This window comes from Cervus canadensis, chromosome 18, assembly GCF_019320065.1.
Source record: "Cervus canadensis isolate Bull #8, Minnesota chromosome 18, ASM1932006v1, whole genome shotgun sequence".
Taxonomy (NCBI): Eukaryota; Metazoa; Chordata; class Mammalia; order Artiodactyla; family Cervidae; genus Cervus; species Cervus canadensis.
This window is the reverse complement of record NC_057403.1, coordinates 47511275-47655453: the sequence shown is the minus strand read 5'-3', so window position 1 is coordinate 47655453 and position 144179 is coordinate 47511275. Positions and strand designations below refer to the sequence as shown.

Here is a 144179-nt window from a genome sequence, read left to right as displayed (position 1 = left end):
AGAATCCCATGGAAACCAAGGAGAAAGACCAGAAGGAGGCAGAGTGTAGGCCCACTTTCTAATTTCCTTTATGCCTGTGGATGCTTCAAGCCTATTTCTGGGGCTTGTCTGAGATTTGTGCCTAAATTTGGGGACAGAATATGAGCTCCAGTTGGGACTTACCATATGTCTTAGGCAGCTCATGCTGCCATAACAAAATATCACAGACTGGGTGTCTTCAATCATAGAGATTTGTTTCTCACAGTTCTGGAGGCTGGCAAGTCCAAGACCAAGGTATTGGCTGATTCAGTTCCTGATAAAGCCTCTCTTCCTGGCTTAGAGATAGCCGACTTCTTGCTATGTCCTCATATGTTCTTTCTTCCAGGTGTGAGCTCAGAGAAAGAGAGAGAAAGTTCTCTCTTCCTTTTCTTATAAGGCCACTAAGTCCCATTTTGATCCTCCACCTTCATGACCTAATCTAACCCTGATTACCACCCAAAAGCCCCATCTCCAAATACTGTCACACTGAGGGTTAGGGCTTTGACATATGAATTTGGTTGTGGGGGGGAGGGTGGTGCAGGCGGGGACACAAGTATTCAGTCCCTAACACCGTAGGACCCATGACCTTGACTGACTCACTTAGCCTTGAAAGTGACTTCCGACTCTGCAACCCACTGGACTGTAGCCCTCCAGGCTCCTCTTGTCCATGGAATTCTCCAGGCAAGAATACTAGAGTGGGTTGCCATTCCCTCAGTGACCTCCGTTAACTCATATGAAAGTCTCAGCCTGGGATGTGAGTAACAGACAGTACCTATCACGTCCCAGGTTCTTTGCTAAGTGCTCTTTGGGCATCAAACCCCTTACCACTCCAGTAGCTCTGTACATTTTGATAGCATATTATCATTTCGATTTTATATGAAAAGAAATGTATAAAGCTTAGAAAGATGAAGTTGCTAGTTCAAGATTATAATGACAGAACATTTGGACTCAAGTCTATTTGAGACCAGAACTAGGATTCTTAACATAAGGGAATATTATGGCTGAAGCTGACAGGATGGTTGCCTGAAAACTCTTCAGCAGTACACTTTAGGGAGCTAGGAGAAGGCAGTAAAAGCTTGTGAATCCTCTCTGTTAATAAGAATTCAAAGGAAGCTCTAAAATACCTACAAATGAATAACCAGTATGTGTGTGCACGTGTGTGTGGTTTTGCCTGTGTGTGTTTGCAGCCATCGTGCAGACACTGTCACAGTGCAAGAGAAATGCTCCACGTGGAACAAAGCGCTGCACAAGGCCTGCCATGCATTCACACGGTGTTCCCTAACAATTGGTACCTGCTGCCATTTTCCCCTGGAAGAGAAGTGTGATGTCTGTATGTCAGGTAACAGTCTTTAAAAGGCCTCCAATGATTCATATTTCGATGTGTATTTAATGCACCTTGGCAAACAGCTTATGTGAGGCCTCTCCACTGCCTTCTTCCTAGCAACCAAGGCCTTTTGTCATCACAGCTTTAAATGGGCTCACATTCACTTTGCATGTGGGACTCAGGTTCCTGGCACCAAGGTCTGCCTCTCCTCTCCAGCTCACCACATTGAAACAGAGATGAATCAATGCTGCTTCTGCCTTGGAAATGAGTTCAGTGTCAAAGGCTCATGTCCCATCTTCTTTGTGACAGTCCTCCAGCACAATCCAGTAAGTCATTGTTCAGAAATAATGAGCCTACGCAAGTCTAGCCTGTCACTATGGCCAAGCTGAGATTGTGGTGCCCCTTTACTCAAAGGCTGGGCCCCTCACTCTAGCCTCTGGACAAGCCTCCCGAGGGCCTGCCCACTAGTCGCCATAAGGAAGGACAGGAGGCATGTGAGAGGGAAGAGGGAACATTAACTTTCTGAGCAGTATCTGACTCTGCAGAAGGACTTCTTGCCCTCACTTCACAGTTTGCACCTTTCCCCAGGCTTCTAAAAAAGCATCTCTATACCAAGGACTCCAAGTTTAGTCTCTAGCCAAAACACCTTCACCACACTCTAGACCCAAAAAGCCAATACCAAGTTTCCATCTCTACCTGCAGGCCTTATAGATGTCTCAAACTCAACATATCCAACTGTCTGATCCCCCACGGGCACATGCATGCGTTTTATCTCAGTCTTACCCACATCAGTAAATGATGCCCCTGTTTCTTCAAGGAATCATCACTGAAATTCCTCTCTCCACCCCGACATCAAGCCCATCAGCAAGTCTGGTTGACTTTACTTCCCAAATAAAATCAAATCTACCCACCTCCCTTTGTCCCAAATACTACTGCCGTCCCTGAAATATCACAAAACCCTCTTGGTTGGTCCCTCCATGGCTATTCTTGTCCTTCTTCCAAATGAGTCACCTCACTTTATTGAGAGTGATCTTTTTTAAAATGAAAAGTTGTATCACATTACTCCTTTGCTTAAAATATGTCTATGGCTCCCCTTTGCACTTGAAATGAAAATCTCAAGTTCTTTAATTGGCCTATGATGCCAATATAGTCTAACTCTTGCCCTCTCTGAGACTTTATCTCCTGCCTCTCTTCCCCTCACTTAATACAGCCTAGTCAACCTGGCTTCCTCTTGGTTCTACAAACATGTAAACTCTTTAATATGTCATGGCCTTAATACATGCTGTTCTATCTGCCTAGAAATCTCTTACCCCTGCTTTTCCCATGGTTGTCTCCTTTTATTCCAATAAGAAACCCAGCCTTACTACCCTATCTACATAGTTTATTCACCTTCCTCATTCCAATCATACTCTACCATTTCACGAGTCATTTTATAGACATAACACTTTGCTTTTATCCATTTTTGTGAGTGTGAGTGAGTGTCTGCTCCGTCGTGTCCTACTCTTTGTGACCCCATGGACTGTAGCTTACCAGGCCCCTCTGACTGTGGGATTTCCCAGGCAAGGATACTGGAGTGTGTTGCCATTTTCTACTCCAGGTGATCTTCCCAACCCAGGGATCGAAACCACATCTCCTGTGTCTCCCGAGTTGGCAGGCAGATTCTTTGCTACTGCACCACCTGGGAAGCCAGGCTTATCGATTTTTCCCTATCCCTTATTACCTGTCTTCTCCTCTAGCCTAGAAACCTGAGGTGGCCTTGTTCTATGCCTAGACTAGAATCAATGCTCAGTAACTGTTTAGTCAATTAATGGCTACCTAAATGAATGAATGACTTGTCCCAAATTCACAGCTGACAAGTACCAGGATTTAAACCCAGGGCTGCCCCCCCTCTCCACAGTTCATGCTCTCAAGATTACCTTATAGCTTTTGGATTCAGAGTTGGTCATTGGCAAAGTCATGTGTCTCCCATCCAATCCATGCTGCCAGGAGTCCAGCATCCCTAAGCTGCCATTCCCACTAAAAGTTTCAGGGTAGAGGTGGAATTCCAGGCATCCAAAAGGAAGAGAGATATGAGGGAACTCAGTGTACCCTCCAGGGCAGCCTTGTGATATAACCTATATCCTATGCTATCCCCCATATAGGACAAACACTCTGCGTCTACAGTTGGCACTGGAGAGGAAAACCAACTTCTTTCCCCCAAACCTTTCCACTTGTCTATGGGTCCCCAGAAAATAAGTCCTGCTTAGGTTGGGCCATGAAGACTTTTCAGTGGCCTGAGGAGCCTGTTACAAATTGTTTATGCATCCCATGCCCTATTCTGTAGCCCCACCTGGTTTCTATCCAGCTGTGGGGGCACCTCTGGGCATCCATATGCCACCTCAATTGTGTTTCATCATCTCTCCATTTCTTTCTGTCCCAGAATATTACCTGAAGCCACAAATGTCCTTCAGATCCTGGCAGATGTAGCCCCAAATTGCATGCTGGATAATACCTCTAAAAGGGCATCCTCAACCTATGGGGCACAGGAGTCAGTGGATAAACCAGCTTCCTGTTCTTCAGAGGGACAATTCTGAAGTGTCTTTTGCATGATTCTACAGAGGGTTCCCAAGGGAAACTGAATCCCAGTTGCCCAATGTGGTCAATCACTCCACGATATAATTTTTATTGGCTTTTCCCTCTGTTTGTTTTTCTCTTTTTCTCTCTGCTTCCTCATTCTGCTTTCTTGGGTCACCCCCACAATTAAACCACTTACCCTCAAGCCTATGTCTCTGGCTCTTCTTTCAGCGTGTGTGTTAGTTGCTCAGTCGTGTCCGACTCTTTGCAGCTCCACAGACTGTAGCCCACCAGGCTCCTCTGTCTATTGAATTCTCCAGGCAAGAATACTGCAGTGGGTTGCTGTTTCCTTCTTCAGGGGATCTTCCCAACCCAGGGATCAAACCCAGGTCTCTCACATTGCAGGTCTCTCACTCTTTACCATTTGAGCCAACAGGGAAATCCATCTTCTTTCAGGGCCAACCTGAAATAAGAAAGACTCAATCCTTCTATATTTGGTCACCACTTAAAAACCCACATAGTATTTGCTGGGAACTGAAGCTGAAGAGAGAAAAAAAAAAGTCAAGTGTTGGCTCAGAGCAGTACTCAAAAAATGAGTAAGTTTGGAAGTACATACCCTGCAGTAGGAAGAAATATTCCCAACTGAGTTAGTCCTTGGACCTTGACATCAGTGAACTTGAGTTTCTGAGGTCTTCACACTCAGCTCTAAAACTTTCCATAACTTCCTGACCCCCTTAGCCTGTCAGATAAGCCTCTTATGATCTGGCTCCAACTTACCCTTACAGTCTCACTCTTCTCCCTGTAATGGTTCTTTGAAATCTCTACACACCGCATGGCCAATGAAAGACCAGAACTTCTCCACCTTGAGGCCTTTGCCTCTCAAGCCTCCATCCACCTTGCTTAGGAGTCATCCAGACAGGCCAGCTTCATGGTCATTCAACCTGTAGTTATTATACTCAGCCCCACACACATAAAGGGCCCCATGCTTGGTTCATTGGTCTACTTCTGCCATCTTAAAATTCTCAATTACTTTTGAACAAGGTGACTTGCATTTTATTTTCCACTGGGTCCTGAAAATTATGTAGCTAATTCTGCCTCCAGAGTAGGAGTTATGAGATTTGAGTTTCAATTTATCTTATAGGATTGTTAAGAGATTTTCACATTATCTCATGTCAGAGCAGAATCTCTTTATCACCCTTCACCCCTTAGGCCAAAATATTTTTTTAAAGCTAAAGGTGGATTATTTAAGAAAGGAAAAAAAATTTTCAAGGCTCTTCCCATTTCCTTAGTGAATTTGAGACCAAAGGCAAAGCTATCCTAAAGTCCCCAGGAGTGACACATATTCCCAGTTATTCAAGAATTATTATCTAGAAGTAAAGGTTTTACCTGTGAGGAGCAAGGAGGGTGATTCCAAGGGTACTCTCTTATACTTCCTCTGTTGAGTCTCAACATCTTATTTTAGTATTTTGCAGGTCTTTAAATACCCATGCTTTATTTATGAACTGAAGGTTATTAACTGTTTGAAACTTCATTAAGTCCTTCCCTGGGGATAGTCTCAGCTGAGGTCCTTTTAGATGATCCCTCCCCAAATATCTGTCTAATTTAGATTTAATAGAACAGTTTATTGTATGTTGATAAAATAATAATGAATTAATAAAGCCTTCACTGAGACTTAGGTAACAGATACATAATCTATCGTTGTTAAAGCGCCATGCAAATGTTTTTAATAATCAGCATTTAATATGCAGCCACCCGGACGTAAATCCAGCCTAAACACACATTTGGAAACTCATTTAAAGCAGCTCACGAGTTTCCAGGAGATGGGGAAACATTGAGGCCAAATGTGCTGCAGGACATCTAGTGTCCTTGAGTCCCTTGGAGCCCAGTAGGCATTCTGGGGCCTTATCTTAAGAGAGGCCGGGAACCCACTGTTGAAAGATGCCCCTGGCTTCCTTTCCCCAACATTGGGTTTGTAGATTCTTGCTACTTCTGCTATGTATTATTCAATGCTCCATCAGGAAAGTAAATCAAATACATGATAACCAGATAATGGGGTCAGATGGTAAAAATCTGCCTGCCATGCAGGAGACCCATGTTTGATCCCTGGGTTGAGAAGATACCTTGGAGAAGGGAATGGCTACCCACTCTAATATTCTTGCCTGGAGAATTCCATGGACAGAGGAGCCTGGCAGACTACAGTCCATAGAGTCACAGAGACTCAGACACAACTGAGCAACTACCACAATTTGAATATCCATGTTTATTTAAACATTGCAAGAACAGCTATTGGGACTTCTCACTCTCTTGTGACCCCATGGACTGTAACCTGCCAGGCTCCTCTGTCCATGAGATTTCCCAGGCAAGAATACTGAAGTGGGTTGCCATTTCCTTCTCCAGGGGATCTTCCCAACCCCAGGATCGAACCCACGTCTCCTGCTTTGAAAGATGGATTCTTCACCACTGAGCCACGAGAGTGAAGTGAAAGTCACTCAGTTGTGTCTGACTCTCTGTGACCCCATGGACTATACAGTCCATGGAATTCTCCAGGCCAAAATACTGGAGTGGGTAGCCTTTCCCTTCTCCAGGGGATCTTTCCAACCCAGGGATCAAACTCAGGTCTCCAGCATTGCAGGTGGATTCTTTACCAGCTGAGCCACGAGAGAACATCCCCCTAAATGTTTCCTGTACCTTATTCTTAAAAGAATGTTGGTGCTTGGGCGGCTGACACTTGCAGTCATCTTGGATTTTTACAAAAGGTAATTTCAGGTAGGGATTTTCATGATCTGAGACAAACACTCTGGAGATGAATAGGCAAATTGTCCTGTTGAATACATTCAGGAGGGCTCCCAATACAGCACGTCCAAAAAGCCAGCTCTCCCCACAGATAGAGACCTATAGCATGGCCAAAGTGCCTCCACCACTCACCAGTCTCAATGCTGGTAGTTTCCACGATCATCACATTTCTTTGGGATTAACTGTAAAATCAGAAGTTGGTGAAGTGAGAGAATTATTACAAGACTTGACTCAAGACCAATACACCATCTTCCTAGTTGTTTGTCCTTTGAGTCCCTTCCATTTTGTAAACCTGTAGGAGGATATTGGATTTTATGAACTTTCCACCCCTCTATTCTATCCCAGGGAAGTGAGACATTTGATTTCATTAGCATCCATAATCATTTTAGCACTGATTGAGCATCTTTGCTCAATATGGAAACACTTTGGAAAGCAGAGAGCCAGTCAGTGAGGGAGTGTCCATTTGTAAGACAAGCAATTCTGATGAAGACATAGACTAGGGAGTATCGGGAGGATAAGTTCTAGCATGACACCCCAGTGGGAAGCTCACTGAGGTATGAGATGGGGACATCTTCAGAGCAAAGAGAAGAATGAGGAAGGAAGGGAAGAATGACAAAGGGTAAAAAACCTCACTTTGTGGGCCTTTTGGCCAAGAGTGGCCTCTGGTCCTTGGGAGTAAGACATCTAGGTCTGCGTGCTTCAGTCCATGCATAACAACCAGACTGCATCTGGAGGAATACTGCTTGACATACAATCCTACGGGCTTCCCTCATAGCTAAGTTGGTAAAGAATCTACCTGTAATGCAGGAGACCCTGGTTCGATTCCTGGGTCCGGGAGATCCCTTGGAGAAGGGAACAGCTACCCACTCCAGTATTCTTGGGCTTTCCTTATGGCTCAGCTGGTAAAGAATCTGCCTGCAATGCAGGAGACCTGGGTTCGATACCTGGGTTGAGAAGATCCCTTGGAGAAGGGAACGGCTCCCCACTCCAGTATTCTGCCCCGGAGACTCCCATGGACTGTATGATTCATGGGGTCGCAGAGTCAAACATGACTGAGTGAATTTTGTCTATCTTGTCCAATCCCAAAAAGTTAATTAAACTTATTGTACCTTTGTGTCTTCATCTGGAAATCTGAACTAACCAAATGAGTTCTTATATGTAAAACTTAGCTCATTGAGGGTTTGCTGTCAGTGTTATTTCCCCTCTGCCCTGTGATCCTATTTCTTGGTGAGTGGCGATCAGGAGGTGCAGGGTGAGGAGGCTACAGCCCCTTTAGCTCTTACCACACCTTCCTGTAGATCCTCTCATCATGTAGACTGCTAGGCCAGGGCTGATCCCTCAGACAATGGCCTCAGGTGACATAAAAGGGATTTACAGACCAGCTGGCAACTCATGCTGCTGCCTCCTATGAAGGAATTTTGTCCTCAGAGGCTCTGAAATTCCAGGGAAAAGATGATGATGTGAGCTCTTAGCCTTGTCCCAAGTACCTGCCTAACACTCTTTGGCATTTCCAGATGTGTATATAGACAGAGGAACCTGTGCACACAGGTTTGTATGAATACACATATACACATAGGAACACATGTTCACAGACATAAGCACCTGTACACACCTATACAATGCTGAGGGCAAAATACACAAATATGCTTACACATATACACTTACACAGATCAAGGTATATGTATATGTAATATATATAGACATATACTGATGCACAATCACAAAAAGAGACAAATATTCACATGTATGTGTCCACTAATAAAATATCATTTGGCATGTGGTTACACTGTCACAATTATACATCCATAAACTGGACCAAATGTCCAGCACCTTCTAGGAACTGAGGACCTAGGAAACCATACCCTCAGTCTTAGTTCTAGCTTGAAGTCAACACTACACACACCCACTTTGAGGTTGTGCTGATGACCAAGAGTGGAGGATGAAGATAGGTCAGAGGAGATAATGCCCTACAGACTCTGGGAAGATCCAGCTGTCAGAGACTTGTTGGCCCCAAGACCATGGAAGTGGATGCTGCAAGCTGATGGGCTAGGTAAGAGTATTCTGTTTCTTAGGGCTCTGGGCGCCAAACCCACCATCTACTGAAAAGGAATTTTTGACAAGCTCCTGGCTGACCAAAGGGCAGCCAAGAGTGTGGCAAACTTTATCTTGATTGGATTCACTAGGAGAAGAAGAAACACAATGAGCTCTAGCCAGAGTTCACCAAGAGTGGGGGCATATGGCTGAGGTGGAAGATGACTGGGGAGAACCATGACCTAATAGTCTCTTCAGCAAAACTTTCAACTGATCCTATGAGAAAGTTCTATCTGAGCCATTTCTGCCATATTTCTCCCTGATCCTTTGTTGATTCTGAAACATCTATGGCTCATTGTTTACAGATGCCTCCTTTCTGCCACTTACAGCTTACAGACCCAGGACCAATGTCCTCACACAGCATCTATTGCCTACTTCAAGATGACAACTTCTTCCTGATGAGCAAAGATCCCAGAGCCACCAACAAGAGAAACTGAAGGTATCAAACAGTGGAGAAGAGGACTGGTATCACTGGACAACTTGAATATTCAGCCTAAAATAAACTACATTGCATATTATCTGAAGGTACAAAAGATTATGTGTCCCACACTGAGTCCCTCAAGTGATTCAGAGAACTGTCAGTTCTCAGGAATTCCCCAAGTTGTCTGCCGCCATAAAAAATAATTTACTGGAGGCTTCCATTCAAATGTACTTTGAATGAGTAGTATATTTCCTATTAGGAGCTATTACCACAAAGAGATCTTGTGAAATAGACAAACTCTAATGAAAACATCCTAAAATACTGTGTACTCCTTGAACCTCTCATTCAGCTGGGCCCCCAAAAATGAGCCAGTTCAAATTCTACTCCTGCCCAGCTTCAGATGGAGAGTCCTAAACAACCCACCAGTTATGAGGACTCATAGCAGGACTCGTAGCATCCTGGTCTGAATGGCCTAACCAACTCTGAGGGCTGGACATTGACTCTACAAAATGATGTCAGAGGCACAGGACTCTGGGATAGAGTTTGGCCCAGAATTTGTAATAGGGAGTTGGCATTTGAGATACAAATCCTCGTGTCTAATCTGAAGTGGGCTTCGCTGGTGGCTCAGTCTGTAAAGAATCCACCTGCAATGCAGGAGACCTGGATTCAATCCCTGGGTTGGGAAGATCCTCTTGAGAAGGAGATGGCAACCCACTCCAGTATTCTTGTGTGGAGAATCCCCATGGACACAGGATCCTGGTGGGCGGCAGTCCAAGGTATCACAAAAAGTCAGAAACGACTAAGCACAGCACAGCACAATCTGAAGTGAGGATTTTGTTCAGAGAATTGTTTCATTAACTGAACCCTCCAAGTCTTCCCATGTCCTACAAGTCCTCATGAGCAGTCTCTACTTCTTCTGCCTCCTATTTATAAGCACTCCACCTCCAGTGTGGAAGGACCTAAAGGTCTGGGAGCACATTTTTATGGCTCTGCACTTGCTGTTCCCTGAGTAACGGTTCTAATCCTCTACTCCTCAGCTGCTGAACTCCTACACATCCTTCAGTCTCAGTTTACAGGGCATCTCCTTCTTTCACCCACTTTTCCTGGAGGTTAAGTACCCTTGTCTGAGCTTGTTGAGCACAATGTGAGAATTTTGCTTTCATCTCAATGTCTCCAACTAAATCACATGAGCTTTTTAAAAAGAGTGAGTCTTTATCTTGATGTTTTTATACCCTTAACAATAGCATGGAGCCTGGCATGTAGCAAATGTTTAATTGGTGGCATGCATGCACACTGAGTGATTAAGAGGTAGCTGTGTAGTAGTTAAGAGCTTGGACTTTGAGCCAGGCTGCCTGGGTTCATATCCCAGTTTTGCCACTTATAAATAGACTTTGATAAATTCCATTATCTTCTCTATACCTCAGCTTCCTCCCCTATAAAATGGGTACAATAATAGAGGCTGTTGTAAGAGTTAATTGAGCTAACATAGAAAGAAAAAGAAAGTCGTTCAATAATGTCTGACTCTTTGCTACCCCGTGGACTGTAGCCTTTCAGGCTCCTCTGTCCATTGGATTTTCCAAGCAAGGATACTGGAGTGGTTTTCCATTGCCTCCTGCAGGGGATCTCCCTGACTCCAGGGATCAAATCCCAGTCTCCTGTGTCTCTTGCACTGCAGACAGATTCTTATAGGTAAATGCTTAAATAGCGGTTAGTACATAGTAAGCACTCAACTCACATTAGCCATGAGTCCAGATCCATTCCCATTTGAGTGTTATCAGTGATTCTGAAGACCTCTTTACTAAGTCAATGCCGCAAGAGAAGGAGCCGGAAGGGACTCCACTTGCCCTCTGGGTCCTGTAACAATCCCTCCTCTGGGGCCCAAACACCCCTCATCTAGGCTGAGTGGACTTATTTACAAGGGTCTAGTTAATCACGTCCATCTGTAATGTAAATGTGCTTCTCATTATGCTAATGCAAGCACTAGACATGCAAATTCATAAGCATTTGCATGCCTAATGCAACAGTTCTTGTCCATCCTGTTCTGTTGCTATTTACTATCTAGTTTTTATGACTTATGGATTTCCAACCCTTTAAATTTATATCAGCACCGTGACATATCTGCAAGCAGCGACAGTTTTATGAGCACTAAAAAAGCTGCAACACACCACCACTAAATACTAATGACATAAATGGTAGCTGTAATGGCCTCTATTTTTATTACAATACCAACCCTCAATATATTGCAATTACCTCTACATTCAAGCCAGACCAAGCCACACTGTACCAGAGCCAGCCCACGGAGAAAGATGTGACCCGGAAGAGTTTCCGGGTCAAGCCTGTCTGTGGCGCCGAGGAGCTACTGTGGCAGGAAACGTCCTCTGAGAGTTTACTGAGGATCAGAGATCTTCATCAGGAAGAGATGCACCTGGATTCTGAGGTGGGTCTCACAAACCTCAGGGATTGCTTAGAGATAGTTCACAGGTTTTAGCCCTGCCACTCCCTGCCTTCCCCATGAAAAAGAATAGAACAGAGGAAAAGCTAGGTCCCTGGTCCCGGTTCCAACAGAGCCCCTAACTTGCTCTGTGACCCTGAGCAAATCCCTGCCCTCTCTGGGCCCCAGTTCCCCATTGGGAGGGGCGCAACTAAATAGCTCTAAGAATGTTTCCAACGCCAACCTTCTGGACTGACTCTGTGGAAAATTCAAGCCCAAGACATAGACATTAATTTTCTCCAGAATGAAAATACATCCACCAGGACACTTTTATGCCCAATTTTATAAGTTGTGATTTTACACCTTAAAATAATAACACCTTGGATTTATTTTATGGCATTTTCCATCTGAAACACTTTTCTGTCTGTTACAGCATTCATTCTATGTCCCAGGAGAGTGAGCCAGACAGGAACTATTCTTTCCATTGTGCAGGTAGAGAAACTGAGGTGTGGAAAGAGGATAGTTATATAATACACCCATGCCAACATTGGGATTAAAACCCATATCTTTGTGGATGGCCTTCTACTAAGCTATTTCTCCATGCTTCCAGTGGCATCCCTTACAAAATTTGTAAGAATGACACCTTCTTAGTACAGTGAGAAGGAAGAGAGAAAGGATCCTTGAGCCAGCCTGTCAGCAATGCCTTCAAATCTACCAGTCGTGTTTTGTTTTTTGTTTTTGGTTGTTTTTTTTTTTTTTTTTGGCTCTTGCACTGTGTTCCTGGGAGAGGTGGTTCACCAAGCAATTATCCATCACTAGCCTCTCAGTGTGGACTATTATACAGGATCACTTTTCCTAGGGATGGATAGTCAAGGGCAAGCTTGGGGACAGCTGTAGGGTATATCAGTTAGTAAATTGCATTGGTTCTGTTCATGGGGGCACTTTTTGGGAGGAGGAGGCCTGAATGGAAGATAGTGTATGGCCAGAAAATAGCAGGAGTGGAACAGGCTTGAGAGAGAAGGTCAGTGAGGACAAACCACCTAGTCAAAGACCAGTTCTCCTTTACATTTGTGCTCCAGGTCATGATCTTTTCTCAGGGTGAGAGGAGGGCCCCATTGGCTCAGCAGAATAGCTAGTACTGAGAAGGTGCTCAGTCAATGTTCGTTGAGTAGAAGAACTTCTCCTGATCACCACTCACCTAAGACAATTAATTAAAAATCTATCTGAAATGAAAAGAAATTGCCAGGACTGGCTGAAAAGTGGTGTTATAGACTGAGTTGTGCCCCACAAAATTCATATGTCGAAGCTCTAACTCCCAAAATGACTACGTTTGGCACTAGGGCCTTTAATGAGATAGTTAAGGTAAAATGAGGGCTTCCCTGGTTGCTCAGACTGTAAAGAATCGACCTGCAATGCAGAAGATCTAGATTCGATCCCTGGGTTGGGAAGATCCCCTGCAGAAGGGAATGGCTACCCACTCCAGTATACTCTTGCCTGGAGAATTCCATGGACACAGGAGCCTGGCAGGCTACAGTCCATGGGGCTGCAAAGAGTCAAACATGACTGAGTGATACTCACTTTTACTTTAAGGTAAAATGAGGTCATAAAGACAGAGTTCTAATCTGATATGAATGGTTTCCTCGTAAGAAGAGAAAGATGCTGGAGAGGCAACCACAGAGGGAAGAACTGTGAGGACACAGCCAGAAGGTGCTTACCTGCAAGAAAAGGAGAGAGGCCTCAGTTCAGTCACTTAGTCATGTCCAACTCTCTGTGACCCCATGGACTACAGCACACCAGACTTCCCTGTCTTTTACCAACTCCCAGAGCTTGCTCAAATTCATGTCCATCGAGTCAGTGATACCATCCAACCATCTCATCCTCTGTCGTCCCCTTCCCCTTCCTCCTGCCTTCAATTTTTCCAGCTCAGGGTCTTTTCAAGTGAGTCAGTTCTTCGCATCAGGTGGCCAAAGTATTGGAGCTCTAGCTTCAGCATCAGTCCTTCCAATGAACTTTCAGGACTGATTTCCTTTAGGATTGACTGGTTTGAACTCCTTGCTGTCCAAGGAACTCTCAAGAGTCTTCTCCAACAACACAGGTCAAAAGCATAAATTCTTCAGCACTCAGCTTTCTTTATGGTCCAACTCTCACATCCATACATGACTACTGGAAATACCATAGCTTTGACTAGATAAATCTTTGTTGGCAAAGTAATGTCTCTGCTTTTTAATACGCCATCTAGGTTTGTCATAGCTTTTTTTTTTCAAAGAGCAAGTGTCTTTTAATTTCATGGCTTCAGTTACCATCTGCAGTGATTTTTGAGCCCAAGAAAATAAAGTCTCTCACTGTTTCCATTGTTTGCCCATCTATTTGCCTTGAAGTGATCAGACCAGATGCCATGATCTTAGTTTTTCGAATGTTGAGTTTTAAGCCAGCTTTTTCACGCTCCTCTTTGACTTTCGTCAAGAGGCTCTTTAGTTCCTCTTTGCTTTCTGTCATTAGGGTGGTGTCATCTGCATATCTGAGGTTATTGATATTTCTCCCAGCAAAAGAGCGGCCTCAGGAAGAAGTAAACTTGCCCACACCTTGATCTTAGACTTCCAGCCTCCAGAATTGTGAGAAAATAAGCTTTTGTTTAAGGCACTGAGTCTGTAGGTAGCTTCTTATGGCTGTGGTTGGCTCCCTCAGAGTAAAAGCTGCAGCAATAACCTTTAACCCACACTGTCAGGAAGATCCCCCGTAGGAGGAAATGGCACGCCACTCCAGTATTCCTGCCTGCGAAATCCCACGGATAGAGGAGCCTGGCGGGCTACAACCAATGGGATTGTAAGAGTCAGACATGACTTAGTGACTAAACAGCAGCAACCGATGGAGATAACGTCTTGAGAGGCTGAGGATATAAAATGACAGGGAGAGGCAGACTTGTCTTTAAGAAGATATCTTAGATATCTCAAAATCTAACTCATGAGTGAATAGGATATGGGGAAACTGGCCAGTAAACTGTAGGTAAAGAGCAGATAATAAAGAGGTGAAGACCCCCAGTATACGACAAGTACTTGCCCCAGTACCACATACTGGGAAGTAGTTACCTGGATATAGGCATGTATTCTGTGGGTCTTATTTTTCAAAAGGGGTGGGGGACTTCCCTGGTGGACCAGTGGCTAGGACTCCATACCCCCAATGCAGGGGGCTGGATTTAATACCTGGTTGGGGAACTAAATCACACAGTCTGCAACTAAGAGCTTGCATGCCACAACTAAAGATCCTGCAGGCCACAATGAAGATTGAAGATCCTGTGTGCCTCAACTAAGACCTAGTGCAGTCAATAAATGATTTTTTTTTAATGTTGTATCTCCCTTATGGGGTCTGAAGTTAAAGGTCCATCTCTTTAGTAAGGCATTGTACTCTGGCGTCAAAACAGTTGATTGACTGAAGATTTCTATATCACTTAGGGTTTGAGGTAGAGGTCGTAAGCAGCAGAAGTAATCCCTGCCCACATGGCTTATACAATATGAGAATCCTGTAGCAAAAGCATCCTGTCCCCAAGTCTGTTTCCAGGCAGGGCTGGAAGCAGAAGCTTAAACCATATCACCAGGACATGGTTTTCTACTGTGCTATCCTCTCAAATCCATTTTCCTCTGTGTCAATGTGGTTGTCTCCTTTCTGAAACCATAATGCCTGCTAGTAGCTCCAGAGCACATTTTTTCTCACATGTCATTGGCTCAAGTGGGATCACTGGACTATCCCTGAACCAACCCCCAAAAATTTGAGACTCTGACTGGTCAGACCAGAATCACATGCATGCCTGGAGTCCAAGGAGGAATCTGCTTCACCTAAAGCATACAGATTACTGCAGGAGGAGGGGAAATGGGGTTTATATCTAATTGAAAAATGAGCGTTGTTACAGAAGCCTGGCATGTTGCAGTCCACAGGGTCACAAAGAGTTGGACACAACTTAGTGACTGAACAACAACAGCAGAAGGCAGAGCGAATGAATGGTTGGGTGATCAAAATACAGCTAATGTCCACTCTTGTATGACTTTCACAGGTAAATCCCTGATGACAACTCCCCAGGTGAAAGAGGAAAGTAGCAGAAGACAAGTCTGGGTGCTCTCAGTTGTAAGTAACCAATCACCTGTGCTGTTGGGAAAATCATCCTTGTCTTTCAGGATCCAGCTCAACAGCCACCAGGAAACTTTTGGTTTCAGGTATGACGTGGGAAGATCTTAGGAATCATCATTCTCATCCTTATAATAAGAACAAGCTAAACAAGCTGAAAGTATATTTTACTGCATCCCTTAGGGATGAGATTGTTAAGATTGCAGGACAGGTGGATGTCTCAAAATCTGAGGAGACAGGTAAACAGTGAAAGAGTCGGATCAGCTTCCTTGAAGCAGAAGCCATTGGAGCCATAAGCTTTGTAGGACATTTAAATGATAATTTTGGCGAATTGCTGGAAGATAAGTGTGGACTAGTTTGAGAGTAAGAAAATCATGGGGCCAGGAGTTTACAGAGGTCCACACACTTTCACGGATTTTAAGTGCAAGGACCCCATCTGATCTTCACTGTGAAGAGTGAAGGCAAATCCCTCTTATTTCTGGCAAAGAGAAGGAAATGTAACATTCTGATATGTGCCCAGTGTATTCTCTGTAACAAAGGCCTACCCTCTAGTTAAAAGAACTTTGAAAGTGAAAGTCGCTCAGTTGTGTTCGACTCTGTGACCATGGACTACACAGTCCGTTTTACCAGAGCCTTATCTCACAAAGGCAAGCAGGTGATTACTCAACTACTGCCCCGTGTACCTGTGGCTCACATACACGGAAGGAGAGAAAAAGAAAGATACCAAATCCTTGTGAAGGTCACAGGCCAGAGACACAGGCTCACCATAACAGTGGATTCAACCATAAGACTATAAAACACCTCCCTTCCCCATACCTTACCACCGCAGTAACAGGGCTCCAGTGAAATAATAGTGGGTTATATCGACAGCTGAAAGACCCACAAGGCTCAGATTCTACTTAAGAGGGAGATTTTAGGAAAACACCAAGAAAACAGGAGAGGCAAAAAACAAAGATAATAGAGGAACTTGAAGTCCCTGGTACCTATGTAAACACTAAACATAGACTGACATCTAGCCAGATTAATATCAAACCTCAACAGTGCTAAAAGCCTCAGTTTCTATTTTCTAACAAATAGTGTCTGGATTTCAAGAAAAAACTACAAAACGTTGTAAAAGGCAGGAGGAACACAGTCTGAAGAAACAAAGCAAGCATCAGCACCAGACTCAGATATGACACAGATTTGGGAGTTATCAGACAGGAAATTTAAAATAATTATAAGTAATAGGTTAAGATCACAAATCAAAAAAAAAAAAAAAAAAAAAGGCAGCATGCAAGAACAAATAGGTAGTATAAGCAGAAAGATGTAAGCTCTAAGAAGAAAACTCACAAAAGGAGAAATAGATCATCTGAACAGACCTATATTTACTAAAAAAAAAAAGTTTTATTAATAATTAATAACATTCCAAAAAGAAAGAAGCAAGCCCAGATAGTTTCACAAGTGAATTCTACCAAAGATTGACAAAATTTAAAGAAAAATCCCAGATCTCTATCATCTCTTCCAGGAAATGAAATAGAGGGAATATTTGCTAACATTATATGAGCAGAGCTATTGTTGATGTCGTTCAGTCATTAACACATGTCCGACTCTTTGCAACCACATGGACTGTGGAATAGGTGGCAAGAATACACAGAAGAACTATGTAAAATGACCTTAATGACCCAGATCACCACGATGGTGTGATCACTCACCTAGAGCCAGATATCTTAGAGTGCAAAGTCAAGTGGGCCTTAGGAAGCGTCACTATTAACAAAGCAAGTGAAGGTGATAGAATTCCAGCTGAGCTATTTCAAATCCTAAAAGATGATGCTGTGCAAGTGATGCACTCAATATGCCAGCAAATATGGAAAGCGCACCAGTGGCCACAGGACTGGAAAAGGTCAGTTTTCATTTCAATCCCAAAGAAAGACAATACCAAAGAATGTTCAAACTACTGCACAATTGTATTCATTTCACATGCTAGCAAAGTAATGATCTAAGTTCTCTAAGCTAGCCACGCTTCAACAGTGCATGAACCAAGAACTTCCAGATGTTCAAGCTGGATTTAGAAAAGACAGAGGAACCAGAGATCAAATTGTCAATATCCGTTGGATCATAGCAAAAGCAACAGAATTCCAGAAAAATATGTACTTCTGCTTCATTGTCTATGCTAAAGCCTTTGACTGTGTGGATCACAATAAACTGTGGAAATTTCTTAAAGAGATGGGAATACCAGACCACCTTACCTGCTTCTTAAGAAATCTGTATGTAGGTCAAGAAGCAACAGTTAGAACTTGGCATGAAACAATGGACTGGTTCCAAATTGGGAAAGGAGTATATTATCACCCTGCTTATTTAACTTATATGCAGAGTACATCATGCAAAACTCGGGCTGGATGAAGCACAAGCTGGAAACAGGATTGGCAGGAGAAATATCAGTAACCTAAGATACGAAAATGACACCACCCTCATGGCAAAAAGTGAAGAGGAACTCAGGAGCCTCTTGACAAAGGTGAAAGAGGATAGTGAAAAAGCTGGCTTGAAACTTTACTTTCAAAAAACAAAGATCATGTCATCCTATTCCACCACTTCAAGGCAAATAGAAACGAAAAAAATTGAAACAGTGACAGACTTTATTTTATTAGCCTCCAAAATCACTGCAGATGGTAACTGCAGCCACGGAATTAAAAGACGCTTACTCCTTGGGAAAAAAGCTCTGACAAGCTTAGACAACGTATTAAAAAGCAGAGAAATTACTTTGCCAACAAAGGTCTGTATAAGTCAAAGCTATGCTTTTTCCAGTAGTCATAGATGGAATTGAGAGTTGGGCCATAAAGAAGGCTGAACACCAAAAAATGGATGCTTTTGAACTGTGGTGTTGGAGAAGACTCTTGAGAGTCCCTTGGACTGTATGGAGATCAAACCAGTAAATCCTAAAGGAAATCAATCCTGAGTATTCATTGGAAGGACTGATGCTGAAGACAAAGCTCCAATACTTGGGCCACCTGATGCGAAGAACCAACTCATTAGAAAAGACCCTGATACTGGAAAAAATTGAAGGCAGGAGGAGAAGGGGATGACAGAGGGCAAGATGGTTGGATGGCATCACTGACTCAATGGACATCAGTTTGATCAACCTTCAGGAGATGGTGAAGGACAGGGAAGCCTGTTAAACTGCAGTCCATGAGGTCGCAAAATCAGACACAACTGGGTGACTGAACAACAACAGTGTATTGTGGCACACGACGCTCCTCTGTCCTCCACTATCTCCTGGAGTTTGTTCAAATTCATCTCCATTGAATTGGTGATGCCATCCAACTATCTTATCCTCTGCTGCCTTCTTCTCCTTTTGCCTTCAATCTTTCCCAGCATCAAAGGTCTTTTCCACTGAGTCGGCTCTTCACATCAGGTGGCCAAAGTATTGGAGTTTCAGCTTCAGCATCAGTCCTTCCAATGAATAGCCAGGGTTGATTTCCTTTAGGATTGATTGGTTTGATCTCCTTGCAATTCAAAGGACTCTCAAGACTCTTTTTCAGCATCACAATTTGAAAGCATCAGTGCTTCAGTGCTCAGACTTCTTTATGGTCCAGTTCTCATTCTTACACACTACTGGAAAAACCATAGCTTTAACTATCCAGACCTTTGTCAGCAAAATGATGTCTCTGCTTTTTAATACACTCTCTAGGTTTGTCATAGCTTTCCTTCCAAGGAGCAAGCATCTTAATTTCATGGCTGCAGTTACCATCCACAGTGATTTTGGAGCCCAAGAAAATAAAATCTGTCACTGCTTCCACTTTTTCCCCTTCTATTTCCCATGACATGATGGGTCCAGATGCCATGATCTTAGTTTTTTGAATGTTGACTTTCAAGCCAGTTTTTTTTCACTATTACCTTAGTACTAAAACCCAAGAAAGACATCACAAGAAAGACCAAAGACCAATATCTCTCATGAGCATAGATAAAAAATCGTCAACAAAATATTAGCAAATCAAATCCAACAATGTATAAAAAGAATTGTAGACCAGGGTCAGTACAGTTCAGTCATTCAGTTGTGTCCAACTGTTTGTGACCCCATGAACCGCAGCACATTGGGCCTCCCTTTCCATCACCAACTCCTGGAGTTTACCCAAAATCATGCCCATTGAGTCGGTGATGCCATCCAACCATCTGATGCTCTGTCATCTCCTTCTCCTCCTGCCTTCAATCTTTCCCAACATCAGGGTCTTTTCAAATGAGTCAGCTGTTCGCATCAGGTGACCAAAATATTGGAGTTTCAGATTCAATATCAGTCCTTCCAATGAACACTCAGGACTGATTTCCTTTAGGATGGACTGGTTGGATCTCCTTGCAACCCAAAGAACTCTCAAGAGTCTTCTCCAATGCCACAGTTCAAAAGCATCAACTCTTCAGTGCTCAGTTTTCTTTATAGTCCAACTCTTGCATCCATACATGACTACTGGAAAAACCATAGCCTTGACTAGACCAGGGTCAAGTAACATTTATTCCAGGTGTGCAAGCTATTTCAACATTCAAAAGTGAATTAAAATAATCCATCACTTCAATAGGTTAAAGAAAAATTATATACCCATATCAATTGATCCAGAATAAACAATTAACAAACCCAACACCATTCACAATAAAAACTCTCAGCACACTGGGAATGAAGGGGAACTTTCTCAATTTGATAGAGAATATTTACAAAAGTCCTACAGCTAACACCATATAGAGTAGTGAGAAATTGGATGTTTTCCCCCAAAGACTGAGGCCAAGGCAAGTACATTCCTTCTCACCACTTCTATTCAATATTGTACTGGTAGTCCTAGTGAGTTAAATAAGACAAGAATGAAAAGTAAAAGGTGTGCAGGTTGGAAAGATAGTCTTTGTTTTCTAATATGATTTTTTTATGTAGAAAAATCCCAAAGAATCAATACAAAGACCACTGAAACTCATAAGGTTGGAGGTTACAAGCTTAATGTTCAAAAATCAGTTGCTTCCCCTACACTAACAATGAATAGAATTTAAAGCTAAAACCAGGCTGTTGCTGTGCTCAGTCATTTCAGACTGTTTGTGACCCCATGGACTGTAGCCCACCAAGCTTCTCTGTCCATGGAATTTTACAGGCAAGAATACTGGAGTGGGTTACCACTTCCTTTTCCAGGGCATCTTCCCGACCCAGGGATTGAACCCAGATCTCTTACATCTCCTGCATTGGCAGGCGGATTCTTTACCACTGAGCCAAGTGGGAAGCCCATGTTAAAACCATAATACCACTTTAAAAGTGGTCAAAAAATACTTGAGTATAAATCTAACAAAACATATGTAGTATCTATTTATAAAACTATAAAACTCTGATGAAAGAAATCAAAGATCTAAATAAATGAATATTCCATGTACATGGATTGAAAAACTCAATATTATTAAGATATTAATTCTTCCCAACATGATCTACATAGTCAATGAAATCTCAATCAAAATTTCAGCAAGTATTTTGCAGATATTGATTTGCTTCTATATGAACAGGCAAAAGATCCAGAAGAGCCAACATAACACCGAAAAGAACAAAGTTGGAGAACTGACACTACCCAAATTCAAGACTTACTATAAAGCTACAAAAACGAAGGCAATGTGGTATTGGTGAGTGAATAGACACATAGATTAATGGGACAGAATAAAGAGCCCAGAAATAGACTGACACAAATATAGCCAACCGTTCTTTATAAAAGGAGTAAAGCCAAGTCAGTAAAGATAGTCTTTTCAACAAATGGTCCAGGAACAATTCAACATCCAGATGCAAAAAAAAAAAAAAAAAATCTAGACATAGACTTTACACCTGTCCCAAAATGGATTATAGACCTAAATATAAAGGGTAAAAATTATAAAATTTCCACAAAAAAGAAACCGCAGAAAAGAAAATCTAAGTGTTTGGTGATGAGTTTTTAAACATAGCTCCTAAAGCACAATCCATAAAAGAAAAAGTGGTAAGTTGGATTTCATCAAAGTTTAAAACTTATGCTCTACAAAATATATTATTAACAAAATGAAAAGACAAGCACAGACTGGGAGAAAATATTTTCAACACATATCTGATAAAGACCTGTAACCAAAATACATAAAGTTTTTAAACTTAACAATAATGCAATAAATAACCTAAACTTGAAATGGGCAAATTATCTGAATAGATACCTTATTAAAGAAAGCATGAAACCAAAGTTGCAACTAGTTCTCAAACAACCATTGACAGGAGGACACTGGAACCCAACAACAATAACAAAAAAAAAAGATACTCCACACTCAAAGACAAAGGAGACGCTGCAGTGAGCTGGTAGGAGGGGCACAAACCACGATAAAATGAAAACCCATACCCTCCAGGTAGGCAACCCACAAACTGGAGACCAATAATACTGAAGAATTTCTCTCACTTTGTGATGGTTCTGAACCCCAAATCAGGCTTCCCAGCCTGGAGATCCAGGAAAGAGACCAGGAATCCCCAGGGAATCTGACTTTGAAGACCAGCGGGATTTGATTACAGGACTTCCACAGGACTGGGGAAAACCAAGACTCAACTCTTGGAGGGGACAAACAAAATCTTGTGCAAACCAGGACCCAGTGGAAAAGAGTAGTGATCCCATAGGAGACTGAACAAACAGAGATGAACAATGCGCTAGAAGTAATCAATAGCAAACACCCTCTTCCAACAACACAAGAGAAGACTCTACACATGGACATCGCCAGATGATCAATACCGAAATCAGATTGATCATATTCTTTGCAGTCAAAGAAGGAGAAGCTCTATACAGTCAGCAAAAATAAGACCAGGATCTGACTGTGGCTCAGATCATGAACTCCTTAATGCCAAATTCAGACTTAAATTGAAGAAAGTAGGGAAAATCACTAGACCATTCAGGGATGACCTAAATCAAATCCCTTATGATTATACAGTGGAAGTGACAAATAGATTCAAGGGATTAGATCTGATAGACAGAGTGCCTGAAGAACTAAGGACAGAGGTTCATGACATTGTACAAGAGGCAGTGATCATGACCATCCCCAAGAAAAAGAAATGCAAAAAGGAAAAAAATGGTTGTCTGAGGAGGCCTTACAAAGAGCTGTGAAAAGAAGAGAAGTGAAAGGCAAAGGAGAAGAGGAAAGATACACCCATTTGAATGCAGAGCTCCAAAGAATAGCAAGGAGAGATAAGAAAGGCTTCCTCGATGATCAATGCAAAGAAATAGAAGAAAATAATAGAATGGGAAAGACTAACGATCTCCTCAAGAAAATTAGAGATACCAAGGGAACATTTCATGCAAAGATGGGCACAATAAAGGACAGAAATAGTATAGACCTAACAGAAGCAGAATATATTAAGAAGAGGTGGCAAGAATATACAGAAGAACTATTCAGAAAGATCTTTATGAACCCATATAGTCACGAAGGTGTGATCACTCACCTAGAGTCAGACATCCTGGAATGTGAAGTCAAGTGGGCCTTAGGAAGCATCGCTATGAACAAAGCTAGTGGAGCTGATGGAATTTCAGTTGAGCTATTTCAAATCCTAAAAGATGATGCTGTGAAAGTGCTGCACTCAGTATGCCAGCAAATATGGAAACCTCAGCAGTGGCCACAGGACTGGAAAAGGTCCATTTTCATTCCAATTCCAAAGAAAGGCAATGCCAAAGAATGCTCAAACTACTGCACAATTGCACTCATCTCACACACTAGTAAAGTAATGCTCAAAATTCTCCAAGCCAGGCTTCAACAGTATGTGAACCATGAACTTCCAGATGTTCAATGTAGATTTAGAAAAAGCAGAGGAACCAGAGATCAAATTTCCAACATCTGTTGGATCATTGAAAAAGCAAGAGAGTTCCATAAAAACACCTACTTCTGCTTTATTGACTATGTTAAACCCTTTGACTGTGTGGATCACAACAAACTGAGGAAAATTCTTAAAGAGATGGGAATACCAGACCATCTGACCTGCCTCCTGAGAAATCTGTATGCACATCAAGAAGCAACAGTTAGAACTGGACAAGGAACACCAGACTGGTTCCAAATCAGGAAAGGAGTATGTCAAGGCTGTATATTGTCACCCTGCTTATTTAACTTATATGCAGAGTACATCATGCAAAATGCGGGCTGGATGCATCACAAGCTGGAATCAAGATTGCTGGGGGAAATATCAATAACCTCAGATATGTAGGTGACACCACCCTTATGGCAGAAAGCAAAAAAGAACTAAAGAACCTCTTAATGAAAGTGAGAGAGGAGAGTGAAAAAGTTGGCTTAAGCTCAACATTCAGAAAACTAAGATCATGGCATCCAGTCCCATCAGTTCAGTTCAGTTCAGTTCAGTCACTCAGTCGTGTCTGACTCTTTGTGACCCCATGAATCACAGCACGCCAGGCCTCCCTGTCCATCACCAACTCCCGGAGTTTACTCAAACTCATGCCCATCGAGTCAGTGATGCCATCCAGGCATCTCATCCTCTGTCCTCCCCTTCTCCTCCTGCCCCCAATCCCTCCCAGCATCAGGGTCTTTTCCAATGAGTCAACTCTTCTCATGAGGTGGCCAAAGCATTGGAGTTTCAGCTTCAGCGTCAGTCCTTCCAATGAACACTCAGGACTGATCTCCTTTAGGATGGACTAGTTTGATCTCCTTGCAGTCCAAGGGACTCTCAAGAGTCTTCTCCAACACCACAGTTCAAAAGCATCAATTCTTCGGTGCTCAGCTTTCTTCACAGTCCAGCTCTCACATCCATACATGGCCACTGGAAAAACCATAGCCTTGACCAGACGGACCTTTGTTGGCAAAGTAATGTCTCTGCTTTTTAATATGCTATCTAGGTTGGTCATAACTTTCCTTCCAAGGAGTAAGCGTCTTTTAATTGCATGGCTGCAGTCACCATCCGCAGTGATTTTGGAGCCCACTTCATGGCAAATAGATGGGGAAACAATGGTAAATGACAGACTTTATTTTAGGGGGCTCCAAAATCACTGCAGATGGTGACTGCAGTCATGAAATTAAAAGATGCTTGCTCCTTGGAAGAAAAGCTATAACCAACCTAGACAGCATATTAAAAAAGCAGAGACATTACTTTGCCAACAAATGTCTGTCTAGTCAAAAGTTTGGTTTTTCCAGTAGTCATATATGGATGTGAGAGTTGGACTACAAAGAAAGCTGAGCGCCGAAGAATTGATGCTTTTGAACTGTGGTGTTGGAGATGACTCTTGAGAGTCCCTTGGATTGCCAGGAGATCCAACCAGTTAATCCTAAAGGAAATCAGTCATGAATACTCATTGGAAGGACTGATGCTGAAGTTGAGCTCCAATAGTTTGGCCACCTGATGCGAAGAACTGATTCATTTGAAAAGACCCTGATGCTGGGAAAGATTGAAGGTGGGAGGAGAAGTGGACAACACAGGATGAGATGGTTGGATGGCGTCACCAACTCAATGGACATGATTATGAGTAAGCCCATATTTACTCAGTTGATGAGTTGGTGATGGACAGGGAAGCCTGGTGTGCTACAGTCCATGGGTCGCAAAGAGTTGGACATGACTGAGTGGCTGAACTGACTGAGCAGAATAACAGATGCAGAAGAACAAATAAGGGACCTGGAGGACAGAATGGATCACTGCTGCAGAACAGAATCTAGAAAAAAGAATGGAAAAAAAAAGAAGAAGACAACCTAAGAAACCTCTGGGACAACATTAAACATACCAACATTTGCATTTTACGAGTCCCAGAAAGTGAATAGGGAGAGAGAAAGGACTTGAGAAAATATTTGAAGAAATAATAGCTGGAAACTACCCTAACATGGAACAGGAAATAGTCAGCCAAGTCCAGGAAGCACAGAGAGTCCCAGGCAGGATAAATTCAAGGAGAAACACACCAGTGAAAATGGAAATTGCTCAGTCATGTACAACTCTTTGTGACCCCATGGACTATACAGTCCATGAAATTCTCAGGGCCAGAATACTGAACTGGGTAGAATTTTCCTTCTCCAGGGGATCTTCCCAACTCAGGCATTGAGCCCAGGTCCCCAACATTGCAGCTGGATTCTTTACCAGCTGAGCCACAAAGGAAGCCCAAGAATACTGGAGTGGTAGCTTATCCCTTCTCCAGCAGTTCTTCTGACTCAGGAATTGAACCGGGGTCTCCTGCATTGCAGGTGGATTCTTTACTAACTGACACATAGTAATCAAACTGACAAAAATTAAAGACAAAGATAAAATACCAAAAGCAACAAGGGAAAAACAACAGATAACATACAAGGAAACTTGTATAAGGTTATCAGCTGATTTCTCAACAGAATCTCTACAACCCAGAAGGAAATGGCATTATATGTTCAACCTGATGAAAGGGGAGAACCTATAACCAGGAATATTCTAGCCAGGAAGACTATCATTCATATTTGATGGAGAAATCAAAAGCTTTCCAGACAAGCAAAAGTTAAGATAATTCAGCACCATCAAACCAGCTTTACAACAAACACTAAATGAACTTCTTTTGGCAGAAAACACAAGTGAAGAAAAAGACCTACCCAAAATAAACTGAAAACAATTAAGAAAGTGGTCATAGAATCATACATATCGATAATTATCTTAAATGTAAATGTAAACCCAAAGGCATAGACTGGATGGGTGGGTAAAAACATGTGCATATATGCACTTTCATTTACACATCAACCTACTTAACCCCCCCCCAAATGTATGCAATTATATTGTTAGGTTAATTATGTTTCCATGTGGCTTGCAACTGTATCTTGGGGGTCTAGCTATTGATTGTGGAAACTGATAAGCATCTTTTACTATTGTGATTATGCAACTGTGCTGTGCTGTGCTTGGTCACTCAGTCATGACTGACTCTTTGCATCTCCATGCACTGTAGTCTGCCAGGCTCCTCTTTCCATGTAATTATTATTGTTTTAATACCATTGCATCATGATTGGCTTACAGAAAATTGTAGGATTCTATATCACTAAAACTACCACTTAATAGAAACCTGTAATCATTTTAAAAAATCCAGATGAATATTAAAACATCTGACAAACCTAGACAGCATTTTAAAAAGCAAAGACATTACTTTGCCAACAAAGGTTTGGATAAGTCAAAGTTACGGTTTTTCCAGTAGCCAAGGATGGAGTTGAGAGTTGGACCAAAGAAGGCTGAGTACTGAAGAATTGGTGCTTTTGAACTGTGGTGTTGGAGAAGACTCTTGAGAGTCCCTTGGACTGCAGGGAGATCAAACCAGTCAATCCCAAAGGAAATCAATCCTGAATATTCATTGAAAGGACTGATGCTGAAGCTGAAGCTCCAATACTTTGGCCACTTGCTGCAAAGAGCCAACTCATTAGAAAAGACCCTCATGCTGGGAAAGATTGAAGGCAGCAAGAGAAGGGGACGACAGAGGATGAGATGGTGGGATGGCATCACTCACTCAATGGACATAAGTTTGAGCAAGCTTGGGGAGATGGTGAAGGACAGGGAAGCCTGGCGTGCTGCAGTCGATGGGGTCGTAAAGAGTCGGACATGACTCAGTGACTGAACAGCAACGTTAGAATTATCTTGGAATTTTTTGAAGAATACAAATGCCCGGGTATTGTTTGTTTGTTTGTTTTGCCAAACCTCCAGATGTGATTCTAATGAGAAGCCATGTTTAAAAAAACTGGACTACATGATGATCTTTTACTTCTATCTAGTTTGTTTCACTTTTTCTATTTCATATTCAGGGCTCCCATTTCATTTAGTTCGTTTTCCAATTTTTCCATCTCTTTTTTTTTTTCTGTTTTTCTTTCTCAAGCCTTTTTCAAGTTTAGTAGAAAAGTTTGTGCATACATACATACAGACAGACATATACATAGTATATGTGTGTGTATCACTCAGTCATGTCCAACTCTTTGCAACCCCATGGACTGTAGCCCACCAGGCTCCTCTGTCCATGGAATTCTCCAGGCAAGAATACTGGAGTAGCTTGCCATTCCCTTCTCCAAGTGATCTTCCCGAGCTAGGGATTGAACCCAGGTCTCTTGCATTCAAGCAAATTTTTTACCATCAGAGCCACCAGGGAACTTTATATAGTTTGTAAAATATATATATTTTAGAAAACTTATGAATTTTTACTTAGCAAAAAATTTACGACATTTTGGTTCCACTTGTTTGACTAAGTATGAATAGAATGCTAGATTTCTAATTTATACTCAACTGAAAACTTGATATAGTTCCATTTATTCTGGCATCTAGTATTACTGCTAGAAGTCGAAAATGCTTATTTTAGTGATTTTTTTTTAAATTGAATGAGTCTTGAAAGTTTTAATCCAATTTTGAGAATATGAAGAAATGTAAAAAAGAACAGGAAATTAATATGTGATACAGTACTATTAAATAAAGTACAGATTTTGTTCAAACTTCACAAAATTTTATGCTAGTATCCATTATTTGTTTTCATACCTTAGTCAAGATTCCACATTGAATTTAGTTGCATTGACCAGCTTCATCTGCATGCAACAAATTCTGATAAATTCTCTTTTCATTTTTTTTCTGTTACAAGTGTTTTCTAATTTTTCTTGTGTGGCTTCTTAGACACACTCATCTTTTTTTAATTAATTAATTTATTTTAATTGGAGATGAGTTACTTTACATTATTGTGGTGGTTTTGCATACATCAACATGAATCAGCCACAGGTATACATGTGTCCTCCCATCCTGAACACCCCCCCCACACCTCCTTCCCCACCCCACCCCTCTGGGTTATGCCGGATCACCGGCTTTGAGTCCCCTGCTTCATGCATCAAACTTGCACTGGTCATCTATATTACATATGGTAATATACGTGTTTCAGTGCTATTCTCTGAAATCATCCCATCCCCGCCCTCTCCCACATTGTCCAAAAGTCTGTTCTTTACATCTGTGTCTCTTTTGCTGACTTGCAAATAGGATCATCATTATTGTCTTTCTAAATTGCATATATATGCATTATTATACTGTATTGGTGTTTCTCTTTCTGACTTACTTCACTCTGTGTAATAGGCTCCAGTTTCACCCACCTCATTAGAACTGACTCAAATGCATTCTTTTTTATAGCTGAGTAATATTCTATTGGGTATAGGTACCACAACTTCCTTATCCATTTGTCTGCCGATGGACATCTAGGTTGCTTCCAGGTCCTAGATATCGTAAACAGTGATGTAGATATACCCATCTTTTAAAAGTGAACATTTAATTTCCAAATACATGGGGTTTTTAAAGTATCTTTGATATTAATCTCTCATTTTGATATTCATTTCTCATTTAAATATTTTCTTCTCTGTAATCACCCTTTGTGTTTTTTCAGTCTTTAACTTTTATTGAGGCTTCCAATGGCTAAGTCAAAGATCTGTCTTGGTAAATGTCACACTGCACTTGAAAATATATGGGTTATTTTCAAATATTGTTTGATATTGATTTCTAACATAATTCCACAGTGTTAAGAGAACAGACTCTGTATGATTTCAGTGCCTTTAGACCATAAAATTTTTGCACCTCAGTTTATGTCTCTGGATATGTCCCAGTGTCTCCTGATTTACAGTCTATGGGTACTTGAATTGAATTTATATCCTGCTATTCTGTAAAAAATGTATAAAGTTTAACTGTGTTGAATTGGTTCATAGTACTTTTCAGGTCTACTATATACATCTACTTTCCTGCCCATTCATTCTATCAGTTTTTGAGAACTTGATATTGAAACTTCAACTAAAAACTTTATCTACTTAAAAAATAATTATATAGTGGAGCTACCTGTAACTTTGTTCTGTATTTTCCAAGTCTCCTGCAAATGTATTATTATACTTTCATAATTTAAAAATTAAAAATTTAAAGACAAATAAATGCACCCTCAATGGAAAACTATGCAGCCACAAGAAAGACGAAACTTCGCTGAATTTCACAAAATGCTAGGCCTAGAATGTGTACTATGGTCACAAAATAAGTCAGAAGCAGAAGGCAAATATCTATTATTTAAATGGTGTGGTGGATGACTTTTTAAAAAAGGAAAAAGATAAGCTAAAACTTTTATGAAGTAATAAAAGTTAAAAAAAATTATTAAAGTTTCCCAGAGATAACTCTGTCATTCTACTGGGAAGATTCTCAAAGGACATGCCCCCATAAGAAATGGAGAAAAATAGTATGACCTCAGAAAGAAATAAAGTTTTCTTATGGGCATGTGTATGAAAAAGAGAAATTCCAATAAAGTGTTCAACAAATGGAAAAAAAGAAAATATACAAATGGCAAATAAGCATATTAAAAAAAATGTTCATCGAGATGGGGAACACATGTAAATCCATGGCTGAGTCACACCAATGTATGGCAAAACCACTACAATATTGTAAAGTAATTAGCCTCCAACTAATATAAAGAAACAAACAAAAGAAATGTTCAACATCATTTCCCATTATGGAATTGCAAATTAAAACAGCATACCATTACAAAACTCTTAGGATGGCTAAAATCCAAAAAACTATCAACACCAAAGATTAGTAATGATGAAGAGCAGTAAGAACTCTTTCATTGTTGGTGAGAATGCAAAATGGTGCAGCCCCTTTAGAAGAAAGCTTAGCAGTTTCTTACAAGATTAAACATGATCTTACCATATGATCTGTTGATTGCCCTCCTGGATATTTACCCAACTAATTTGAAAACTTAAATCAACACAAAAACCTGCATATGAGTGTATACAGCTGCTTTATTCATAACTGCCGAAAACTAAAAACAACCAAGACGCCCTTTAGTAGATGAAGAGAGAAACTGATACATCCATGCAGTGAAGTATCTTCTTCATCAATAAAAAGAAATGGACTATTAAGCATGAAGAGACATGGGATCTTAAAAACATATTGTTAAGTGAAAGAAATCAGTCTGAAAAGGCCACAAACTGTATGATTCCAATTTTATAATGTTTTGTAAATGACAAAACTATAGAAATAGAAAAAGGGTCAATGTTTGCCAGGGTTTAAGGGAATGAATTAATATACAATGCACAGTAGATTTTTAGAGCAGTGGAACTATTCTGTGTCATACTTTAATAGTGGATACATGACATCATGAATTTTTTAAAACCCATAGAAATTTACAGCACATAGAGTGAACCATAATGTATGCAATTTTTTTTTAATCAGGAGGTTAGGGGAGCATGAGATGGAATATAGAGCTTTTAAGTACACAAGCCATAAAAGGAAAAAAAAGGTAAGTTGGACTTTATTAAAGTTTAAAACTTATGCTCTGCAAAAGATGCTATTAACAGAATGAAAAGACAGGGATATTCTCTCTTGTATTCTACCTGTATTATAAATGGATAGCACAATCTTGGGAAAGAGGGTGGAGAGAAAAGGTGCTGACCTAGTGCATCTGTAAAACGAAAGGCAAAAGGAACTTCACATAAGCACTTCACTCAATAAAGTTACTTCATATAGGAGTGTTGGAAGTTAATAATTCTGAAGTCACTATGAATGTATACGGGGATTGAACAAGTCAGAATATAGATGTTGGGAGCCAGATTTCACTCTGTTAGAGTGGGAATTGACAGGGAGGAGGCCACAGTGATCCATGTGGTAATGAGTTAGAGCTGGAGATGTCAGTATGAACTCATCTTTAGTTTAATATAGATATAGATGCAGATGGTTACATATAGAAACACTTACAGATGTCTGTATATATATGAGTTAGCATACCTCATACATTTTCTTGTTCTATCAGCCAAGAGGCCCTAGGAGAAATGACCACCACGCCCACCCACCACCCGCGCCAGTAGCAATGAGCGTACCTAGTACAGATCTTGGTTTGGATATCATTTTCCAACAGAAGAAACAAGCACTCCTTAAAGAAATGTCTGATTCTAGGACTGGAGCAAGTAGTGTCCAAGAGTATCTTGTAGTGCCAAAAAATCGAGGAAGTTAAAAAAAAAAAAAGAAAATAACTACATTAAAGAGGTTATGTCAAAGAAATAGGAGCCAAATGAAAGAGCTTCTAATGTCTAGAGCTGAAACAATTCAGGCAACAAAATAAAGTAGTATTGGCTTATAACCCAAACTATAAAATAAGCACCCATGAGTCCATCAGTTCAGTTCAGTGGCTCAGTCATGTCCGACTCTTTGTGACCCCATGGATTTCTGCTCACCAGGCCTCCCTGTCCATCACCAACTCCCGGAGTCCACCCAAACCAATGTCCTTTGTGTCAGTGATGCCATCCAACCATCTCATCCTCTGTCATCCCCTTCTCTTCCAGCCTTCAATCTTTCCCAACATTAGGGTCTTTTCAAATGAGTCAGCTCTGCACATCAGATGACCAAAGTATTGGAGTTTCAGCTTCAACATCAGTCCTTGCAATGAACACCCAGGACTGATCTCCTTTAGGACGGATATGAGTCCATTAGTGATACACATAAATGATTGAATAAGTGAATGAGGGAAATCTCCGTGTCAGAGGAATCTCAGAAAATGTGTGTAGGTACTGAGCTCTCAGGGCGAGGAAGAATAACTCCCACCCCCTCAATGTGGGCTGCACACATTGACTTCCTTCCAAAGAATGCAGCGTGGCAAGGGGAGTGGGAAGATCAGCTTTACCGTGGAGGAGCCTGACAAACCCTGCCTCAGCCAGCCCACTCAGGTCGGTAGCAACAGTGACAAATCAAGTTGGTGGTATGTATCCTTGACATAACGTGATGAAAAAGTTGCTTTACTTCTCCTCCCCAAAACCCACAACTCTACTCCAATCATGAGAAAAACACCAGACAAATTCTGGAATAAGGACAGTCTACAAAATACCTCACCAATACTCCTCAAAACTGTCAAGATCATCAAAATCAAGGGAAGTCTGAGAAACTATTGTAGCAGGAGAAGACTAAGAAAACATGACTACTGAATATATATAATGTGTCATTCTGGATGAGATCCTGACATTAGGTAGATACTAAGGAAATCTGAGTGAAATATGGACATTAGTTTGTAATAATGTGTGAATATTGGTTTGTTAATTGTAATAAATGTACCACACTAATGTAAGATGCTAGTAATAGTGGAAAGTGGACAAGGGCATATGGGGGGATTCTCTGTACTATATTCTCAATTTTTCTCTAGATCTGTGGGCCCATGGATTGTAGCCCACCAGGCTCCTCTGCCCATGGAATTTTCCAGGCAAGAATACTGGAGTGGGGTGCCATTTCCTACCGCAGGAGATCTTCCCGACCCAGGGATCGAACCCACGTGTCTTGCATCTCTTGCAATGGTTGGTGGATTCTTTACCACAGTGCCACCTGAGAAGCCCCAGATCTAAAGCTGTTCTAAAAAGTCAAGTCTAATAAAAACAAACTTACCTCTTCCCTGAAGCCCTGTGCTTCCTCCAAGATCCTGTGGGACTTGGTACCTCCCCCTCCATGGCCCTGAGGGCATTTCCCCATGCCTATCCCCCACCAGACCCTAAGCCTCCCCACAGCACACCAACCCTGCCATTCTCAACTTTGTAACCCTGAGATCCTCTGGGAAGGGGAGTTGCATCTTCCAGAAACTGTTTGGAGACAACCAGCTGTGCTTGTATACAGATGTTCTGATCTGTTCCAGAAACAGCCTGTCCTATTGCCCTTCTCTGGAGACTGCTGTCTGCAATGAGGCTTCTTGTATTCCGTGGTCTGGGGTCTCTCTTCAGAGGCAGGGAACAATTTGATCACTCTGGACAAAGCTCCAAGCCCATAGTCCAGTTATGCAACCCCACTCCTGTCCAATTCCCTCTCTGGGGCTCAGGGGGCCCTCTGCCTCAGTGGGGATCAGCTACTTAGAATCAGGAAGGTTGGCTTTAGTCTGCGTTGTTTGCCCGCCTGAAGCAGTGGAGCCGTTCTATTTTTAAAGCCCTCGGTTTCTCTGTGTCTTGCTCAGAAGGTGGCTGGTGCTCCAGGACTCTGCTTGGGATAAATGCTCTGTCTTTTGCTCTTCCCTCTGTCCTCCACTTTTATGCCATCGCCAATACTGTGTCCGCCCCCTGGTGCTGTCAGGGGAAGCTGGGCTTGTAATTCTTCCAGGGAAGGCTTTAGAAAGAAAGAAATTAAGCCCAATCAAAGTGTCAGGTCTGAGTTGTGTGTGTGTTGGGGTGTAGGTGAGAGGAGCTTAACACGACTCCCTTCTTTGTGTCTGTCGTCTCCCTCCCCGCTCCCCACCCCCACCTCATCATAACACAGCCCCTGTGGGTCTTAAGCTTTATTAGGTGACAATAGGAGCCAATTATGGAGGAGGAAATGACAACCCACTCCAGCGTTCTTGCCTAGAGAATCCCAGGGATGGAGGAGCCTGGTGGGCTGCTGTCCATAGGGTCGCACAGAGTCAGACACGACTGAAGTGACTTAGCATGCGTGCATGCATTGGAGAAGGAAATGGCAACCCACTCCAGTGTTCTTGCCTAGAGAATCCCAGGGACAGGGGAGCCTGGTGGGCTGCCATCTATGGGGTCGCACAGAGTCAGACACGACTGAAGTGACTTAGCAGCAGCAGGAGCTAATCAAACAAATAAGTCCCAACATGAGGTGAAGCCCACCCAACCAGCAGCCAATCATAGCGGCAGCCTTGTCAGGTGAGATTTGGCTGCAGGTATGCGCGCGCGCACACACACACACACACACACACAGCAATGGTTGAAGTCTTTGTAACATGGCAGCATTTCCTCAGAGCTTTCCCTGCACTGTCTGCATGCTTCCCTTCAGCCTGTTCATCTCAGGGCTCTTGACCTGCTTTAAAGCCTGTGAGGCCCGAGTTTATGCCTCCAGCTCAGACTTGCCCTTTGGCCTCCAGACCCTCCTTATCTAGCTGTCTGTTTGACCTTGACACATGATATCTCAAAGGAACCTCCAGAGCAACACATCCCCTGCTAAGCTCACAGCCTTCCTGCCCCCAGATCTCACTCTCCAGGAGTGGTGATGCTGCCTATCCTACAGTAGAATCACCAGAAATCCTGCAGAAATCAGAAGCCAGCCTTGGTGGTCTACCCTTCACCTCTGTGTCCTAATCCATCACTAAACCCTAAGCCCTTAACTCCAAATTACCCCTTTTTAAAAAAAATTTGGGGTATATTATCAAGTGTGAAACAGATCGCCAATCCAGGTTGGATGCATGAGACAAGTGCTTGGGGCTGGAGCACTGGGATGACCCAGAGGGATGAGATGGGGAGGGAGGTGGGAGGGGTGTTCGGGATGGGGAACACATGTGGATCCATGGCTGATTCATGTCAACGTATCGCAAAAACCACTACGATATTGTAAAGTAATTAGCCTCCAACTAATAAAAATAAATGGAAAAAAATAGAAACAAACAAAACAAAAAAAGTTGGGGGTATAGTTGCTTTACAATATTGTGTTGGATTCTGCTGTACAATGATATGAATTAGCTGTGTGTATGCACATATCCCCTCCCTCTTGAACCTCCCACCCACCCGCCCCCAACCCACCTCTCTAGGTCACGATAGAGCACTGAAGTAGGCTCCCTGTGCTATACAACAGTTTCCCATTAACTAGCTATTTTACACGTTAGTGTTAGTTGCTCAGTGGTGTCTGACTCTTTGCAACCTCATGGACTGTAGCCCACCAGGCTTCTCTGTCTATGGAATTCTCCAGGCAAGAATACTGGAGTGGGTAGCCATTCCCTTCTCCCAGGAGTCTTCCCAACCCAGAGATCAAACCTGGGTTTCCTGTATTTCGAGTGGATTCTTTGCCATTTGAGCCACCATAGTAGTGTATATATGTCAACCCCAATCTCCCGTTTATCCCACCACTCCCCTTCTCCCACCCCCGTACCATGTCCTCACATCTATTCTCTACATCTGCATCTCTAGTTCTGCCTTGCAAGTCGGTTCATCTGCACCGTTTTTCTAGATTTCACACAGAAGTATGTGTGCTAAGTTGCTTTAGTTGTGTCCTACTCTTTGCAACCCCATGAACTCTTAGGCTCGCCAGGCTCCTCTGTCCATAATACCTCTTAAATCCATCTACTGGTCTCCAACCTTGCTTTCTCTGCTGTAGTCCTAGCTGCCTTTATCCCTAAGCCCAATGGCTGTCGCAGACTTTTTACTGGACTGCTGCATACTCTCCTACCCCCTTCCAGGCCTTCGCCTCCCAGCAGCCAACCTGACGTTCTGAAAATATAGACAGTTGTGATTAAGTCTTTTAAGAGGGACCCATCAGTCTCACAATGAAGACCTGGAACCCCTGAATCCTTGCCCTGAGCTATCAGACCCTGCCCTGAACTATCAGGCCTCACAGGATCTGGCCCCTCAACTTGCCAGCCTCCCACCTCAATCCCCCATCCTTCCCTAAATGGGGGTGGCATTGGCCCCTCCTCAGCCCCCAGATGCATGATGCTTCCCACTGTGGGGTTCTGCACATGTGATTCTTCTGCTTGGAATGCTTTCCCCTCCCCCAACTTTGGCCTAGCTCATTCCTGGTCAAACTTCAGTTCTCAGCTTAAAGTCAGATCCCCTCATAGCTCACAGCTCCATGAGCAGGCAGTTTCTCCAGAGCCCTTATTACTCTGTAAATATGCAACTCTGAATGATGCTTGGACTCTGGTATGCCCAGTCACAGGGGGGCAGGGAGATATCTCTTTGATTCAAGCTGTCATCCCAGCACTAGAACAGTGTCTGTTTCCAGCCAGAGCTCAATAGCTGTTCTTTACTTGAATGAGTGAACCTCCTAACAACCCTAAGAAGTAGATTTTTATTATCCTGCTTCCTGCACAGCTCAGAGACACTCAACAACCAACCCGGTCATACAGTTCTTTGTAGCAGAGCCATAATTTAAACAGGGTCAAGTTATATCTAAAGCTCTTGATCAGTATTTTTTCCTGACCTGTCCCTCTGTATCAGCGAGACCTGCAGGCCAGAAAGCTCCCAAGGCTTCTTTCCTCCTGACCAGGCACTTCTCACATTGGAGGAGAGGGTCACAAGCCATATGGAAACCTGAGTCAGGGCTGGGTAGGGGGAGAGAGCACCTGAAGCTCTGCCTTCCCAGCACCCCACCTCCACACTCCTCCTTTTGGTCTTACTACTAATAACATTGCATTGAGTGCCTACTGTATGCCTGGCACTATTTTAAATGCTTTACATATTTCTGTTTAATTAATGAAGTAGATATTATTATTCCCATTTTTCAGATGCAAAAACTGAGGTCCAGACAAAAATAAATAACTTGCTGAAAGCTATACCGTGGATCAAGGGAGAGCTGGGATATAAACCCAGGCAGCCTGCCTCCAGAGTCCACATTTCATCTTGAGAAAATTTCTTGGCTATGTGGTCTGCAACCTTGGTGTGATGGACAGTCAGGATGCTCAGGGCTCCCCTAGATGAGGGGTGAGCTTGAGGCCATCCTCTCTCCAGGGCTGTTCAGTGTTGAGGGACATGAGAAGGGAAACTACACTCACTGCTGCATCCTGAAGGTGGGCTACCAAAGGGATCATCATCAGTTCCTGCTCCTGAGTCCCTGACCTCAGGGCTGTCCCAATTCCAGGCTTTTCCCGAGCCTAGTTCTCCAGGCTTCATGTCCATTCTATGGAGTTGCATAAGGCATATGAAGAAATTCCTCTTCTGCTTACAATGGCCAATTTCTGTTTCTTATAACCAAGATGTCCTGATACAGTAATACCCAATATTTTGGGCACCAGGGACTGATTTTATGGAAGACAGTTTTTCTACAGACTGGGGTGCGGGGAGCAGGTGGAGGGTGGAATTGTTTTTGGATGATTCAAATGCATTACATTTATTGTGCACTTTATTTCTATTATTATTGCATCAGCTCCACCTCGGATCATCAGGCATTAGATCTCGGAAGTTGGGGACCCCTGATCTAATAGACACTCTTCAGAACTCCAGCTCAGAGCCTGTCACAGGGACAGCTGAAGGAGCTGGTGGTGGGTGGGCAGGGGCTTCCAGGACCAAGCCAGGGAGTAGGGGTGAGGGAGGGAAGAAGCTGGTGCTTGCATCTCAGAGGCAGGCAGCCCAAAGAATGGCAGTGGGCAAGAAGGGACAGCAGGCAAGGTGGCTTTGGCACCGTGAAGGGCCAAGTTAAAATGACACAAGTCAGGCGGGCAGGCTCTCTGGCAGGTACAGTTTGTACAAGGACTCTTGTGAAGCTGCCTTCATTATCAGCACAGAAGCCGGGCAGAATCTCCGTGTGTTGCTAGGGGCTGTCACCACTAAATGAAAGTGAAGGATGCGGTCACCAAACAGCTTCCCAGGCATCCCGCTGAGAGGCAGGCACGTTAGCCAACAGGGCCAGGACATCCCTCCTTCTGCAAAGTGAGCTGGCGCTAATTACACTCCTCAGAAGACCTCCCCCAGTATTATACAAGGGACGACCTTTATATCATCGGATTTCAGTAGAGGAATTCATAAGTAATCTCGCTCCCCTCCCACTTTCTGCGCCACCCTAAAAACCACACACAAGCACAGAGGGAAGATGAGGTGCTGACTCAGCAGACATTTATGTCTGTGCCAGAACCCAGGCCAGGTGTTGGGAGCAACTGTTTGCAAACCTGGGCAGCCCATCAAAATCACATGTGGGACTTGTAGCAACACAGAAGCCCCACCCCCACCCCCCACCAGACCCCGCCTAGGGCTTTACTGAGTTAGAATCTCTAAGGGCAGGGAATGGCAGGTGAACTTTACATAAGCTCTCAGGTGAAAGGTAAATGAGGTCAGAGAAGCAGTCAGGAGGGGTGGGCTGTGCTGGGGGACAAACAGTTTAGATTTTATTCAAAATGAGCACAGAACCCATCTGGAAGTTTTAGCAGAAAAATGGCAGGATCTGACTCACCACTTAGCAGGATCTTTCTGTAGCTGCCGTGATCGTGTGTGTTTGCAGACGTGGTGCAGCAGGAGTGCCAGCTCGGAGACAAATTGGGCGACTGCAATTGTCCCAGGGAGACAGTCGGCTGGCGGCCTGGATCAGCTGACTGTTGGGTTATTTTGAAGGTAAAGTGATAAGATTTACTGATGGATTAGATGTTGGGTAGAAGAAAGCAGTAGTCAAGGGTGATGCTGGGGTTTCTGATTTGAATTACCAGAAGGATGGATTTGCCAGAACTGAGATAGAAAATGCTGTGGCAGGAGCAGATTAGGGATCTGTTTTGAAGATATATATCTGAGATGCCTGTTAACTATGTGAGTAGAGAATTGGGTATAAGAACCTGGGGGGTGGGATTGGAGCGGGGTGGCCCTTGGCTTTCTGTGCTAGCTTTCAATTCTAGTTTGAAAATCCTCCTCCTCCTACACACACACACACACACACACACACACACACTTTATCCTGAATGCTTCAATGAGGTGGATTTCATTTTCTGACCTCGCAAGGGGAGTAAAACTTATGTTGACCCATCAGAGCCTGCATTGCCTTTCCATGGAAATGGATCTAGAAATTGGCCTCAGACTCCTTTAGAGCCAATGAGATGCCATAAGAATTTTGCAAAGACTTCTGGGTAAAGAATTTGAAGCAGAGAAAGTGAAAGGGCCAAGGTTCCTGCAGCTGTCCTGTGACTGTGAGGAGTGAAAGGGTCTGAGCATAAGAGAGAGGGAGGTAGACAGCAAGCAGTGGTAATCAAATTATGACTGAATCATCCTTTATCTCTCATGTTTACTTTGTGTTATGTGAGCCACCAGTAAATTCTCTTCCCCAAAAAAGTCCCATTTGATTCTCATATAACACATCTGTGGACAAATATTTAGGAAATAGCTGTGGGATACCTATGGTCCTACACCATTGCTACTCAAATGTCATCTGTAGTGAGCTTGTCATGTAGAATTTGGCAAAGATTATTAAAATTGAAAAATTCTTTTAAAAAGTCAATTCTAAAAAGCTTATTAGAATTGTAAAATCTCAAACCCCAGCCCAGATATAAAGAATCAGAATCTGCATTTTAACAAGATCTCCACATGACTGGAATGCACAAATAAGCATGAATAGGCCATGAGTTGCTTGTTTGTGCTCTTCCTGGGGGGAAAAAAAAAAAAGATATCTTTGTGATATAAATGAGTAACAATGCCAGGGTGCATGGGCATCGGTAAAATTGTCTCAGGAGCAAAAATAATAACTACAATTTACTGTGCACTTACTATGTCCTTTACTCTATTAAATCTTTTGTATATACTACCTCATTAATACAGAATTAGATATTATGGCTCATCTCACTTTAACAGACAAGGAAACCAAAACTCAGGGAAATTAACCCCTTACTTGAAGTCACACTTCCCTTACAGGAAGTGCCTATGTGGTGAACATTTATTGCTTTTGTTCACTTCACCTGCAGTCACCCTTCGTTGGTACCAGCTGGCCCCAGATAGGACTGCCTCTCCCCAACATCACCCCGACTCCCAAGCAGGCTCCATGCCTGACCAGTTAGCTCACTTTATTCCTCTGCTCAAGGAAACTAGTTCCGATTTGCACTTAAGTCAGTCCAATATTCGGAGAAGGCAATGGCACCCCACTCCACTACTCTTGCCTGGAAAATCCCATGGACGGAGGAGCCTGGTGGGCTGCAGTCCATGGGGTCACTAAGAGTCGGACATGACTGAGCGACTTCACTTTCACTTTTCACTTTCATGCATTGGAGAAGGAAATGGCAACCCACTCCAGTGTTCTTGCCTGGAGAATCCCAGGGACGGGGGAGGCTGGTGGACTGCCGTCTATGTGGTCTCACAGAGTCAGATATGACTGAAGCGACTTAGCAGCAGCAGCAGCAGCAGTCCAATATTCATCAGCTCTAGAATTTTTTCTGGAGCTATGGGGAAAAAAATGTTATCTTTCTGATGGGGAAACTAGACAAAATGTGAGTCTGATATTGCTGCCACAACTGGGGGCCTGGAAATGAATCCAGTTGTAAAAAGAGTCAGATTCCTAATGACATTGCTTGAAGTGTCTGAATTGGACACACCTAAATTTAATTATCCTTGATTTTTTTATTTTTTTGGTAATAGGATTCAATAAATTCTTTAGGGAGGATGGCATTAATGTCAGTTTGAGTTGGGTTTCTATGATTTGAAGCCATAAGAGTCCTGATGAATATAACAACAAAGGCAGCCCACAGAAGCAGCTCTACTTAAGTCAAAGCTTGTTCTCTTAGCCAGCGTCCCTTTCTCTGCCATAGAAAGGAAGGTGAAACCCAAAGGTCATGAAAGTTGACTTGGACCAGGAGGAGTTCACAGTGGTGTGGCAGGGGGAGGGTTAAATCAAGTTGCTCAGACAGCTTAAGCCCCTTACCCTAATTTCCTATCCTTCTCTGTACTGTTCTCCCTTCAGCTGGACTTCGGGCAAGGTTGGCCCCCTGCCTGGGCTTTTCTACTGGACCTATAGAGCAGAGCTGGTGCTGGGCCTGCATGCAGTGTTGTGAGTATTGTTGAATAAATGTGTGATTGATGGCTCCAGGCTAGCTGGGTATTTCAGTGGTGAATATTTTGCAGTCTGAACATACATGTCCTTTCTCTACAGCCTTAGATTCACACTGTTGTCATTTCTGCCCCCAGTGCTGCCTCTTCCCATCTTGGAGAGAGTCAAGAGCCTGCTTTCTGTCTCATGCATATGATTCCCCAGCCCTCATTCTCCTTTCTTAGTCCCCACCTCACTGCCCACTTTTGCTCCAAGCAGAGTTACAGTTCCAGGAACGGTACCCTGGCTGCTTCCCACCTCTGCAGCAGACCAAGGTCTCTTCTCCTTGTTCTCTTGTTCATGCTTGTCTGTTGCAGGATAACTTCAGTGGGAAAAAAATCCAACCATCCACAGCTCACTTCAGTTTTCCCTAGTGCACAGCATGGTTAGCTGAATTAAACAAAAACAAACGAACAACAAAACAGACATCCAAAACATTCTTTGGGCCTGTAAATGATAAGAGGTCAATTTTCCAGCCCCCATCCTTGACCCCAAGGCTTCCAGCCTGCTTTTCCTCTGGATGGATATGCTTCTGGTGGGTGACATGTTTAATGGCTCCTCTGAGCTCCTGAGGAGAGGAGACCAATGAGAAGACACCTCCGCTCTGATGGATTATGATTGGATGGCTAATTTCTAATCAGCCATTTGTACATTTATATCAGGGCTTCCCTGATAGCTCAGTTGGTAAAGAATCCACCTGCAGTGCAGAGACCTGGGTTCAATTCCTGGGTCAGGAAGATCCACTGGAGAGAGGATAGGCTACCCACTCCAGGATTCTTGGTCTTCCCTTGTGGCTCAGCTGGTAAAGAATCCGCCTGCAATGTGGGGGACCTGGGTTCAGTCCCTGGGTTGGGAAGATCCCCTGGAGAAGGGAAAGGCTACCCACTCCAGTATTCTGACCTGGAGAACTCCGTGAACAGTATAGTCCATGATCGCAAAGAGTCGGACTCGACTGAGCGACTTTCACTCACTCACTCACTCATTTGTATATTAAGCCAGCCCCTACCATTCTAGGTTCTATTCCAAACCCTGCAGACAAAGTGACACTCAGGACAGATCAGGTCTGTATTCCTAGGGAGGGAGAGAAACAGCAAACCAGCAAACAGATAAATGAGCATTTCAGGGTAATGAAATAGAGCTCAATTGGTAATAGAGGAAGTGGTCTGGTATCAGAGAGAGTAATCAAAGGTGGCCTGCTGAGACCTGAAAGAGAAGGAAATGGCCCCAAAGGATCACCCAGTGCAGAGGTTCTGAGACAGGTGAGAGCTTGGCATATTCTAGGAGCTGACGGAAAGCCAGAACAAGCTCCTCTGCAGTAGAGAAAAACAGTAGAAGGTGAGCTCCTTGAGGTCAGCTGGAGCTGGATGAGAGAGGCGCAGCCAGCCACAGTAAAAAGGCACAAAAAATGCCTTGTGGAGGCACAAGGTGGTTTCATGCGGTGTGGTTTTTGGTTTATGTTTTGAGAAGCTCACTCTGGCTACTGAGGGAAGAATTAATTATGAGGGGCCCAAAAAAGATCCATGTGTCACCAGGTGGCTTTCTCTGCAGGCTGAGGCTAGAAGACAGGACCCTGGTGACAGATGTAAGGTGGAAATTCAGACATGAAGACCCCCACTGCCCCCATAGAGGTCACATCTGGAGGTGCTATGGTCTCGCTCCTGGGGGAACAGGCTTGCTTCTGTCCTCAGCCTGGATCCCAACTTCTTATGACAGAGACAGGGACACATTTAGGCAATCAAGAAAAACAACGACAAAACTCACAGCCTCACAACACACCACCGTCACTCATACTGATGCTGGAGGTGATTTAGATGGACCTGTCAGGCAAGGTCCCACTTGTGAAGCACAGAGAACCCAGAGGGAAAAGAAGGAAAAGCAACAGACACTCAGATGCCACATGAAGGCTGAGCTGCAAGCCTGCACCCACAGCTCAATTGGTATTGCTAACACACCCTTTCCCTTGCCATCTTCAGAATAAGTAAATAATCTGTCTACCTGAAATGAACTCCTTCAAAAAGAGAGAGAGTGAGTGAGCATTTGGAACATTGCTGAGACTTAAATTGACCAACTTTGATCAAGATGAGTTAGTAAAATTGTAGGCTCCTCATCAGCTGCATTTTAATTCCATATTTGGAGTCATTATAAAATCATCTGAACTTCTCAGTGGAAGTACACTTTGGGGAGTTTATTTTTGAGCTTTTCAGAATACAAAGGAGAGTCTTCCAACACAGGATCTGGGCAGAGCACACGGCTCCCTTTTAAATGAGGAGGACACGATGCCCAGTTGTCTCTCCTTTTAATACCCTCTTCCCTCTGTGTAAATTTCCCTGAAAGCAGGCAATTTCTGATGATGGAATAAAGGGCTCTTAGAGCCTCACCTGAGGAAGCAGATTGCTGCTGGCAAGCAGAGCATTCCAGAAAACTCTTTGTTGGGCTGAACACCCAGCTGGACACTGAGTCAGAGAAAGGAGGGGGATTTGGGAAATCTTTTATTTTCTTTAGATGAAACCATCTCCACCTCCATGGTCTGCTTGTGTGCTTAGTCACTCAGTTGTGTCCAACTCTTTGCGACCGCATGGGCTTTAGCCCACCAGACTCTTTTGCCTATGGGATCTCCAGGCAAGAATACTGGCGTGGGTAGCCACTTCCTTCTCCAGGAGATCTTCCCGACTCAAGGATCGAAACCCAATCTCCTGCATTGCAGGTGGATTCTTTACCATCTGAGCCACCAGGGAATCCAAAATGTGCAGGGACTTCAGAGGTCATTCTGCATTTAGCTAGAACAAAACCCCAGAAATCCCATTCCCAGCCACAAGCCAGGGTCTGCTGAGGAAATACCAGCTCCCCCATTGACCAAGGTGCTGCGTGGCTATTGCTTATACCTGGCTACTCTGCTGGCACCATGGAAAACCCTGCTGGGCTTCACCAGCTGATTGGTGCCATCACGAGAGGCTTCAACCCTACCCACTGCCACAGACTTGATGGCTTGATCCTCGATTAAGCAACCAATCGACCAATAGTGAATCATGTTATTAGGTGTTGCCCTTTAAAATAAAATATGGTCCCTACCCTCTAAGGAGCTGACCATATGTTGGGGGCAGGATGGGGCAAGCTGCATGTGAGAAAGACTTGTGTTATAATGTCAACTGCAGACAACTAGTACAATTCAATTTCACTCTATAAAATGTGACTGTTCATGAGGAGAGTGGGGATCTCAAGAAGTGAACAATGTTTCAAGCCTGCATTCCAGAATCCCATGGTCCAAAGTACCATAATTCTTTGTTCATTTGTTCAGGAAAACTGTTCATGCTGACTCTATTCCAGGCAGTGTGCTAGGCATTGAGAATGTAGCTATAAATATGGCAATAACAAGGTGGATACTTCCATGGAGTTCACAGTCTGCTGGGTCAGACAAACGCACTCACCACACAACCAGTAATCCCTCCCTCCTTCTCCTCACCCCCTCACATGTTCACTCATTCAATCAGGGAGAATTTATTGAGCATCTACCAACCGTGACATTGTGCCAGGCTCTGGATGCACTGTGAGAAACCACAGATGACAGCTGCTGCCCCATGAAGCTTAACATCCAAGTGGTCAGTGTGTGACCTGAATAAGGGAGTTCAGGGGGTCAGCAGAGGGCCAAGCCCTGATGGGCAGCATTCAGAGAGGACTTCGTATATTGGGTGGACCTCAAGGTCAGATTGGAGCCTGCTCCTTTCCCCTTCTCCCTCCTTCTGCATCTCCTCCCTGATCTCTTAGGGATTAGAAAGATGAACAAAGACACCCCCTGGGCTCTGGACTGTGGTCACACACCTGAAAGTTCTTTCTTTCTAATCATAAAGTTCTCCTTCCTGACTTCAGCTGCAGTGTCTTCTCACAGCTGCCGGAAGTGTTTTCTCAGCATGAAGACCTAGCAACAAATCCAAACACCAACCCATACATCTAATCTCGGCCTTTTCCTCACTGTCCCTGCTCACGACTTTCCCAGGGTCAAAGGTGGGACTTCCAGGGACAGGCTGAGCACAAAATGAAACAGGAAGAGATGAGAAGTGCAGTTGCCCAGGCAAGGTTTCCCAGCCAGCACAGAGTGTGGAAGCACTTCCACGTCAGCATTCCTATCAGTGATGGGGCGCTTCCAGGACTGAGAGGTCCCCTGAAGGGCAGCTTCACTGGCTGGGTCCATGTCCTGCAACCAGGCCAGTCACCATTTGCTTCCACTCCTGACACAATCACAGGAGTCCTGCTCTGTGCCCACCGCAGGAGGCGCTGGGCCAAGCAAGATGCGCGGGATGCAAGCGGCTCACTCTCTTAATGAACACAGATACGCTATTCCCTCAAATCATCCTGCCCTTGCCTTCTCCCACAGAGTCCAAAAGACTGTTAGCATTGAAACATGTATATTATCATATGTGAAACAGACCACCAGCCCAGGTTGGATGCAAGAGACAGGGTGCTCAGGCTGGTGCACTGGGACGACCCTGAGGGATGGGATGGGGAGGGAGGTGGGAGGGGGGTTCAGGATGGGGAACACATGTACACCCATGGCTGATTCATGTCAATGTATGGCAAAAACCACCACAATATTGTAAACTAATTAGCCTCCAATTAAAATAATTAATTTTTAAAAATAAATTAAAGTGGCATCATTTTTTAAAAAATGAACACAGATATGTAAACAGCGCTCACACCCAAAGGGAAAGCAGACATAAAGCTAGAGTATTCATCCACAGTGGTTGACGCAAATATATGGGCAACGGGGATGGAGATGAAAGACACTTCCCAGGTAAAATCCTCCTGTTCTCATGATTAACTGGAGGTGGGTGGGGAGATGAATGTGCAGGAAGAAGAAAGGACACGGGATTCTAACTCACATGTTCTGTGTCCTTTCCCCTGTGGTTTTAGCTTTCCTGTCTTCTTGATGTTCCTTCAAGTCTTGCTTCTGTGATAGTGATAGCTCTACTGGGGCCATTCCTCCTCATTGTTGCTTCCATTTATTCAGCACCTACCTTGCGTCAGGCAGTGCTGAGCATTTTTATACCTTTTAGCAACCATGCTGCTGCGTAGACATTATTGTTCCCATTTGAAATATGAGCAAACGGAGGCTCAGACAGAGTGTGCATGTATCTTCAATGAGCAGCCCTGTGCAAAGAGGCCAAGAGACCTTTGTTATCATCCCCAGAAAGCTTTTCTTTCCCACTGAGTTGGCTCAAAGGGAGGGTACCTCCACTTTCCCTCCCAGCTTGACCTTCCTGTTCAAGGGCACCGCTGGCCTCACAGACCCGGGAAAAGATTGCACTGTTTTCTTTGAAAGCTAGTAGGGGTGACAAACGCAGCCGGGAGGTGTGTGGCGGGGTGGGGGAAGGGGAAGACGACTCACAGACGTGCTCATCAGAAAAGTCAGATCACCTGGAGGATACCCTAGACATCTAACCCACCCCTTGCATCTAGGAGCTGAGGAAAACGCGGTTCGGGCTGTAGCCTCAGGACGCACTGCGCGCCAGGGGTCGAGAGCAGGGCTCCAGGTTTTCACCTCAGCTGGGTGTGCGGGTGGGGGCGGGGGGTACCAGGACCCCGCCCTGTATTCGCGGAAACGCCCGGCCCGCGTCGCTCAGCCCAGCACTCTCTCGCCTCTCCACTACCCCATAACGGTAACAATTAAGGAGCGGGGTGAGGCTCCCTCTCCATCTGGGTAATTATGTTCTCATTAGGAGCCAATCCGCCCGGGCTACGAGCATCAGCTCCAGCGCAGCTTGGAGGGCGCGCTCCCAGCTTTGCTAACAGTGGAAGCCCCGGCGAGCGAGCGAGCCCTGGGACCTTGCGCGAAACCTCGCGCAACCCCGCGCTGCGCAGCAGACAACACAGGCGACAGTGACCCTGGCACCTGGCCAGGGATCCAGCGCTGGTCCGGAGACACCCAGAAGCTCAGATGCTGCCTGGAACACCTCTGCCTACGAGTCGGGTCTGGGCTCGTTGGGTCCTAGAAACCACCCCTACTACACCCCCCCATCCGGCCACCCCTTCTCCCCCTCCCCCACACCCGCCACCCTCACCCCCACTCCCGCTTCAGCCCGCCCGCCCGCTCTGGGTAGTTCCATAGTCCCCCTCCACCAGACCCCTAACTCAAGCTCTGCGCTCTGGGGACTGGGTGGGGGAGGAGGACTTGTGGTAAGATAGACCACAGCCCAAAGCAGAAGGCCTGGAAGAGGTAGGCACTCTCCTCTCTGGGGTGAGGAAGTCTTCCCGTGGGAGGTGACCACTGAGGCAGGATAGAAGGAAGGAAGTCACCAAGGTGACCCGGGCAGGAAAGGAGTGTTTCAGACAGAAGATGGAGCTGATGAAGGTGTGGTCCTGGACCCCCTACGGCCTTGATTCTGGTCAGGTTTATTTGAGATCAAAGCAAGAAGCAAGACCCAGATCTAGAAAGGCCTAGAGGATTCTAAGCTTTAAAGAAAGCCACTCTGAGGTGGGTTAGAATAACACCCTCCCCCCACCTTCCTAGCCTCTGGTTGGGGGCAGGGAGGTAGTCCCTACTGAGCTAATAACCCCCCTTTTCTCTAACCCTCTCAATCCCCAACACACCCTCCTTGAAGCTGGAGCACAATGTTCAGATGAAGGTCATTCGCCTGCCTCTGGCAGAGCTAACAGTCACCTCCACATTCGCCCCAGAGGTGAGGGAGGTGGCCCAACTGCCAAGTGCCAGGCCCCGGATGGTCTTAGAGAAAGAGCTGCCCACAGTCCCCCATCCCCAGGCTAGGTGGGAGGCTCACAGTTGAGGAGGAGGATAGTGTGTGGGGGCGGACCCTGTTTCCCTAGAGCCCTTGGGGCAGGACTACCCGCTTAGCACTTGCTGGTGGGGGCCACCATTAAGTCCTGGAACCTGCTGGGAGACAGGACCGACCCGAAGTTGTCCTCCCTGCCAACTCCAGGTAAGATCTGGTGGAAGGTTGAGGAGGGGGCTGTAGCCACAGGAAGGCAGGGTCTGTGCTGTATGGACAGGACCACTTCCCAGAGGACAAGGCCTTTCAGTTGAACTGCTTAGATCCTCAGAAAGAAAGGATTCTGACAAGTAGGGAAGAAGAAAAAAGGGTACTTCAACTTGAAGAAAAGAAATGGCAGGTGCAAAGGCATGAAGACAGGAGTGGGAGACGGGTTCATCAGATGGTGGAGAGAAGGAATCAGGAGGTGAAAGAAGTGGCTGGAACCAGATGAGAAGGATCCCCAAGGCCAAGGTCAGAGTTTGGAGAGAAAGAGCTCCAGCCAGGAAGGGGCCAGCTGGAGCCCCAGCAGAATCAAGGGGTAACTTTGCACTCTTGTCACTTGGGGCCCCTTCACTCCTTATCTGTGTTCACCTTTCAGGCCCCAGAACAAGGACTCAAAGTGAGCCTGAGTTCCTGGATAGTCCACTTCTCCTGGCTTCCGGGCTAGCCTACAGTCGCCAGCTCAGCCTGGCTGCAGTCAGGACTCAGGAAATCCAAGCAAAAGACCAGAGAGAAAGGCTAGAACCTCAGGACAGGAGGACTCTTGGAGATGTTCAGATTCCTCCCTCTTTATACAGATGGGCAAACTGAGGCCAAGCAAGAGGACTTGCCAAAGTATCCCTGCAGAACACCGCCTGGTGGTCGCACCGCTTGGACATCCACCCGTGCGGGTCTGCTCGCCGACCACCCACTCACAGCCGAGTCAGTTTCAAGGGTGCTTGGGGCTCAGTTCCCCTGAGCGGTGGCTACCCCACCCGCGCGGCGGTGAGCCTTAGCCTGTGCGGCGTGCGCGCGCCTGGCGGGCTGGCTCTGCTCCCGCTGAGCGGGGGTCGAGCTAGTTCCGCTGCCCAGCGCCCCAGCTCTCAGATTTCTCCCTTCCAACCGGAAGAATGCGGAGAAAGTTGGGGTTTTTTTAAGTCTTTTTTTCTTTTTTTAAGAATAGTTTCAAAATTCCTCTAGGACTCCTTATCCTCACTTCCCTGGGGACTGACTAGGGTGGAGAACTGTGGGGCAGGAAAAAGACCGGGTCCCCCCTCATTCCCTAAGGCCCTACTTAACCCGTGAGGGTCCGGGGTTGCTGGGGCCGCTTAGGGCACCAGCTAGACGCCCGAGCCCCTGGATTGCGTCCGGAGAAGCCCTGGTTGAGTTTCAGCTCAGGCCGCTCGCTTGTTGACCCTAAATCAAGAGGAGCCACAGGAATAAATCGAGAAACATTGTTTACGGTGCTGTTATTAACCTCCTTCCCGCTTCTCTCCACCCTCTAATTAAATTCGTCTCTGAATCTCGGGCCAGGAGAAACCTCCAAAAGGACCAGAGCCAGAGGGGCCCATGCAGGCCGCGGCTCCCGCCCCTTGGCCGCCCACCTGCTTTCCCCGGCCCGACTTCCCCTCTGCCGAAGCGACTGAGTCAGACTTCCAGACTTAAAACGAAGTCGTTTATTTCAATTTTGCTTTCACATTATGTTCCGATACAATCAAAACTCCTGGACGAACCTCTTAAATAAAAGTCCTGCGATGAGCGCGATCACAGGTCCCCGGCGCCGGATAATACCGCTGGCGCGGACTCGGGATTCAGAGGAGGCGGAATAAAACAGACGCAGCTTCGGGATCTGTGAGCGGACGGTCCGGAGGCCGAGGCGTGGGAAGCGTGACGAAAGGGCAGAAAGGTTCTGGCTCCTCGAGTTGGAATTATTCCTGATGCACTTGGCCTGCGAAAAGCCTTTTTCGCTTCCAGGCCGGCTGTCGGGCCTGGCCTAGCAAGATTTCAGCCAAATTTCTTACGTTTGCGCCAAAGCAGGGAGCACAGGGCGGAATGCAGGGTTGGCCCTAGGCCCGCGCAGGAAGGAGCGAGCGCCGACATCGCGAGGAAGCCCTCCTGCCTTATCCTGTCTCTGCTTGCACGCCGCCAAGTCCCCTACACCTCTGAATCTCACCCTTCCGCACCCCTGCCCCCAGACCTCGCAACTAGGGGAGATGCGGAGTTTAGAAAGCTGTTTCAGAAAAATAAAAGTTCCACTTGAACTTTATTGGATTAAAGCAAAATTAAATCTTGGCTATTCACAGGTATGTTACAGAGGACGAGGAAGCGTCCGGAAGAACCTCCTGGCGTTTAGTGGAGCCACAGAACACGAGGGCATTGACAAGCGTCAGAACATCAAGCAGCCTTAGGTTTCACGATCACTCCAAATGGGACATAGAAATACGGAAATACAGCCAGTTTCCACTGGGAACAGTTCTTCGTGTACAAATGATATATATTTATATTTATATATATATATATTTCTTTTTTTTAAACCAGTCACCGCTAAGGTGAGTCCTTTCTCTGCTAACAAGCAGCCGAGGATACATACAAAGTACCTTCAGCTAATTAATTCGAGCGGTGTTTTAAGAGCAGTACTTGCCAAATTAAAACTACTTCCCCATCCAAAAAAAAAAAATCCTTCCCCCCCCTCTCCAAAATAAAAAAAGGGGGGAGGGACACATTAGATTTCAGCGGATGAAAAGATTCAGAGCGGGACTCAGAGGAGGAAGATATTTCACATTATACAGTGAAATGCAAAGTTTCTTTTATATAAATTGTAGGGAACATGAACACGGGGTAAGAAACAGTGACAAGGCAGTCTGTCTTTCTTGATTACTGCAACTGGAGTTGGGGGCGAGTTTATTTTGGAAATGGGAGTGCGCAGAGCTAAGCGGAATTTACTTCTCCTAAAGAGGAAATGGACTAAGTTGTCCAACCGCCGGGCTGCGCTTCGTTTACCGGATACAGCTGGGGAACAAGTAGGAAGTTTCAAGTCGTGCCGCTTTCTCGTCCTCTAAAGTTCAGCCTCTTTATCATTTTCCCCTCCTGCCTTCGCCCTCTTCCTGCCTCCATTCCCGAGATGAGCCAGTCAGAGGGGAAATACGAGGAATCCGGAGAAGGTCGAATACTTCCAGCCCCCCATCAAGTTTCCCCGCTCCAGCTTGAGGTATGCTCGGTCGCCTTTCTCCATCTGGATTAGAACTCCGTTGCTGGCGGCCTCCCGGGTCACGTCCTGGTCACCAGCGAAGGCTGAAATCACCGGCCACCCGTTTAACATGAGGCTCACCTGAGAAAGAAAAAGGCCGGCTTCAGAGGGGCAACCCAGTGGGGTACCCCACTGCGGGGTACCGAAGCGTAGATGAAATCGCGAACTTCATCGCTTGGCTGACACGTAAAGCTTGGAAGCAGGGGACGGCGGGTGGGCGGGGGCGGGAAGAAAAGGGGCTTTGTAATTTACTGCCGAGGGCCCAATGAGGCGAAAGACGGCCCATCTGGGTGACAGAAAGGGTCTGCTCCCCAAACGGGAGTAACTTTCATTTCTTGGGCCCGCCAATCGAACCCTGACTGCCTTCTTTTATCCAGTTTAATGAACTCATAGGTGGCTCAGGCGCCCAGAGACCTTCGGCCTTGCCCTCCCCTCCAGCCTCAGAGAGAAACTCAGACAACTGGCGCTTCCGGGAACACAAACAAATACAAACAAAAACCCTGGCTCCTCCCGATTCCAGATGCCGGGACACTGCAGAGACGCAGCGGAGGAGCCAGGCGAGGTTTCGGCAGAGGAGAAATCTCTCGCAGAGCTGCACTCCGTGCTTCATCCCCAAACTCCGGGCTCAGTTTCCGTCCCAGATCCAGCCTCGCCCTCCACCACCTAGCTTTGCCCTTGCGGTGGCATCAGCAGATAAAGGCCCAGCGCCCTCTCCCCCAGCCGCGCGTTCCGCCTTCTGTGTCTGCCCAGAGGAAACCCGAAAACCTTTGGGAACCCTGGAGAGCCTGTGAGTGCTGGCTGGGGCAAGGCTGGAGCCAGGAGGGTGTGGCACTACGCCCCTCCCTTCTCTCTCCACCTTTCAACTGATATAGTTAGGCGCTACTTGTTAAGAATTCCGGAGTGGGTCCCCAGAGGGACGCCAGGACTCCCCCGGAGCGTGGCGCTGAATGCAAGCGCACAGGATTCTCGCCGGCTGGAGTGCTGGGACAGGAGTCGGGGATACTGTCCGCGGTGCTGAAGGCGAGGATCGCGGAAAGCTTCCAGAAGCGGAAACTGTCTGGGATGCTAGCAGAAACTCTTAAGGGAAATCCCCGGAGTTCCGTAGCGGGAGGACCTCTTTGGAGGGTCCCACAAGGCGGAGGCAGAAAACTGTGCCTGGAGGTGGTTTCAAGAACCCATGACTGGAAAGCAAGGGAGAGTCCAAGCCATAGAACCGTGAGGCCCTGCTACCCATTCCTCCAAGCTGCCCTGGGCACATGCGGCTGCCCCTTCTATTTCCCACCCCTCCTCCCGGGCCGACTCACTCCCGCGGCCAGTAGCCCCCTACCGGGGCTGGGGCCTGGCCCTGAGGCGGCAGCTGACCTGGATGGTCTGTCTGTTGTAGACTTTTACCACGTGGAAGTTAAAACTGTAGATTCCTTTGCGCGGGGCAATGAAAGTGCTGCGTTCTGAATCAAAGTTGTTCCCGATGTTCACTAGTACCTATAACGAGACGGGAACGAAGGGGAGTGGGCAAGAATCTGTCCCGAATTTTTGTTCCCCCCCACCCCCGCCGTTTTCGCTGAGACCTCGGAGAGGGTCGAACATCTACCTACTACCTCCCCCCCAACCCACACCCATCCAGTCTTCCTGGAGCACTCACCTGGTCGAAGTAGATGATCATGGTGCGATTACTCATCTCGGACGGCTCATGGTTGGTGCTTCTGATGGCAGAGAAAGCCACCTTGGCGCTGCCGGAGCGCACAGAGATGCCCAGAGCTGTGCCCGTGGGATCGGACGTAGGGTTGGAGTCGCAAACCACCAGGCACTTGCCTTCTAGCACGATGGGCTCCGTCTCGTTCTGCCCGCGGGCCGGGCCCGCCAACCATGCTGCCCCCAGCAGCAGCAGCTCCACGACGCCCAGCATCGCGGCGCTGGCACCCACCCCGCCCCCCACCCCGGGGGCTGCCTGCGCCAGCCGCCCCCCCGCCCCAGCCCGGCTCCGAAGCCCCCTCCTCAGATCCGTGCGCAGCTCTGCCGACGCCGCTCTGGACACTTCGGGTCTTCTTGCACTCCTGGGCAAGCGTGCCCCCCGAGCGATGCTCCCGGAGCCCCGCCCGGGCCTCACGGGTACCGTGGCTGCCCAACCGCACTTGGATGCATAGCCGCTGCCGCTCGATCCCCGCTGATTCCGCCGCCTCCTGCCCGCACCGGCTGCTGCTGCCGCCGCCGCCGCTCTGAATTATTGATGCAGCCGGCGATGCAGCCGGAGCCGGCGGAGAGCGCGCGCCGGGCACAAAGGCGCGGACCGCGGCCTGGCCCCGCCCCTACCTTCTCCCTCCCCGCCTCCCTCTCCAGCCCCGCCCCCTCACCGGCAGAAGCTCCACCCCCCGACCAATCCTGGCGCGCCGCGCTCCCCGCCGAGCCAATGACGGCGCTGTCCGCGCGCGGCCACCTGACCCTGGGCGCCGTTGTTATTAGGCGCGGCGAGGCCGGCGGCGCGCGGCAGCGGGGTTGGGCTCAGGCGGAGAGTCGACGGAGGGAGCGAGGGCCGGGAGCGCGCGCGCGCGCGCGCGCCCGCGTTTCTGTGCCGTCTGCGGCGGCCGCTCGTTCACTTGTCTCCCGCCTCCCGATACGATCTTGTTCAGCCCCCTCAGTCCTTCCGCCCGCCTCCCTCGCCGGCCCTCAGGTAGGAGGCGGCGCGCACGCCCAGGTTCCGGAGTAGAGTCGCCAGGGGCCGAGAGACGCGCGAGTGTGGGCGAGTGGGGCGGGAGGGGAGCGCCCCCCAGTGGGCAAAGGGGTGAGGGGCAGCGGGCGCGCGGGTGAGCCTCGGCAAGCGGGCCGACCCGGCGGCCGGGCTGCAGGGCGCGTGCGTGCGTGGCGGGGCGGGGCGTGCGCCGAGGCCGCGGTGCAAGGAGGTGCACGTGCAGCCGCTGGGAGCGGGCGCCGCGGGGCATCGAGGCCAGTGTCCACATCCTGGCCTCGCGGCCAAGAGTATGGCGCTGGGCCGGCCGCTCTAGCCCGCTTCTCGAAGTGCTCGCTCTGCGGGCCGCGGAGTCGGATCGAGTGTGCACTCATTTATTCTTCATTTCATTTATTCGGGATAGATCATTGAACATTTGTGGACGCGAAGTGCCAGGCTTCCAGGCGCTGAGGACATAGTGATGAGCAAAATCGGACGAAGCCTGCCTTCGTGCGTCTTACAGTCCAGTGCAGGAGGCACTGGCAAGTAGACAGGTTCATTTCCCTGATACCATTTTTATCTTTTGCACTTAAAATTTTATACTTTGCATCCGCATTTTATTTACTGTGCACCTTTGTGGCATGTTCTATCCACGTGTACTTACATACTATTGCCTTGCATATAGACACCAAATCTTGTGATTTATGGGCGAGTTTTCAAGGGTGATTTTGAAATTTCAAGGCGAATGAATTTTTACCTCACGCGTTAACTTAGAGCTTTACACACACGTAGTCAACACAGTAAAACACAGCTTTGCTAAGTGACAAAGAGAGGGGAGCTGCGGAGGTGGTAAGAGGAAAGGCGTGGAATGCAGGCGGTTAACCTGCCATTAGGTGGAAGCTGGAGGGCGGTCAGGCCTCTCCGTCAAGTCCAAAGCAAGAGGCTTCGGACCCGAATGCGAGGCGGGCGGGAATGCTGTCCCCCGGAGCACCTGGCGCTTGGGTCCCCGCCGGGCGCCTTTGAACCCCGGTGCTCCGCCGAGCCAGAGCAGACGTGCGGCAGGCGGCGGCCCGGCGCCAGCCCGGGGATCTGGACAAACCTAGATCGCGGGCTGACAGCACCTCCTTCCGGTCTCCCGGCTCGCCGCCGGCGGGGTCTGCGGCAGCCTAGGGTAGGCTCTCCCCTACGCAGGAAGACTGCTTTGGAATGGACAACAGCCACACGTTTCAGCTTTGTGTCTTTGAGACTTAAGATAGCTGTTTAAAGACTCATCTGGAGGTACCCATCTCGGAACCTCGCTTCCGTTGGAACGCCTGCCTGCTGGGGTCACTGGGTTCGCCCAGGAGAAAGAGGAGGGGCGGGAGAAGAGGCAACAATTCTCCTTCAAATTAATTGACAGAAAACTGTTTTTTCAAGTCAAATCTGTTTGAGACATCCCCAGAAAGCGTTGCCAGCTGTGATTACACCTAATGTGAGAGCACGAACTAATTTAGGAGGTGAGATCTGAATAATGACACTGTACCCTGTATAGCCGCGGAGCCTGGCAGCCCCAGCAGAGGAGGGTACCTGGAGAAATGCCCGTGTAGAATCAACAGCCTTTGCTCAGTGCCCAGGGTCTACACTCTCTGATATTCCGCAGATTTTTACTGAAGGCTTTCTGGTTGAGGAAGCCCGTTCTCGTGGAGCTCACAAACAGGACTGGGATTATCTAGAGGGAGATGGTGGGTCCCCAGCCTTCTCCTCTTCTTTCACGGGGGAGGCTCTAGTGGGCAATGTCCAAGCCTGAGCTGCCATCCCTGTGCCACTGGGGATCTTGTATGACCAGTCTCAGCCTGCCTGCATCCCAGGCCTGCCATTCTGAGGGCCTGCTGGATCGCTTTAGATACCCTGCAGGCATGTTTAACTGACCCATGCTTTGTCTCCTTTCCTTTGTCACCCAAACTCTGTCTCTCATCCTATGCCAGTGACAACAGGTACCACCTAGGGAGCCCCACATCTAACTTGACTATTTTTATGTCCTATTTGTTTGAGTCTGTTTGGGCTTCATCATGTCTAGCCTAGGATACTGCAGACGCTTCCTCATTTATCATTCAGGGAATTAGTATAAGGATCACTCCTGGCTCTGCTATAAACTGTTTATTCTTTCATTTGATGGACAATGATTGAGTTCTCTGAAATATGTAATCCCCGCTTTTCTTCCACCTGAGGAAGATTTCCCTGACCACCATATTTCAGAATGATCACGCCCCTGGTATTGCTTGTCCCTCTTCCACATCCTGTGTGTTTAAAAATAATTAATTTAATGTTAATGGATATATGCTTTCCTGAATTGTGTGATGAAATGTGATAATGTAGAGGAGGAGGAGAAACCTCAAAAGCAGTCCTGTTTATTTTAAATATTGTCACATTGTTACACTCAGGATTCTGTTAGCTGCAGGTGACAAAACCAATTCAGACTGGCTTAAGTATAAAGGACTTCACTCATTTGATGAAAAAGCCTACAGGTAGGTCTTGCCTGTTAAAGCATTGTTGGATCCATCAGGCAAGGTTATCAGGATCTGTTTTCTGGTTTTGACTTATAGCCCAATAGAACCTCTGCCAACTCAGAGCAAGGAAAGGATAGCGCTGTTTCTTCAGTATTTTCTGCAAAAGTCGTAGAGCTGTTCTTACAGGGGTGTCAGTCACTTGCCCCTCCCCGAACATGAAGAATAGACTGTTCCACTGACTAAGCTTGGGTTCAGATGTCTTCCTTCAGAAAGGGGTTTGATGTCAGATCCACGTTATCTGGAGTAGAGGAGTTCTCCAAAGAAAAATTAGAGAAAGGATGCTGGGCAAGCAGGAACATTACATGTCTATTTTAGTCCCTCTCAAAGGGTCAACTGCAATGTCTGTCACCCCAAAAGAATAGTGAGGAAAAGCAATGAAGTAGCCAGAACAGTATGTATGTGTTTATCTTGGTCCTTTGGGATCCTCAAGATTTCAGCTAAACCTGCAATCAGGTGCTATCAACACTGATGTTACTGAAGGGTTTGCTTTGAAGTCTGCATGCACTTTGGATGGTAGAGCTGTGATAAGTATAAATAATTAACATTCTGTTTTAAAGTATTTCTGTGGCAGCATTTTGGGTTTTTTTTCTCCTTTTTATTTCTTAGGTTCCTAAAAAAGTGAAAATCTACTTTCTTTGTGTATAGGTATGTAAAATTCCTCATTATTCATTGATTAATGAAAACAAATTAGAATTTGAGCAATGAAAAATGAAAGAATTGAGTGAGGTCACGTCTGAAATTTTAAGACTAGAGGTTTAACTTGTTGAGGCTTTTCAGGTGTTGAAATGTCGGTGAAGTATTATAAAATCATCTGTCTGAGGCTTTTAAAGCAATGTGTTAGAGAGATTTAGGGAACGTCAAGTTTGCAACTAATGAATTTGTACTGTTGCTGTTAATCCTTTACCTGCTACCCTAAGTGTAGCTTTAAGTTTTGGTGAAGTCAAGGTTTGTTTCCCCATCTGCACTCTGAATTTCTCACCACAATGCATTTTGATAAATGAATATAACAGCTATCTTGATTCCTCTGCCCCTACCCTGGAGGAAATAATAATAATAACAACCCCCTATTGTTGAAATAAGAGCATTTTCAGAAAAGAGGGAATATTTTGTCACAGGATATGAAACAAACTCATCCTTTTATTAACTCAAAATGGATCCTCTAATGTTTATACACATCAGATAGCATTTCATCTCTTTTAGCCTTGGTTCAAAGGCCCAGGCAGTACCATTTCTTAGCATTTAGTTCATTTGCCCATAAAGCAGAAGAGAAAGGCTATTTTGTTCTAAAGAGTGTTAAATTTAGGATATCAGTGGTCAAGGTCATTTCAAATTAATGTTTCAATCTAGACTACAAAATTTGGGAATGATTCTAAATTAAATTAATTCTAAATTTCAAAGTATGAAATATTTTTAATTTTCACCAAACCCTTGGTCTTCCTGCATATGTGTCTTTTGGGGGGCTATAGAGATTCATTTTGGATGCAACATTTTTGCTGTTTAAATTTAAAAATTATGTTACAGAATTAACTTTGTAATTGGGCACTTTCATTCAATGCAAAGAAATGCAGAATTATTTTTTAATGAAGGCCAAGTTTGTGGTGACACTAATTCTTTAAAAAAGGCAAAACAAAACTCTGATCTTAAAAAATCAAAGAATATATTCAAAATATCTTTAGGTCTTTAGTTAATACCAAATTATGCATTTCCCTAGCCATTGTCATCTGCTAAATTGAAAGATGCCAGCCTCATCTCTAATATGATGCCTTAAATCTGCTGTGGTTATGCTGGTAGGAATTTTGCATAAAGCTGTTATTCACATATATTACATTAAGGCCAAAGGGGGAAGAAAGAAACATAAAATAATGTAATCCTACAGAACTGCTCTTGAGAGAGAAACCACATAGGTGACATCAAACACCAGTTGTTGGAATTTTTCCAAGAAGTAATTATCTGTGTGCTTTTTGGGTAGTGATTATGGGGCAAATGAAGGTTCGGCCAATTCAGCAAACATTTATCGAGTGCATGAAATGTGCAAGACACTGTTTTAGGGCCTTGGCTAGTGCAAAGATGAATCATCCATGATCCCTGTCCCCCTCACCCTGGACTTCATGTTTGACAGCGGTCAGGGCTGCACCCCAGGGAACCTCCATTTAAGAACTTTTGGTTCTGCTGAGAAGGCTTCTTAGTATGTGTTCTTACCATGTAGCTTTGATTAGTCTCTGTCTTTGTTTACAGTTGTCCTATAACCAGAAGTTACACAAAAATTATGCACATGTACAAAATTAATAGATTAGAGAACATTCATACTAAATACTTCAAGTTTTACTTCAAATGCATTTGACATTTATCGAAGAAATGATGAATGCTATCATCTGTGGGAGGCTGGATTGACTTTTGGGAAAAGTTATCACCAACTTTAATAGGGATCTTAGGGAAATTTCCCAGATCTTAACAGCTGTATAAAGATTTCCTACAGTTCAGAAGGCTCTCAGGATGAAAACAAAGTCTGCCAACTGGAGGGCTTGTGGAACCAAATAGCTCTGTGTTACTAGGAGGTAAACGAAAGGAAGGATTTAAATAAAACTTGAAGAGGGGGAGGAATGCAGAAGAACAAGAGGGTTTTGTATTTTTTTAAAACATTATTTTCCCAAAATGGTATTTCCTGGTAGACTTCTGAGAAATGAGATCAGAGGCTCACACTTCATCCTGCCACCCGGAATCACACCCCAGGGACAGTGACGTAATTGAGTTTCCTAGTGGTTTTGCCACCCCACCCCCGGCCCCCAGCCCCTCCCTGGAGCCATTCCCCTTCCTCTTTGCTGTTCTTGCCCCTCAAAGCTGACTCCTTCCAACTGGCTTCTGGTTTGGCCAGCAGAAGAAAGGCACAAGTAGGGGACCAGAGACAGGGGAAGAGAGAAGCTGGGGTGTTTGTGCCGCAGTCTAGGTGGTGTGAAGCAATGACCCTGTAAAATCTCAGGTGGTGCTTCCCGCTTCCAAGATGGTAGCTTCTTGCCCAGCACCCCTCCTGCCTTCCTGGGCTCCAGTTCTCCCTCCTGCGGTACTCTTACCTCCCCCTGTATCTTCAGCTGAGGATAGGAGGTTTGCCACTCTCTGGGTTCTCAGCATCTTCTGCTGATTCTCCAGACCCTGCCAACACCTCTGTAGGTTGTCCCTTCATTAAAATCCCTCCATTCAAACTGAGTTTAATTCTGTTTCCTTCTGGGATCTCAGTGATAGGCTGTATCATTACTGCATCTTGCTTCACCTTCAGAACCAACAGATTTGACATATTTTATCGTCTTGTGGAACGGTTAGCTGTTTAGTAACTAGTTGGGTCATATTAAAAGTCAGTACAAATTAAAACCCTGACACAATTTGAGTTCAGATTAGGTGCATGATGTTACCAAGTTATATATTTCAAACAAAACTATTCATCTTGAGCTTTAAAAATTAACTGCTGATAAATGTAACTGTACTGTTTTCAGAATGTTAACATGAAAAGAATCAAAAGAAGCGTATCTTAAAAAAGCAAATACTCCAAGTAAAATACATCCAATGTTTACAATATAAGGGTATATTAATATCTTGAGAAAAATACAGTATTACTTTGTGAACTCATAAAATTAATTTTGAGTTTTTAAAATATAAAAACCTTTTAAGATATGAAAATAAAATGTGATTTTCTTATTGAAAAGCATGCTAATTACTGTTATTCAATTTTTAAAATTTTATCTTGCATTTCTTAACAAATAAGGGCTTTACTATTATCCTCTGAAATAGGTAATGTTTTAGGTTTTAAAACAACAGTTTGAAAGCAAACCATAATAAAATATGTTTCAATATATAGGTACTTATGAGGGAGTCCTTTAAGTCATCCATTCAACTTAGCTATCTGTTTCATACCTGCTGCCCAGTATTGTTTGAGGTCCTTACCAAAACAGTATTAAAGGCTAGTTAGGAAATATAGACCAATTAGAAAGTAAGCTATTCACAAATGGCAATAAAAGTTAGGATACCTATACAATTCTGGTGTTTACTGGTCTAGGAGAACAGGCTAGTTAAATTCCTGTTTCTTTTGGTTATTGTAGTAACATGCTGATATGTTTTAAGTAATTATAGATGTATTGAAATTTATGTGTGATTTTGTCAGTATATTGTAAATTGCATCTTCTGCCTCATGATGAAATTGGTCCTACTATTTAATGCATCAAGATGATAAGGTATTAATGCAGTGAGACCTCTGTGGCCTTTTTAGATCAATAAAGATTGGGATTTTGTGTCTTCATCCTGGAGTATTTTGAACCTCAATATTGAACCCTAATTCTTATAAGTCAGCTGCTTTCATTTTGCAGACTGAGGCCCAGGGAGGGTGCTAAGTCGCTTCAGCTTTGTCTGACTCTGTGACCCCGTAGACCAGTCCCTTCTGTCCATGGGATTCTCCAGGCAAGAATACTGGAGTGGGTTGCCATGCCCCCCACCAGAGGATCTTCCCGACCCAGGGATCCAACCTGCGTCTCTTGTGACTCTTGCTTTGGCAGACAGATACTTTACCACTAGCACCACCTGGGAAGACCAGGGAGGGTAAGTTCCTCTAAGACAGTGCCTTTCACACAGGCTCTAAAATCAGGGTGCCTCATAGTCCAGAAATCTGTTTCAATTGAAATAATTTAGTGGCGCTTCATAGGCAGGAATCCTTTGATAAGGGGTAATCTGCCTTTAGCTCCCTCATTTGCAAAGCAGGAATAACAGTCAGTATTTACCTTAAAGGCTGGTTTTCAGGATGGAATGAGCTAGTTCACCCATGTGATTAGCCTGCACCTGGCCTGGGCTCTCCACCCCACATGTGCCTCTGCTCCCCTCGTCAGGTGCCCAGGTAGTTCTAGAATGAGATGCCCAGATGCGTTCCCCACTGCCCCAGGCTTGCTCCAGACTTTTCTTGACATGAGCTAGCCACTCCCCTGGCTGTGCCAGTGATTTTTTATTCTCTTGCCACATAGAAGTCCAAGCAAGAATGTCTTTGTTTGATTTCAGTAGATATAGTCCATGGAAAGTCCTCATTCCCAAATTTAAAACAAAGTCTAATGCACCACAATACGTAGAGTTGGCGCAGTTTCACAGGCATACCATGCACTCTTCTTTCTGTATTCATTCACCTGATGTGAACTGACCACCTCAAATACTAACAGGTAGTTGTTGTGGCCGCCCGGGAGACATCAGGGAACACCACCAGCCAAACTTCCTGCCATCTGTGGAAGTTATCTGTGGGAGAGATGTGATGTTGTGACAGCCATGTTCTTCTCATTATGAGTTTATCCCTGTAATACTAAAGCTAAATCACTCTGATGTCATTGGATCACACAATTATGAGACCACAGTTTTTTTCCTGCTCAAACATCACACGACTCAGGAGTTGGCTATCTTTTTGTTTTTCTGACATTAATTTTTCTCCTATCATGAGATTTAATTGGGAAATCATCAACATTATAAACTGTGTGTTGTCATTTCCATTTCTGAAGTGAAAGTCGCTCAGTCTCGTGTCCAACTCTTTGCGACCCCCTGGACTATACAGTCCATGGAATTCCTCAGGCCAGAATACTGGAGTGGGTAGCCTTTCCCTTCTCTAGGGGCTCTTCCCAACCCAGGGATCGAACCCAGGTCTCCCGCATTACGGGCAGATTCTTTAATAACTGAGCCACAAGGGAAGTCCATTTCCATTTTTAAATGTAAGCAAATTCGAGGACTGGGAATCTGGCTGCCCGTCAGTGAAAGGTGAAGGTAATTATCATGTTGCCTTGGCATATTTTGTCAATGGAGAATGGTCTGCTTGGTGTTCATCTGTGGGAAGTTTTTAAAATACATTTTAATGTGCCCTTTAAATATGTCTTGTTTTAACAATATTCCATTTTAAAACATGCTAGGAGAAGAATTTGATATCTATGCTTGTGGTAAAAAATAGGGTATGCAGAGCCTGGGTTTCTCCTTTAGGCTCCTTCGCTCCCTCCCTCCTTTATGTTAGTGTCTGGTCACACAGCACACTCTTGGGCTCAAGGAGTGTCTGTGCGCTTGTCTTGGGAATAACTTCCATTTCCCCACTCCCATGGCTGCTTGACTACTTTCGTAGCCACAAATGAGCTCTCTCCTCCCCATCCTCTCTGGGAACTGGAAAGGGAGGCCCTGACATTGTGCTTGTGTAAACATCATTGAAAGCTTTCCCTGTCTCTTGCATCTTCCTAAGTGATTTCTTTGTGTTATGCTGGGACAGTAGTTCTTTAAATAGAATATTCTCCCCTGGAAATCGCCCACAATGCTGAGAGTACACCTTGCAAAAGGTGAGTCTAGAATGTAGGATGCCTCCTCAGCATTACCTGAAAGCTAAAGTTAGGGCGCTCTGGAATATCGCAAACACAGTTACAGCAGTTCATTAGTATAAGGAAGCAGGAAAACAGGGTGCCGCCATCCCCCGTGGAAGAAGCAAAGACTTTCCATGCCAGCGGAGACGTGATGCTCTGAAGATGAAGCTGTTTGCATGAGATCTCATTTATTCTAGAGAAACCCACTTGCCTAGTTTGAACCTGTTTTCCTCATAGCATATGTCTTACTGTCTGACCCAAACGGTGTTTATATCCTAGCCACTTGGCAAAAATTCTGTCATTGCTTCAGAGAGATTCATTTTAAGCCTGAAGCATGGAGCTGGTATATAGATGTGCTTGGTAGTCTGAGGAAACCACCCTACTGCAAATTGACACAGGTTTTTTGTTTTTGTTTTTTTTTCTCATTAGTTCCACCATAGTATTGTCCCAAGGTGGGACTGTCTTTTTGAACTAGAGGATAAATAGAGGCCTAAATCAGTTTGGTTATTCCCACTTCTTCTAATTAAGAATCTTTGTTTCCATTCAACAAGATGGGGAAAAAAATAGGGCTCCTCATGATAGTTCCATTGTCCACTCAATTATTTCAATTGAAACGGATCTCACCACATATCTGAGACAGTTTCCAAGTTACTGTCCTTTAAAGTCTGTTGCTATTAAGTGGGAAGACAACAACATGCAAAATTATATTTATAGGATTATGTACAGGAATTATGAAATTCCTATGAACTATTTATAGGAGATGACTGGTAGAATATATTAATCAGCATTTTAGTTACTGTCTTTGGTTAGGATTATGGGGTTTTTTTAGCTTTCCATAAACTTTAGTAAATGTGTTTTCATTCAACTTTTTTAATGCCTTGAAAGAGAATTTCCTTATAGCAGTATTAAAGTCCACATACTGTCCGTTGTTACCACCAAGGCATTTTCCCTCTTTCTTAACTGGCAAACCACACCTGAGGATGCTCATAGCAATGCTTCTCAGACAGGCTATGATTTGCATTCATCAACAAATCATCTGTAATTAGAAGTAGAAATCTTTTCTTCCCAACACACATACATCTCTTTCAGAAGTAGTTCTCTTTTATGATTGATGTTTGACATCTTAGAAATTAGGATAACCTTTATTATGTGCATTGTTTTAATCAAAGCATTATTTTGTGGGTTGGACTCGAGGTTACATGTTTAAGAAAAGCATCAAGTGAATCCCAGAAGGCAAATTGTCTTATTCATAAACCTTTAGCCATTGAAAAGACCATTAGGAGCCTATAGGTATGTAAGTTGGATAGGATTAAATAGTATTTTAAATAGTATGTTTGACAATTTACCATGCAAAGCAATAGACTTCATTTGCACAGTGCCATCTATTTAAAAGCCAATAAACCTTTAACAGACAAATAATCCCCTCAATGTGAGGCTTTCAGGTATCAAATTTTTGGATGTCAAAATGTAGTCTCGCAGACATATTTGCCTAAGACAATTCAGCTGGCCAAGGTGGTATTATTTTCTGTCCCCCAAGTTCTAAAAACCTGTCAACTTTCTTCTGCAACATTACACCTCTAAAAAGGTGCCCCTGCTGTATCCAAAGTATCCAGTGATGTTTCTAGCTAGGGGTTAGCTGTAATTAACTTTGAATTTTTTCCTATTATGCAACGAAGTTCAGTTTTTAAAATTTCAAAGATGAAAAAAATAAAATAAAATTTCAAAGATGATAAGCCTCTCTCCATTTTTTCTTCTCTCTCCTAAATAAGGAAGAAAAATATATATGAGACACCCCTAAATAGCGTCCCACATATATTATTGCCAGAAACATATTTTTGGCATTCATGTTATGCTTTTCCATACCTTTTAACCATTTTTACAGCTATCCACAAGACAATTACATTTCCACTTTTAAAACATTGTTACCAAGATGCACAGAGAGAGAGGCTCAAGGGGGAGGAAACACATGACTGATTCATGTTGATGTGTGGCAGAAACTCATACAACATTGTAAAAAAATTCTGCTCCAATTAAAATAAATAAATATTTTTTAAAAGATGCACAGAGAAAAGAGGAAAGCAAAGGAATAAACTACAAGCAATTACCTAAGTGATAACTTTTGTGATCTGACATTTTGGGAAATGAGTTATTACTACTGCATTACCTTTTAATATCTAGGTTTTAACCTTTCACTGGATAAAGGTGAAATTCACATGTTTTAAACTTGGTCAGAACATAGCAGTAGGATGTTTCTTTTTCTAGTTTTTACACCATCCCCATTTTTTAACTGTAGGAAGAACCTGGAACTTTGTATGAGGCTACATGATGGTACCTAGAAGGAGCCGTGTACAGTTTACCAATATGTTCTTTTGCAAAACTTATATTAATAACGTACTGAGAAGTAAGTAGAAACTGCAGAGTGAGCCAGTGGATTCAGATATATAGACTGAACTGACTGAACTTCTCAATTGGGCGTTTAATAGGATTTGACCTGTTGGGTTTATTTGTGAATTGTTTGTATTTTCTTGTCATTCTGAAGATTTAAGTTCAGATATTTTTAAAGCTTAATTTACTGAGATGCACCGTTAGTGTTTCTTTCTCATCACTTAACAAGAAGTCCTTTATTCTGTTGCCCCTTTCCTGTCCCACTTCTGTACCTATCAGTGTTCCTTTTACAGTTGCAAACTGATTAGCCTGACACATCTTTGACACCACTCAGAGAGCTTCATCTTCTAAATACCAGGCTCATTTTCCCTAGATTTTCTGAGCACATGGCGTAAAAACATAGAATATACATGGAATATGACCTTTCCTCCTCTGATGTGATGATATGAGTAACTTTGGAAAGTGTCATGCGATTATTGTGTAACATGGACCCAGAAGTCCCTAGAGATCAAGAAGCACCCAACATGCAAACTAACCTAAAGAACTTATTGCATTTTAAAATTTAGTTCATCATGAGTTTGAGATGTATAAGATTTTGTTGAACGTGTGTTTTTGTTTTACTCCTGTTTTGATTTCAAAAATGCATCTGCCTTATTTTCGTATTATGTTAGAACCTTAGCATGAAGGAATGTGCCTGTGAAGAGAGCATTGGTAAGCATATGTTAACAAAAGTTAGCATAGTCACATCTGTGTGTTTAGTTTATAATTTTATAAATTCTTTTATAATTCTTAACATTGGTTTGGCTACATTATGATATCTTCTTTTGTTAGCAAACTCTAAATCGAAAGGTACTTAGAAATTAGAAACTCTTAAATCATAAAGGTGCATTTAGCCGCCTGAAAGTAAGGGAAAAAGAGAATGACAACAATGTCTTATGTGTTTAAGCCAGAATGATTGGATCGTGAAAAAATACCTAAAATAAAGTCCTATCTCTTCCACTCAATATTTCTTCACCAAATAAAGTTCAGTTTACTCTTTAAATTCTGTGCCACCAGGCACAATGTTATAGTGAACCATGGTTTTAATATCCTTTGAGAAATGGCGCATCTGTTCTGTAGTCAGTCTATCACTTTTAGCCTCTGTACAAAATACAAAGGAGACTTTACCAACCAGAAACATCTAGAACCTGGCAATTCAAATACCATTCTGAGCAAATATTTAATCTAATAACTGGAACTAAATGTTAGGCCTCATGGCAGCTCAATATCCACTAAACAAGTTTTAATAACAGGGTAAGCCCACTGTATCCAGAGCAAAGAGAAGCATACCACGTTTACATAGCCAAATCATTAACCTTTTCTGTTCTGACTTTAGCCCTCTGAAAGGATTCAGGACGATGGCAGCAAGCAATGAGTTTATTTTCAATGCCTAAACATCTATATAGTACTCTGTATTTTACATGTTGCTTTTAATAGTTAATATGATAAGTACTAAAGATCAGGCTAAATTCTCTACATACATTGGGCTTCCCCGGTAGCTGAGTGGTAAAGAATCTGCCTGCCAATGCAGGAGACACGGGTTCAATCCTTCAATCCCTGGGTCAGAAAGATCCCCTGGAGAAGGAAATGGTAACCCGCTCCAATATTCTTGCCTGGAAAATCCCATGGACAGAGGAGCCTGACGGGGTGCAGTCCGTGGGGTTGCAAAGAGTCAGATATGACTTAGCTACTAAACAACAACGACAAATTGTTAATTAATCATTGTAGTAGTCTTACAGTCTTATGACTATACAAGACTTACGTATAGTCTTATGACTATGCAAGACTGTACAAAACTTACTACCATATTTTTTTACGGTTTTTGAAAATCTCTTCACAGATGGGGAGGCCAAGAGTAAATAGACTGCCTAGGTTGAGTTGCAACGTGTTGAATGGTGATTTCAACCTGCTAGACAATTAAACAGCACATCTTTCCCAGAGATACGTCACATGAGCCCTGTACTCTGAGATACACAGGATTCTGCACCCCTGTTTCACAGATGGCAAAATCAATGTCACTATATTGCAGGTGACCCACCAAAATATAGGGTAATGAGCAGTGGCACTGGACCATGAACTCTATGTGTAACCCTTTCCTGCACTGCTACCAGTCAGATTTCTTCTGACACTAGTGAGGGTGTATTGTCTACATTTGTGTTTCTGGCTTGGAATTTAACACTCTATGGGTGGCTGTGTTGATCAGGGACCCCTACACACTGCAGCCCACCGCGGCAGGAATGGCATGGAATACCCGCATATACAGCATCTCTGTCCCCATTCCAGCCCCAGAGTTGTAATAGGCAGAGCTGTTGGCCAGATCTAGGAGAGGGGATTGGTCTTTGGCACTGCTGCCTTCCCCCTTCTCTGCCTTTTATTTGACAGGGACATTCCTTCCCACTTTAGTTTATGAGTGCTTTTGTGTTCTTAAGCACCTCCCCCACCATAAAAATAGAAAAGGATCTATGAGTCATTTAGACTTTAGTATGGCTGCCTGCGCCTAACTTTTGCTCTAACTATAAAATGAAAGCCTCTGGAATATCCTGGCTTCCTCCCTGAGAAGAATGAGCTGGGAGTTGGTCTCAACATCAGGATCCCCAGAGACCTATTGCCCAAGACACTTGGACTGTATCGTTGTTGCACATCAGGCATCCTGAGCAACGGGATTCTTAGCCTGAGCTTGCTCTCTCTTCTCCCCTTTCTGCTCAAGCCAGAAGGCCTCTGCTCTCTTCCAAGTTGTCAGGAAGCCAGAGAACACTCTCCATTTCCCCAGTGATCCACCTCCCAACAGCAGACCTCCAGCAATCAGAGTTGGAATACATTGAAGGTGGTCAAGTTCTATGGGCAGAGCACCCATATGCTTCTGCTTGAGGTGTCTTAGGTAGTAGAGGGAGTGTGGAAAGCCTAACCTGCTTGAGACTTAGTAAGGGTTTCTGTATCTGTGCATCGAGGAATAAATTATTCATAGCATCAGAGAAGCCCATCATTACTGATCGTAAAGAATCTACCTGCCAATGCAGGAGACACAGGGTCAATCCCTGGGTCAGGAAGATCCCTTGGGGAAGGAAAGGGCAACCCCATCCAGTATTCTTGCCTGGAAAATTCCATGGACAGAGGAGCCTGGCGGGCTACAGTCCATGGGGTCACAGTAAGTCAGACACAACTTAGCGCCTAAACAACTGATGCTTGTGGTAGGTGTGGAGAATTACTAAGAGAGAGGAAACTCCTAAGCAGTTAGTTTGGCTAAACGCAAGTAAGGACTCTTACAGTCATTGTTGTGTTCGTCGCTCAGTCGTGTCTGACTCTTTGCAACCCCATGGCCTATAGCCCACAAGGCTCCTCTGTCCATGGAACTCTCCAGGCAAGAATACTGGAGTGGGCTGCCATTTTTCTTCTCCAGGGAATCTTCCTGACCGAGGGATTGAACCCAGGTCTCCTGCATTGCAGGCAGAGTTTTTGCCATCTGAGCTACAGGGAAGTCCCAATAGACACTTACTAATGCCTGATTACAGTACTGCATAATAATGATTATGCATGTCATTGAATATGTATCAAATTAAGTTTGTCATAAAATTTTTGACAATATTAAGTTTTATTCACACTGTTGCTTTGATGACTGCATTACTTATCCATGAGTCTGGTTTTTCCATTCATTTAGGAGTTTCATATTGCATGGTGATAGTCACTGACTCTGCCTCTAGTTCTGCTAGAGGCAAAACAGTTTCACTTGCCCAGTTACTGTGGCTGAAATCCCCTCTTGGTGTGAGTTCTCTTGCCATGTATTATAGATTATTTCAGTGAACTTTTATTTGATTCCAGCCATGTAACATTCATTGTGCCATGTGAATTTAGATATAGATTAGAAGCTTATCCTGTCCTCAGGGAGCCCATGGTCTAGTAGACAATCATACCACCTTATAGATAATTGTCCAAAAAAGGAGCAAAAATGAATACAGGACCATGCATCTTCTGTTTCTGTAAGGTGTGGAATAACAAAAGGTTTTCTGTATTTTGTTTCCAAATAACATCTCTAAAGCTACCAGCCATCGTTTTGTGCTTTCAGAAATGAGGAGTGTTGTAGGATAGTACTCACTGCATGGCCTTAGCTTTTTGTGCTGGTGGAGAATTTTTAAGTGAAAGTCATTCACTGTTAAAATGTGTTTCCTTTAGCCAAGTGCACAGTGGTAGTGCCTTTTTAGAATCCAAGTCTAAAGATGTTGTCAAACCCCAGGTCCACTTAACAAAAAGCCAACCAGAAGAACTTTGCTATTCACAACAAAGGCAAAATGCTATCAAGAATGAGGCTTAGTACCACAGGGATGCAGAGCCAATTACATTCTTGAAGTTTGTAAGTTTACATAAAAAGAATGTATTGGGAGTGTATTGTGAAGCCAATCTTGCCGTTGTCAGCTCTTAGAATTGCACTTGGTAGGAGAAGTCAGGGTCAGGAATGGAATGAAGATGGTCAACAGCAGATGAACAGGGGAGACAATTAGTGTTGGCCCAGGGGTCCAGTGACTTCCTAAAGGTTCTAGTATGGGTCTGGCAGTGGACTTGGTATAAGTGTATCTAGGTCACCCTTATATCAGAGGTGAGAAAGATGTTAGTGTGGAGAGAATTTAAATAGCTTACTTTTAGCCTTTCTAAAGCATTATATTTTCCTAAATGCCAACCCAGGGACATTCCAGATGATCATGCAATTTAAGGCTAGGCTATAGTATATCCATAGTAAATAGAATAGCCCCATAAATAGCAGGGAAATCAAATAATAGCAAAACTTCGAAACAACTCCATCCTTCCTTTGTTTGTAGCAATGATAGAAGCAAAATCCCAGCATATAAACATGCATGTATTAGTACATTCTTAAGAAAGAATCTGGGCATGTTAACTTTCTCCCTCCATTCCAACCAAAGGTACACTAGTTAATGAGTGTCCTATATTAGTAGGAATTGTTGCTGCTCACCCATTCCTTCAAGCTAGAACTTTTAAGACCATCTTGGAATCCTGCTTGGCTCTCCACACCTAGCAGAGCAGGAACTCTCACTTGTATTTTTTTAAATGCTTTTTAAGCCTCTACCTGCCTTCTCAACACCATGGCCTCTGCTGTGGTCATAGCCCTTTGTGAGATCAAATGGGTTTCTTGCTTCTGTTTTTGCCCTCTTCAACCCATCTTCCAGAGCCTATGGCTGTGGCTTCTCCTGCTTGCCTAGAGAATGAAATTCAGATGGTTTGCAGCTGGTCCTTGGCTCACTTTCCCAGCCTTCACCAGTGGACTCTGCTGTGCTCTGCTCCCGCTTCTCTGAGCTCACGTACATTCTTTGGACATGCCAAACATTTCGTATTATCCCTTACCTGTACCCGTGCCTCTATTCAGCTCACTACCTTACAGAAACTTTACAAGGTCCTCCTAGGTGGAATTAATCACTTCTGCATCTGTACTTCAAATGTGAAGGATCCATTTTAGTACTTATCATTCGATTATGGTTATTTACTTTTCCATCTTAATTAGCTTTATAACACCTAGCACAGTGATTGAAACAGAGTAGATATTCACACATGGATTTATTTTTAACTTAAAATGAGATGAAGATTTTAGGATGCCAGAATCTCAAAGAATTGGCTTAGTTTTTTTTTTATCAGACAGTGTTCTTAGTTTCAAGCAGTATAACCAACTCTAGCTCATTCAAGCAAGAAAGGGATGAATTGAAGACTGTTGGGTTACTTGAAGATGTCCTGAGGGGTCCACAGAGACAGACGTTGGGTAATCCAGAAGCAGGAAACTGAAAGTGAAACTCGTGCAGTCATGTCTGACTCTTTGAGACCCCATGGACTATATATACAGTCGATGGAATTCTCCAGGCAGAATACTGGAGTGGGTAGCCTTTCCCTTCTCCAAGGGATCTTCCCAACCCAGGGATCAAACCCAGGTCTCCCTCAGTGCAAGTGGATTCTTTACCAGCCGAGCCACAAGGGAAGCCCAAGAATACTGGAGCGGGTGGTCTAAATACGGGACTGGGTGGCCTATCCCTTCTCCAGTGGATCTTCCCGACCCAGGAATCAAACTGTGATCTCCCGCATTGCAGGAGCAGAATATCAGAAGCAGGAGCAATGCATAAAATCTCTACAGGGAACTAACTTGCCACCGCTGCAGCGTGTGCATCCCTTCACATGCACCCCCTGCACCCAGAGCCTGACACTAGGCTCAGCTGCTCCCTCTGGAAACTGGTGTAGCTCCCAGTGCAGCCACCACCTCAGCCAAAATGGGTTCTCTGAAGTCTGCTTTGCCCTATGTCCTGTCAGGAGTCAAGCTCCCTCTGGTTGGTTGAGCCTGGACCACATGTCTGAGCCCTAGCTGCAAGGGAGGCTGGGAAAATGAGCATGTGTCTTCCATGTGGTTGTTGGTCTCCATGTCTCACTAAGAGCCGTGAGGTAGGGAAATCCCCAGACAAGGAAGTTAGCTCACATATTGGGGGTCAGGATGAGGGTGAGGGATTTAAGGAAGGTACAAAAAGAGTGGCACATGTCCACTAGAATTTTCAAGACACAAATAAGCTAATTAAGAGCTTCCTTTGTTGGTATATCTGAATCTTAACAACAACAACAAAAATGGCATGATCAAATTGGGTAATAGGAGGAGAACGAGTAAAGGGGATATTTACAAAGGATGGGCAGGGTGTAGAGCAGTACCTCAGGACTAATAACAGTTGTCACCACCCCAGGTCTGGAGGAGTGCTCTCTGACGAGGGTCAAGACCACGTAAGAGATGCTATCTGCCCTGGACAAGCCCTCAGGGAGAGAATCAGAATTGTAAAAGCCTCGACTCTTCCCCTTCCTTTCCGGCTGAGGCTCCCACTGGCACCACACAGAAACCAGTTCCCCCACAGAGCCCATTCAGGCTGTTCTCAAGCATCATGAGGGCACCAAGAGCGTTGGTGAAGGGTGAGAGCACATGAAGCTTAATCAATACGTCGCCAGCATTTTTCTTTTCACTTTATTCAATATCTCCTTTGGGGAAGTCACTGTACATTTTCACTGTACACACCAACCTTAAAAAGTGTCCTTCTCAAAAAAAAAAAAAAAAGTGTCCTTCTCATATTGAGAAGGAAATTTCCTGCCACAGGAAATTCCCTGCCACTCGCTAGCCTCTGTCTCCTCCTCATTAAAATCTAGCCCTCTAAAGAAAGTAGGTGTAAAAATTGTCATTGAAATGAGTCCCATGCCCCTCAAGAATTTGTGCAGTGTAACCCATAATCCTTTTGAAGTATATAGTGACTTGTATAAAAATAACCAGTTCTTGGCTGTTTCCTCTAGAAAAGAATGTTGAGGAGAAAGCATCATCATTGTCTTTGAGTATATTATGGGTTGCTGCTGCTGCTAAGTCACGTCAGTCATGTCCAACTCTGTGCGACCCCATAGACGGCAGCCCACCAGGCTCCTCTGTCCCTGGGATTCTCCAGGCAAGAATACTGGAGTGGGTTGCCATTTCCTTTTCCAATATTATGGGTACCTTCACAGAATACAGGCTTCCTTGATAGCTCAGTTGGTAAAGAATCTGCCTGTAATGCAGGAGACCCCAGTTCGATTCCTGGGTCAGGAAGATCAGCTGGAGAAGAGACAGGCTACCCACTTCAGTATTCTTGGGCTTCACTTGTAGCTCAGCTGGTAAAGAATCTGTCTTCAATGTGAGAGACCTGGGTTCAATCCCTGGGTTGGTAAGATCCCCTCTAGAAAAGAAAGGCTATCCACTCTGGTATTCTGGCCTGGAGAATTCCATGGACTATACAGTCCGTGGGATCACAAAGAGTCAGACACAACTGAATGACTTTGACTCACAGAATATAAAGACTAGTTGTTTTCCATCCTCCCAGAGAGCCCTGCTAGGCGAATTGAAGTATATCATGAGATTGGGGCTTCCCTGGTGACTCAGATGGTAAAGAATTGAACCAGGTTCAATCCCTGGTTCGGGAAGATCTCCTGGAGAAGGGAGTGGCTACCCACTCCAGTATTCTTGCCTGGAGAATTTCATGGACATAAGGAGCCTGGTGGGCTACAGTCCATGGGGTCGCAAAGAGTCGGACACGACTGAGCTACTAACACTTGCACTTTTACATTTTTTCATGAGGTATTTAGATAAAAGTAGAGTGTTATTTTTTACTTTAAAAAGTTACGTTACCAGAATTCTTACTTTAAAAATGCAAATGATAGAGAAATGTGCAGAGTTAAGGGCAGATGTCGTCCTTTCTGTGTGTCTATTTCCTCCTCTGCTCTTCTCTTCACCGATACCCATGCCGACATTAGCAGTACGGCAGAAAATAAAAAGGCTTTTTTTCTAATCACATTGAAACGACTGTGTCATCATAGGTTGTTGAAGGTGAGGTCTTGAAGCAGTGTTTACTCTGTCAAGGCCCGTGTAGCCTTGAGAGAACATGGAATCTGCATCTCACTCTGTGAGTACAGAAGACCATTGGCAAAGTTGCAAACCTGAGCTGTGCTACATGGCAGACACTTACAAGGAGTTCCTGAGCTCCTTCCATCCATTTATTTAGGTGCTAATGTATGTTTCTAACTTGCCACTTTCCTACCAAAATAGAGATTTGCCTTGCTAATTTTTTAAATTTTTTTATTTTTTAAGTTTGGATGAAGGACTCTACTGCTAATGAATACTTGAAATCCCTTGGTGTGGTTTTTGGCATTTTTAGACAGCAAATACCAAGAGCATTTGCTGTCCAGGAACAGAATATTTATACTTTTATTAGAAGGAGGTGTTCAAGAAATAAGTGTGGTTGATACTTGATGTGAGCGTAAGAATGCAGGATTACATCAAACATACCGAATTTTCCATGTGGATTTTAGAGATATGTCTGGAGGACTTTGAAAGCTGCTCACATCCCTCATCCTGTAGAAAGAACTCCCTGACCTGGCCCTCCCTAGTCCTTCCCTTCTCTAATCTGTCAACATCAAAATCCAAAATCCAACCACTTCTCACATTACCCCCACTCCTACCGCAATAGCCCAGCACCATCGTCGGTCCCAGGGCTTGTCACTGTGGCCTTCTGTTGTCCCTGCTTCCACCCTCCACCCACCGTGATCATTTCTCAGTACAGTAGCCATCACAACCCTTTGGAACTGAAGTCAGACCCTGGTACTCTTCTGCTCAAAACTACCCAGAGGACCCATCTCAGTCTGAGTGGAAGCCAGGTCTCAGTACGGTTGCCTCCCCACCCTCCTTATCTCCAAGCTCTCTCCCACTCCTTTCCTTCTCGCTCGCTCACTCCACTCTGACCTCTGCTGTGTGCTTGCTTCAGGGCCCTTGCGCTGGCCATTACCTCTGCCTTGAGAGCGCTTCTGAAGTCTGGAATGTTCACTCTCTCACCTCCGTTAAGTAATTGCTCCAGTGGCACCTTCTCAGTGAGCCCTGCCCTGCCTCCTTTTAAAATTCTAATCTGACCTCTTCCCCAAATTCAGATTTCCTGTAGCTCCTCTACTTTTTCCACAGTACTTATTACCTTCAATCACACTGTATAATTTACTTGTATATCATACTTCTTGCTTGTATCCTCCATTAGAACAGAAGTTCCACAAGTGTCGGGATCCTTATCTTTTTTTTTTTGTTCACTGACACATTTGCAGTGCCTAAAACATTGCCTGACACATAATAGGCAGTAAATATTTGTTGCATAAGTGAGAATGTTCTGAATTCCAATGGAAAAGATTACCAAACTATGACTCAGTGTTGCATAAACATTCAGTGACATACTGACCAACAGGCCTCCAAGTGAACAAGGATCTTTTCCCAGTGACCAGAACATTGCTTCTTCCCCTGCCATGTCCTGGTACTCTGAAGTGAGAAATGATGAGACCTATGTAGCCCTTTCCTACCATCAGTAAGATAGCTCAAACATAATAATAATAGCTTACTATTTACATGATGTCTATTATGTTAATATAAGCTTTACATATATTAAGTCATTTAATCCTTACAGAAAACCAGTGAGGTGGATTTTATGATTTTCTTCATTTTAAAGATGAGGCCAGAGGTATAAACAGATTAAGAAGTTTACTTACAGCCAGGTAGTTCATAAGTGTTAGAGATGGGACCAGGATCTAGAGAGTTTTTCCCTAGAATTCATGCTCTAAACCAGTGCTATTTGATAGAATATTCTGTGGTGAAAGAAATTTTCTGTATCTCAGCTGTCCAGTATCATAGCCTCTCGCTACAAGTAGCTACTGAGCATTTGAAATGTGACTTGTGCTCCTGAGGAAATGAATATTTAATTGTGTTTTTTTCCCTCCTTCCAGTCTCCTCCCTTTAGCAACCATCTCTTTGTTCTCTGTATCTATAACTCTGTTTCTTTTTTGTTATGTTTGTTCATTTGTTTTGATTTTAGATTTCTATATAGGTGAAATCATACCGTGTTTTTCTTTCTCTGACTTATTTCACTTAGCATAATATCCCCTAGGTTCATCTATGTCATTGCAAATGGCAAGATTTCATTCTTTTTTTATGGTTGATTAACAGTCCATCATAATAGTTTGAAATCAGGAAGCATGCTGCCTCCAGCCTTGTTTTTCTTTTTCAAGATGATTTTGGCTATCCAGAGTCTCTTTACATACTTTATAATTATTTATTCCAGTTCTATGAAAAATGCTATTGGTATTTTGATGGAGATTCCATTGAATTTGTATATTGCCTTGGTACCATCATCATTTTAACAATATTAATTTTTCCAATCCTAGAACATGATCTCTCTTTCCACCTGTTTCATCTTTAGTTTCTTTCATTAGTGTCTTAGATGAAGCAAGTGCACATCTTTTAATCTTTTACCTACTCAAATTTATTCCTAGCTAGGTATTTTATTCTTTTTGATGGGGTAGTTTTCTTAATTACTCTTTCTGATAGTCTGTTGTTAAAGTATAGGAATGCAACATATTTCTACATATTAATTTCATATCCTGGATCTTTACATTAACTGTAAAGTTTACATTCATTGATGAGTTCTAATTGTTTTTTGGTGGCATCTTTAGCATTTTCCATGTGTAGTATGATATAATCTGCAAACAGTGACAGTTTTACGTCTTCCCTTCCAATTTGGATTCCTTTTATTTCTTTTTCTTGTCTGATTGCTATGACTAGGACTACCATTTTGAATAAATGTGTCAAGAGTGGGTACCCTTATCTTACTCCTGATCTAAGAGAAAATGCTTTCAGCTTTTTACTGTTGATTATGATGTTAGCTCTGGGCTTGTCACATACGACCTTTACTATGTTGAGGTATGTTCCCTCTGTATTCACTTTGTTGAGATTGTTCATTATGAATGGCTTTTACATTTTGTCAAAATTTTTTCTGAATCTATTCAGATGATCATATTTTTATTCTTTGGTTTTTTAATGTGTTATATTGCACTGATTTGTGGATATTAAATCAACCTTGCATCCCTGGGATAAATCCCAGTGACTCATGGTGTGTGATCCTTTTAAGGTGTTGTTGAATTCAGTTTGGTAATAATTCGTTGAGGATTTTTGCATTGGCAAAATCCCTATGTTCATTGGCAATACTGACCTGTAATTTTCTTTTTTGTGGTATCTTTATCTGGTTTTGTTATCAGGGTGGTGCTGGCCTCATAGAATGAGTTCAGAAATGCTCCATTCTCTGAAGTTTTTTTAAAAAAATAGCTTAAGAAAGATAGGTGTTCATTCATCTCTAAATGTTTGGTATAGTTCACCTGTAAAGGCATCTGGTCCAAGACTTTTGTTTGTTAGGTGTTTATTGATTTCTGATTCAACTTCATTACTGATAATTGGTCTGCTTATATTTTCTGTTTCTTCCTTATTCAGTCTTAGAAAATTGTACATTTCTAGGAACGTGTCTATTTCTTCTAGATTGTTTATACCTCAGTGAGGTATATAGTAATCTCTTGTGGTCCTTTGTATGTCTGTAGTGTTGTAATCAACATGTTCTTTTTCACTTCTGGTTTTGTTGATTTGGGCCTTCTCTCTGTTTCTCTTGATGAATCTGGCTGAAGCTCTATCAGTTTTGTTCGTCTTCAAAGAACCAGCTCGTAGTTTTATTGACCTTTTCTATTGTTTTTGTGGTCTCTTTTTTATTTCTGCTCTGATCTTTATGATTTCTTCCTATCTGCTAAGTTTGGGTTTTGTATTCACTTTTAATTAATTTAAATTTAAATAAAGGCATGTGGTTAGTGTACTGGACAGTTGAGCTCTAAACCACTTATAATAGTGCCTCTTAGATGTAACTGTCAGAGTGGCAAAGATTTCTTTAACTCTTTGTTAATAACTGTTATTTAAGGATGCATCTCTGTGGGATTCCATGAAATGATGCAACCCATGAACTTGATGTCTTCCAAACAATGCCACCCATAACTTATGAAATGAATGCCTCTCTGATTTCAAAGCTCTCTCAGACAAGAACAAAAAAAGAGTATGTTGTCCAAATGCATTATGTTCTTTTTTGTTGGAAAAAAGTGGTGGATCAAAATGTTCTGACTCTAATTTTTCCTTATTTAAGAGCATAATTGTGTAAGATAAAAATAAAGAGAAACTAATGACAAAAGCCAGAGCATGACACCACAGGTTCAGCTAAAAACCACAGTCACATTTCTACTGATTTTTGGATTACTTCTTTTATTTTGGAAATTTGAAAAAATATAAAACTAATTTTTTAAAAGGGAGAAAGGCTACCAGAAATAATTCCACCACCTGAAATTAATCACTGGCATATTTGATCTAGTCTTCTTTATATGTATATATTTTTTCACTATACAAATTATATATGGGTAAATTCTCTCTTTAAAAATAGCATCTTATTAAATTAAATCTCCCTTTGCATATCCATCCAACTACAGTCTTCTTTCCTTACTCTTCAGAAGTAAACACTATTCTGAACTTGGTGTATATCCTTCTGGTCATTTCATATAGTTTTACATATATATATATATATATACATATATATATATATACACATATGCATATACTTGGAAACACATAAGATTATTTGCATGGATTTTTGACATTTATATAAATAATATCACACTGAATTTTGTTCTGCAACTTTTTTCATTTTTATCATTGCTTTTTAGCTTCATGCATTTTTGCTACATTTAAATTAATATTGGTGTCCCTAAGTAAATCAAATGAACATACCACAGGTTAGTTACCCATTCCCTTGCTAATGGATATTTAAGTTACATCCAGTTTATTTCAAATAATGCTGCAACCACTGTCCTTACCCATATCCCCTAGTGCATTGACACAAGTGTTTCTCTGGGACAGACAATTTTAAGATCACAGAATTTGCTTATTTTCTCTTTCACTTAGGTACGTAATACTTCCAAATTGTACCATTTATAACTCCCACCAGGTGAATCAAAGTGTTCATTTTCCCACACTTACATCAACATCTGATATTGACCAACTTAAAAATTTTGTTCATCTGAGATAGGTAGCTTCTTGTGGTTTCGATTTGTGTTCCCATAATTACTAGTGAGGTTTCTCATCCTTCCATGTTTATTATCCACTCAAAATTCCTTTTCTTTGACAATCTTGAATACATCATTTGTGGTTTTCCCCTATTGAGTTGTTTATCCTATTGACTTGGGGCTTCCCTTGTGGCTCAGCTGGTAAAGAATCCTCCTGCAATGCAGGAGACTCTAGTTCATTTCCTGTGTCGGGAAGATCCGCTAGAGAAGGCTTAGGCTATCCACTCCAGTACTCGGGTTTCCCTGGTGGCTCAGCTGGTAAAGAATCCGCCTGCAATGCAGGAGAGCTGGGTTCAGTCCCTGGGTTGGGAAAGGCCCCTGGAGAAGGGAACAGCTCCCCACTCCAGTATTCTCGCCTGGAGAATTCCATGGACTACAGTCTGTGGGGTCGCAAAGAGTTGGACACAACTGAGTGACTTTCACTTTTCCTATTGACTTTTAGAAGTTGTTTATAATTTCTGGTTAATAATATTTCATTTACTAAATATTAAATGTTATGAATGTTTACTCCCTATTTATAACTCTCTTTTGCCCTTTTATGATTTATTTTATCATACAGGCATTTTAAGTTTTAGTACAGTGGCTTTTAACAAGCTTTCCTCATTCTTTTTTTTTTTTCCTCATTCTTATTGAACCATTTGTTAGTTTTACTAGATCTTCATGTGTTAAGTTTTAGGAAAAGAGACGAAAGCTGACATACATGACTTGGTGATTTATTGGCTGACTGCTATTTCTAGGAAAAGAATATTTTCTTCTGAATCTTTCTACCATTTTCCTTAAGGGACAAAGTGCATTTTTATGTCTTTGTGAATGTTGTGGTAATGATTTTTTGATATTTAATAATAAAATGTTGACAGTGGTAAAATCCTTGTAATAGATTTTTTAAAGCAAAAATTGATTTTGCCTTTCATTGTCTACTTTTAAAAGAGTGCTTTTTTCTAGACTCTTTTCCTCTTTTTCTTTTCTAGTTATTGGGTTCAGCTATTTATAATTATGCCAAAAATGATTTCAGATGTTTAAAAATTATTTTAAATAATGTCCCTCTTTAGAGAGAAATCATACATAAATCATACAGACTGGAACCAGTCTACCAGGTTTGAATCCCAGCTCTACCACCTCTTACCTAGAAAACTTAGGCAAATCACTTTTATCCTTTGATTCTCAGTTTCCTCATCTGTAAAAGGAGGTCATATAGCACAAGCCTCTTGGGACCAGTGCGAAGATTAAATGAGTCATAACACCTCAGAACATCCTAGGGCAGTGGTTGGCACAGAGAAAGTACACTGCAGATGAGGACAGTCATTGTCCCTTGAGTATTTGAAGATTCTTTTTATTTCACTATACTCTGGTTTTCAAATATTTTAAAAATTTATTTTAAATTGAAGTATAATTGCTTTACAATGTTATGTTAGTTTCTGCTTTACAACACGAATCAGCTCTAAGCATGCGTAGATCCCTTCCCTCTTGAACTTCCCTTCCACCTCTCCATCCCACCCCTCTTGGTCATCACAGAGCTGAGCACCCTGGGCTATATAGCAGCTTACCACTAACTATGTGTTTCACACGTGGTCGTGTATATATGTCAGCGCTGCTCTCTCTCAACTCATCCCACCGCCTCTCCCTCCCCTGTTAAGATTCTTATAATGAAGAAAAGCACTGTACATTTAATGCCCTCTGAAAAGTATACTGAAGTTAAAGAGCAGCTCGTTTCTCTAATTGTTATATTATATGCCATTAGTGATACACAAAAACAGGCAAACACTGCTGAGAGCAACTGATCAATGCAGAACTATCGTTCATAGATTCTCCATGACGCACCTTTCACCACCCAAGCTCAGCGCTTGCCTTCTCCAGACACTTAATAACAATTTAAAAACCAAAAAAACACAAAACATATAACCTTGAACCACATCTCCAAAACTCTGGTTCTTTACAAGTGTAACTGTATGGTTATCTGTGTAAAAATGTATTCACTTCCTCCCCCACTAGTCTATAAGCTCCATGAAGTCCAAGGCAATGTAGATACCAAATATATATTGGTTGAGTTCACTTATTAATATGTATTGAGCCAGTTTGGGTGGATTCTTTGTTCTTTTCAAATGTTGTGTAATTTGTTCTGCCCACTGTCCCTGGCCAGATGCCCTTCCACTAGCTTCCCAGAATGCTGGGTTCAGTGAAAGGAGCCAAGTTTGAGACCTGGCCCCCCCTCAAATTGACCAGTAATTGACATAACCTCCTAACACTTCAGTTTTTTCAGCTATAGAGATGTGAGATAAAAACATAAGGCTTTTAAATGGTGAAAGTGGAATTTCATCAGAAATTCCTTTGAGGACCACGCTGGATATTAAAATGAAGACTGGTGTATACATATGACAAAATATGAACTTGAAGTATTTTATTTTTGCAATTTACACTCTCCTCTTGCCTTGGTAAATCATTTTGAAACAAGCCCCCGTCTCCCCACCCTCCCCAGGTCCTCATTCAAGAATGATGGCAATGCTGAGCTGTGATGTTTTCAGAAGTGTTTTCTGAGCACTGGCAGCTAAACTGAAAGCATCCTCTTTATTTTGTTCTTGCTGTTGCATATGGAATACGTGCTCTCACCTGTTAACCCCCTAGCAGAAAATCCGCGTGTCAAACAATAGCTTGCAAACACAGCTCAGGCACTCTGGGCATGAGGCATAAAGGAGTCAGTGGGCAGGGCACAGGGTCAGCCTTCTGTTGAGGGCAGCCTGTTTTTGTTGGCACATTCCTTTTGTGGAGGGTGTAGTCCTTGCTCTACAGTCTATACAAGCTGCACATCATCTGTTTACTTTCCATCCTTGAACTAAGGCGTATTTTCCCCCAGCCATGAATGGGTTGGTGTGAGCGGAGCTTCTCCTGCTGAGGGACTCACTTCTGCACCGAGTCCCCTTTGTTAATCTTTTGCAAAATAAGGCAGTCTTCTGTCAAAGAGAAAGCAATCATTAATTTTTCATAAGAGCAGCAAAGTTGTGAATAGCGGAGGACCTCTTGAATAAAGAGCTTAGAGGTTCCAAAGAGAGACAAATAACAAAGCCCAGGGGAAAAAGGAAAAGTATATTTTTTCTAATACTATTTATCATCCTCCTCCCACCCCATCTGCCCTGTTAAGAAGGAAGAAGCCATTTATGCAAGCTAACAGTTCTTCAAATCTCATGAACCTTAATTTTAATCCTTATCAATGCCTTTTTAAATGAATAATACAGTGACCTTCAGCTTTGTCCTATGTTATGTGAGGTTGATTTGTAAAGACAGCTTTAGTTTTTTAAATTAAGGCAGAAGCTCTATGTATTCTACTCAATTCTAGCATTAGAGTTATCCCAAGTGTGGCATTTATGTTCTTTTTCTTCTTTGGTATAAATAAATATCAAAGTAGGAAGGCCCGTGTGAACTCTACAAGGAATAATAAACTAAAATAATATGGCATTGATTTTGTTCAGGGTGTCTAAATGCATTTTTATGATTGTGTATGTTTATAGCTTCTTCACACAAGTGACATGAATTCTGGGCAATTAAAAAGGACATGAATTTCAAGACATTTAGGAAGAGGATCTGCTTTCTAATAGCTCTGCATTTTACCAAGTTATAGTTCATGAGGAAAACGCTGCAGATTTCAGACCTCCACCTTGTAGAATTGCTGCCATCTTGTATTGTTTTACAATATTATTACCGGGAGACCACATTAAGGGTCTTTATTTTGCCTGCTGAAGTGCTGGGTGTGGATATAACAATTTAATTCAGAAGCAGAGGGATTCCTTTACACTGCATGCGTATTTTGTTTTTGAATTTTCACCCATCAGGGGTTCTTGGACTGCAGCTTTGGGTCTTCTTAGTGAGGTGGGCTTCCCGGGTGGCTCAGCAGGTGAAGAATCCACCTGCAATGCAGGAGACGCAGGTTCGATCCCTGGGTCAGGAAGATCCCCTGGAGGAAGATGTGGAAACCCACTCCAATATTCTTGCCTGAAAAATTCCATGGACAGAGAAGCCTGGAGGGCTCTGGTCCCTGGGGTCGCAAAGGGTCAGACACGACTGAGCGACTGAGCACCATCAGCAGTAAAGGCTCAGGCTTTTGTTACATTGAGTGAGGGAGACGTGGGCCCCAGGGACATGGGGCCTTGCAGGGCCACAGAGAGAGTCCCTTCATAGAGGACGGGGCCCCCACATGGACAGCCTTCCTCATCGTGAATTAAGATGACTTTGTCATAAATTTCAATAAAATCATAGACACTCCCTGCTCTGCGGCCCTCCCTCCCCTGTCCTTTCTCTCCATCCTTCGCAGGGGATTGCTAAGAAGTGATCCTTTTCAACGTTTTTTTTTTTTGGTATTATCTAGGTTATTCAAGTAATACATAAATATCAACTCCTTAAAACATTACAGATAAGTTGAAGTCACCTGGGACCCCTACCACCAATACAGGTTCCTGTTGCCCCCCACTCTTATAGGAAGCACGGTCAGTTTAGTCTGTATCCTCTGAAATGGTTTTCATATTTTCAAGCACAGTACCTGTGATTCAGTAGCATTAAGCCAACTAGACAGCACTGTTTTTGAGAGATTTTTCCCCCTACGTCAGTATAATATTGTATGTATCTTTCTGTAACTAGCTTTTTTACTCATTAATATTCCTTGGAGATCTTTCCATGTTAATTCATATAGATCGACTTCATTTGTTTTAAATGCTTCCTAACATCTCATCGTGTGCCTGTACTATAGTTGTTTAGCTTTCCTGGCATCCAGGGGCATTTGACTGTTTTTCCAGCTTTCCACTATTAAAAATGCTGCAGTAGTATATGATTTCTTGGGCACAGAAGCACTTCTCTAGGTTTATTCTTGCTGGGCCAGAGAATATGCACATTTTACAGTCAGGGCCAATTTGTTCTCCAAACTGGAAGTACCAATTTACATTCCAGCCAACAGGGGATGAGGGTTGGTGTTTTCCTGCATCTTCACCAACTCCTAATATTATCAGATGTTAAAATGTGTGCTACTTTAATGGGTGCAAAATAGTGTCTAATTATTTAAATGTACATCTCTTTTCTCTAATGAGATTTAACCATTTGTTATATGTTTATTGGTTATTGGCACCTCATTATAATTTGCTTATTCCAACACTTTGACCATTTTTCTATTTTCTATTGGGTTATTTGTCTTACTGATTTGTAAAAGATTTTGTGTGTGTGTGTGTGTGTAACATATATATACACAATATACTCTATTGTAATCTTTTATCTGTTCAATATGTTGTGATTTTCCAGAACATGGCCTGTGTTTTCAGTTCGTTTATGGTATCTTCTTGTCGCCATAGTTTTTGTAACTTATTTTTCTCAATGTTATTTTTCTTTTCTTCAGGCGTCCTTGTAAACATCAATGATTATCATCCTGAGCTTACTGTATGCTGGTTGTGTGTATGTGAGTCACTTCAGTCGTGTCCAACTCTCTGTGGCCCCATGGAGTGTTCCTCTGTTCCTCTGTTCCCCATGGCCTGGTTCCTCTGTCCATGGGTATTCTTCAGGCAAGAATACTGGAGTGGGCTCCCATTTCCTCCTCCAATGCTGGTTACGTTGACTAATAATCATATTCAAGTGAGGTTTAGAGCTGAACGTCATGGTGACCTTGTTGCCCTCCACCACCCACAGCCGTGTGAAGGGCTCACGTGGGAAGGAATAGACTGGGGCTGGAACCCCTGTGCAGCTGCCTAGCTTTGATGTGAAACTTCTCCTCTACGTGTTTATCTCGGCTGAGGGCTTAAAGTTTGAGGCAACGTATGTGTGGAGTTAGTGCAATCTTCTGTGGGTGTTTTTTCCTTTCTTTTCTTTTTTAAGTGTAATTGGAAAAGGAAAACAACAGCTCAGCAGTTTACGTGCCATCTACTTTTCAGAAACTATGAGCCCGCAACTCCCAAGGCTGTATTCTGGGTTTTATTGTACACTTCAAATTGGGGTATATCTCACAACAGCTGTATTTAATTGGGAGATTATTAAAAAGCATGAGCAGATTCAGGGTTTTCCACCTGGAAAATGCTGTTCATGTTCAACCTAAATGAGGCCATTCTTCCCTTGCTTCTCTGTCCTGTGAGGAGCCACATGCAGAAGGTAAACTGGGGCAGAGCTTCAATAGCCTGGAGTTCCCCAAACCTCAGTGATTTGGAAAACACCTTCACAAATATTGCCATAATTTCATCCTATGCTGTTATTTACTTAACATTCTTCTTCAGTCACCTTCTTTTTAATTGTAAATAACTTTATTTAAAAGGATAAATTTTACCTTTGTCTCTACCACAAATGTTTCATTTGTCACATATAAAAGGCAGTAGCTATGAAAATAAAGTGCAGTAATTTATTTTAGATTTTTTTGTTTTGATGTGGACCATTTTTAAAGTCTTTACTGAAGTTGTTACAATATTGCTTGTTTTTCTTTTTTTTTAATGTTTTGGCTTTTGGCCTTGAGGCATGTGGGGCCTTAGCTCTCTGACCAGGGATCGACACCGCCTGAATTAAAAGGTGAAATCTTCACCACAGAACCACCAGAGAAGTCCCAAGTGCAGTAATTTTGTAGTAGTGAAAAGCTCTGTGTCTGGGGTCTGCTATCTCTCGTTTAAAAGGGAGATTTAGTAACTATTACAGAAAGGTGTTAAATACATAATGGTACTAAGATTTTCTCCTTGTTGTCAACAGAATAAAGAGAGAATTGAAAATCGAATACATTTCTTTAGTTTGGGAGAGAGCATATGACATTCTCTACCACCCACTTCTCTAGTAATTCTGAAGTCAAGTTGTCTCTTTCTCCAAAATACTTCCTTTGTCCCATCTGCCCTTAGCGTGCATTTGACTGAGCACATCACCTCAGGATGAATTGATTGGTGCCCAGAGCTTGGGTGTGAGGTCACTGCTCTGCATATCCAGATCGAATACTCTAGATGGTTCAGCTTGGTCGTAGACCAGTTAGCCTCACATATAAGCACTGTTCCATCAGAGTCATACCCCAGCAAAGTCTGTTTATCAAGGGACCATGAGAGGGGGCTGAGGGGAGACAGACAGACAGAGAGGGAGAGAAGAAATACATTCTGTGGAATCCATGAATATTTTAGGAAGAAAACAACTGCTTACTGGCAGTAACATAGGCTGTAATGGCCATATTTTGAAAAGTGCAGCCATATTAGTCTAGAATTAGTCTAGAATTCACTTACCTTGCTTTGGGCTCTGATGTCAACATGTACCCAGTGTATTTTTAAGCTCATACTTTGAAATCATGCATAAAAATTAAGTGATACAAATAAGACTCTTAAATGATTGTATTTATTTTCTACCCCATCATCCTGTTCCTCCAATCATACTCCCCAAGGCAGCCAGTTTTAACCCATCCTATTTACAAGCCTTCTGTTGATAAGCTCCACATTTCTGTATAATCAGTTCAGTTCAGTCGCTCAGTCATGTCTGACTCTTTGCAACCCCATGGACTGCAGCACACCAGGCTTCCTGGTCCATTACCAACTTCCAGAGTTGGCTTAAACTCATGTCCATAGTCAGTGATGCCATCCAACCATCTCATCCTCTGTCATCCCCTTCTCCTCCTGCCTTCAATCTTTCCCAGCATCAGGGTCTTTTCCAGTGAGTCAGTTCTTCACATCAGGTGGCCAAAGGATTGGTACTGATTCAGTATCAGTCCTTCCAATGAATATTCAAGACTGATTTCCTTTAGGATTGATTGGTTTGGTCTCCCTGCAGTCTAAGGGACTCTCAAGAGTCTTCTCCAACACCACAGTTCAAAAGCATCAGTTCTTCAGCACTCAGCTTTCTTTATAGTCCAACTCTCACATCCATACATGACTACTGGAAAAACCATAGTTTTGACTAGACAGACCTTTCTTGGCAAAGTAATGTCTCTGCTTTTTAATATGCCATCTAGATTTGTCATAGCTTTTCTTCCAAGGAGCAAGCATCTTCATTTCATGGCTGCAGTCACCATGTGCAGTAATTTTGGAGCCCCCAAAAATAGTCTCTCACTGTTTCCATTGTTTCCCTATCTATTTGCCATGAAGTGATGGAACCAGATGCCATGATCTTAGTTTTTTGAATGTTCAGTTTCAAGCCAACTTCTTCACTCTTCTCTTTCACTTTCATCAAGAGGCTCTTTAGTTCTTTTTTGCTTTCTGCCATAAGGTTGTCATCTGCATATCTGAGGTTATTGGTATTTCTCCCAGAAATCTTGATTCCAGCTTGTGCTTCATCCAGCCCAGCATTTCACATTGATATACTCTGCATATAAGTTAAATAAGCAGGGTGACAATATACAGCCTTGATGTACTTCTTTTCCTATTTGGAACCAGTCTGTTGTTTCACGTCCAGTTCTAACTGTTGCTTCTTGACCTGCATACAGATTTCTCAGGAGGCAGGTCAGGTGGTCTGGTATTCCCATCTTTTTAAAAATTTTCCAAAATTTATCGTGATCCACACAGTCAAAGGCTTTGGCATAGTCAATAAAGCAGAAATAGTTGTTTTTCTGGAACTCTCTTGCTTTTTTGATGATCCATCGGATGCTGGCAATTTGATCTCTGGTTCCTCTTCCTTTTCTAAATCCAGCTTGAACATCTGGAAGTTCACAGTTCGTGTACTGTTGAAGCATGACTTGGAGAATTTTGAGCATTGCTTTGCTAGCGTGTGAGATGAGTGCAATTGTGTGGAGGTTTGAACATTCTTTGGCATTGCCTTTCTTTGGGATTGGAATGAAAACTGACATTTTCCAGTCCTGTGGCCACTGCTGCGTTTTCTGTATATCATGCTCATACTTTTGTTTGGTGATTTACCCTCTTTAAACAACGTCTGTCAGCCTCTTGCTGTGTTAGATGAGAATTTAATTAGTGCCATCACAACTTCCCTTTGCTCTTGCTTCATTATATTTTGGCTGTTGAGAATTCTAATGCTAATCTGATTTTCAGTCCTTTATGGCTGATCTATTTATTCCCTGTAGAAGCTTTCAGGATTCTCTCTTCACTTTTATGGTTCTGAAATTTCACCATGATGTACAAGATTTTAATGAACAAGGGTTTCAGATTTTCTTAAAGATGTCAATTCAGCAATCTTTGGTAATTTCTTAACATTTTCTATCTTTTCATGGTGTTTTGAAATTTCAATTTCTGGTGATTTATTATTAGCTTGTACAAATAAAATTGATGTTTGCATGGTGATCTCATATCTTGCAACATTGTTAAACTTACTTGTTAGTTATAGAAGCATTTTTGTACAGTATGCTGGATTTTCTACACTGACAATCATGTTATCTGTAAATAAAGACAGTTTTACTTCATCTTTCCAATCTAGCCTTTTATTTCTTTGATAAAAGTCACTCAATCATGTCTAAGTCTTCGTGAGTCTATGGACTATAGCACTCCAGGCTCCTCTGTCCGTGGGATCCTCCAGGGAAGAATACTGGAGTGGGTTGCCATGCCTGCCTCCAGGGGATCTTCCCAACCTGGGGATCAAACCCATGTCTCTTTTACCTCCTGCATTGGCAGGTGAATTCTTTACCACTAGTGCCACCTGGGAAGCCCAATAGAAGCGTTTTTTTTTTGTACATTATATTGGATTTTCTACATTGACAATCACGTTATCTGTAAATAAAGTCAATTTTACTTTTTCTTTCCAATCTAGCTTTTTATTTCTTTTCCTTACCTTATTCTTTTGGCCAGGAGCCCCCTTGAACTGTTGAAGAGCAGTGAGGGTGGATGTCTTTGTCTCATTTCTGATCTTAGGGGAAAACATTCACTCTGTTACTGTTAAGTATGATGTTAGTGTATGTATTTTGTAGATGCCCTTTATCATACTGGGGAAGTTCCCTTTAATTCTTAATTCCTTTATTGAGAGCTCTTATCAGAATATATGTTAGATTTTATCAGAGCCTTTTCTCTATCTATTAAGATGAAAGTGAAAGTGAAGTCGCTCAGTTGTGTCCGACTCTTTGCGACCCCATGGAATGTAGCCTACCAGGCTTCTCCGCCCATGGGATTTCCCAGGCAAGAGTGGGTTGTCATTTCCTTCTCCAAGGAATCTTCCTGACCCAGGGATCGAAGCTGGGTCTCCCACTTTGCAGGCAGACGCTTTACTCTCTGAGCCACCACTTTTAAGATGACCATATGTTTCTTCGTTACAGCTTGTTAACAGTGGATTATAGCATTTGATTTTTTAATAGTAAACAACTTTGCATTCCTAGGATAAACTCTACTTCATCATGATATATTATACTTTTATGTATTATTGCCTTTGATTTACTAAAGTTTTGTTTAGAATTTTTCTACGTTTGTGAAGGATATTGTTCTATTTTCTGTGGTTATAATGTCTTTGTCTAGTTTTGGTGTTGGGGCAATGCTGACCTTATAGAATAAATGAGAAAATATTACCTCCTTTCCAATTTCCTGAAAGAGTTGTGTAGAGTTAATATTATTTCTTTCTTAGTGATTTATATAATTAACTAGTGAAGAAGACATATGGCCTGGACTTTTCTTCATACGAAGATTTTATTATTAAAAATGTCTTTAATAGATATAGGGCTATTAGTTTATCCATTTCTTCTTGAGTGGGTTTTAATAATTTTTTGTCTTTAAAGGAATCTGTCCTTTTCATCTGAATTGTCAGATTTGTTGGCCTAAAGTTCTTGACAATATCCCCCTTATTATATTTTTAGCATCTGTAGAGTATATAGTGATGTCAGTTCTCTTAGTCCTGTTATTGGCAGTTCTGTCTCCTTACTTTTTTTCCTAAAAAGACTGTCTACAGGTTAATCAATTTTATTGATCTTTGCAAAGAACCAGCTTTGAGTCTCACTGGTTTTTTTTCTATTGTTTTTCTTTTTTCCTGTGTCATTGTTTTATGTTCCTATCTTTATTATTTCCTTCCTTCTATATACTTAAATTTTAACTTGCTCTTTCTTTTTAAGTTTTTTTAAGGAAGAAACTGAGATTTTTCTTCCTTTCTGACACAGGCAGCTGGTACTATAAATTTACCCCTATGTACTGTTTTAATGGCATCTCTAAATTCTGATATGTTGCTATTTTAATTTATATTCAGTTAAAAATACTTTCTAAATTCCCTTTTGAATTCATCCTTGGCCCATGAGTTATTAAAAAGTATATTATTCTGCTTCCAAAATCTGAATAGTTTCTAGAGATCTTTCTGTTGTTGATTTTTTAACTTAATTCCGTTATCATAGAGAATATACTTTTGTGTAACTGGAATCCTTTTTAATGTACTGAGCTTGTTTTATAGCCCACAATATGGTCTATCCTTGTAAATGTCCATGTGAAATGAAAAGGATGTTTATTCTGCTGTTGTTGGGTCAAATATTCTGTAATGTGAATTAAATAAGTTTTTTGATAGTGTTGATTAGATATTCTATTTCCTTGTTGATTTTTCTATTTGGTCTATATATCATTGACCAAAGTACCTTTGATACAGGAGTATCAAAGTACCTTACTATATTTGTGAATTAGTCTGTATCTTCTTATAATTATTCCAGTTTTTGTTTCTTGTATTTTTAAGCTCTGTTACTAGGTGCGTAGACAGTTATGGCTTGTAATTGTTATGTCCTTTTGATTAAGCGACTCCCGTATCATTATGAATGGGCATTCTTCATCCTAGGTAATATTCTGCTCTGAAATCTCCTTTGTCTGATGTTAACATAGCTCTCCCTCACTCTCTCTCTCTCTCTTTTTTTTTTCCTGCCCTTTTTTTTATGGCTGGTTCATGTTGAGGTTTGACAGAAAACCACAAAATTCTGTAAAGCAATTATCCTTCAATTAAAAAATAAATAAGTTTTTTAAAAAGACCCCTGGCTGATTCATGTCAATGTATGGCAAAAACCACTACAATATTGTAAAGTAGTTAGCCTCCAACTAATAAAAATAATTGGAAAAAAAAAAAAGAAAAAAAAAAGTGAAATAAAACAATCTCCACCAAAAAAAAAAAGACCTTATCTCTCTTTTGATTGGTGTTAGCATTGTATTTCTTTTCATCCCACAAACTTTTAACCTATTTGTGCCATTATATTTGGAGTGTGTTACTTACAGGCAACATATAGTTGGGTCTTTTTAAAATTCAATCTCTGCCTTTTGATTGTGGCATTTAGACCATGTATATTTAATGTGGCACAGTTTAAGTGTTCTTTGTTTTCTATTTGTCCCATTCTCTCTTTGTTCCTCTTTTTCTTGCCTTATTTTGGATTACTTGAATATTCTTTTACAGTTCCATTTTGTATCAGTTATTGGCCTATCAGCTGTGACTGTTAATTTAGTTTTACTTAAGGGTGTATGTGTGTGTATTGTTTATCACATACTACTTCAAGTGATTTTATGCTACTTCACATGGAGTGTAACAATCTTACAATAGTATATTTCTGTTTCTACCCCTCTAACTTTTTGTGCTGTTATTGCCATACATTTAACCTCTATAGATATTATAAACCTCACATTGTGTTATTATTTTTGTTCAAAAAATATGTTTTAAAAATAATTGTTTTCAATTAGGGGCAAATTTTATTTATGTACCCATTCAGTGTTCTTCATTCCTTTGTGTAGATTCCCATTTCCATTTCATATCATTTCCTTCTGCTTAAAGGATTTTCTTTAACATTTCTTGCAGTGCAGTCTGCTGGTAATGAATTATTTTAGCTTTTGTATGTCTGAAAAAGTCTTCACCTTTTTTAAAAAAAAAAATTATAATGACAGATTTCATTGCTATAAAACTGAATGAAGTGTCCAAATGAAAACACATGTCCACACAAAACCCTGGACATGAATATTTTAGCAGCTTTACTCATAATTGCTAAAACATGGAAGCAACCAATATATCTTTCAGTTGTGAATAAATGAACTGTGGTACATTCATACAATGGGATATTATTCAGAAATAAAAAGAAATGAGCTATCAAACCACAAAGAGACATGGAGGAAAGTAAATGCATACTACTAAGTGAAAGAACCCAGACTGAAAAGGTTACATATTGTATGATTCCAACTATGTGACATTCTGGAAAAGGTAAAGCTATGGAGACAGTAGAAAGATCAGTGGTTGCCAAGGGTTAGCAGGGAGGAAAGAATGAATAGGCAGAACACAAGAGTATTTTTAGGGCAGTGAGACTATTCTGTGTGATACTGTAACAGTGGACACATGTCATTTTACATTCATCAAAACCCATTGAATGTACAACATAGAGAGTGAACTCTAATGCAAACTGCAGACTTCAGTTAATAGTAATGTATAAATAGTTGTAACAAATATATCACACTAATGCACGGGATAATGAGGTAAACTAACAGAGTATATGGGAATTCTGTACTCAATTGTTCTGTAAACTTAAAACTAATTTTAAAAGTCCCTTAACTTTTTCTAAAGCTGAATGAGGCAATATATGTAGTAGTTTTATAGTATAACTGTTATATAAATCTGGGTTCAAATCTTGACCTTGCCACTTAAAAACTTGGTAACTTTTGGGCAAGTAACTTAACCTGTGTCTCTGTTTCTCCATATAGAAAATGGAGACAATAATGAAATCCACTTCATGGAGTTCTTATGAGGATGAAATGGTATGTGAAGGCTTTAAGTAGAGCCTGGTATGTACTAAACAGACAGTGCGTGCTAAGCTGCTTTGGTCGTGTCCAACTCTTTGTGACCACATGGACTGGAGCCTGCCGGGCTCCTCTGTCTGTGGGATTCTCTAGGCTGGAATACTGAAGTGGGTTGCCATGCCCTCTTCTAGGGGATCTTTCCAACCCAGGAATCAAACCCGCATCTCTTATGTCTCCATTGACAGGTGGGTTCTTTACCATTGGGAAAATGATTATTTGTTTTAATAGTAGCACCACCTGGGAAGTGATTATTTGTTCATGAATACTCACTTGAAGAAGAGAAGATGGACGTATTTTGGAAACCATTCCATGTATGCACTCTACGTGGTGAGGAGTGGGGTATTAAATATGAGAATTTTCATGTGCAAGGATATAAAGTATGCCAGTCTGATATCATTGCCATTTTGCATGTTAAATTCCTGGCTTTGGTACTGCCCGATTTGGTGGTGTTGACTCTGGTGGCATTTGTCTTGGTGCTACTTAGTTTGATTTCCTTCAGGATGAAATATTTCTGAATTCTGTAAAGAAGTTTTATTAAAGCAATTCTCTTGTTAACAGCCAGAGGCCTCACACCAGATTCATGCTGTGGGCAGGCACCAGGCTACTGAATGTCTTGCAGGAGCTGGTTGTGTCTCCCTGTGCCAGTCAGCCGTTGGGGTCACAGCGTGGGTGCTGGAGAGATCTCCGCAGGGGATGAGGCACATGGCTGGGCCCCATTCTCCATTGTCTGCCCCCAGAGACCACACCTGCATGCTTGGACCCAGGCCACTCAACTGCACACGTCCAGCCCTTTCAGCTTCTCTGCTTTCTGTCTTCATTTTTCAAAGATACTTTTTACTAAATATAGAATTCTAGGTTGACCGTTCTTTTCTTTCAGGAGTTAAAAAACGTGACTCTACTATCTTCTTACATGCATTATTTCTGTCTAGAGAGCTGCCTTTATCTTACTTTGATCCTCTCTATGTGATGTGTCTGTCTGAAGCTGCTTTTAAGGTTTTCTTCTCATCACTGGCTTTGAGCAAGTTAATTATGATGTACTTGGCTGTCATTTTCTTCGTGTTTCTTGGCTTGGGACTTATTGAGCTGTGTGGATCTGTGGTCGTATTGTCTTTATCAAATTTGGAAATTTTTAGCCATTATTTCTTCAATTTTTTTTTCCTGTCCTACTCTCTGTGTCCCACATTTCAGGGACTCCACTTTCCTATGTATTCAGCCTCTTGAAGTTAGCCCACAGCTCACTGATCATCTGCTCATTTTATAAAATTCTCTTTCTCCTGGTCTTAAATTCTAAATGCTCTCTATTGCCGTGTCTTCAAGTTCAATAAGCTTTTCTTCTGCAAGGTCTTGTTGTTTTTTGTTGTTTAGTTGCTAAGTCATGTCGAACTGTTTTTGACCCCATGGACTGCAGCCCACCAGGCTCCTCTCTCCATGGGATTTCCCAGGCAGGAATGCTGGAGTGGGTTGTCATTTCCTTCTCTAGGGGACCTTGCCAACCCAGGGATTGAACCTGGGATTCCTGCATTAGCAAATGAATTCTTCTGCATTGAGCCACCAAGGAAGCCCTCTGCAAGGTCTAAGCTACCATGAATCCTATCCAGTGTAGTTCTTATCTTAGATATTGTAGTTTGCTTTAAACCAAAAAAACGTGTTTGGTTTGGGGGTAATTATTTCCCACAGTTGAAGCAAACTGTTCTGTGGATGTACACACAGCCCATTAAATCTTGAGGTTTCTGATCTGAGTGTTTTGGATGAAGGACTGTTCCCAAGTCTGTGCGAGCAGTCAACACTGTTTTAATTCTTTTTAAAATTTTTTTTTACCTGACCTTGGGTAGTTTCCTCCGAGCATACACTTTTCAGTCCTCAGCTGAATGCTTATAGAGGACCATCTTCTGGTCTCTGGATCTCTCTCTTCCCTTCTCCAGGACTCTCCTCTGTAAACTCTAGCTGCCTGCCTCTCCAGCACTCAGCTTCAGCCACTCAACTCCAGGAGTCCACCAGGCTTCACCTGAGTTACTCTCTTCCTGCTGTGGCCAGGAACCTCCCTTGTGCATCCTTTGGCTTAGGGCTCATCTCATTGCTGTCCTTTTTCTCAAAGACCATTGTTTGTGTTGGCTGATGTCCAGTGTCTTCCATCCTGTTATTTCATATATTTTGCCCCCCCCCCCTTTTTTTGGTTGTTTTAGATGGGAGGGTAAGTCAAGTCCCTGTTATTCGATATTGGCCAGAAGTAGGAATTTGGCATTTACTCTCATTTTAGTGGTGTTTTAGTCAGAGAAAATAATGCATGTCCTCATTCCACCATATTGACCCAGAAGCACATTACACACTGTTTAAAAGATACTGTTTCTTGTGGTTTTGGAATCTCTGTTAACAGGAACATGTGGCCTTGTAATTATTTACTCAAATTCATAATCTCTAAATGGATTTCTTGAAGAGTGGATGACTGTCTTTCACTTATTCTGGAATTATCTCAATTGGAGCTCTATAAAGTTTTGATAAATGAATGAGTGAGAAGATGATGTTCTTATTGGTAAGGCTGTGAATATAAGTCAAGACTGAAGGTAAACGTACTTATAGTTAAGCCTTTGTAGGGAAATATAGTTTACCCTTCAAGACATTATTCTTTCAGGCTACAGCTTTTTTGGAGCTGTTAACATTAGCACTTTTGTGGCAGGAAACACTTCTTTAAAAATGCTGTCACAGATTATTCTGGTTGAATGTGTCTGCACATTTGGGGGAATTTTATTTGTGGCCATTTATCCTGATCATTTTCTAATCTGATCTCAGTGTGAAAATTATTGTGGAATAACAGAAGAATATATCTTCCCAATTCTCTAGTCTCTTGTTTTATTTTTGTGTAATAACAATTTAATCCTTTAAAGAACCCTTCAGGTTCAATGTATAATTAAAAAGACAAATGAACCTCAAAGGCCAAATTTCCTCAACTTTTTCTTTTTCTAGAGTGTGGAACCATATTATGTATTCATGAAATCTTTCAAAGATTCAGAAGCTAAGAAATTTGAGCATGTTAATCAAAGCATGTTACTTACTAATTCCTTGCCTTATAAAAGCAGCATGGCATCGTGGTCTCATATACTGTGGAGCCTAATTGCCTGTGTACAGCCTCATCTGTTACTAGTGGTGTGATCTTGGGCAAGTAATTCAATTCCTCCGAGGCTCAGTTTTCTCATCTGCAAAATAGGATAACAGTATTTTCTCAGGTTGTTCTGAAAATTAAATTGGACACAGATAATATAGTCTTTTGGACTCTGTGGGAGAAGGCGAGGGTGGGATGATTTAGAGAATAGCATTGAAACATGTAAGTTATCATATGTGAAACAGATCACCAGCCCAGGTTCGATGCATGAAACAGAGCGCTCAGGGCTGGTGCACTGGGAAGACGCAGAGGGATGGGATGGAGAGGGAGGTGGGAGGGGGGATCGGGATGGGGAACACATGTACACCCATGGCTGATTCATGTCAGTGTATGGCAAAACCTCTACAATATTGTAAAGTAATTAGCCTCCAATTAAATAAATTTTAAAAATAATAATAAATTGGCTATTGCTTATGAAATACTTTAAATGGTGCCCGATATATGGTAAGTACTATATAAACATTTTTGTTGTTGTTATTTAGTCGCTAAGTTGCTCTTTTAGACCCCATGGACTATAGCCCACCAGGCTCCTCTGTCCATGGGATTTCCCAGGCAAGAGTACTGGAATGGGTTGTCATTTCCTTCTCCAAAGAATCCTCTTGACCCAGGGATCAAACCCACGCTTCCAGCATTGCAGGAGGATTCTTCGCTTCTGAGCCACTGGGGAAGCCCATATAAGCATAAGTAAATTAAAAATAAGATAAAATGAAGTGAAATAGAATAAAAGCTTTATTCCATCTTGCAGCATTTTATCTAATCTGCCTTTCCCAAGAAGTAAATATTCTACTCTGTGTTTTATGGAAATATTTCCTACTTCAGCAGGCTTCATTCTTGGAAAACAGTTGGATCTTGAGGGGAAAGCACCTTTCCTAATTTCCTCTTACAGATCTATATGCACCCATGATTCCTGTCTCCCTGCCTTTCTCACTGGGTCATGTTCAGTAGTGTTCTTCCTTGGTACCTTCATCTTTCCTTCAGTACCAACCTTCAGTTTTCCTCAGTTCTACTTAAAACTCTACTCTGAAGCACCCCCTTCTCATCACCACGTTAATATTAGGGATCACCCATCATACCATTCTGCATATACTCTCACCTTTGTTATATAGCTAATGCCTGGGATATCTTCAGTTCAGTCCAGTCACTCAGTCATGTCCAACCCCTTGTGACCCCATGGACTGCAGCACGCCAGGCTTCCCTGTCCATCACCAACTTCCGGAGCTTGCTCAGACTCATGTCCATCGAGTCGGTGATGCCATCCAACATCTCATCCTCTGTCATCCCCTTCTCCTCCTGCCTTCAATCTTTCCCAGCATCAGGGTCTTTTCCAATGAGTCAGTTCTTCACATCAGGTGGCCAAAGGATTGGAGTTTCAGCTTTAGCATCAGTCCTTCCAATGAATATTCAGGATACCTTAACACCATAAATATATTTTCCAACTGTGGAGTTCTTCCTAATTTAACATTTTACTTTCTATAGTGTTCCAGTTTCACAGGTATCTAAGGCTTGCAGAATTATCTCAAGTTGTTAGAGAGCCACTTTTGACTTATCATTCCTTTTCTATGTTTAAGTTATTCGGTGGTGGTTTAGTCGCTAAGTCATGTCTGACTTTTTGTGACCCCACAGACTATAGCCTGCCAGGCTCCTCTGTCCATGGGATTTCCTAGAAAAGAATACTGGAGGAGGTTGCCATTTCCTTTTCCAGGGGATCTTCAAGACCCAGGGGTCAAACCTGCCTGCATTGTAGGAAGTTTCTTTACCCTGATTTATTTAGATATTGCATTAATTTGTAATTTCTATTATATATTTTACATAATAAGATTTATTACTTTCAGTACAGTTGCTTAGTCATGTCTGACTCTTTGCAACCCCATGAACCGCAGCACGCCAGGCCTCCCTGTCCATCACCAACTCCCGGAGTCCACCCAAACCCATGTCCTTTGTGTTGGTAATGCCATCCAACCATCTCATCTTCTGTCATCCCCTTCTCCTCCTGCCCTCAATCTTTCCCAGCATCAGGGTCTTTTCCAATGAGTCAGCTCTTCGCATCAGATGGCCAAAGTATTGGAGTTTCAGCTTCAACATCAGTCCTTCCAATGAACACCCAGGACTGATCTCCTTTAGGATGGACTGGTTGGATCTCCTTGCAGTTCAAGGGACTCTCAAGAGTCTTCTCCAACACCACAGTTCAAAAGCATCAACTCTTCGGCACTCAGCTTTCTTCACAGTCCAACTCTCACATCCATACATGACCACTGGAAAAACCATAGCCTTGACGAGACGGACCTTTGTTGGCAAAGTAATGTCTCTGCTTTTTAGTATGCTGTCTAGGTTGGTCATAACTTTCCTTCCAAGGAGTAAGCGTCTTTTCATTTCATGGCTGCAATCACCATCTGCAGTGATTTTAGAGCCCAGAAGAATAAAGTTAGCCACTGTTTCCACTGTTTCCCCATCTATTTCCCATGAAGTGCTGGGACCGGATGCCATGATCTTACTTTTCTGAATGTTGAGCTTAAGCCAACTTTTTCAGTCTCCTCTTTCACTTTCATCAAGAGACTCTTTAGTTCTTCTTCACTTTCTGCCATAAGGGTGATGTCATCTGCATATCTGAGGTTATGGATATTTCTCCCAGAAATCTTGATTCCAACTTGTGCTTCCTCCAGCCCAGCTTTTCTCATGATGTACTCTGCATATAAGTTAAATAAGCAGGGTGACAATATACAGCCTTGACATACTCCTTTCCCAATTTGGAACCAGTCTGTTGTTCCATGTCCAGTTCTAACTGTTGCTTCCTGACCTGCATACAGGTTTCTCAAGAGGCAAGTCAGGTGGTCTGGTATTCCCGTCTCTTGAAGAATTTTCCACAGTTTATTGTGATCCACACAGTCAAAGGCTTTGGCATAGTCAATAAAGCAGAAATAGATGTTTTTCTGAAACTCTCTTGCTTTTTCGATGATCCAGCGGATGTTGACAATTTGATCTCTGGTTCTTCTTCCTTTTCTAAAAACAGCTTGAACATCTGGAAGTTCATGGTTCACGTATTGCTGAAGCCTGGCTTGGAGAATGTTGAGCATTACTTTACTAGCGTGTGAGATGAGTGCAATTGTGCAGTAGTTTGAACATTCTTTGGCATTGCCTTTCTTTGGGATTGGAATGAAAACTGACATTTTCCAGTCCTGTGGCCACTGCTGAGTTTTCCAAATTTGCTGACATATTTAGTGCACACTTTCACAGCATCATCTTTTAGGATTTGAAATAGCTCAACTGGAATTCCATCATCTCTACTAGCTTTGTTCGTAGTGATGCTTCCTAAGGCCCACCTGACTTCACATTCCAGGATGTCTGACTCTAGGTGAGTGTGAGTGATCACACCTTCATGATTATCTGGTAATAATAATATAATAAAATAATTTAATCAAAAAAATAATTTAAAAATAATAAGTATTTATTACTTATTTAATTTAACAACAATATGATATTATTTAGCAAGATCTGTCTGGCTATTGTTGCCCTAGCATCTTTTGTCCAGACTACTAAGAAGTTGTCAAGAAAAGCTTAAGCAACAGTAAATACTTGACTTTATTTTGTAAATAATGACTTTAACTAATCTGTTTTTTTTGAAAGGCTAGAATTTTTTAAAATTTATATTTAATTGGAGGATAATTGCTTTACAATGTTGTGTTGGTTTTGTGTTGTAAAATAGCATGAATCAGCTTTAAGTATGCATAATGGCTTTTCTGAAATTTCTATTAACCTATGTCTTTTATTCCATGGTCTCAGTCCTTATAATGCCATCTTGGGGGACTTCTGTGCACAATGCCATATTCTTGTATTTGTTTCTGGCTGGATATTTGGGGCAAGGGAGGGAGACTCACAAGGAGTTTTCAGAAACAGTGATGGCTCCAAGACCCAAATATCCTCGTTAGAGGTGCTGTTAGTGCTGCCCGGTCCTGTTCAGCCTCAGAAGGCCTGACCAGGGGATCTCAGACCACACTGCACAGACCTCTGCCTCCCTCCCCACACTGGGGCTGCCGTGGTTCTCAGGCACTGAGGGCAAAGGCCCTGGGGCTGTCTAGCTAGAGAGCAGGCTGCACTTCATCACATTGCAGCAATCACTTATTATAAGGGTCAGATCACATGTAGATTAAATAGTCACATTATGACCGGTCCCAATCCCTAAATATATCCTCCTGACTGATTGGGTCTGACACGGCCAGTGCCGCTGTTAGTACAGAACACAATCATGTGGAAAGAAGAAGTGAGGAGAGAATGATGAAATTCTTGAGTGGTTTAGCTTAACAGTATATATTCTCTTCTGTGTGTGGGTATAGATATACATACACACACACACACACACACACACACACACACACTGGATACACTTTCACGCTTGCACATAAACTGTCCCCTAGGAGAGCTTTCAGCGTTTCATCCAATCTGACTTTGGTAGATTCTGCTGTGGGCCTTCTCTAGACTAATTCTCTAAATATTTAGAGAAATAAGAGGGTCTTTTATGTGTGTATAGTAGTTGGTTTTGCTGGCTCTCAAAGCATTATCTTTTATAAATCCCTAAGTGTTAGAAGTGGGAAAACCATCTTTCTTTTAAATTTAGCAAATAGCATTTATGTGCATATGTGCTTATGCCATCTACACACTTACGCTGTAATAGAAATACCATGGAAAAGCAAACCATAAGCTTTTAGCACTGTCAGGCATGAGCTTCTTCCCTCTCATCTCTTCCTGAAGAGATGTTTAGAAGCATGAGAGGCCTCTCTGCCTCTGCGTTTATAAGCCGCACCAGAAAAAAATGTCAATTCTTTTTTAGGCACGGGATCACACTGTAATAAATGTGAATCGAAGCAATTGCTCAAGTGCTTTCTAAGCAGTGGTTCCATCTCTCATCACACACATAGTCTTCTTTTATTTAGGAAATGCCAATAAAAGCTAATACAAAGGCAGTGCCATTTGCATGTTTCATATTTTTACTCAGTATGGAGACCATTAGTTGAATGGTCTCACTTGGGAGCCAAGAGAGGTGAAGAGAGTTGATTTCCCGCATCTCACGTGGTCTCTGTAGATTTAGAGAGCAGTGTTTTAGGTGTGAGATAAAACTGAAATGGTTTCACTAGTACAGTGACCTGGGCATGCTGCTGGAGAAACCAAATGTGGCCCTTGGGAAGATGAAGCTTCTCTTCTCTTTGAATGGCTTTGTCCTAGGACATTTCGTGTGAAGGTGTTGTACTTACCATGGAATAAAATGTCAAATGTCTTCACATTCTTGGGCTATAAGCAAATAGGACAGGATTTATGTTTATCAAAATATTTGGTTATTAAAGAAATAGGGCACATGCACAGATATGGGTCTGGAATAAGAACACCTGGTTTGAAATCCTAGCTCCACTTGCTGAGTGAGCTTGGGTTAGTCACTTAACCTCTCTGAGCCTCAGCTTCTTTCTGTGTTAAATTTGGGAAGTAATAGCTAACCATATGTTTGTTGTATTTGATCAGTTAATACATACAAAACAATTCATGAATAATAAGGACTAAATAAATGCTAAACAATGCAATTTTTATTATTATCTGTTAAGAATGGATTTTCACAACTAAGATACCCAAAAAGTGGAGACACTGAGGAATTCTTTGGCTTTAAAAGATAAATTCCAGTACAAAATGAGGTCTTGACAACCATCTCCAAAGTGACTATCAGAATGTCCCAGCACAGATATATTACCTTGGGCTTCATCTGGGGAAAATGTTTAAAGGTACCAAAATTATTTTGGGCTTTTTTTTTCAAATTATAATAAATTAAATCTTCATTTCCCTCTGCCCTTCTCTCCCTTTGCACTGTCTCTTACTCTATGGTCTGTGAATGTATTTCTCTTCTGAGTTTGGCTCTTTTTTTAGAACTAGTTGTGAATTCTTTATTCTCTCACATAGACATATGACAGTGGGGGAGGAGGGCATGTGTATTTCCTAAATTTTAGCAAGAAATCTGTCTTGCTGTCTCCATAGAGTGGAAAATTCAGCAAAGAGTCTGTAAGTTTCATTCCCTTTTCAAATCACATTCAGCAGTGTACTCAATGCCTAGTGTATGTCTATCAGACATGTTTATCCCTGAGTAATGGCGAAGCTTCAGAAGTTTGGGGTGGGTGTGGATCTTGTATCCACCAGAGGAAATCCTTAGCCCTTGGGGTGACCTTTGAAGCCAGCTCTGCTAGTGCTTCACTCACATACACTTCATCTTTGTCAGACAAAGTACCTGGGAATTAATATCTTTCTGGGGCATCCTTAACCAATGACTGTCGAGTATATGGGGATAAATAACCTGCCCCCTCACCCCCCTTGACCAAGGTAATTCCAAGGCATGTGTTTTGCACAGTTTTCCAGTTTCCCTCTGAGGTTAAATTGCAGTCACCTACCATGGTAGGTGACTTAGCAATGCCCCCTCCCCTATGTTGTCCATCCACCTTCTCTTCCCTGTGTCCCTGTTTCCTTCAGCTTTCCAGGCTCCCTCTACTTCCCAGTGAACCACGTGGTTCTCACGTCCTTGGCTCTGGGTCTTTTCTGGGGTTTCCAACCTAAGATGGTGCACACACTTAAAATACAGAAGGGAATCTGTTAAGCCTGGTTTAGGCTTCGCCAAAACCGCCCTGGGTCTCAAGTTGGCTGGGCACACTTTGGCAGACCCCTGCTTCCCCTGGGTTTGGAATCCTACCCACTCAGAAGCTCAGCTTGTCACGGATGCAGACCTGTCAGGGCTTTGACTGTTGGGGAGGTAGGCATGGACCATAGCCAGCCATCCACTCACTCAGCCTTCCTTCTGCAGCACAGCCAATTTGTATTGGAGGAGGAAGATTTTAGTAGAAGTGGTCAGGCTTGTAGCATCGAGCCTGCTGTGAATGCTGGCTTCTAAGTACAAGTGGGCCTCAATAAATGCTCCTATCCATTTCATCCACTCTCTTTACAAACCCATCAGACGAGTGCTTGATTGTTTTCCCTGTACCAATCAAGCTAAACCAGTCACCCTACCCACCAGTGTTTCACAGGAAACACCTGCTTCCCAGAAGGTTTTCTGTCTAGTGGGGAGAAAAAAAAGATTGGTTCACATGGCCTCTCATTGCGAACCAGCTCATCCTTTGGCGATCTGAGACCAAGACTGCACATTTAGCCAGGTGGGTCTCTTAAAAGCATCTCCTTTACCATATTCTCCATTTCAGACTCTGATCCCTTTCTTCTTTCTTGTTTTGCTCTATCACCTTTGTGATGCTTTGATGCTCAGCCCACCAGCTGAAGCTATGTGAAATCTGTATCATAGTATATTAGCATTCCAAAAAACATGCAGTCCCTCAGTAGACAGTAAATTTGATTTTTCACAAGTGGTGTCCTTTAGACTTTGTTCATAAAGCAATCTCTCAAGTGTATCTGTTTTTTTGAAACACAACACAAATAGTCTGGTGGATAAAAATGGATTGCATGATGGGTTTTGTGTTCAGCAAAAATGAACTTGGACAAAGCAGCCATGCTGATGTTCTTATTTACAAAGGTTGCCGTCTGGGAAATTAATGTCTGCTGTTGCTCAGTAATTAGGAAAATTTAGGACCCCTAGTGCTCCAACATCTTGCATTAAAGGTTGTATGTCATTGGTGTTTTCATGAGAATTTGCTGGATTTCTGTCATTAATAACAGGCATAAACCCAGCAAGCAGTAGAATATGCATTACATATAATCAATTTGCTATTTGTATTCATTATGTATGCCCTCCATTTTGAGTCATGAAAAATTGAAAGACCGTTACAAATAGAAAGAGCATCGTGGATTACAAATGATGTAACAAAAGCATAAGCGCTATTAATTGGTCAATTGTGCTTGTCAGTACATTTAAAGTGATTAAGGCAGAAAGATTAGAAGGGACACGAATGTGCTTGGCAAATAGAAGCCCAAGAATCCTAGGACTCTCTCAAGTCCCTCATGCTCAAATGGATGCAGCAAAAATCCAATGGTGTTTATTCTCAGAAATTCATTCTCTAAGTGTTTGTTGTGCCAGAGATTATGCTGAGTGTTGGAATATAGCAGAAAACAAAATATAAACAAAACAAAAAATATAAAACAAAACAAATGAAGTCCTTGACCTCAGGGGCTTATGTTCCACTGGGGAGGGGAAAGTCTGAAATAAACAGATGTATAATATCCAGTAGTGGTCAGACTTGTAAAGACCACCGGAATGAGAGTAGGGCATTGAGAGCGATGTGTGGTAGGGAGGACAGGCCTCTTTGGGGAAGCGACATTTGAACAGAGGTTTATGTGAAAAGAGGAGACAAACCATATGGCTATTTAGGGGGAAGAGTGTTTCATTCAGGTGAATTGGCACAACACCCCAACTCCCTTTCTGACACTCCAGAAGAAAAGAAAATTCTTGTCATTATTTCTGTTGGCTTGACCCAATGGAATGGCTTCCCCAGAGCTACAAAACTCACACCATCAACCTTCTCACTATAGCCCCCGTCTGTGGTGGCGACTCTGTTACAGATAAAACTGATGAGATCATTGACCATCTTAATTGCATCCACCCAAACTCCCTACCCCTTGGAGGAGGGCATGGCAACCCACTCCAGTATTCTTGCCTGAAGAATCTCATAGACAGAGGAGCCTGCCGGGCTGCAATCCATGGAGTCCCAAAGAGTCAGACATGACTGAAGCGACTTAGCACGCATGCACACAAACTCCTTACCACGGTGCGCCAAGCCCTATGCGGTCAGGCTCCCGCCTCACATTTCATACCACCCCTTCCTAACCTGCTAAGCTCTAGCCCCTGGCCTTTCTACGGCTCAAGCTGCCAGCCACTTCCAGCCTGTGCCTTTGCATCTCCATGCCCAAGACATTCTGCCCACTGACACTCAGACCGCGCCTGCCCGGCCACCTCTCAGAGAAGCCCTCCCTGACCACCAGGTGAAGCGGGCGCCCGGCCCCTCAGCATCGGGTCCTCCTGCTCAGCTTTCATCATGGCAGCTGTCACCTGAAATGCACGCTATCCTCTTCTGTCCTGTCTAGTTCCCACAACTGAACATAAACTCCCTGAGATCAGGCACAAGCTGCCTGTTTTCACCACTGTTTCCCAGCGCTTAGGGCACTGCCCAGCACCGAGAACAGGCTCAAAGGCCTGAGACAGATGAGGAAACACGCGCCTCCATCAATCAGTCAGTCAGCTAACCAGCCAAAATGAGGCCAAAAATTGACAGTTTGGCGGCTTGCTTTTGAATTCAGGTAGCTATTTCAAAATTTTGCCTGAAAGCCACGTGGAAGAAATGGGTGTTTATTCTGAGTGGTGTTCTCTACAGTTTTGGGTGAATGAAAGTAATTAGGTACCATTGATATTTGTGCTGCTTGGCTTTGTATGTCTAGGATCTATTGCTGTGCCTTTTTAAAACGACTTAATAATTCTTTTCAATATATTGACTCATTTTTATAGGCTAAATGCTATGTCATTGTCTTTGAATGTTTGCAAGTAATGGAATGTGACCCAGAGTGAACCGTAGCACATTAGTATGACAGCAGTCCTGCCTATTTAGAATTGATAACCCTAAGACTCCTTGCTTAGTAATAGCATCTGGGAAATACATCAGGAGAGGTGGTATTGTGGTGGTATCAGGATTCCAGCTTCCCTTTGGGATATAATTCACAGCAGACTTGTGAATGGTTATCATGTACCAGACTCTGGCAGGTTCTGGGGGACCAGGTGAAGGAGGTAATGTTGCTAGCAGAATGAGCTGACATCAGCCACAGCTGTTCTAAGCCCACCTGCATGTTATAATCCCCTAGGGGTCTACTGTGTATACCTAGGCCGAGCTGCCTCCCAGACCAGTTGAATCAGAACTTCCAGGTCTATGGCCAGGGGCTTATACACCCATATATTTTTAAGCCCCAAGTTCTGGGCAGCCAGAGTTGAAACCCACTGATCTCGAAGAAGGATGGATGCATAAAGAAAGAACCACAGGCAGTGGGACAAGGGCCATAGTAACACCTGGTATCTTTGCACCAGAAAATGACAATCATTTCTCTGTGGTGCAAAACTCCAACTCAGAAATGTTTTCCAAGGTCAAGAGGCCAGATGACCTGGTATCATACAACACATAAATGTTGCATGTATTCACTCCCTCCCCTGCCAAACTGATAAAAAGTGGCAGATACCATTAGTCAAATGATTATTTTTTCTACATAGGCTCAAATGAGTGATTTTATTTTTCTGTGTAAGCCAAGAATTGGATAAAGTATCTTTAATCAAATAAAGAAGCAGCATCTTTCCCAACTGGTAGACATGAGAGAAAGGAAAATATGAGCATCCACAGGGTAGCCATGAAAGGGAAGGAATTAACACGTCCTCTAAAATTATTTTAAAGGGTCAGAATTTCCTGAAGTGTGGTGGTGGATGTGATCTGAAACTCCCTCAGATTACCGGTGCCTTTGATAGAGGGCATTAAAATGTTTAGACTGAGGGGGGAAAGCTAATCTTTCCAGGTAATTAATGGAGATTTATGTTATTCAGCTGAAGATCAGTCTTTCCTTTTTTCTCCCTGAATATAGGTGAAAAGAACAGGAAAGTGAGAATGATTTTTAAAAAGCTAAATTGTTGTTCAGAGTGGCACTTCTGAGTGCCTTGGTAAAATATTTCTGTCTGGTGTGTGAGTGATAAACTGAGTTTTATTTTTTAAAAAAGCAATCTTTGCAATCCAGTAGGCTTTTCACAGGTCTTCCCAGGTGGCTCAGTGGTAAAGGATCCACCTGCAATGCAGGAGACATGGGTTTGGTCCCTGGGTTGGGAATATCCCCTAGAGAGGGAAGTGGCAACCCACTCCAGTATTCTTGCCTGGGAAATTCCATGGACAGAGGAACATGGCAGCTATAGTTCATGGGGTCTCAAGAGTTGGACATAGCAACTCAGCATGAGGCCCTTCAAAAAAGTAAACCAGTGTGTTCTCAAAAAGTCTGTAAGCAGAGTGTCTAAGCCTTCCTGTTAGGCCCTCCTTCCTCTAACACACTCTCCGCTCCTCTGCTCACCAAGAAGACACAAGTTTCCGTCAAAGCATAAGTTCAGGTGGCGCCTGACACTGGGAAGAAAGCCCTTCTCCCCATATCCATCCTCAGACCCTGCTTCCTTGAATATTATGGTGACCAACAATTGATGATCTTCAGAAATGCTCATAGTTTCAGAGAAGCCCTATTCTTGAATGTTTAAAGAAACAGACACTTTACAAAGTAGAGGTAGGACCAGGGAGAGCAGCAGGAAAGAAGCCAGGCGCATCCGGCAGCCTCTTGGCCAGAATGAAGGTGACCAACGAGCGCAGGTGGAGAGAAGGCTGGTCCCTTAGCAGTGGCGCCCCGAGGACACACCCCTTCCTGCACGGCAGCGGGTCTCAGTCCTGGCTGCACGCTGCAGTCGCCTGGCGCGGGGGTGGGCATGGCTAGAAGAGTGCTGACGCCTGAGCCCCCTGCCCAGCGATCCAGGGGGGAGGACAGCGGGGTAGGTGCATTCAGAAAAGCTCCCAGGGGAATCTAAGTAGCATTCAGGATTGGGAACCACTGATGTAGTCCCAGATTAGTGACCGAAATGGGTAATCAGGGAAGTAACGTTGGTGGTACACTCTGCCAAGCTCAAGGTCTTAGCATGTCCCGGGGTCAGCAAAGGGCAAGGACTGACTGTGAAGGGAGACGCTGTAGCAGGAAACGTTAAAGACGTCTGTATCGGAGCAGATGTCCCCTTCCTTCTGTGACTTCCTGACTGCTTCTTGCCCTGCAGAAACCGCATCGAGCAGGACAGACATCACTGTCAGATAAATGCCTGGCTTTCAGGTCCCTCCTGGAGTTAATGACATTATGGTGAGGAAAAAACACTTGCAGATGAAGTCAGTACTTGAGAGAGGGTCAGGGGCTGGGCAATAACGGGCCCGGGTGGCTCCACCTCAGAGGAGGGGCGGTGAGGGAGGTCTGTGCTAAGGTCAAGGGCAGTTGAGAGACCACAGGCTGGTGCTGGCCAGGGCTCCCAGGTACAAAGACCCCAGAAACCTCTGGCAGGTGATTCACACCATCATCCCCTACAGTGTTCCCAGAAGGAAACTGGGGCAGGGAGCAGGGCGGGGAAGGGGAGGAAGCCAAACCAGTTTGGTGAAATCCAAAGCAGTTGAGGTGAAATCCCAGATGCAGCCTGGTCACGAGAGGGGCTTAGGCACAAATGGCATCCTGGGGTTTGTCCAGCGTTGGGACAGAGGATGCGAGGCTTGTGTGTTTTCACAGGGACTGGACACTGGCTAAAGGCCACCTTGGGTGCTTCAGGCTCTCTGCAGAAGGGGTGCAGCTCTAAGGCACAAGGAGCATCCCCAGAAGGTCACAGGTGGGAAAGGAGCCTGTAGAAGCTGGGAGACGGGTGCACAGTTGATTAAGGGACCTGGGAGGTCTGGGCTAGAACTGCCAGCATTTGCTACACAGGCCACAGCATTGTCTCCTAAATCCATTAGCTTAGTGCCCTGTGTGTCTGTCAGCAAGCAATAGAGCGTATTTCTTTATTTTAATTAATCTTTATTGGAGTACAGTTGTTTCACCATATAGAGCCTATTTCTACATTTTCCTCCTCTGGTTCATTAGATTTCCTCTCAAGACCTTTCTCTTGCTCACTGCCCATTCCCTTGTTGTCTTTGTTTTGCGTCTCTTGCTGCCATCAGGGTGGAAATTCTAGAAGGTGAGGGGGAGAACGTGACTAAAGCAAATGGGATAAGGATGCCACTTTAACTTGCTCCTTAATTAGGATGCTCCTGGGAGCCAAAGACCAGATGTCCAGCCAAGGGGCTTCATAATGGGAGACCTCCTCACACACGAAGAAGCCTGGCAGTGGGTGACCCAGGTTTGACCCAGGTGTTCAACAGTGTCAAGGCTCTGAGTAAGGGTGTGATGCTGTGATTGAAGAAATATGTTATTTGGTCCTGTTTCTGGCTCAGAACTCCTAAAACTCTTGGAATCTCCCAAGAAATAAGAGCAATAAAGATGCCTTGTTATGTTAGTGAGGATGGAGGCTGGTTGCCAGGAGAACCACAGCCCCAACCCCATCCCCACCCCTAACCTCCTAGGAGGGCAGAGAGTCTGGAGATGGATTGTAGTCTCCTAAGGTCAGTGAATTAATCAACCTTGCCTACATGATGAAGCCTCCACAAAAACCCAGAAGGTTGGGGTTCAGAGAGCGAGCACATGGGAATTTGGGGAGAGTGGTGTGCCCGGAGAGGATTTGGGAGTCCCCTGCCCTTTCTCATGCCTTGCCCGGTGCATCTCTTCTGTCTGACTATTCCTGTATTTTTTCCTTTTATAATAAACCTGTAATCTAGTAAGTAAACTGTTTTTCTGAGTTTTTTGAGCCACTCCAGCAAATTAACGGAACCCACGCAGGGGGTGTTTGGAACTTCTGACCTACAGCCAGTCAGGAGCAAGCTGGGCTGTACTTGGCATCTGAAGTGGGATGTGAGGCAGCCTTGGAGGACGGAGACCTGTGGGATCTGATTCTGATGCAGCATCAGAAATTATGGGACACACGCCTGGTGTCAGGGTATTGCTTGATTGTGTGGGAAACCCCCAAGCTTCCCCAGTGGCCCAGCGGTAAAGAATCCGCCTGTGGTACAGGAGCCACAGGAGTTGCAGATTCAATCCCTGGCGGAGGGCGTGGCATCCCAGTCTAGTATTCATGCCTGGAAAATCCCGTGGACAGAGGAGACTGGCAAGCTACAGTCCTTGGGGTCGCAGAGTCAGACGTGACTAAAGTGACTTAGCAGGCGTGTGCACATGGAAAACCCCACACCCACTGGATTTGGGCACAGAATTGTAACGGGCTGCTCTGCCATCCACTTGGCCTTCCCTCCGTCGTGGTGGCAGCATGGCTGCAGTAGCCTCTGGCATCACGTCTATTGACTTACAAAAAAATGCACAACATGAGAGCTGCGAGTTAAATTTTATTTGGGGCAAAATGAGGCCTGCAGCCCCAGGAAACAGCACCTCTGATAGCTCTGAGAGACTGCCCCAGAGCCCAGGAGCCAGTCAGTTTATATGGGATTTTGGTGAAGAGGTGCTATGTTTAGTCGCTCAGTCGTGTCCGACTCTTTGCATCCCCATGGACTGTAACCTGCCAGGCTCCTCTGTCCATGGACTTCTCCAGGCAAGAATACTGGAGTGAGCTGCCATGCCCTCCTCCAGGGGATCTTCCTGACTCGGGAAGTGAACCCAGGTCTCCCGCACTGCAGGCAGATTCTTTACCCTCTGAGCCACCAGGGAAGTCCCAGAATACTGAAGTGGGTAGCCTATCCTTTCTCCAGGGGATCTTCCTGACCCAGGAATTGAACCGGGGTCTCCTGCATTGCAGGCGGATTCTTTACCAGCTGAGCCACCAGGAGAATAGGAAGTACATGCAATCAAGCACATATTTTTCCAGAAGGGTTCTACTAGTCTCATGAAGCTTCTTCCTCGGCACGAGGAACAGTCTTCACCATGAAGGATTTTGGTACTTCTCTAGAAAATATTTCCCAAAGATATAAGAATTGGGCTCATAAAATCAGCTCCTGAAAATACCTATCCGAAGTCCCCCTGCCCCACCCACCCACCCCCGAGGAGCACGGAATGCCTCATTTCTGCCGTCCACCCTGAACTCCTTTCGGGGGGTGTTGAAAATCAGCAGCTGCAGCAGCACATGATTTAATCCAGGTGAAGGGTTGGCCAGGACGATGTCATTTTCCTGTGACTTAGCCCTAGGAGAACTGAAAGAAATGAGTATCTGCCTGCCCATTGCTGGAGAAGGAGGGAGCTGGTCATTCTCTGGTCTCTGTGTATCCATCCTCTGCCGTGCTCCCAGCTTCATGCCCTTGGAGGCTGATACCCATGGATTTCACCATCGGGCTCTGTCCTTGGCATCTGAGTGGGTTCAGCCTGTAGGAGGCACCAGGAAGAGACAGGAGGGAGCAGGAAGAGAAATAGGGCTTTTCTTCCCTCCACTCCATCCCTGCCAGGCCCCAGTGTGCCCTGACTGCCCTTCCCTGCTAAGGGCCAAGGGCAGAAAGACACTGCCTTTGGTGGCCTCCTGAGGTACTGTTCCACCTTTTGTACTTAGATCTACAGTCCAGTTTTACGTGGCTTTTCCTCCTGCTTTTTATTTTGAACGTTTTCAAATCTACTGAAAAGTTTAGAATAACTTAATAAACACTCATGCCCTTCAGCTAGATTCCCCAGTGGTTAATGTTATATCACATTTTCCTTATGTCTCTCAATATGTAGATATAGATATAAATAGATGGAGATATACACATAGACAGATAATGCATTGAGCTGTGCAATTTTGGATTTTGCTGAACAATTTGAATGTTTTAGACATCTTGACATTTCACTCCTAAACATGTTGGCATGTGTCTCCTAAGGATAAAGACGTTAACATGACCTTAGACATTAACTAACACGTTAGTTAATGAATTAACTAGCATTAATTCAATAATATCACCCAATTATTTATGTTTTCCTTAAAAAATACTTTCTTGATAATCCTTTCATTTAATAGTGCTTTGCAGCTGATAAAGCACTTCTACCAGCATTATTTCATTTCTTACCCACAGTCACCATCTGAAGCAACTGTTATCATCCCCATCTTAGAATCAAAAAAAAAAAAAAAATCAAAGAGGCTAATGACCTACCAAAGGTCACACAGCATGCATGGGATTCAAGTGTAGGCCTTCCAAATCCAAATTCCACACACTTTTCATGACATTACACCTCGTTTTGGACAGAGTTTAGAAAAAGTCAGTTTTTCTAGAACTTATGCCCTAAAACATTTCCCTTATTCCCTCTCCTCAAAAAACTTTCTCATTCACCAAAAATAATGAGGATGCCTTTCTCCAGCTTCAAATAGCAATACTTTAAATGTGCTGGTTATCCACCCTGGCCTCTGCTTGATATGGAAAAAACGTTAGGCAACACGTTCGAACACTGCATTTAATTTAAGCTAGCGTGATCGATTACATAGTATTTCTTAACTGCATTATGCTTGATTCACCCCTTCCTTCCCTGGGCACAGAGGGAAAGAAAGCTTCTCTCCTGGATGAGGAGAGCCTGGTTTACACTGCCCACGAAGCGGGGCAGGGCACGTGTCCTTGACACCCAGCCAGGGCAGAGTCTCGGACTTCCTGCTACCAGATCGCTTCCCGAGGACCTCTCCAGTCAGGGCTTTTCTCTCCTTCGTGGTTGTCACTGCGCTGCTCCAAGCCACCTCACCTCCAGCTGGGAGCCTGCAGCAGCCCCTCACCTAGTCTACCCTCCATCTCCCTTCGCCTCCCCTCCCCTCCGCTCCCAGGCTCACCAGTGATGAGAGAATAAAGCTCAAAGCCTGCGCTGTCCCGCCTCCTGGCTTGGGCTCCCACTGACCTCGCTGCCTCATCTCCTATCACGCACCGCTCCCCACCCCTAGTTCATGCCAGGCCAGCCTTGTTTTCCTCAAACAAGCCTGGGTCCCTGCCCACGGTCTGTCTACCTGCTTTTTTCTCTCGGTCTGTAATGCATCCCCATTTCCACCTCCAGCTGCCCAATTGTTCATCCTTCAAACCTCACCCTTCAACCTTAGTTTAAAGACCCAGCTCTCAGCCCCACAGCTAGATCTGCCCCCCAGATGCCTGCATCACATTCTGTGCTTTTCCTGCATGTATCCTGCGATCTTCACATAGTAAGTGTCCAACAAATTGGTCAGTGATGGAATCCTCCCAATTCCTCTCGAGAAAGTAGTGAGGTCCATGGGACAAATAGAGAGAGTAGCAGTGACATATATTCACCACCGTGTGTAAAATGGACAGCTAGTGGGGAGTCACTGTGTAACACAGGGAGAGCAGATCAGTGCTCTTTGGCGACCGAGAGGGGTAGGCCGGGGGGTGGCAGGAGGAAGGCTCAAGAGGGAGCGTGTATATGTGTATTTATAGCTGATTAATGTTGTTGGTGGCAGAAGCCAACACAACATTGTAAAGCAGTTATCCTCCAATTAAAAGTAAAAGAAAGAGGGGCATCTCTGGTGGTCCAGTGGGTAAGAATCTGCCTTGCAATGCAAGAGATGGTGGTTCAGTCCTTGGTCCGGGAAGATCCCACATGCCACAGAGCAACAAAGCCCATCTGCCACAACTACTAAGCCTGAGCTCTAGAGCCGGGGAGCCACAACTCCTCAGGCCCTTGTGCCTAGAGCCTGCGCTCCGCAACAAGAGAAGCCACCGCAATGAGAAGCCCGTGTGCTGCAACTAGAGAGCAGCCCCCGCTAGAGAGAGCACAACAGTGAAGACCCAGAACAACGAAAAATAAAAAAAGCATAAATCTTTGAGAAAACAGCGGTGAGACCCAGAGAGGAGGGGTGACACCTAAAGTCAGTGTCAGAGCCCAGCTGAGCCCCAGCCTTTCCCACCCAAAGCCAGGGCCCTCACTGCCTGGGAAGGAGTCCTCCTGCTTTATCCTGGCTCCTCCTTCTGGGAGCGGCCCATCTGCCCTGCCATCATCACAGGGCATGCCCCACTGGAGGGGGGTGGGAAACCTCCTCACCGTCATTCGCATCTGCTCTTCAAATCACAGATGTTCATTCATGCACTTGTTCAGTCCCTTTATTATTCCCATTCACTTATCCACCAAATATTTATTGAGCATAATTACATGTGTGATACTGTGCTATTCATAGGGATACAGGGGTAAGCAAAAGAGACTGCTGCCCTTGCGGAGTCACTATATAGATGGACCAAACCGCATAAACAGACAGTGAGTGTTGAATGGTGGCCAGAGGGAGGTGCAGGAAGGAATCTAGAGGGCAGAGAGACAGAGGAACAGCAGTTCCCACCCAGCATCAACCCTCCCTCTCTCCTAACAGAGCCCTGGCCATTGCGTTCAGTAGCCCACCCCCTCGAATGTCTCCTAAGCCTCTGGAGAAACAACCTCAACCCCCAGGCCCCAGGGTGGCCCTGATTGGTCCAAGGGTAATTCTACCCCCTTGCCAGGGACAGGCTCAGTAAGTAGCATGTGCCCTACATTAGGCCAGTGAGACAAAGGTCATCCTGCTAGGGAAGACAGGGACCTGAGAAAGTGTCCCTGCTTTAAAGACAACGGCCCAAGAAGAGATGCCGGCTCAAAGCGCCACAGCCTCCTGTTCCCAGCCTGAGGGTGAAGCCAGCCCCATGCCTGGCTGAGCAGAGAGGTGGAAGAACCAGGTGCGTGGTGCTAATGAATTGTGAGGGTCCTGGAGCCCTCTGATTTCCTGTCCATGTGAGATTTCCTTTTTTTTTTTCCAATAGTCCATCTAAAGTACCAAAACTGACACAGAGATATTAGCCATATCTATCAATACTTCCCTCATTGTTCTGTCCCTAAGTGCTACCATAGTGCCTGGAACACAGTAAAGAATCCATAAATAGACATAGGGAATGGATGGTATGTGTAAAGTCAGACTTCTTAGAACAGCCAAGGCTTCCCATACAAGTGTCAAGTATGAGGTGCTCCCGGGGGTCCCCTGTGGGGGAAGCAGAAGTAGGCAAGAAGGTGGGGGAGGGGGAGAACAGGAGCAGGATCAGACAAAGCCCTCAGGGCAGTTTCCACCTGATGCCTCAGGGAACTTGACCCAGGGAGCCCACTCCTCAGTCTCTGCCTGGGGACCACTCCAGGGGGATAGAAAATTCAGTCCCCTCAGCTCTCCACTCTCACAGTTAAAGTGGTTCCAGAAGCACAAGAGTGGCACCTGCTGACCACTGGAGGCAAACGTACAGTGAAGCTAGCCGAAGGGTACGCAGGAGTGATGAAAGGGATTGAAGAGGGTCTGGATCTGGTCCAGCAATGGGGGCCACAGGGTAGATGGATGAACAGGCCCAGAGCATGTCCACGACTGAGTCTCAAACAGCAAAACTGAGGCAGTTTTCTGGTCTACAAATGCTCCCACCATATCCCTCTGCTAGCCAGAGGGGTCTTTTCCTGCAGCCCACACAAGGATGGCTAACAGAAGCCCCAACTCTTATTACAATGGAAAACAGTCTTTGCATTTCAAAATTATTGTTGAACTTCTTGAGATTCTTTTTGCAAAACATCAAAAGCCAGATCATAATTTGATGATGAAATATTGATTATGCATCTGTATTTGTATGCAGAGGTCTACACTATGTAGATAGAACACCCACACTGTAATATCTTCTATTTAAGTCAATATGAAGATGGATGTTCCCCCTAGGCAGGTTTTGATAAAATACTTGTGTCGATACAAAGAGACATTAATGCCAATGCAAATCAATACCCGCTTATTGGTTTGGGTTGCTTCTTCTCCACGCAGCAGCCACCCCCAAGAGGGGCTCCAAACACCAGCATCTCTCAGCCCTGTTTGCATATTTCTTCATTTACACCATGTGAGTGGGAAATGTCAGGGGAATGTGGACTGGCAGGGGGCTGCCCACACCCGCTCCTGAATTGAATCGGGAAGGAAATGAAAATAAAAGCAAACACAACCTGTAAACAAATCTGGGAGACACTTTATTACTGTCATTAGAAATGTGCTTATCCTGTCTCCCTTTCAAAAAGAGTAATATCAAAACAGCAGAGGAGCCAAGAATTATCTCCATCCTTGTCTGGTTCTCAGCATACGACAGGAACTAGGTCTCATCTCAACTGTGGACACCTGCTGTGTCTGCCCGTCCAGCACTTGTTGTCACGAAACTCCACGTATTTAGTACTTTCTAAAAATCTCATTTATTCTCTGCCCTCGCCAACCATAAAGTGAGTTCCCAAGGGACTGAGTTTTTCATTTGCTTTGTTCACTGCTATATTTCCAACGTGTGGATGTTGAATTAATTTCTTTCTGCTTCATTCATTCACTCAACAAATAGAGCAACTACTATATGACTTGACTCTACTGGGTCCTTGGTGAAAAAAACATTGTCCCTGATGAAAAAATTTTGGTGAACAAAACAGACGTTCCAGTGGGCTAGAGGACAATAGAGATAGGGAGTAACTACCATGTGGAGTAAGTGAGAAGGCGCTAATTGCTATGGAGCAGGCAGAGGATGAGCAAGCTAAGGACTGAGAATGCTAGGGAGAGGCAGTCCAGTTTTAAATCGGGTGGTCAGGTGCAGCCTCAGAAGGTAGATCTGAGCAAAGCTTTGTGGGAGGTCAAGCTTCCCTGGTAGCTGAGATGGTAAAGAGTCTGCCTGCAATGCAGGAGACCTGGATTCGATCCCTGGGTCAGGAAGATCCCCTGGAGAAGGGAATGGCTACCCACTCCCGTATTCTTGCCTAGAGAATTCCATGGACAGAGAAGCCTGGCAGGCTACAGCCCATGGGGTCACAAAGAGTCAGACACGAACTGAGTGACTAACGCTTTGTGGGAGGTAAAGGAATGGTATACAAGCTGTGGGGCAGAGAAGGAATGGATTTCTGGGCACTTGGAATAGTGCAGATGTCCTAAGGCAAGAGGATGCCTGGTTGGTTTAAGGAACATAAAGAAGGGGGTGGCTAAAATGGATTGAGCAACATTTGGACAGCTGAACTAGATGGAGGATGTTGAGGCTTCTAGGGGCCACCTTGCCCCTAACAGCTGCCACATGGGGAGACCCCATAAACAGAATTATACAGAGTCCCCTGGATCCAGCCATGCCTGAAGCAACCCCTACCCAACATCTTTTCTATGCTTGAACCAATATACTCCTTTTTAAAGTCACTTGTAACTGCAAGAGTCCTGATAAAAAAACACTCTGAAACCAAGTACCTAGGACACTTGAGTTGCTGTACCAACAGTGGGTCTCAAAGATCCCAGTGGGCTGGCTCAGGGGCGGTGGGAAATCCCGCCTGGGGGAGTGAGGCCTGGGAGCCGCCTGTGCAGGGGAGGCCTGGACACCTGACAAGTGAGAAGGAATCTTTCAAATTTGCAATTTTCAAGTGTCAGAAGGATGCGGCGCCGCTCCTCTGACACTCTGCACATGAGGCAGATTCTCCCCATTTCCATCAACACGTCTAGTGTGCGAGATGCAGCCTTTGCACCCCCATGACCCGGAACCCACAACCGAGAATGAGAACGCCAGGTGTTAGTTTGTCCAGCAAGGTACATTCAAAGGACCAGACAGGCCCTCCTTCCTCAATTACCAGAGTGGATGCAGTACTTTCAAAGGATTCTATTCAGTTCAGCAGGCGCTTTGAACAGCTTCAAGATGCTGGGGAGTCAGAGAAACACACAGCTTGGTCTGTCCCCTTAGAAGGTAATCTAGTGGGTGAGGGCCCCTTTAATTCATTTCATTCACAGGTCGTGGTTTGGTCGCTAAGTTGTGTCTGATTCTTTGCGATCCCATGGACTGTAACCTGCCAGGATACTCTGTCCATGGGATTTTCCAGGCAAGAATACTGAAGTGGGTTCTCATTTCCTTCTCCAGAGGGTCTTCCCAATCCAGGGATCGAACGCAGGTCTCCTGCACTGCAGGCAGATTCTTTACCAACTGAGCTACCAGGGATATCCCATGCTAAAAGCAAGACAGGGGGTGCTGGGGTAGAAACTCCTGAAACAGGGGAAGGACAGACACTTGCAGATGATACTGGTGTGTGATCACCCCACCATTATTCATTCATCAGAAGTGAAGTGCTTCCTGTGAACCCAGCACTCTTGGGCATTAAAGATACAGCAAAGCAAGATGAGCAAGATCCCCACCCGAATGGAGGATGAAGATAACAAAGTGAAACTAACGTTTTAAAGAAAGGCTTTCTGAAACTGGTAAGTGCAGCAAGAAGAATGTACCAGGAAAATATATTCCAACAGAGAGACACTGGGGAGTGTGGACAAGAGGGAGAAGGCTGAGCTGAGCTGAGCCCACATGCTGGGAAGGAGCCAGTCTGCCAGGGTGCAGGGCAAGTGCTCTAGGCAGAAGGAATGGTGGGTGCAAAGGCTGGAGCAGGAGCAGGCTTGGCACACCTGAGGACCGGAGGCCAGGCTGTGTGACCCGAGCTTAGCTGGCGATGAGGAGAGATGGGAGATGAGGAGAGATGAGAGATGAGGTCAGGGTGAATGGGGCCAGGTCATGAAGAGTTCGAGTTTTATTCTAAGTGCCAGCACCTTTATTGCAGGGTGATATAGGCATACTCCCACTCAGATAAATTAACATTCTTGCCTTGGCAGGTCATTTGGGTGGGAACAAGAAATGTACCCAGCAGTGCAGAAAGAAGAGAGGAGGGTTCTACAAGTTCCCAAGATACGGACAGTAGTCCCTTGTATTGTTGTTGGGTTTTGTTATTTTCTTAGGAGAAGAAAGCTGCAAATAAACAGAGTCCAAGACTGAAACTGAGGGGCCACAATAGAAGAAAGAAACACAACGCCCGTCATAAAATGAGCCAGGCAGGAGCAGTTCATCCCCCGCAGGGGACACAGGAGGGAGGGGGGCGCCTGGAAGGACGTGGGGACGTTGGGCGCCTGGAGGTAGGAGAGTGTGCCTGGTCTGGGAGGCAGCAGCATGGCCAGGAAGATCAGGGTAATGGCTGGGATTGAGGGCGAGAGAGGAGACCAGGCTGCTGGCAGCAGGTTTCAAAGTTAAATGGCTGCAGTGGGTCTTGTGTAGCCCCCTGGGCTTCTCTCCTCCTTGAGGAGCGTTAGTCCTGGGCCCAGGGGAAGTCTCACCAGGCTCCTGCTCAGCACGCGGGCTATGGCAGTGGCAGGCTGCAGGGTGAGGTCCCGGGCTCAGAGCAGATCACACGTCTAGTCCTCGCCAGCAGCTGCTGTGTTCTCGGCAGTGGGAAAAACATAAAAGACGTTCATTTTTCTGGAGCGGCTACAGTGATGAGCAGAGGGAAGTGACTGGAAAGGTCAGACAGGGCCTTCACCTACTCAGCTCATAAACTGAGCTGTACCCAGACTGCAGAGCCAGAGGCGAGATCAGACCACCCTGGGGATGACTTTTCCTGCTCCGGGTCCCTGGCCCCCTGACTCAGCTTTCTGAACAGGGCGGGCTAAGAGGAGCTATGCCTCTAGAGTTCAAGGGCCAGGTGCCTTAGAAAGGCAGGATAGGGCTGTGGCCAAGAGAATGGGCTCTGGTGTCAGAATGACATCAGTTCAAATACAGAATGGCTGTCATCCTAACTTGAGGTGGCACCACTGAGGCTGAAACCCACTGATACTACAAAAGGAGGCCAGCCGCGTGAAGAAGGAGCCAGTGCTCCCCCATACTAAGAGAAGTTTCACTGAACCCCACCAAGCAGGTAAGAACTGCAGCAACTTGAGTATCTCAGGGAGGTTCCCTGCTAGCAGGTCAAGTGGAGGGCAGAACCCAAAGGTAAAGCATTAGTGGGTTGCTTCCAGCAATGGACAGAAGGGGTCTCCATTCCTGAAAGGGCCTGAATAAAACCTCCCAGAAGTTATATCCCAACAGCCATCATAGTTTGAAGACAATGCCATTAAAATTATGAATTCCCTAACTCTAGTTTTATACCCACCAAACATCCTTCTTATTTAAAATCAGCTTCCTATGTCATGTGCGAGAGAGTGTTGACAGAAAAGGAGGCAACTATTTTCCTTGGCCAGCATGTTTTCATTAATAAACCAGTTTTCCAGTCTCTCTCTCTGTGTCACTTGCCACATCCTTTGTGAGGGGAGTAGTATGGATTGTACATTCCATATCCCAGGTGTGCGTTAAACTAAATGCCAGGGGATGTCCCTACAGTTCCGATTCCCAAGGTCCATGTAGCTTCTCCACAACAACTTCCTCTCCTTCCTCTTCTCCCAGGCCATTCTGCTCCCCCACTCCAGGTATATCAGAGCTCAACAGAATCAGGTCAGGGCTTGAAGGATCCTGAGAGCCCACTGAAAGTGATGACTCCTGCACTGAGGTTCACAGAAGTAGCATTGGGTTCCATGAATTCCTGGCAAAAATTCAGAAAACCTAAGGGAATCCACACATTAGCCGATAATGAGGCCACACAGACTAACTAAAGCATCAGCCACCTCATTAAACTGGGAAGCTTAATACTGTTTTTATTGCACAATCACTTCTAAATGTCTTTTATTAATAAAATTGGGGAAATGAATTAGTTATTCCTTAATAGGCGCAGTGTGTTTAGTTGACAAAATCTTTACAAAGAAGAGGATCCACGAGTGGTGAGAATACCAAACAGTGTCCTTTTTCAATGGGGTCGGAAAAAATCGAGTTGCCACCAACCACCCACCCCCCACCCCATTTTACAAATGAAGAAACTACAGGAACAAAAAAAAAAAAAAAAACATACTTGCCCTCAAATTTCTATTTCCGTTAGATGTTAGAAAATTCTGTAACTCTTTGTAGCCTATAGCAGCTAGAATCATGAGAGGCAGTCTCTTTAGAATCTGTTCACTTTTTTCCTCTTAATCCCCTCAAACCTCAGTGAACGATAGAGCTGACCCTTGAAGTCAGTATTCACGTGTGAATTGTCCTCAGTTCACGTGCTATTCTTGGTGAGAGGGGAGGGAGGGGATGAGATGGTTCAATAATTTTTAAGTAGGGAGGGAAGGGATGTAAAACGACACCCTTACTGCACCAGGGGTTTCTCCACATTATTTAATCTCCACAACACTCTCATGAGGAAAGTATAGTTTTCTGTTTTACAGATAAGGAAATTAACATTTGGAGAGGTTAAAAGACTTTCCAAGGGAACAAATGTTTAGAAGTAAAGCCCAGTTCTCAGGTTTAAGTCAGAGTGGTTCGGTGACAAGGCTCTTTAAACCCCACTGGATTCAGCACCAGGGACAGAGGCGGAGCCCCCAGAGTCTTCACTGGGCAAGGACTGGGGACAGAGAAGGTGTGAAGGTGGGTGCTGAGTCCCAGGGACGAGCTCTAACTACAGACATGTGAGAACGACAGGAAGGGGGCCAGGGCCAAGAAAAGAGTCATCATCATCATCTCTTCACGTCTGCATCAGACTGCTCTTTTTAGAACCATTTTCTGTTCTCCTGCCAACCACTGAAGCTAGGACAAGCATTGTCCCTGTAAGATGCCATTCCCAGACTGCCACCCAGAGTTTTTATAAAACACAGATGGATCCACGCATGGAAAAGTTATCTGACATTCATAAAAATCCACTGTTAAGGAAACAACTGTAACAGATCAACCCCAAATTCCCAGTGACTTAACACAGTCTAGCTTGTGCAGAGCCCCAAGCAGGAATTCCTGGTAGCCATGAAGCTCACTTCCAAGAGTGATTCTGGTACCCAGGATCCTTCCTCCTTGTGGCTCTGCCACGTTACACCACAGCTTCTGAAGTTCCCATGTTTATCTGCATCAAGCCAAAAGGAAAAATCATGAAGAATACCTAGGGAGGTTTTCATAACCTGAGTCTGGAAGTGGTACACATCACTTCTGCTCACATTCTATTCATTGGAACCAAGCTCATGGCCTCACCTATTTACAAGAGGTTATAGGAGGTGTGGTCCAGCTGTGAGTACAGGAAGATGAGATGAGTCTTTTTTAACAAAGAGCAGTTTCTCATTTCTGTGCTAAGTTGAGAAGCTGTCCAAATCACATGATTCTTAACCCTATTTGAGAGCTTCAGAATGGGAATAAACCAAGAACCAACCATGTAAAACATCTTGACTCCAGGGCTTGTGCTGGATAAATTCCACATGTGGATAATCTTGGAATCCCCTGCTGGGCATCTTGCACCCTCCGTGGTAAAAAGGCAGGAGAAATGACCACAACTAGAGCTTTTAGATCAGACCAGTCAACCCTAGAGGAAATCAGTCCTGAATATTCAATGGAAGAACTGATGCTGAAGCTGAAGCTCTAATACTTTGGCCCCCTGATGCAAAGAACTGACTCTTTGGAAAAGACCTTGATACTGGGAAAGATTGAAGACAGGAGGAGAAGGGGATGACAGAGGAGGAGATGGTTGGATGGTGTCATCGACTTGATGGACTTGAGTTTGAGCAAGCTCTGGGACTTGGTGATTGGCAGGGAAGCTTGGTGTGCTGCAGTCCATGGGGTCGCCAAGAATCGGACACGACTAAGCAACTGAACTGAACTGAGAGCTGTTAGATCATTAGATTACCTAGGAAGATATGTATATCTACATATAGATAGGTAGGTAATCAATCTATACTTCTGGAGATTCTAATTCAGCTACCCGGTGTGGACCTGGGAATGTGTTTTTAACCACAGGGGATGTGTCAGGACTCTTTCTGTTACAAATGTCAGGAACCCAACACACATGCTCTTAAGCAAGAAAGGAAATGCATTGGTCCATGTAACCTCGCAGGGGTGGGACTACTGTGAGTCATAACTGGATGTAGTCTCAAACAACTTCACTGGGACACCCCAGCTCTCCATCTCTCAACTCGTCTTTTCAGTAGAAGATTCACTTTCAGGCAATCTCCCCTCATGGATCAAGATGGCCAACAGCAGCTCTGGGCATACTGTTTTTTTTAATCCACATCTCCAAGAGAACTGCTCTTTCTCAGGAAAAGTTCCATGATTTATCCCTTTGGCACTAGTTGTTCTGGCTTGGGTCCCATGTCTGTCCCTAAACTAGTCATGTCACCTGAAAGATGGTAACCCTCTGACTGTCCAGGTCATGAGCCCGCCCTGAGGTGAGGTCCAATCCATACCACACAGATGGGCTAGTGTGGGGCAGGGTGGTTTCCTGAGGACAAGCAGGGTGCTGTACCCAGAAGAAGGGGCACAGGGAATGGGTGCTGGGCAAGCATCAGCAACAGATTCTCATGCACTAGGCTACGGGGGCTCTGAGAGATGCGGGAGCCCTGAGCTTCAGACTCCCCACAGGTCTGTGGGAAGGTCCTCAGAACTAGAGAGGGGTCTCTGCTCACCAAGTTGCCTGATGCCTTCTGCACCCACCCCGGATCCTGTTGCAGTCTCTATACATTGAACACATGAAACCGGGACCACCCTCTAGCCTTCCTTTGTCAGAAGGACAGGAGTACGCTTGGCCCTTTCACCCAGACACTCTCAGCAGCCCTGCCTCAAAAGGCCTGGCCTTCCATACACACCGAGGAAACCAGATCTGAAAGAGACGCGTGCACCCCAATGTTCATCGCAGCACTGTTTATAGTAGTGAGGGCATGGAAGCAACCTAGATGCCCATCAGCAGACGAATGGGTAAGAAAGCTGTGGTACATATACACAATGGAATATTACTCAGCCATTAAAAAGAATTCATTTGAATCAATTCTAATGAGATAGATAAAACTGGAGCCCATTATACAGAGTGAAGTAAGCCAGAAAGATAAACACCAATACAGTATACTAACGCATATGTGTGGAATTTAGAAAGATGGTAACAATAACCCTATATGCAAGACAGAAAAAGAGAAACAGATGTACAGAACAGACTTTTAGACTCGGTGGGAGAAGTCGGGGGTGGGGTTTTCTGAGAGAATAGCACTGAAACAAGTATACTATCAAGTGTGAAACAGACCGCCAGCCCAGGTTGGATACGTGAGACAAGTGCTCGGGGCTGGTGCACTGGGAAGACCCAGAGGGATGGGATGGGGAGGGAGGTGGGAGGGGGGATCGGGATGGGGAACACATGTAAATCCATGGCTGATTCATGTCAATCTATGGCAAAAAACCACTACAATATTGTAAAGTAATTAGCCTCCAACTAATAAAAATAAATGGAAAAAAAAGGAAAAAACAAAAGGCCTGGCCCTCTTCCCAGGACCAAGTGTTTGGGTGCCAGCAGCACCAAGGACTTTAGCTGGTGGTGACTTAAAACAGGTTCATGACCTGAGGCCTCTGGGCAACAAAGAACCCATGAACCCCTAAAACTAAAGTCAACACTCAAGTATATGTACATAATATACATGTATGCATCTTTCCACCTGGGGAAAAATAATTGAGAATTTCCATCAGGTTACCCAGAGAGACTAATCCTAAAAAGACAGAGAACCACCATTGTCAGCTATGGCTTCTCTGGGTGTCTGCTTCAGGTATTTAATGGTGAAGTTTCATGTCCCATAATACACTTGTTGGAGATGTAGGGAGCTTCTCCAAGCTGTTGGCATGGGCCAACTTCAAATATTCTGTGATCAGTGTTTCCCAAAACAGGTTCCTTGGAAGATAGATTGTTGTGATCTTGTGTCTAGTGAGAGAAACACAAACATTTCATGTTCAAATCAGTTGGGGAAATGCTAGGTTAAATGAGACTAACCAGGCTTCTTTTCTGCAGGACTTCTCAAGAGACTTTAACATTCCAATGTTTTGTGATTCCTCAGAAGCTGTTATGGTAGGCAGTGTTTCCCAAACTCACATAACACAAGCACGGTCTTGAATGAGGATTTTGCTTCTTTTCTTTTTTTTTGCAGCATCCTGTAAAAACATGCCCCTAAACATGAACTCATGGGTTATCCATGTGGGGACCTCCCTGGTCCCCAGGGATGTGTGTTTGTGGTGTGACTTTGAGTTTGTGCTGCTGTGAAGAGGACTGGCAGCATGCATCCAAAAGCTTCAAAGAGGGCGTGGTATGTAGAAGAAGTCATTCTCTGTTCTTTTCCTGAGTCAGAACAAAAAAGAGGCCAGCATGTTTGAGGGACCCCTGGCACCTCTGGATGCCTGTGAGCCATGTAGTGTCGAGAAGAGCAGGGGACTGGAGTCAGCACGCCGGGGAGGGCTCCTGGCTGTGCAATTCAGGCCTGGGTTTAACCCCTCTGAGCCTCAGTCTGTGATCTGTGAGTGTGTGATGTGAGGCCTGGGTGAGCTCATGGAGGGAATGCATAGTGATTGGCACTCAGGAATGCTCACCCATGGGTAACCGAGGCGGAAGACTGTTTGAAACCTGCAGGGCTTCCTTTTCTTTGGCAGCTGCAGGAAATGTCCCAGCGATCGTTACCTACCGTCTCCTCTTGCCTTAACCTTCTCCCCCTTGCTCTTGACAGCTCCCCGTTTTCTCCCCTTCAGACTCCTTGGCGGCTGCTCATGCTTGCATGCTAAGTTTCTTCAGTCCTGTCCAACTCTTTGTGACCCCATGGACTGCAGCCCACCAGGCTCCTCTGTCCATGGGATTCTCCAGGCAAGAATACTGGAGTGGGTTGCCACGCCCTCCTCCAGGGGATCTTCCCAACCCAGGGCAGGCGGGTTCTACCTCTAAACCCTGCTGTCCCTTTTCGCTGCCCTCTTGTGGCAGTTGAGGGGGTAGCAATGGGACCATGACCTCTGAGACTGGCTCCCCCCACCTCCCTTGGCAACTCCATTGGCATGGTCTTGGGCCACCAAGCCACGTGGAAATGGACGCAGAGTCCCCCACCGTTGGCTGACACTCAGACTGCACTTAAGGTCACCCTTGGTGATATGTCACGGAGAGCGAACAAATCCGCACCGTGTCTGTTCTATCAGAGCTTGTTTCTATCTACATCTGTCATTGCTGATTGCATTTGAATGGGTTTAGTCTCTATTTTAAATAAAAGATTTATGCCTTAGCTGTCAGAGCCAGCCTTTATTTGAAAATTTAATCTTGTTTCTAGGAGTCTAGATTAACTTATTAGATTTAGGCGTCCCTCGTGTGTCTCTGAGAGAAAAGGAGAAGATTCTCCTTTGCACACAGCCCTCCACATGCCACGCAGTGGAAGCCAAGAGCTGGGTGGGCTTCACCATCCAGCGAACGAGGCAGGATGGGGGCCACTGTCTGGACAGCTTTATGTGGTATCCTATGTCCAGGGAGTGTTCTTCTGGGTTCATAAGTCTCTGGACCAGCTTCCCAAACATTAGCTGGGACGCCTGCGCTCCCTGCAAGCGTCCTCCACCAAACTCACCCTTTCTCCAGAGTTTTCTGGAAGCCCCGGCAGAGACCCCCAGTGGGAGACCAACAAGTCCACCTTAGCTGTGCCAAGGAGTTCCAAGTTTTCTTCACATCTGTGTTGTATCTTCTGTCCTCTCAGAGCGCTCACCCAACTGACTAGACCACAGGGTCAGAAGGCCTGGGTGTGACCTTGGTCAGCCACCCAACTTTCCTGACCTCGTCTGAAAGGTGGAGGTAATGTTGACGCCATCTCACGGGGCTGCTCGGCCAGTGATCGGGAAAGTAGTGGGCGAGGGGGGAGAACTCTTGAGAGCTGCCTTCTCTGAGTTTGTAGCTACTTCAGTAGGTATGGGGTGAGACACACATCCACCTCCTTTGCAAGTGAAGATGCGGCTGCTCCAAAGGAGAGAAGTGTCTGCTTGGGGTCACAGCAAACTGATCGGTAAAGCTGGCCCAGAACCAGGAGTTCTGATCCCCACCCAGGGCCGTGGGCTCTTCCCTCCTCCCCACCCCCACGCCACCCCCATCTCTGTCTTTCTCTCTCCCCCTCCCCCCCTTTCCTTCTCTCCTTGTCTCTCTGCAATGGATGGAATTGTGAATCCCCTAGAATTCCTAGGTTAAAACCCTAACCCCCAGTGTGACTTCATTTGGAGAGAGGTAATTAGGTTAAATGAGGTCATAAGGGTGGGGCCCTAATCTCATGGGACTGGTTGCCTTACAGGAAGAGCCACCCCTGTCTCTGCGTCCCCCAGCACGTGCATACACCAAGGAAGGTCTTGTGAAGCAGTCACAGGGCAGCAGTCTGCAAACCGAGATGAGAGGCGTGGGAATGAAGCCTACCTTGCTGGCACCTTGACCTTGGACTTGCCAGCCTCCAGCCTTGTGAGAAAGTTCTGTTGTCAAGCCACCCAGTCTGCAGTTTTTGTTATGGCAGCCCAAGGAGGCTAATATACTCTCTCTGCCTCTGTAGATGTCTCTCCTGTTTTTCTCTGGGTCTGTCTCTGCCTCTCTGCTCCCTCCCGCCCCGCCGTCCCTGACTTTCCCATAGCACTTTCGCCCTCTGCTGGCCAGTCTCGTGTTAGCAGGCAAGGTCCGGGCCTCGGAGAGGTTCTGTCTCTTCAGGGCAGCATCTTCCCACCCTCCCCGCAGCACACACACCGCACACACTCCCCAGGATGAGAGTCGGATGGCATCTCACCACCCCTTCGTTTGCCCTCCCTCACACCCAATAACCCAACACACCGTCGTCCCTGATACGTGAGCAAACACTTTTTGTTCTAAGCTCCCGAGTCAGGGCCACAACCGACCCATCTCTTTTACCAACTCTGAAGCCCACCTACTCACTCACTGCCCGGCACACAGTAGGTGCTCACTAAATGTTCCTTGAATGAGTAAGGGAAGACACTCATTTATGGGGATTTCATGACTTCTTGTATTTGGGCGGGTAGACTCTGACTGAGGATGGGAACATCCCTTCCTCCTGGTGGAGCCCCCCATACGCACACTGCACATGGCGTCTGGGTGGTACCCACGCTCACTGCCTGCACACAGCGCCAAGCAGTGCCCGCCCGGCCTCCAGGTGACGGACGGGGAGCCCCGTCCCCTGCCTGTTAAGTGGCCTCCCAGCCAGCTCCGCAAGCCAGCCTGGAGCAGGGGACATGCATCTCTTGGTTTGTCACTCGGCAGAACAGCTCAGAGGAAAGGAAGGCGAAGCGACTGTCTCCATAATTCAGCCCCCTCAGCCTGGGAAGGAACTGTTATCTGAGGGGGCTAATGAAGATGAATCTATCCGAGGGGAGAGGAAACCCCAGCTTCCGCTTTCTAGCTTAAAGGCTGCTCCATCACTCGGGTTCCTAAATCAGCCGTGGGAGGCGGGGGTGGGAGGTAAGGGAGTCTCCCGCCCAGCGTGCCCAGCCAGGCTCCTTTCATCCCCATCAGTCCAGGATGCAGGTGAGGGGAGTGAGGAACTCAGCTGGCGCGCACGATTTTCGGGGCGCCACCAGCAGGGTCGCACAGGGTGAGTGTCAGCCATGCTTCCCTTTGCCTCCAGCTCTCCTGCAGCTCAACACTGTGCTGCTCCTGATCTCCTCTTTCACTTTTTCGTAGTTAATTCATTGCGGACTTTTTTGGCAATGAATTTTGATTTTTTTTTTAAATAATGAAAGTGGGGACTTACATATCTGTACATCCGTGTTCTTAGCAGCGTTATCCACAATAGCCAAAGAATAGAAAACAGTGTCCACTGATGGATGAGGGGATATATGAAGTGTGGTATATCCATAATGGAATTGTATTCAGCCTTTAAAAGGGGAGGAGATTCTGACACGTGCTGCAGCATGGAAGAAGCGTCAGGGCATTTTGCTAAGTGAAATGAGCCAGTCACAAGAAGTCAAGTGCTGCATGATTCCACTTACATGAAGTACTTAGTCAAATTTAGAGAGACAGAAGGTAGTTACCCCAGGGGCTGGGGAGAGCAGGGACTGGGAGGTTAGTGTTCAGCTGGGGAAGAGGAGGACATTCTAAAGATGGATGAAGGTGATGCTTGCACAATGTGACTATACTTAATGCCACTGAACTGAACATATAAAATGGTTAAAATGGTAAATGTTTTATATTTTACTACAATAAAAATACTGCATTAAAATATGATTGTTGAGTTTTTTTGACACCTTTTTAAATGTTATGCCTGAATTAAGTACCTTCTGCCTTGTCCGACCCTGAATTCCTCACACTGTCCCTATCTTACACATGGTAGAAAGAGGTTGAGGGATGTTACAGGCCTTCCTAAGGTCACTAAGAAAATTCCAGGTGAGCCAGGAACTTGAAAGCCAAGGGCCCAGCTCCCAGCTAAGGATACAGACCAATAGAGTTTCCCGTGTCTGCCCACCCCCAAGACGCTTCCAGGGAGCTCTCTCGACACCACTGTTCATCTGGAGTCAGCTGTTCCTTGGGTGGAGTCTTATCCCACAAATAAAGGCCTCAGGGGACCCAGAGATCCCATTGCTCAGCCCCAGCCCTCCTCTCTTCTTGTGAAGACCCCTCTCCCATCAGCTCCAACTCTGCTCCTTTGCAAAGAAATCTCTAGGACTGTGGTCAAGTCCCTTTTCACACTCTCTAGCTATGACAATTGGTGCTAATTTTCCCCCAACATCTATCCCCTCTCCTTCTTCAGTAACAGAACCCAAATTTAGCTGGCACAGGTTGCCTGGAATAAAGCCTTCATTTTTTAGCTTCCCTTGCTAGCTGGGGGTACCCACAGGACTTATTTCTGCCCCCAAACCTGGAAAATGAAGCAACATATGCAACTTTGAAGCTGTGTCCTTACAGAGAGCAGCACCCTTTTTCTTCTCTTTTTTTTCCTTTCTGTTGGCTGGAAAGGTGGGCATGATGGCTGGAACCTCTGTTCCATACTAGAGGATGGAGGAGCACGGGATAGAAGGGGGCTAGGTCCCTGACATAGGGAAAGCCAAGCAGCCCTGGCCACCCACCTGCACACTTCTGTGAGAGGTTCAGGTCCCAGCAAGACGCAGACCATATGAGCTCACCCAGCCTCCCCCTCCACAGAGGCAAGGCCTCTCTCTATGTGGATCACTTCCAGTCCCTCCTGGTCATTTCTGAAACATTTCCTAATAAATTACTTTCTCAGGAGTCTTGGGTGCAGAGTCTATTTCTGGAAACCCAACCTATGACTTCCCTCCCTCCTCATTTGATCTTTCACAGCCTGTGTGGTGTCCAGTTAGGCTGTAGTCCAGCTGGGTCCAAGAGTCATTGTGGACCATTCACCACATACTTCTTTAAGTGAGAGGAACTTCTAGCAAGCTTATGCCACTGCTGTGGGAACTTGGGCAAGTCTCTTGGCCCCTCTGGCTTTAGGCTTCCCCTCTGTGAAATGCAGATAAAGCCCAATGAGACAATAGACATGAATGAATTTTGTAAACTTGTAAGAGATATGTTATGGACTGAATGCTTGTGTCCCCCACCCCACCACATCCAGGTGTTAAAATCCTGACCCTCAATGTGATCGTATTAGGAGGTAGGGCCCTTAGGGAGGGAATTAGATCATGATGGGGTTCGTGTCCTTGTCAGAAGAGCACAAGAGACGCTGTGTTCCTCCTCCCTCTGCTCCCTGCCACGTGAGGACACAGCGAGAAGACGGCCGTCTGCAAACCAGAAAGAGGGTCTCATCAGAGCCCCACATGCTGACACCCTCATCTCAGGATTCCCAGCTTCCAGAGCCCTGAGAAATAAATCTCTGTTCTTTAATCCACTCAGTCTGTGATATTTCTGTTATAGCAGCTGGAGCTAAGACAAGGTACTTACTGAATTATCTGATGGGTGACCAGTCCCATGAAAACCAAGAGTTCCCCCAGATCAATGATGACCCCCAAGCCCCAGATGTTTTTATCCAGGAGTTCTGGCCTCTGACGTTGCTGTAGGGAATGTGACCTGACTGTCCCTTATTCAGGGCAAGGCTGTGGGGACCGAGCTCCTTCCCTTCATACCATCATCACACACTGTCGCTCCCCAGACCCCCCAACCCCACCCTGGCACCGCCTTGGCCCTCGGCCTCCCAGACACCCTGCACCTGCTGCATTCTGCAGACTGTACAGCTGTGTCTCCTCTGGGCTAGGTAGTGACGGGGCCGTGGGACAGCCTCCCACGGCAGCACTCTCAGCAGGGACATAGGTCCCAACCCCGGGTTGGGGATGGGGAGTGGGCAGAGGGCGCTAGAAGGACAGATGGGGAACTGGACGGGAGCAGGACCAACTTCAAAGGGCGGAAACAGGCAGCTCCTTCCTAAGCCGTGAGCAGAGATAAAAGCAGTCATGAGTTATGTGGGCGAACACGTCATAGTTTCCAAAGAGCTTTCTCATCCATTGTGTCTCTTACTCCCAGTGAGAACAAAATGGTTCAGAGAAGGCTGAGATCTCTCCCACAGTCACACAGCAGCCAGAGACAGTGCATCAACCCACTTTAAATAGCCCTCAGAATTTGGAGAACATCCCAGATGCTTGGGCTTTGGGCAACAGATCTGGGGGTGACAAGAAAGAACACTCACCTGCTGTTTCCCAGCAGTGGCCTGGCCCCTTGGGGGAGCCAGGACGGATGCTGGGGTGGAGGGAGGGCATCATCCAGGGGTTCCAGCTGAGTGCCCCTTCCCAGAAACTAGACCTGGTGCAGTGGAGGGGACATATGTGTTGGTTTTGCCCACTTGTGATACAAGCACCCCACTATTACTTTTGGGGACCATCTCTCCCCAGGACACACTCGGATTGCTTAGTCAAGCATCTCTAGTAGCAGACAGGTGATCACTGACAGCAGCTCAACCAATCAGATTGTTCACTTTCACACACGTCCCGGATGCATGGTCAGTTTCTGAGGACCCAGCCTCCCTGCTTGGACTTTCACAGGCCATGTGATGTCCAGCCAGGCTACAGCACAGCTGGCCCCAAGGCAGGTGAGTCTCCCACCTCACACCAGTGAGGGACAGTGGCACTACTATGGGCCCGTTGCTGCTCTTCCTCCTATGCTGGATCTCACATCACTCTCCTCCTGGCTCCAGCCTCCTCGACCTTGGTCAGCTCCATGGGCTCCCCCAGCCCTTTCCAAAGCAGCACACCGCGCAAGAGAGAGAGAGAGAGAGCAGTGTATCTCTGCAGACAATGCTGTCGTTTAAGGGAAGGATTCAGACTTCCAGAAGTGAAGTGGGAAGATGGTAGACAAAGCATTCCTTAACAGGAAGAGAGTCAGCCAAGAAAGTGGCAGCTTCGGGGTCTGCAGGCAGCAGGGAGGAAATGAGAGATACAAGTGGAAATAGAGGCTGGAGCAGATTCCGGGCCCCAGAAGCCAGGTGGGGAAAGTATGAGCTTCTTTCCTGTTGAGTCAGAGGGAATCTGGGGACCAACATTCAAGACGTCCGAGTCACAGCTAACTTGCAGTCCTGTGGGGTCATCCTAATGGGCAGGGTCAGAATCAGGAGCTGGGGGACTGGGCCCGGGAGCATGACAGAGGTGGTAAGGTGCAGCCTCAGGAGCAGCAGCCCAGGGCACTCGGGGAAATGCAGCTTCTGGAGGGGCTCCCCCAGTTCCACTTACTGAGACCACAACCTGCCTTGTCTCTTTTCCTTTGACTGTGCCAGGTCTTAGTTGTGGCACGCTGAATCTTTTTAGTTGCGGCATGCATACTCTTAGTTGCGGCAATGTGGGATCTAGTTCCCTGACCAGGGATCTAACTGGGGCCCCCTGCATTGGGAGCACAGAATCTTAACCACTGGACTACCATGGAAGTTCCCCGCCAGCACCCCCAGCCCCAAGGCCTCCTGGCTTTCAAAGTCCCCAGGTTTCTCCTAGAGGAGGTGTGGGGGGGAGGGGGTTGCCTTGTACATTGGAGCCAAAGCCACTTCACTTTCACGGCCCTTCATTTCCTCACCATGAGGAAGTGGCCCTCTGCTACTAATAGTGCCTGTTAATATTTTTCATGTGCTTATTGTATTAGAAATCTTTCACACAAATTAATCCTCGCCGCAACTCTGGGAAGCAAGTATGGTTATTAACCCCAGATTTTACAGGTAAGGAAACTGAGGCAGAAAGATTGAAAACCACATCCAGTCACACAGACAGTAAATGACAGTCACACCTGAACCATTGTGCCACACTACCCTGAAATGGACAGGGGTGTGTCATCTCTCCCTTCCCTGAGCTAGGCCAGGACTCTGCCCGACCCCTGTGATCCACCCCCCCCCCCCGACAACCCACCTCAGTGGTTCCAAAATCCTGACAGTGACCCCTCCCCGCCTCTCCAGCCCCACCCCCACCCCATCCAGTGCAGTGATGTCTCCATCTTCATCCTCCCACCCAGGTTCCCTTTGCCTCTTTCTCCTGGGAGCTTTAAGCAGGAGAGACAACTGGGAATCTGCTGTTCAGACTCCTTGGGACGTCTACATTGGGGCCACCCAAGCCTCCTGCCGCCTCGCCGCCCTAGGCCAGACATTTGGAGCTTCAGCTGACTCCCGCAGAGAAGTCGCCACATCATCACCAGCTGCCACCATGCTGTGATTAGTTAATCACTAAGTGCATGGGGCTTTTAATTAACTGCCAGCCCTGCACGGGCAGCTGTTCCACAAACCACATCTGATCGTGGCTCTCCCCCGTCTGGGCTGATGGAACACTTCAATCACGCAATTGCTGCTTGAATATGTTGATACTGCAGCATGGCAGCTGCCAATACTGCAGCCCTGATGGAAGCATCAGCCACAAGAAAGAGAAAAGAAGGCAGCTATTAGTTGGGGGGCCATTGGGTGTGTAAGGCTGAGGGCAAGTCTGCACAAGATCTGTGAGTGTACAGACATGGCTATGACATTTATCTATAGAGTAAATGTAATTCAACTCATACAAATGAAAGAAAGAAATCTGTAGGTGCCACAAAACCAGCGTGTACTTCAGGCATGGCTGGATCCAGGAGTTGTTGTTCAGTTGCTAAGTTGTGTCCAACTCTTTGCAACCCCATGGACCGCAGCATGCCAGGCTTCCCTGTCCTTCACCAACTCCCAGAGTTTGCTCAAACTCATGTCCATTGAGTCAGTGATGCCATCCAACCATCTCATCCTGTGTCATCCCCTTCTTCTGCCTTCAATCTTCCCCAGGGGATTCAGGAATACAAATGAAATTACCAGAGCAGATGGGGCCTGAACCGTCAGAGGAACAGTACTTGGATCCTAGATGGGTCAGTTGAGCAGAGGGAACACATATGAGACATAGATGAGACAGTGATCTTGATACTTGTCCAGATAAGGACTTCCCTTGCTTCATGCTGATTCATTTATTTTCTCCCATCTCTGGACCTCAAGATAACGCTGGACATACTTCTATTATAGCCTTATCACATTTGATTTTAACTATTTGGTCACATATCTGTGTTGTCCAAGAGACCAAGATTTCCCAATTTCAGCGCTATTGATTTTGGCACAGAAAGTTTTTGTTGCGGGGTTGTTCTGTGCTTTCCCTGGTGGCTCAGACGGTAAAGCGTCTGCCTGCAATGCGGGATCCCTGGATTCGATCCCTGGGTCAGGAAGATCCCCTGGAGAAGGAAACGGCAACCCACTCCAGTATTCTTGCCTGGAAAATTCCATGGACGGAGGGGCCTGGTGGGCTACAGTCCTCGGGGTGGCAAAGAGTGAGCAGCTTCACTTCCACTTTCTGTGCCTTATAGGCTGTTTAGCAGCAGCATTTCTGGCCTCCAGCCACTAGATGTCAGTAGCACTCCTTCCCCCAGTTGTCACAACGTCTCCAGACACGGCTGAACGTCTGTTGCAGGGGCAGGAGCCGCCCCTCTGAGAGCCCCTGGGATGGAAGATGAGACAGAGGAAGTGTCGTGTCCTCTGGTGCAGGTTCCAAGACCTCACGGGATTCCCACGATACCTGAAGGGCAGAAACAAGGGCAGGGGGAAGAATAAAGTGATCGTGCACAGAAGAGCTGACGCGGGTCCACACTTGGCAGAGGGCAGTCGTGTGCTGGTGCGGGCACCACTGCATGCAAGGGCTGAACGTCTGTGTTGGGTGGTGAGGGACCCCTGGGGCACACCAAAACCCCACGCTCGCCAGTGGAAGTGAGTGGGTGCTAAGAAACTGAGCAGACGGCAAGAAAACTCAGACCCTGAAACGGGGGGTCACGGGTGGGGACCAGCCCAGTCTTCGCCCTGTGCCCCCACATAGCTGCTTATGTGCAGCAAAATACCAGGTGGCCTTTTTCTGTGCCAGGCACTGCTGTGAGGCATAACCCAGTAATTCCTCAGGGAAACCTATGAGCTACATCACACCGTTTTATCCCATTTCACAGGTGAGGAAAGCGAGGCACTGGAGGGTTTTATGGCGGTGGCAGTGGTTTGTTTACTTGCCAAAGAGCCGGGATTCGAATCCCACTAGTCTGGCCTCTGAGTCCACTCTCCTGCCTGGAATGTTCCACTGGCCTTACCTTAGAGGGCAGAGCAGCTGTCCAGACTGTCCTCAGCATTTGCAGGGCTGTAGTGGAGGAGACAGCTCTGGGAGCGACATGGAGAAAGCACCCGCAGAAAGTTCTTCAAAGAAGAACCAGGGTTTGCACCCTGAGCACCTCCCCCAGCTCAGCTACCCAGAGAGGGTGTTGGATTCCAAGGCTGAGGGCTTGTTTAAATTCTTGACCCTCCGGTGCCCAGCAGTGGGACCGCTGGGTCCCTCCATTAACCCCAGGTTCCTCGTCTACCCAATGAGAGTCACACCCACCTCCCTGAAAAACAGGAGGGACCCAGGCTTCCCTGCCTGCCAATGGTGGGACCTTCACAAGCGACTTCAGCTCTTCAATCATGGGGTGGTGGGAGGACCTCATGGAACAATCAAGGGTTTTGAAAAGTTGCAGAAACTTGGGGCATAAGATAGTGTCATGGTTATAGCCTCATAATAAAGAGTACAGACCCTTTGGGGGGATCCATCGTGTGCCAGCTGTGCCTCCTTGGGCAACTTGCTGAACCTCTCTGGTCTGTTTTCTCTTCTGTAAAATAAAGCCCATCATAGTTCCTCCTCCTGTCTCCGGCATCATGAGGGGATAACAATACCTCTCTGGCTGGTTCAGTGGGAGAATGAAAAATGAAAAAATACCTGTGAATCTTGAGATAGTGCCTGGCACATGAGATAATAGTGCTCAGGAACCCGTGTCAGCCCTAGGATCACATCTGAGATGTTCCCCTGGGGCTGGCGGGCCTGAACACCCCCTCATCCCACCCCCAGCACATGTATCAGAGAGTTAAGTGGCCAGTAGCTGTTCCTTGGAGCAGGTGTCAGCCTAGCCTCCCTTCCCACCCCGGGTGTGCACGCTCCACATCTAGGGCCCTTTGAAGATCTAGCTGCCGCAGGACTGCTTCCTGAACATCGGAGGGGAGCACAGCTAGCTCTCACAGGATGCTCCGCCTTCCTGCAGCCCCTCCTGCCACCCCCCTGGGAGCGGGGGATTCATTCTTTTCTGTATTATGATGATAATAAATAAGCTGGGGCCGCAGAGGGAGGCTGGAACTCACCACCGACAGGCCCCGGGTAGGGAGAAGGACCAGTTTATCATAACCAGGCTGAAACTGCCCCTCTCTGGAATCAGCTGCCTCCTGCACACTCTCTAGGCCAGGCCTCCAGGCTGGCTTTCCGCGAGGCGGGGAGGGTAGAGAGGAATGAGCCCTGAGCTGTCCTTCTGGGCAGCAGGACAAGCTCCCAGAGCCCAGGCCAAGCCCCTCCTCCTTGCTGATTCATGCCTCGGTGCTCCCGTGGGGGAGGAAGGAGGGGAGACCATGGCCTGGCTACTCCCCTTGCATCGGGCCCCTTGGTCTTGCCCTTAAGGGTCTTGCCCATTGTTCTTGGGACCAGTGTTCCTATACCACTCCCACCTTTGGCTATCATAAGCCCATGTATTTGTCCACTGCATATATGTGGCTATCACATATTAAGCAACTACTGTATGCCTGGGACTAAGCACTTTACTCAGATAGTTCACCGAATGGTCACAAGTGCTTGGAGTAGGAATTATGATTGGCTTTATTTTATAGAAGAGAAAACTTAGACCAGAGAGGTTAAGCTATTTGCCCAAGAACACACAGCTTGCACATGGTGGATTCCCCTAGAGTCTATACTCTTAATTAAGATGTTATAATATGACAGTATCTTATGCCCCAACTTTCTGCAAATTTTCAAAGCCCTTGATTGTGCCATGAGTTCCTCCCAACATCCCCATGATCAAAGTGAGGTTGAGGTTAATGCCATTTTACAGATGAGGAAACCAGGGTCTATGGAGAATCAGCCTCCTCTGTGGTCATGCACTCAGGAAGCCTCAGGAAAGAGTCAACCCCCTGACACCCAGCCCAGCCTCTCTGGGAATCCCTCATCACAGGGGTCTCCCATGCCCTCCTAGTCCCCTGGGGGAACACAAGACCTGAGTCTCAGAGAACATGCTACTTGTTCCCAGCCCCCCAACCCTTCCCTTCTCTCCTCCCAGGCAGAGCAGTGGATTTTGGAGGTTTCATTACCAATAAGATCTGGAAGAACCCTTAGCCTCAGTCAGCCCAGGAAGCCCCTGGGGATCAACCTGTTACTTAACGCAGACCTGGAAGGAGGGTGGGGTGGAGAGTGTGATCAGACAGGTGTGACCCCAGCCCTACCACCCACTTCAGGGCCCAGGCCACTTCAGGTCTTCAAATCCTGGGCTCTACACCTACAGACTCAGATAAGAATCCTCACTTATCCAGACCAAGGATGTGTGTATGTGTGCCCAATTGCTTCAGTCATGTCCAACTCTTTGTGACCCCTGCAGACTATAGCCCCTCGGGCTCCTCTGTCCATGGGGGATTCTCCAGGCAAGAATACTGGAGTGGGTTGCCATGCCCTCCTCCAGGGGAATCTTCCCGACTCAGGGATCAAACCCGCGTCTCCAGTGTCTCCTGCATTACAGGCAGATTCTTCACCACTGAGCCGACAGGAGGAAATAAATTTATTTTTTGTGACTTTGTAAAGTGTTCATTTAGAATTACTGCCTAAGGGGTCAGAGGGTCACAAGCTCACATGTCATCAGGGGACAAATGGATCAGGTAGGTGGGTGAAGTTGGCCAGGTAGGAGCTGTGGCAATAGCTGGCACATACCTCCATCTCAAGGGGGAAAGGTGCCAGCCCAGTCGTACCAGATCACCATTTACTAAACAAATCAGAAATCTGAATTTTTTTCAATGAAATGCCCTGATTTCTAAAACACTTTGCAGGCTGAATAAAATACCTCTGTGGACCAAATGTCACTTGCACCGGTTTATAACTCCTCATGGAGTCCTAGTTGCTAGAAAAGCAAAGAGGCCAAACAGCAAGCCCAAGGTCACACAGCCAACCAGGCAGAGCCAGGCGAGCCTCAGCCCAGCCCTCTGGCTCCCCAGCCAGTCCGGTCTCCCCAGTTCCACACTGCACGGTGGTTTCCAGCACCCTCAGAGCCATCCAGCTCGAGGGCTGTGCCCCTGGGAAGCAGTGAGCTCCTGGGAGCCCTGCAGAGCGAAGGAAGGACGCTCCCAGGACAAAGGACACTGCAGGGCTCCGAGTATGTACATCACAGCACATCCATCCTGAGGCCTAATTGAGACGCTTGCTTGGAGTGTCCTCAAAAACTAGGGCAGATGTGGCACTCTGAGAGTCAGAGCCACCCGCCGCGGACACCCCACCGAGACCGGGGACTGATGGCTGTTCTCTGGAACTTGGACCAGCCAGAGGGAAGCCGGTTCTCACTAATAAGATTATATATTTTTTAAATGGCCCTTGTGTATTGCAAGGAGACTGAGTCCTAAGATGCCAGAAAGGAAGACACAGTAAAAAAAAAAAAAAAAGACCATCAGCTCATTTCTGCAGGAATCATTCAGCACCAGACTAAAAACCCCCTGTGGATTTCACCCCCAGGCATCACCTAGGCTGAGCTGGGAAGGTTGGAGTTGTGTTCCAACCTATGTCAGCCCTTGAGGCCTCCTTGACTCTTGGGGTAGGGATGGGGTCGGGGGGGAGGGGGCTATGTGAGCCCTGTTTCTCAGACTCCTTTCTCCTGGAACCCCACAGTGCTCTCACGGTGCTGGGGGTCAGAAGAACTGGGTTCCGGTCCTGGATGCACATATTCCCAGCTCAGCGGATGTGAGCAAGTTGCCCTCCCACCCCCCTCAGTTTCATCCTCTGTCCTCTGCCCTGACCCAGCACCCAGCTGTGGTGAAGCCCCAGTGAAGCAGAGACTACAAACGGGTATCCATCCCCAGGTACGAGCAAGGCCACATGGGTTTTGCCCAATCAGCATTTCTTTTTAAGTTTGTCTCCAACTAATTTCACATAAACATCTGGATTTCTGGCTTCTCTTGAAAAAGATCAGAAGATCTGGCTGCACAGGGCTGACCTTCCCATGTGGCCACAACGGGCCGTAGCGGAGTGACAGCTTGCCTGTTCCCCCAGTGCCACCCACTCCTGACTTCCGGTACCCAGCCAGCGTCACTCCTTTATATGACCTCCTTCACACTTGAATTTGAGACCCCTGATTTAATGCAATAGATATGAAAAGTCTTTGGGGGAAGTCTACAGATTCTGGGCTTCATTATTATTAATGGAATTTCTGGATCCCACTATTTGGCTTTGACCTTGGGCAGGTCTCTCAGGCTCTCTGGGCTCTGGTTGGCTCCCTATCTGTCAAATGAGAGCGAGCTCTAGGGGCCTCCAGGAGCTTTTCCGACTGTGACCCTTGGACTGCCTCTGGGAGCTGGTCTTGCAAACTTTTCTCTTCAATAGCAGTCCAAGAGCCTCTTGACAACTTAGGTTCTGCCATAATATTTTTTAAAGGGAGGGAGACAGGGAAAGAGGGGAGAAGCTGTTTTAAATCTCCCTGGGTACCAGTCACTGAGTCTCTGTCTCTCTTAACCCACCCACCACCTACTGTTCATAAGACAGAGCCAGGCTCTGAAGCCAGGAAGAGTGAGCTTAGGGGCGGGCCAGCCCACGAGCAGGACAGCACGTTGCTTCTGATGACAGAAAGCATATAAAACCACTGTCTTCCCCTGACTATACTTTCTCTCTCTCTCTCTTTTTTTTCACCACTGTTCCTAACATCTTTTATTAAAGTCTTGACGAACATCATGCCAATGGTTGGGGGTGGGGTGCAATGGCAGAGCACTGTCATCCACTTCACCCCCAAATTCCCAAGTTTCACTTCTTTCTGCCAACCCTCAACTCAATCCCAGGTCCAATCTAGACTTGGCACTTGGGCTTGCCAGCAACAGTGCTCTATTGGATGCTATCTCCACATATGCAAGGTGTCTTCCTGGCTTTCTGCAGCTCAGCCTGCCCACTCTCCTCCCTACCTGCCCCTATTTCTGTTTATATCACCTGGCCCATCGGAAGCAGTCAAGGGTGGTTGGTTGAATGAAACAAAAGCAGCGCATCCTGGTGCCTTCATTCCCTTGTTGTTCAGTTACTCAGTCATGTCTGACTCTTTGCAACCCCATGGACTGCATCATGCCAGGCTTCCCTGTCCTTCACTATCTTCTGGAGTTTGCTCAAACTCATGTCCATTGAATCAGTCATCCAACCATCTCATCCTCTGTCGGCCCCTTCTCCTCCTGCCCTCCATCTTTCCCAGCATCAGGGTCTTTTTCAATGAGTCAACTCTTCATATCAGATGACCAAAGTATTGGAACTTCAGCTTCAGCATTAGTCCTTCCAGTGAATATTCAGGGTTGATTTCCATTAGGATTGACTGGTTTGATCTCCTTTCTGTCCAAGGGCCTCTCAAGAGTCTTTGCCAGCACCACAGTTCAAAAGCATCAGTTCTTCAGCACTCAGTCTTCTTTGTGGTCCAGCTCTCACATCCATGTATGACTACTGGAAAAACCATCATTTCGACAATATAGACCTTTGTTGGCAAAATGATGTCTCTGCTTTTTAATATGCTGTCTAGATTTGTCATAGCTTTTCTTCCAAGAAGCAAGAGTCTTTTAATTTCATGGCTTCAGTCACCATCCACAGTGATTTTGGAGCCCAAGAAGATAAAGGTCTGTCACTGTTTCCATTTTTTCCCCATCTATTTTTCATGAAGTGATGGGACCAGATGCCATGATCTTAGTTTTTTTAATGTTGAGTTTTAAACCAGCTTTTTCACTCTTCTCTTTCACCTTCATCAAGAAGTTCTTTAGTTCCTCTTCGCTTTCTGCTATTAGGGTGGTGTCATCTGCATATCTGAGGTTATTGATATTTCTCCTGGCAATCTTCATTCCAACTTGAGCCTCATCCAGCCCCAGTATTTTGTATGATGTACTCTGCACATAAGTTAAACAGGCAGGGTGAAAATACACAGCCTTGACGTAGTCCTTTCCCAGTTGCTCCAGACTAATTCTCCACTTGCTTCCCCAGGCCTTCATTCTTTAGACACACAGATTATTCCCTCCCTCTACACCTCCATGCTTTGGGGGGTGCAGTCCCGTCCAGCTGGAGTGTATAATCCTTGTTGTCAAAGTCCTCTGCATCCTTCAAGACCTACTTAGCTCCAATACTATTTTGATGGTGTTTTCTCTGATCCCCCCAACAGATTTTACCATGCCCTCTCTTGGGTACCCTCAACACTGTTAACCATCTCCTCTGTTTTATCTATTTGTATCACATAAAAGATTTTGATCGCAAGTAACAGAAGACACAACTCAGGCTGAGTTACATTATGAAAAGCTTAAGATACTGGTTTAATTTTTCAGTGAGTCTGGTGGCTCTGCCCTGCTCTTTGAATGAGGTTCATTTCAATGGTATCTTCCTTCCCTCATCAGAATAAAATGACCACCTCCATTCCAGGCTTCACAGTCCAAATGTCCCACGATTCACAGGAAGTCGACTTCCTCACATGTCTGTCCCTATTCCATGCTGATTGGGCCTCTCTTGTGCCAATCACTCTAGGCTGGGGAATGCTGCATGTTGATTGGCTTAGGCCAACCTGGTTCCCTCCCTCAAGCTGGAGCAATGTTTACTCACCCAAACCACAAGGGGGAACAATGGAGGAAGCTTGGGGAGACACAACAGTGCCCACAGGGCTTTGTAAATATCTCCCCAAGGAAACAATAATTTCCATGAGCGCAGGGGCTGACTCTACTTCATCTGGGGGTTCTTCCTTCCTCAGGGCCCAGCATGGTGCTTGGCACCAGAGACACAAGGATAAATATTCCTTGGTTTGAACACCCTTCTGTCCCATACGATGATACTCTGGGGCCTGGGGCCTGTCCCCTGGCCTCCGAAAACGACAGTGACATCTGTCAGATGACTGAGAGCACTAATACTTATATTCACAAGAGTAGAGTTCTGTGACCCCAATTTCAGTCTCCGAATTGGGCTTCTAGAAACATGTGGCCACCGACCTCTACTGAAGATTTGAGGAAGAGAAACCTGGGATAAAGAGGCTTGAGATTAGACCCCAGGTACTGTCCATTCACTTGCTCACTCATCTGCTCACTGTATTGATGCCTATTTGTCATTGCCTCCTCAGCCCACTGCCCCTGCTGAAAGGGGACAGGCCGTGTGACTGTACCCTGCCTGCCTCCACCCATCATGACCATTCTTGATTGGTTGCAATTAATTATTTCCTTGGTTTTCAGGGGGGTTGTACTATTCCTTGAGAGGTATTTGGAAAACTGGGAGTTGTCTTCTATTTTAGTTGTGAAAATGAAAGTTGCTCAGTCATGTCCGACTTTTTGTGACCCCATGGACTGTGCAGTCCATGGAATTCTTCAGGCCAGAATACTGGAGTGGGTAGCCTTTCCCTTCTCCAGGGGATCTTCCCAACCCAACGATTGAACCCAGGTCTCCCACATTGCAGGCAGATTCTTTACCAGCTTTTAGTTGTGAGCATGCATTAAAATACTGAAATGCACCCAAAGGAAAATTATATCTTTTAACTTTTTCTCTCTTTTTTTGGTTTGGAAGATTTTAGTAATTTTTAAAAATATGTATCTGCAAATAGGTTAAGTTGTATATGAATTTTATTGCAATATAGCAAACCCCTTACAAAATGTGTTACGTAAGGGTGCATTGGCAGAGCACTTCTGCCTCTGACTGAGTGAGGAGATGGTAAATCCTCTCCCCCAAAAGCAATTATAAAGTTGGGCCAAATTGATCAAAACAGCCATGCAGCACTCTGGACATCAACCAAAGGCATATAACAATTGGAGCAATATCTGTGCTTGGAAACTGGAAATTTGGGCAGTAACAGTGAGGATCTATGTCATTCTAGCCTGAGTCTTCTCCCTTCCTTCCTCCCAGCTCAGTCAGAATGGAGTTTCCACCAGGGTGGGGCAGTTTCTCTGGTTTGGTTAAAGGGGGCTCTATGGATTTTGATCAGTAAGTAGCACTCACTCTTGGCAACCTTATCGGTTTAAGGGAAAATCTCCAAGTCAGAGAAACATGAAAACCAGCAGTTCCACTGGACTAAGTTTGCAATTGTGATTGGGCATATATATTTCTGGCTAAAGCTGCATCAATGTGCCACAGAAACTAGAAAAGACCAATCAAGCCACACACTCCTGGCCAACCCTGAGCCAGTGCATGTGTGTAGAGGAGACAGGAAGTAGCCCAGCAGTAAGTAAAAGACAGGGAACATGTGAAAATGGCCTGAATGTTGAATGTGCTCCTGAGATAGGCTTCTTCTAAAAAGGTTTCCCAATAACCCTTGCCTCTAAAATTAGTGTCCTGTCTTTGGGCATAGTCTGAACATAGTGACTTGCTTCTAATAAATAGAACCTGGGAGAAGAGATGGATGTCACTTCCAAGCCTAGATTATAAAAGACTGACTTCTTTCTTACTCTCATTCTCCTTTAGTTCTTCTCCCTTGCTGTTCTGATGAAGCAACTGCCATGTTATAAACTCCCTTATGGAGAAGCACATGTCACAAGGAACTGAGGGTGTCCTCTACCAGCAGCCAGCAAAGAAAGAACCCAGTTCAGTGAATTGCAAGAAACCCAGTCCTGCAAACAACCAAATGAGGAGCTTTGAAGCAGCTCCATTCCCAATCAAGGCTTCTGGGCCAAGGAACCTGGTCAACACCTTGATTTAGCTTGAGTCAGAGGACCCAGGTAAAGTGTACCGGGACTTCTGACCCACAAAAGCTGTACAATAGTAACGTTTTTGTTTTAAGCCATTAAACTTTGGGTTGATTTGTTATGTAGCAACATGGTAACGGATACAGCTTCCCTACTCAGACTCAGACTAATCAACAGAGGACAGAAAGTTGGGATGTTTGAGCTCAATCTCTGTCCAATCAGATATGCAGATACAGACACAGAGGCAATGATTTGGAAGCTAGACTTAAATATAAAAACAAGAATATAAAAATTTTAATCAGAACTTCAGCAGCTTCACACCATAGGGAAAACAGGATCCCAGACAAGAATTGTCTAATTCATAGAGCCTGGAGAAGTGATTTTAAAAATAACCAAATGAGAAAACAGCAACAATAAACCTGGGGTGACGGTAGAGGTGAATCAGAATCCAAAGTTGCTACTATATTTCTTAATGTCCAATTTTCAACAAAAAATTACAAGTTATACAAAAAAAACAGGAAAGTGTGAACTATACTCAGAAAAGCAACTGTCATTATAAACTGTCTCTGAGTGTTCCCAGATGTTGAAAGACTTTAAATACTTATTAAAATATGGTCAAATAACTAAAGTAAAACATGTCTTAAATTTTAAAGTATGATAATAATGAATCAACAAAGAGAGATTCTAAATAAAAAGACAGAAATCACTTTTAAAGTGAAATTCTGGACTTGAAAAGTACAATTGAAATGAAAATTATACTAGAAAGACTCAACAACAGATTATACATGGCAGAGGAAAGAAGACTGATAGATTGACAGAAATCATCCAGTCTGAAGAACAGAGGAAAGAAAGACTGAAGAAAAATGAGCAAAGCTTTAGAGACCAAGAGGACAACATTAAGCATGGGCGTCTAGAAGTAGAGGAATGGACAGAAAAAAAAAATAATAGAAAAAAATGGCCAACATCTTCCAGAATCTAATGAAAGAACATTAAATACATATCAAAAAATTCAGCGAATCCCACGTAGAATAAACATAAAGAGATTCCCACTTAGACTCATCATAGCAAACATTTGAAAGACAAAAACAGAAAAACCAGCAAGAGAAAAATGACATGTGTAGGGGAGCAAACACCTGACTAACAGCTGACTTCCCATAGAAAACAGTGGAAGGCAGAAGACAACAAAAAGACGCGTCAAAGTGCTGCGTAAACTGTTAGCCAAGAATTCTATCATCCAGCAAATCTTTTTTTCAGAAATGAAGAGAAAAATATAGATATTTCCACATACACAAAGACTAAAGATTTTGTTGCTAAAATTCTACAAATATATTAAAGCAAATGAATCTAGATACAAAAGATTACATGTATATGATTTTATTTATATAAAATTCCAACAGACAGAACAAATCTATGAAATTAAAAGTCAGGGTAGTGTTTACCC

At 44.5% G+C, this 144179-nt stretch overlaps 2 protein-coding genes across 2 annotated transcripts; one reads left to right on the top strand and one right to left on the bottom strand.

Moving 5' to 3' along the window:
• Window positions 1–49547: 49547 nt before the first annotated feature.
• Window positions 49548–53039, bottom strand: CBLN1 (cerebellin 1 precursor). Its single transcript, XM_043437826.1, has 3 exons — window positions 52776–53039; window positions 52496–52615; window positions 49548–51214 (listed from the first exon to the last, which is right to left on the bottom strand). The coding sequence occupies exons 1-3, from the start codon at window positions 53037–53039 to the stop codon at window positions 51017–51019; spliced, it is 582 nt and encodes a 193-aa protein (XP_043293761.1). The 3' UTR covers window positions 49548–51016.
• LOC122421317 (atherin-like) lies at window positions 52789–127765 on the top strand. The gene is made up of 4 exons (XM_043437174.1): window positions 52789–52911; window positions 52953–53801; window positions 123589–123645; window positions 125876–127765. The coding sequence occupies exons 1-4, from the start codon at window positions 52789–52791 to the stop codon at window positions 126008–126010; spliced, it is 1164 nt and encodes a 387-aa protein (XP_043293109.1). The 3' UTR covers window positions 126011–127765.
• Window positions 127766–144179: the final 16414 nt, after the last annotated feature.

Excerpts from the sequence above, each read along its gene's own strand:
- LOC122421317 (XM_043437174.1), top strand. The coding sequence starts at position 52,789 with ATGATCATGGTGCGATTACTCATCTCGGACGGCTCATGGTTGGTGCTT. Across the intron at positions 52,912-52,952 it reads CTGTGCCCGTGGGATCGGAC|CACGATGGGCTCCGTCTCGT; the intron begins GTAGGGTTGGAG and ends CTTGCCTTCTAG. Across the intron at positions 123,646-125,875 it reads ATTCCTCAGAAGCTGTTATG|GAAGAGCCACCCCTGTCTCT; the intron begins GTAGGCAGTGTT and ends GTTGCCTTACAG.
- CBLN1 (XM_043437826.1), bottom strand. The coding sequence starts at position 53,039 with ATGCTGGGCGTCGTGGAGCTGCTGCTGCTGGGGGCAGCATGGTTGGCG. Across the intron at positions 52,616-52,775 it reads TGATCATCTACTTCGACCAG|GTACTAGTGAACATCGGGAA; the intron begins GTGAGTGCTCCA and ends GTCTCGTTATAG. Across the intron at positions 51,215-52,495 it reads ACAACAGACAGACCATCCAG|GTGAGCCTCATGTTAAACGG; the intron begins GTCAGCTGCCGC and ends TTTCTTTCTCAG.